This window comes from Artemia sp. Qi Xiang Cuo, chromosome 2 (genome assembly GCF_049724085.1).
Source record: "Artemia sp. Qi Xiang Cuo chromosome 2, ASM4972408v1, whole genome shotgun sequence".
Taxonomy (NCBI): domain Eukaryota; kingdom Metazoa; phylum Arthropoda; class Branchiopoda; order Anostraca; family Artemiidae; genus Artemia; species Artemia sp. Qi Xiang Cuo.
In genome coordinates, this window is record NC_142795.1 from 51,631,187 (window position 1) to 51,775,365 (window position 144,179).

The following is a 144,179-nucleotide window of genomic DNA, read 5'->3' on the forward strand; positions in this document are numbered from 1 at the left end:
AAAATAGTCCCCTGGTGATTATTTAAAATCTTAACTCCCTTATTGACTGTTGATTCACTCTTTAGAAGGTTATCATAAATTGAGTCAATATTTAAATTACCTGTGTCCCTATTTATCAAAAGGTTAGCAAACAGGTTTTTTAATTTCAATGGCTTCTCTCGCCCATTGTGTGTAGCCCTTATCATTTGAAATAGCTAAAACCTCATCAAATTTTACAAAGTGATCTGGTTGAAACCAAATATGTTCTGCTAAAGCTGAAACAAAAGTTTCTGGAGGCTTGCTTAATTGTAGGGTTTTTTCTATTGAATTTCGGTGTTCAATAAACCTTTCAACAAATTGTTGGTGAGTCCTACCAATATAGAACTTCCCACAAGAACACGGAATTTTATACACCCCACTTACTAAATTTCCCCAGGTTAAATCCTTACCAGAACTAAAGAAACTACCCATTGGCCTCAACAATTGGAAACATGTATCAATACCAAATTTACATAAAATGTCCCCCCCACCCCCCTAATCTGCAAATATATACCCTGAATTGTCAATGGAAAAGTTTTGAATTGCCAAAATCAGTAATATTTTTGCCAATGCCATTTGAAAAACTTGAAACAGTAGGAAAATGGTTTATATTTGAGTTGCTTAATAAATGAGGTTTTAATTGTTATAAATAAGTACTTTTGGAATATCCAACAAGATCTGGACAGACTACAGAATTGGACTTAAGACTGGCTTCTCCAATTCAATACAAGCAAATTCTGTATTTTGCACCTTGAACCTAATAACCCAATGGCTAAATATCCAATTTTAAATCTAATCACTAATAGAAAGGACCATCTAGAAAAAAAAGAATAAGAAAGGGACATTGGTGTGATTGTTGATAAGGGGTTGAGGTTCCATAGCCAGGTCCTGCATGTTGTCTCCTGAGCAAACTCCATCCTTGGCCTATTAAAAAGGTCCATCAGTAGCCAACAGGTAACAATATTCTTAAAACTTTTTAAGGCTCTTTTTAGATGCCACCTTGATTTTTGCATGTGCATGGCTGGTCCTTCTTACTGGCAAGATGTAAGGCTAATTGAAAATGTCCAGAGGCAAGCAACAAAGTGCATGAAAAGCCTAAAGTCAGCTTCATATGAGGAACATCTCAAGCAGCTCAAGCCATCTACCCTTGCCTACAGACACATGCATAGTGATATGATGCTGACTTAAAAACTCTACCATCTTCAAAGACAACCACAGTACCAGCTATCATCTCACAAGAGGACATTCAAAGAAGCTACCAAAATTAAGTTCCTGATCAAGAATCCATTTTATTTTTCAAGAAGAGCAATCAACCAGTGGAATGAATTGAGGGACTCTACTGTCAGTGCTCCTTCTATCCAGTCTTTTAAACATCAACTTCACAAGGAGTGGGAGAGGAAGCATGGAGCTTCAACTGGGAGTCATTAACTCAAGAGCACTAGAGGTCTGGAGGACCTTAAAGCTATCAATTGGATTAAGGTAAAGTGAATACTTGGCAAATTTTTACCAAATCATATTAGTGACTTATGAATAAAGTGAATATACCACTTGATGTCTTTTTTTATGCTCTTTCGTAAAGTTTAAGTTTAAACTTTACTTTTTTTTAAATGTAAAGTTTAAACTTACCTCCCTTCCACATCAGAAACAAAATTTGCCCCCACCCCCTTAATGTGCAAATATATACCTACCCTTAATTGGTATATAGAGGTGGGGGGTAAAATTTATTTCTGGCAAAAATGATTATTATATTTGGAAAGAGCATAAAAAAGGCATCAAGTGGTATATTCACTTTATTCATAAGTCAGTAATATGATTTGGTAAAAATTTACCAAATACTTTTGAAGGTATTTGTTTAGCCGTGCCCCAGCCATTTAAACATTTGCCTCTCAATTACTTTGGACTATCTGTCTTGACTTTTCTCTGTCCTACAGTTACCCAGCCCAGTCTTGATGCAACATAAGGCTAAACAAATACCCTTTTGAACAACTTAGCCTATTTATAAACTAGTGATGCCTATGTTTTAACCACTTTTTGGTAAATTTTTACCAAATCATATTATTGACTTATGAATAAAGTGAATATACCACTCAATGCCTTTTTTATGCTCTTTCCAAATATAATTAACTAAATTATATGACCCACTAGAAATTTACCCAAAAAAGGGTTCTAAAACCTTACCAGGCCCATAAAGGTTTTTCCTCGGTGTAACATCAAATATACTTCCATTCACTGCCACCAATATTCTTCCATCATTTTTGGTGCCATCATATTCTTTAAGCTGTTCTATTGTCATATCTTGCTTCTCCAATGGGGGCAGTTGGGGCTTTGGAGGTTGGTTCATTGGAGAAACTGCTTGTCCATATATTTTATAGGAAAGATAAGCTATGCCTGCCACTAGCACTAGATTGACTGGGCTATATACAACTTCGGAAAATAATTCTTTCAGGAAATCCATTTTCAGAAGAATGCAATCAAACAATACTCAACCAAGCTTGCATTCCAGTCTTCTTCTTCTTCTATTTAACAGCAGGCGGGCTTTTCAGTAAAAGTATTTAGCCCTTTTCCTTTTGCTTCACTCTGTGGGCTACAGAGCTACTGTCTTGATTGCCTCATATTTATTAGATATATTCAGATATCTTTCAGCAGATCTTTCGACTCTAGGAGTTCAAATATAAGATGATAGATGTCGATTTCTATGCTCTGTGTGCAGGTATAGTTGGCTAGGCTTTTGGCTGATAGTGGGATTTTGTGGTGTTTGAAGTATTTTAACAGTTTACAAAGCAAGGTATGTTGTGCAGACGTCAGCATATTACATTCAAATAGGCAATGGTCAATTGTTTCATTATTCATATTACAATGCCTGCAAAGAGGGGACAGGGGAATTGAACCACTTGAATTAGAAAGCGTATATGAGAATGCAAGGAAATTTAGTCCATTTGTTCCAGAACGAATTCTATGATAAATTTTAGAAAGATACTTATTGGGAAAGGGGGAAAGGATAGGATTAATCTTATTAAAATTAATATCTGATAGCCTCCATCGGTAAATATCTCTAATTGGGATTGGTCTCCCACTTGGCTGGTCAATATTTATAGCATTTTTTGCTATTTCATCAACCTGATGATTACCACTTATGCCAGAGTGGCTAGGAATGTACTGAAAGTAAGTTTTGATGCCACTTGAAGCAAGATTATCAATAAGACTGAGACAATGATAAGCGTCAATGCCCAACTTATATTGAGGAGGTGAGGTCAGCAACTCAAGGCTTGGTAAAGAGTCGGAATAGATGATAATATTATTCAAATTTTCAGTCAAAGGTTGGTTTTCTTTAAGGTGTTCTAATGCCATGATTATGGCATTTAACTCAGCAGACATTATAGATAAATTATTAAATAATCTCTCTCTTATTGCAATTTTCAGGTGAGGAAGGAAAACACCACTTGCAACCTTCTCATTCATTTTTGACCCATCAACAAATATTTGGAAGTGATTTTTATTGGTAATTGTATTAAGTTCTGCAAATTTTTTCTGGACAAAAGCAATGGGGGTTAAATCTTTATTCCATTTTGAAAATTCAGTATTTATTATGGGAAATGACCGATTCCATGGAGGGAATTGGGGGAAAGTAGGTGCAATAGACTTTTCTGGTACAGGGAACTTCTTTTGAATATTGGCATACTCATCTGCAATACCTCTATACATGGCTGGATTTCTTAACCAATTATGTAATGTGTGTGAGCTATTTGATTCAATTTTTGTAAGATGTTTTATCAAGAGAAAGCTACGTCTCTCCCTTATTGTTGTTAATCCACTCTCCATGAGCAGAAACTTGGTGCTTGTGCGTTTCCTAAGACCAAATATGAGACGTATTATATCATTTTGTGTTGTTTAAACTTTTTGCATCTGGGTCTTTGCACATGCACCATAGACGATGAGAGCATAGTCAATATGGGGTCTTATATGCAATTTATAAAAATGGAGTAAGGTTTTCTCTTTACAACCCCAGGGTGTGGAAAGAAGTCTTTTTAGTATATTTGCTTTTCTATAGCATTTTTTTATTGTGTTTGAAATATGGAGGTGGAAATTAAGTTTTTGGTCAGGCATGAGACCTAGGTAATTAATATTATTATCTTCTGGAATAGTTGTTTTATTTAGAGTTAGTTTTGCATTAACATGGTTTCGCTTCCTGTGAAATTGGATTTTTTTTGACTTGGTGGGTGCAATGGGTAAATCTGAATGTTGAGAGAATTTTTCGAACTAGAAAAGTGATTTTTGAAGGTTTGACTGTGCTATCTCAAAGGTGTTGCCAGATGACTATAGCACCAGATCATCAGCATATTGTAGATTTGTGTGGGGTAGGTTCATGTCCCAGAGATATAGGGCAAATAGGAGGCAACTAAGGACTGCTCCCTGAGGTAAGCCTTTGGATATTATCTTTTGGGGTGAAGAGGCTGAACCAACACAAACAATGAAACTTCGCACTTCTATGAAGGATTTAATAAAAGATGCTAGCTTAGGGGGTACTCCAAGTTTTGCAAGTTTATTTAAAAGGATTTGGTGGTTCACATTGTCATATGCCCCTTCAAAATCTAGGAAAGCTGCCACTAGGATATTATTTTTTGAGAAAGATTCGTTTATTGCATTTGTTAGCAAAATGAAAGCATCTGTTGAGTAGTGGTATTTCCTGAATCCAGTTTGAGTGTGTGGGATCATATTATTTTTTTCAACAAACCAGAGGAGTCTGTGATAAATCATTTTCTCCATTATTTTCCCCATCACAGGTGAAATCATTATGGGCCTATAAGACTCAGGGTTATCTTTTGGTTTATTTTTCTTTAGGATTGGTAGGAGGGACGAACATTTCCATATATTGGGGAACCTAGAAGATGCCCAAGCGTGATTATAACAATTTAGCAGTTCTTGTTTGTATGAAGGTGTGAGATTCTTTATGCATGTAGGGTGTATATTGTCATAGCTGCTGCTAGTTTTGGTCCTAATCTGATGTATTGCATTATTCAATTCCTGGATAGAAAATGGATTGGTTATGTACTCGGATCCTGGGCGTGGTTGGTAACTTGGGTTCATGGGAATTGTGGACAGTTTGCTTTGATTATTTGATGTTAGCTTATTAACAAAAAGAGTTGCAAATGGGTTAGCTTTTCCATTATCATTGTCATAATTGGTATTATTATGTATAAGCTCATACAGGAGTGGGTTGGGGGAAGTCTTTTTCGCACAGATATGGCCTATGCCTTTATGTATAATTGGCTCATCCGTTTCTCTGGAGAGATTATTTGCAAAATTATTTCAGTATTTATTTTTAGCATCTATTATAGTCCTTGTGAGATTAGATTCCGCTTGTAATTTTTTTAAATAAGTAGTAGGTGATGGTTTTCTTAAGAATTCTGTCCTAGCTACCTTGTTTATTCTCCATTTATTTAGGCACTCATTTGTCCACCATGCTTTAGGAATTTGTTTAGGGAATGTTTTCTTAGGTGTTGTCTTGGGGATAGCATGATTAGCTGTATTTATTAGTAAAGATGTCAAAGCTTCAGCATGTGTGTCAACTGTTGTGTTAGAAATGCAAGAACTTTGGGTGAAACTTGTAATTTCATCATTTAGCTTATTTTGGAACATAGACCAATCTGCTTTAGTGTTGATATATTTGGATGTATGAGATAAAGTTTCAGCAGGTTCATTTAGAGAGCAAACTATAGCAAAGTGGTCAGTACATAAACTATCAATTTTATTTATGTAAATTTTGTTGAAAAAATTTAATGACACAATTTGTAGGTCAATTGTGGAGAATCTGCCACTTTTGGGGTTGAAATATGTGTTCAGGTTTGGAGGGGTAGCAACAGCTAATTCATTATTATTTAAAGTCATATGCTCAATGAATTTACCAGCTTTATTTGCTGGTTTATTCCCCCACAAAAGGCTATGGGCATTGAAATCACCACAAATAATGATATTTTTTAACATATTAGAATTATTTATATAATTAAAGAAATCCTTGGCATCTGTAGTTTGGCCATTAGGGTTATAAAAGCTTATTATGTAGGTTTTTAAATTATTCAGCCAAACACTGATACCAATAACATCAACATCATTTGCAAAATCTGGAAAATGATGCCACAAAATTTTATATTATTATTAACTAATAAAGCTACCCCACCTCCTTTTCTCTCTGAAGATCTATCCTTTCTCAGGATAGTATATCCCGGAGACTTAATTTGTTGATTTTGGGTTAAATGACTTTCCTGGAGGCAAGCAATATTAATGGAGTTATTATTCATAAATGATATTATTTCATTTAGCTTATTTTCAGTGAGTGATCGTACATTCCATTGGAGTATTGATATATGTTGTGTTGTTGATTTATTCTTCATATGAAAGTGTATCAATGTTCAGCTTTGTTAAAAGTAAAGCAAGATCTTTTTTTGCTTGAATGAGCATATCATCTGGGATGTAGATTTTTGCCAATTCTGCAATAATTTTTGTTTTCTGTAGTTGATGTATGTTCATGGCCTGAACTGAATTACAGTTTAGAATGAATAAGCATATATTTGGGGATTGCAATTTTGGTTGTGCATCCTGTTTGTTGGCTAAGGGATTGATTCCTGGTAGTATTTCTGGTTCGTTTCTTCTTGGGAGGGGGGGCCAGGCTGACCTCATCTCACCGGACAAGGAGGCTTGTTGGCTTGGTGATTCCTTCTGATAGGGATTTGAGCTAGGGGGCTTAGAAGATGGTGTTTTATAAGGGGTGCTTGATGCATTGGGGGCATATGACTTGGGGGATTTGGTTGGTTTCATTACAGGCTTTATTTGGTATTGTTGGGCAGCATTTGCTTCCATTGCTGCAAAGGGGTATGGGATGGCCTTCTCTGTTGATATTTGGAGTGTTAGAGCTCTTTTCTTGTATGCAGGGCATAATGATTTATTTGTAGATTCATGTGGGCCTTTGCAATTGATGCATGTAGGCTGAGTGTTGTTGCAAGTTGTCAGCGCTTTAGGGTGGAAAGATTTACAATTACTACACTCTTGGAGAATTTCATTGCATTTGTTTGTCGTGTGTCCCAATTTGAAACACTTCTGATACTGAATAGGCTTAGGTTTGTATTCCTTGTATGGTTTGATTTGCCCAAATAGGAATTATTTTTCTGGGATATCAATTTTATCCTTCAGTATGAATAAGAAGTATCTACTAGTTTTTAGGCCATGAGTGTTAGGTTTTACAAGTTGGGTAACATCCTCAACTGGGATTATGTTTCCAGCCCTATCTGAGAGCCCTTCTTTTAACTCCTGAGTAGATATCTCTGGGGGAACATTATAAACTACAATTTTTGTTGGTGAGTAGAGCTTCCAGTAGAGCTTCTATGCTCTGTTTCTTCTTGTTCTTTTAAATGCCAGTCTGAGGCAGAGTTGACATTTCCCAACGAACGAGTGAAAGTTAAGGCCATAGAGGACTCAGGCCAGTAGAAACCAAAATTAAAAAAAAGGAATTTAAATAAATTGGATATTTATACTGATTCCAAATACATAAAATTCAATAATTTTAAGGGTATAAATCAAAAGCTATGACTCCTGAGAAATAAGAAACTGTCTCTAGGTCAACAGGGAAATAGACAGAAGCTGGAATGGTGTAACGTAAACGAAGAAAGAAACTTAGAGAGAAAGAAAGACATGAAATTCGAGCGAAACAAGTAGCTGACAAAAAAAGCACTACAACTAGAACAATGACGCTGTCAAATTAAGTGTAAAAAACAAACGCTAACAGTATGGGAAAGTGGAAGCTCTTGACCAACGTAGTTTTAAATGCATGCTATTTAGCTGCCACTAGTTACTCCTTACTTATAGCTAAGAAAAAAAGCGAAGGCTTTATCTTGTGTCTGATATATTACTTAAAAAAGCAGCTTGGCTAGAAATATTACAGAAATCTTAGTCGCGAAATATAATTTCTTCTTCCTCTTCTACCAGATTTATTTCCTTATTTTGTTTTCTTGGAAAATTCTTTCCAATATTTATATTACACGGGTAGCTTTCTGGACATTTTTCTAGAAGGTAAATACCTGATTGTATGGAGAATATACTGCTTGGAACAAATTTTGTCCTGTATTGTTTCATTCAGTAGTTTGTTTCGACTTTGGTGTTCAGGTTTTTGGGCTCATAAAAATTTCTTTCAGCGCTTCCGCTTGAATGCAAAGCACGTCAAAGCATAAAGTCAAAATACTTTTTTAACTTTGCATATGTGTTTTTTTTTTAATCAAACTGAAAACTAAAAATGGGTGGATTCTCTAAACACTCCTCACCTAGTATTATCTGAATATCTTATTTCCTTTCTGGAAATGCAGACTAGTGATTTTAACTGAATCACCCTTTTTCTCATGGTCCACCTCAGAGCCATCTGATAAATTCGGAAACCGTTTAAGTAGAATCACAAGTGAGCCCGCATATCCGGATAAAGAAGCATTTGGGCTCAAACATTTAAGATGTTCTAATGTCATGTAGTTGTTTTATCGGATTATTCAATTATGCGCACAACCGTGCGAAAAACTTAAGACAGCTCGCCTGGATGCGGTGAAACTGTTGAGCATACGATTAAGTGCAAGATAAAGAGCTGAGTGTAGCCGAATTTTGAATTGATCTATACCATGAGCCGTTTCTTCTTGAATAATAAAACAACAGAAAAGAGACAGGCGAAGCTACCACAAACTCAAACCAGGCTATTCTAGCCTTGTGTGGGATAACCGAAAGAAAATGAAAATTAACTCTTACTAGGGGGTTTACACATAAAGGCAAGAATTTTTGTCTTTTTTTGCTTGTCAATTTTTAGTTGAGCCACCCTCTCTATTGTTCCTGAAGCATAAAAGAAGAGTTTCTATTTCTCTACTACTCCAGGATTCGTTCGACAGGTACTTTAGAGAGAGCCATCACATTTTTGTGGTCTGCAGCAAATTATAGTTTTCTATCAGACAAATATAATAACATCCTTTTAACTCATCCTGCCTCTTTGGACTGTTTGCTACAAAAGCTACTGCATTACGTATAAGCATTTTAGCTCTTTCTGGCACCTTTTTCGGAGAAATTTCAGTTACACATATTACTTATGCCGTCTGAACATGCTTTAGAAAGAGAGCCATTAGACAAATTACATTTCGGTGTTAGCTTTTGCGTTCCCCCTCCCCTCGTTCAAGACATCAAAAGCGTACTAATAAACAAAAGAGAGGTTCACCAATGGTCCAGTAACAGCCAGTTGCGCAAAGCAGAGTCTTTGGACTTTCCTGAAATACCTTTAAAAATATTAAATTTTTTTGTGACAATCTACTTAATGTGTCTGCTGGTATCAAGTGGTTTGTTCGTTACTTGCAAGAGGCCAATTTTGTCAAAACCATATTTTCATAATTTAACTTGGTTCTGTCATTTTGACAGAAAGAGCCCCATCAAAAATAAATTCTTGGCTGTTTGGCTTGCCGGTGCATAATTTTTCAGCTATATTCTATCAGATTAGGAGTAACAAGACAGACACTACAAAAATTGTGTTTTTTGTGGTTATAAATGACCCAAGAAAATGATACTGCCACTTTTGTAGGCAGTTGCATCGTCCTGATGAAAAATCATTGTGTCCTTCTGCAAGCCAGATCTGCTTTCAAGAATTTTCGCTTCGGATGAAAGGCAAAAAATTATATAAACTGAAACTCTTCATTTCTGTTAAAAGGTTAGAACGGTTATCATCAGCTATCCTTTAATCCTTTTCAAGGCAGTAAATCAGTAAAGTTTATTTGGTATCCCAAAAAGCCAACCAAATGACCTTTCTCATAAATAGAACTGTCTTCATCTTATTTGGTGCTGAAGTACCGGCTTCTATCCTCTCCAAGACTGATATTTTGATTTTGTCTTTAATGCTGAATCTATGCTTCATCTTTTGTAATATATTGACATAGAAAATCCCTTCTGCTTTTCATAAAACGCACAAACCACAGTTCGAATAGCGTCGCCCGAGTGCATTTTTTGTCCGCAGTGAGCTGGTGTGCATCCATCTTTCACAAAGTTGTTTCATGTCCGATCCTTCGTTAACTATGCAGGTAACGCGTTCTTTCGATATTCCTACACAAAGCTTCGTACATCAATCTTCCAAAATAATATCGTGGACTTATTCATTGATTTATGTTTTTGTTGCGCTTTTTCGATGGCCTTCACGTGAATTGTCTAGTACGCTCACGCGACCACATTTGAATTTAGTTACCCACCTCTTTACGGTGGAAACTGAAGGAGAAGAGTCATCATACACGGTTAAAATCCTAAATTGTAATTCAGTCTTTGTTAAGCCTTCTTTTATGGAGAATTTTATCACTGCAGGACACTCAAATTTTTTCATGTGCAAAAATACACTCACCTCAGACAATTCAAACGACTATCTGCAGCAAACTTCTTTATAGAATAGTTTGAAATTTTGCAATATCGTCATTTCACAGCTGTGCTACCCTGAAAAAAAAATTACGTGAGTAGCAATGCGATATATGGGTCAAACCGAGAACTTTTCAGACCCCCCTCTAGGGTTCGCTTAAACTGAAATTTAGGAAGGGTAACCAACTTTCGTGTAGTTATCCTTATCATAATGGGATATTTAAATCTTAACTTATAAGATCTTCCATCCTCAGTGGCAGTGGGTTTTCTATAAAGTTTGCTCACAGCAGGAGCTTCACCAATAGTATGCATTCTGAGAGTTCTAGCTATAAGTAAACCGTCCTTGACCAAGATATCGTCTCTTCTCGTAATTTGGCGCAGCATTTTGTACCAGTGAATGATTTGTCAGGCCATGTTTCAGTCTTTCTGCATTCAGTTCTGAGAAAATGATGAGACGGAAGACCCCCATTCTGGGTTTAGCTACCTTGAGACTTGGTTAGAATGACCTAGTCCTCCTTAGATCCCGTTTAACAGAGACGCCGTACGATATCTTTGACAAAGATATGGAATTTTGCTCAGGATTCAACTGCTTTTACGAATCTGTTAGATCTTTGATTTCTGATATACGTACAATATTCACATGCGGTTTCAGGTCTCAAAGATTTATTCTCTTGAGCCTATAAATATTCCAAGGCCTTCTCAGAGGTTCGAGGAGGAATAAGCGCCTTTGGAAGTCTTACAAGTCAATAAAGTCATCGTCAAGTACACATAATCCTCGCCTTCAACGTTTCAAAATCTACTGGAGTGATTATAATATTTGATTCAAAGAATTAAATTCCTTTACAAGAATTTTCGAAATGCAGAAAATCTTTAAGCTTGTCTCCGCCTTCTTGCATTCCTCTAATTTTGGTGGTTGATGGCTTGGTTGTTCAGGGTGAACTTGACGCTCCTGAAGAATCTGCCTCATATTTTACTATTGTTGGAAAATCAAATACTTCTTTAGTAAGCTCCTCTCCTTATAGACCCTATTCCAAATCATATCTTGGTCTGACTTCCTTGCGATTGCCTGAGTGTCAGCTTTTGAGGTTGAGGTAAGTAGACTTGTTATTGGATTGAAATGTTCAGCGTCCTTTGGTCCTGATTGTATAACCACTCAGGTAGAGACATCAATTCTTCCTTTAATTATTTCTCCTTTGAGACGACTAGTATTATACAAATATATATATATATATATATATATATATATATATATATATATATATATATATATATATATATATATATATATATATATATATATATATATATATATATATATATATATATATATATATATATATATATATATATATATATATATATATATATATATATATATATATATATATATATATATATATATATATATATATATATATATATATATATATATATATATATATATATATATATATATTATGAATATGATTGTTGAAAAAGGGGAAGTACCTAACGATTTTAGGAAAACCTTAATTAAGCCACTTTATAAGAAAAGTGATAAGAATGAATGTGTCAATTATCGAGGCATTAGCCTGCTTTCTGTAGGTACAAAATTACTAAATAAGATGACACTTTTTAGACTATGAGATGCTGCAGACAAAGTTATGAGAGAAGAACAGTGCAGTTTTAGGAAAGGTTGAGGATGCGTCGACCAAATTTGCATTCCTAGGTTAATAATCGACAAGTGCCTTAGTTATCGAACACATTTGGTCCTCAGTTTTATATATTATGAGCAAACGTTCGATTCTGTTGATAGAAGAGCTTTAGTAAAGGTTTTATCCTTGTATGGTATACCAGATAAATACATTAACGTGATTAGTGTATGTACGAGAATAACACTGCTGCGGTTAAGGTAGGAAATGAGGTTAGCAGCTGGCTTTGTATTAAATCAGGAGTTAAACAGGGTGGTGTTCTATCCCTTTTATATGGATTATTTTTTATGGACTTTGTCTTAAGGAGCACAGGAAAGGCAATGGAAGACCACTGAATCCAAAAGGGGGGATAAGTCTCCTGGACTTAGATTATGCTGATGATTTAAGCATTCTAGAGCAAAGTTTGAGCAAAACGAATGAACTTTTAGAGGTTTTGTGAGTTCAGGGTACTAGAATAGGTTTGAAAATTAATGTTAAGAAAACTAAGTCACTAAGGCTCGGAATAAGTGAAGATGAAAAGGTGACGTTGGGTACTGAAAAGATTGATGAGGTGGGCAGCTTCACTTATCTTGGTAGTATTATTAGTAAAGATGGTGAGAGCAGTGAAGATGTTAAAAGTAGAATAGCCAAGCCTCAAGGTGTTTTTTAACAGTTAAAAAAAGTTTGGAAGAATAGGAAGATAAGTCTGTAAATCAAAATTAGAATATTAAAAGTTACGGTGGCGACAGTAGTCAAATATGGCTCCAACGCAGGGGTGCTTTAAAAAGTATGTGACGAATTTCTAGATGTATTCCAAAAACATTGCTTAAAGATTATTCTGGATATCCGGCTGACTGACCGTATTTCAAACAATAGGCTGTACGAAAAATGTCGTTCAATACCGCTCACCAGGGCTATAATGAAAGAAAGGTTGAGGTGGCTAGGGCACGTTGTGCGGATGAAGGATGACAGATTGCCGAAGATTGTTCTTTTCGGCCAACCACCTGGGGCTAAACGGAAAGCAGGTTGTCCTCGTCTGCGGTGGGAAGACGTCATAAGAAAAGATTTAAAGGAAATGGGAACTTCCCGGGAGGGAGGCTTTAAATGGATTGGGATTGAGGAGAAGCATGCGTAGCTGTGTTGATCTCAGGCGGCTTGGTGCTGCGGTGAGTTGTTAGTAGTAGATTTATCTAGTCCAGGTTTTTGATTTTCAAAGGTGCGCAAGGCATTGACGACCACCTTTGTTTCTTTGAATTGTTCAGGTGGTGGGACAAAAACTTTTTTTTTGCCTTGGCTAGTCTTTTGTCATTATTAAAGCCGTATCGCTGAACCTTTTGTTTCTTTTAATTGAATAGGTGGTGGGACAAAAACTTCTTTTTCTTTCAACGATGTATCCAGTCCATATTTTAAACTTTCAAAAGTATGGTAGGTATTGATGACCCTATCTATGTCAAAATCCAAAACCCAATCATCATCGCTATCATTTTCAATTTGTTTAATTCGTTACACCTCGGCTTATCTTTCTTCATTATGAAATACGTATCGCCGAACCTTTTTTTTTTTTTTAACAAAGGTATGGTAGGCATTCATGACTTTATCCTAGTCGAAATCCTAAACCCAGCCGCCGTTACTATCACTTTAAATTTTGATACGTTTTAATTCTCGCTATCCAGGTGGATTTTTATTGATTTGCTGTTCTTCATCTTCATTTTTGACTCCCTCACTTGTTTGTTGTCGTACGTCTTCTAACCATGTGCGTCTTTGCTCTTCATTTTTATTTTTTAACACGCTCTAATTGTCGTTTTCGGATATCTTCTAACCGCCCGTATTTTTTGATGCGTTTTTTGATTTTGACTACTTCAGACAATTTAGCAATGGCCTTTGCTTTAGCTGTCCGTATTGGTGTTGTTGCAATTGATGGTCCAGGTTGTCAAATTTCACATCTTATGACGTTTGATAGTTCAGGTGTTGGTTCCGATAGTAGTTGCAACTGCAAATTTTCGTTTTTTGAGCCTTTCAACAGACATTACATTATATAAATAACTGTTGCGTTGGAAACTCAACAATCTTATTTATGATATGCATAACATCACATAAGGAAATACTTATATGATGTCATAGGAAATACTTATATGATGTAATAACATAGTACATGAAGTCATTTGGAAAAACCAAAATTAAGGCTCTTAACGATTGTTCTCAGATTTCTGACCTATTTAGATTGTTTATTTTTTTATGCGAGAATATCCCAAAATACCAATTTTCCCGAAAAAATATGAAGCCGTTTTCGAGAACATACATACCTACACAATCATTACTCACAGATAAAGATAGTAGATATAATATAAGGATACTTTTGAGAAAAGAGGAGGGGATAAAAACCGGGGGAGGATTCTTCGTCTTGTCTTTGAATGGGGTAAAATATCGCTATTACCGCCTTCATATGGGTATGTAAAACATAAGTTGAAATCCAAGATTTGTTTCATATAAGGTTATTATAAAATCGGTACCAATATGGATGGGGTGCTGCGAGTAGATTCTGCAATTGAGCTCCTCTATATTGATCTAGCGGCTACAAATTTGCAGATTAAGCCCATCAAAAACTACCACATCCTTGTCACTGGGTAAGAGAGATTCTTCGTCTTGCGACAGTCCAAAACGACATCACCACTTATTCAAACCTTTATTACCCTTATTCAAACCAACACATCTGCCCCTCGCTCAAAGGGTTGGCCAAGGGAGTCTAGTAGAAACCCGGATGAACAACTGAAATCTTTTACTCTTTAGTAAAAGATCAGTCATGATTTTGGATGTCCTGGATTCACCGAGCAGTTACAAATTTGTAGATTACCACATAAAAGACTACCATTCCTTGTCACTAGGGGAATAGATGGATCTCTTTGTGTTCTGAAAGCTGATTTCCGCTTCCCTTATCCATAACAATACACCCGACCCATAATCAGAGGGAAAATCAAGGCAGTCAAATAGAACCGTGGAAAAACAGCTGAGTTAGGCAGAGCAAAAGATGAGCCAAAATCATTCGCTGACTGTGTGATTTGATGGAATGTTCACTGGCCCACGAACGTAAGGGCAAAGAACGTACGGAGACGCAAGATGACTACGACTAGATACAAACGAGGTAAAGCTATAGTATTTTTCAGAAGGAAAGGAGTAGTTTTGAAGAATTTCCTGCAAAATCGACATCAGAAAATTTGGTTTTGATGCTATAAGCTGGTCATATTGTCCAATTACCTTGGGCATCCCTTTTCTGTGTCTTATTTCGATTTCTTCCGTCGGGTTGATTGTTTAGTATTTAATTTAAAAAACCCAAATAGAACCTAATACAGCACTGTTTTCGTTCGAGGGGTAGAGGATGGTTCTTTTGTTCCCCTCTACATTGCTATACCACTAGAGATTCTAGTACTATATCATTCTTTTATTTACAAATTGGGAGCAATATATTTTATGTGGTGCCACTAGTTTTTACAGCCTGGACGAGAAACAGCCATGCCACAGCACTGCAGATTCGGTTTTCTTCTGTTTCCGATTCCCCTTTGGCCTACCTCTCAGCTTGAGGAGGATGATGCACTCGGATGATAGGAGTAATTTTTAAAGTTTCTTTTTAGGCTTCAACGTTCAATTTTTTTTTTATTTTTTTTTGTGAACTCTCATTCTAAAGTTCAAATAGATAAAAACTCTTTATTACAATTAAATAGGCCTAGTACTGAGAATTTAACATTTTTTTAATTATTTTATGTTTCTGATTTGGAAGTTTGTAGATGATTTTCTTTTTTATCCTTTATTTATCCTGTTAAATTGGATAAATAAACCCCGGCCAGGTAATCAAACGTCTTTGGGAGCACAGCGACGGCCAGGGGACTTTTGAAAATAATATTTCAAATCCATAAAATGAAATTGCAAAGGACAAACTAGTTTGGCATACGGTTGGCTAAAATTATTTCTTATTTAATATTTGGTTCATCATTAAATAATTTTTTTTAAATAATCTTGATTTTAATTTTATTATGTTATTTTAAGCATTTATTTTCTTTTAATTCTGCCTCTGTGTTAATTTGAAAACGTATCGATATATATTTTGTTTAGGTATATAAATTTATTTGTACACATCTTTTATATGTTATATATATGTATTATGTGCCAATAATTTTTAGTTTTTAGCAAGGTCAAATTTTTCAATTTATAGTCTGATCTGAATTCTAAAATAATATATTTATTTTGACGTTCTTTTGTGCTAGTATTTTGCACGAAGTCAGCTACAAACTAACAAAAATTCGAAGTAAAACATTGGATGGGGCGGAAAGATCTTTTCTGCGGATTTAGTAAAAATCAAGATCTAAGACGTTCGACCTTGAGTCTACTAGGCCCTAGGACCGTGCTTCGGCCTGCAATTGAATATCAACGATAGCTAAAGATTAAGCATGCCCTAAATTCAATCCAATAGCATTAATTTTTTCCTAAATTTTAATTCAACTGTTGGAAGGGGCAAATAAAATTGATCACTAAGAGCTGAGGATCTATTACTTTAAGAGGAAAAACCAATCCTTGAGTGTGTGCAAAATTCAGCTTTTTATTCCCCGAAACTCCTCCAAGGGAATTAGCAGTAAATTGCAATTCCACGCTATTCTTCTGCAACATTTCTAGTACCAACCAATGTGTCTTCATGACTAAGCAAATCATGTAAAAAAAAATTTATTATAGACAAAAAATGAATACATGCTAACAAAATGTCTGAGCCAGAACTCACGCAACTTTTATCCCATAGGGAAAATATAATAACTGCATTTATAATCAATGCGCTACAAAGTGCTCGCCTTTATTCTAGCTTACACCCTAATAAAGATACTATTTCTACATTTCAGAACTGGTAACTATATAGGTAAACAGTGGGAAAATGTAATACAAAAATGACAGACAATATTTGAAATCATTGATTGTGATGGGTAACCGAAGACGGATTAAGATCCTACCTTGCTTTAAAAAAATGTTTTCCCCCTCTCCCCCCAATAAAATACAGATGTTTTTTATAATATTGAAGAATTGAATTAAGTATAATAAGCAACCCCAAATAAAGGCACCTTATACATAATTAAAGACATTAGACAGAGACCTCTTATCTCTAATTTACATTTTCGTATTTCTAAGTGTCTTTATCATAAATACACTATTTTAAATACATAATCTTATTTTAGATATTCTGTATTACAAAGCCATAATAATTCTATAGCTGTGGAATGAATTCATTGCGTTTGAATAAGTATAAGTACAATCAAGCTTGAGGCCACTAGCTTGTGGTTGATACTAGCTTTTTGAACAATACTACTTTGAAATATGTACAAAGTCTATTAAGTGTTTGTAAATCAAAGCTTGTATACTTATTTGCTTCTAAGAATTGAGATTTCTTCACAAAGATATAACTTAATTTTGTCAATCCGTATTTACGTATAAAATTACCAGAACTCTGTTGTGAACAAATCAGGGAACGAATTAAGTGAAAATTTGAAACATTTACAAAATCTTAGCATTTTTAAATTCAGCTCTGATTTAGGAAATTAAGCCAAGAACGATATCTTTAGATTCAGTCAATAATATTAATGATAACCGTTCCCTGATACTTAAAAAGAGAAATCAAAACAAATAAAAACCTAAAACTAATAAGCATTGGATATCCATGTATCACCAGGTCAAAACTCTAAATAATTAAATCTTATTTTTCGAGTTTGTTTTTCAGAATTACCAGTTAATAGAAAATTAAGCCTTTTTTCTTTTCTTTTTCTTTTTTTTTTAACGAAATCCTCTTGGACCATTTTAGAAAGAACAAAAGAAGGAAAAACAAAAGAAAGCAGGAATAGCTTTCGTTTTTCAAAAGCCTATTTTTTCCCTCCGTATAAAAAAATTATTTAGTTGAAATAGCACGAGTGAAAATACATCCTAATTTAGGCTTCCAATACTTTTATATTTCAAAATATGGCACATTATTACATAAAGCTTGAAAAAATTCTCATGGAAATAAAGGATTAACCCAATTTTTGACAGCTAAAAATATATTAAAAAGAAGATACCACTAGTAACCTAATGGAAAATACTTGTTTATCCATCAGTGTAAGTACAAGCTAGGTTAGAGTAACGGTTTTTCAAAAAACAGAGTATCCAAATTATACCGTACATTTTGCCTTCTTCCTTCTAACACCAGTTTACGCATCTCAAATAGAATTGCAAAAAAAGCTTGATTAGAAGAAGTAGAAATTAAAAATTTTCCGCATGATTATTTTTATCTAGTTCAAAGACCAGACGATCAAATGGAAGAACTACGGCAGTGCCTGGATTTGCTGAAATTGATCAAATTATGGAAATGTGTTAGCCTTTTATAATGGTAATTATAATAGAACTAGCAAAAATTAGCTGGCCATGTGAGATTCTAAAAATGCACGGCACTAAATACAGAAGCTCCTAGGTTAACGACAAAACCGCATTGTTTGACGGAGCAGTATCAGATGAATAGTCATGGAACTTCATTGATCCACCCGTAAAAAATAAAATCTCTGTCAATCACTCTCAGAATCACAAAATGAGTGCTGCCATCTCAAAGTGGTGATTGAATATTCAGGAGTAAAGAATGTGAATATCACCGGGCAAGAAGTTGCGTCGTCGTTTTAAATAAATTTTTCAGCTCAGACTCTTCTAGTCGGTTTCATCTGGAGGCCTATGTCGCCATCTTCTTCTGGAATTTCAAGAACTGGATCCAGATCACTCAAATCACCTCCTTCTTCTGTAAAAAGAATACAAACGTAAAATGCACACTTCAGTAAAAATTTTAATCATATAATGATTATAGACATAACATATTATCATTCGCTGTTTCATTAATTCTTGCAACCAAAATGCCAATACTTAACCAGGAAAGTATTTCATCGTTACGACATGTTAAAAAAAACGAAAAAGAAAACAAGATAACAAAACAATTTTACTGACTAAACTGAACCAAATAAACATCAGTATAAGGCTTCTTGAAAACTCAATGCGTCACTACTAGGAGGGGGAAGGGGGACTGGATATTTCCCAAAAATATAAACAGAATTCTAGTACCACAACTTAATTAGTCAAAACTTTATTGTAGACAGGCACTTCATACATCCGTCTTCAATCAACTACAATATAGCTCTAAGCTAAACTATCGCAATAACTTTGTTGTGAAAACATGAATGCTCCCAACAGTCATTGAAAAAATGACTAACGAAATAAGCTCAAACAGTAGGACAAGCGAGGTGTCCCCCATTCTCCACCCCCTGATTTCCGTCTTGGATTGTCAATTGTTCTGTAAGGTGTGGCACCCTTCCGCAAAACGCCAAGCATTCGGAACTCGCATCAGTCGACGAGCACCATCTACTGTACACTTTTTGAAAGTAGGATGCCCCTGACGAAAATACATGGCCGAAAATTGATTTCCGACGTCATATATTGAGCCAAAGAGAATGGGGAATTCATAGAATTTGGATTTTCGGCGACTTTACGAAAAGATAGAAATTATCTTTTTATCTACGAAAGATAGAAATTATCTTTTTATCTACGAAAGATAGAAATTAAAAACTGCTAGCGTTGCACACAGCGTAGCGTGTGGTGACTTATTTAAAAACGCCGGAAATTTCAGAGAAAACTGAATAATTTATATAATTAATCTGCAATTTTACAGGATTAAACTTAGAATTTATCTGTAAACTATAATCATCTGTTCTTTTTTTTTTTTTTTTTTTTTTTTTTTTTTTTTACAAGAATTATTGTTAGGTCAAAACCCAGTCTACACAAAGTAGGTCTAGGTCAGCTTAAGGAAATCTTGATAGGTTATGCAGGGTTGTCGACTTTAACTAGGTACGTCTACTGGTGGAAAAATTCTACATTTTTAAGTACCTGAAAGTACCTATGTTTTAAAACACCTAAAAAACAAGTCTGCAATAGTTCAGGGTAGGTCAATAGAAACAAATTATCAAATGCTGGATGGCATTGGTGAGCACACTCTTTTAGCACAGACCTTGACGTAAGACTACCTGGAACTCCCCCAAAGTAAGAACTCAAAGTCTAATAGGCTACATCCTTGTGCCTAAACGTTGGAAGTCGTCTATTACTAACACGGTCACGCAAGCTGGTGGAACTTTAACAGCGACCCTTCCATTTGTATGTCTACTTTCAGACCAAAACTTAAAATAGCCTCAAAACTGTCTAGGAAAGTCCCCGAGTTTCGAGTAGATCTCCTGAGTGACCAACCGTCCCGAACAGCCTACATAGCCCTTCTATTAGACAAAATCATGGAGCTCACTTCAAACTCGCCCCTAGCTCTGTATAAGAATGACGCTGGCAACCTGGTGACTAGCAGCAGGCAAATCCGTGATGTCACTCTCTCCACACTAGGTGTCTAGAAAGCTGACCAGAGGGCCTGGATCAGAGACGAGATCATTCAGCTCTGTGATGAAACACGCAATATTACCAACAAGCAGGACAGAGAAAGCAGAGACCGATGCAAGGAGCTCAATGGGGCTGTACAGAAAGCAATATGCCGTGCTCACCGTGTCTTTGTTAAGAATTAATGTGAGCAGTGCGAAACAACTTTCAAGAAAGGTTACTTCATGAAAGGCAAACTTCATGTGCAGAAGAGTTAGAGAACTGGCTAAAAAGAACGACCTCAGGACTTGCTCCCTCCATGACGGACATGGCGACCCAATACAACCCACAGATGTAATCCGCTCTAGATTGAACTGCACATCGAGAATAAACTAAATTTGATTAGACCGAAAAAGGTGCTGGCCCTAATGGAATACCGCCAAAACTTCTGAAAGTCAGTTGCGGTCCCCTCGTTTATCTTTATCACAAAATCACCACAGCTGCCTGGGAAGTGGGCCACTTTACTACACCATATTGTGAAGCCACGATAGTTCCATTCCATAGGAAAGACTGAAAAGCAGCGTGTGTCAACTACCGATCAATCAGTCTGACCAGCCAAGCCGCTAAAATATTGACAAGAGTCATGCTAGGGCGCATCCGAGCAATAATCTCAGCAGTCATCCAAGAATACCAAGTGGGTTTAAGACCGAATAGGTCGAAGGTCGATCAGATTTTCACAGTCAGTCAGATCATGAAAAAATATCATGAACGAATCCGCAGTATCTACCACCTCTTCACAGAATTCAAACAGCCGTTTGACCTCGTCTGGAGAGAAGGCCTATTACACATTCTTCTTCACTTTGGAATTCCACCCAACTTGATCTCCCTGATAAGAGACATGTACACGAAGTTCAGAAGCCTTGCTATGAACGGAGAAGACCCAACTGAAAGCTTTGAAACATCGAAAGGTTTTCTACAAGGTTGCTTGCTATCCCCAGAGCTTTTCAGTCTCTTTTTAAGTGCAGTCCTTTCGCTCACGGGCAGCCCGTCTGGTCCCCTCGTAGGAGTAACATTGGACAAACTTTCTTATGCCAAGAATATAGTCCTAATTCCTGAGTCCCTCCGTGATTTCCAGTCCCAGAGAGATATTGTCCACACGACCACCAACCTCTTTGGGATAACTCTCAACACCTCGAAAACGAACGCCCTGTGCTGCTCACATGAGCCTGATTTCCAAGTAAACTCCAGGCTTCAGCTTGAAGGTGATACTATAGAATGAATCGAAGAATTTACGTACATTGGTAGCTTACTCACCTCCGACAATAAACACTCCAGAGAAATGAACAGACACCTGAAACTTGCGAAGTCCAACTTTAAAAGTCCAATGCCCATCAAGAGGAACAACATTTATCAACTACACAAAGTGAGGCTATTCAACTCGATTGTCACCTCTATCGTCATTTATGCCTGTGAATCTTGGACTCTAGAAACAGATGATCAGTACCATCTCGTTGCCTTTCAAATAAAATCACTACGACGTATGGCTGGTATAACTTACCATGATAGAATCTCCAACACCAAGCTTCTCCATAATCTCAAGGTCAAAATTACCATCCTTGAAAGAATTAGACTGCAGCAACTTAGGTTACAAAAAACGCATGAAAAACATTCGGGTCCCGAAGATAGCCTTTGAAGCTCGTGTACATGGTTCTCGACCTAGAGGGTGCCCTCCCTCAAGATATGAAAAGACAATATCTCGTTGCTCAGCTTGGCACACCTTCTCCACCTGACAGAGGATAGAAGTTCTTATAGGAGTTGCATAAATAGACTGGTGAAAGTAGAGGCGGTCCCAATATCTCGACGTCAAGTCAAATAAATAAATTCCAATAAAGAGATCACTTCTCCTGCCCATAAAGTATTTGAATAGCCAGAGATATATAGCAATCAATTGCCAGTAATGAAACAAAATCCTTCTAATTACTACGACATGTAGTCAGTAATATAGTTACTCAGTACCGAATTAACTGCAATTCGGAATATGATTACCACTTTAATGCAATCTGATAATCAACAATTACTGTATATCACCAAGTTTAATGTAGTGTGTTAAAACTCAGAAAATATTAGAGAACATTCACATTACCCTAGTATCTGTGTGATGGAGATCATTTATGACTGCCCAAAAGCTTTCGTGTTGCTAAACACTTCGCTCATCTTGCATATTACTACCGTGTCTGACAAAAACCAGATATTTTATTTTGAATATACGAAAAATTCAGCTTAGTCTTTCAGACAATTATTTACTTAAAAAGAAATAAAAGAAGACAAAAGAAATAAATAAACTGAAATCAAAATGATTTTAAACTGGATTTTAATTTATTCAAAGTAAAGAAATTCGAAATAAGATTTTTGGCGAATACAATACTATGCAAGATGGTCAAAGAATCGAGATCAGCTCAAAATTGTTTTTGAAGCTCTGAAGACGCCGCTTTCTACAGAAGCAAAATAAGACAGTCGTGAAGAGCAACTGTGTTGCATGTGCCCTGTTGCCATTGGCCTTGGCAGGTTTCAAATACAGAAAAATTACTTTCTTGGTTAAGTAACAGCGACTTTGTTTAGCTTCGAATGAAAGCTGAGAGAATTGACAAATACTGACACTACCAACACATTGATAATTGCTCATCTCCCGGGCCAGAATTACCAAATATTCAAGTAAGCCATTGGTTGAGGCCCACTTAAGTTAATCTGTTGAACTGTATAGTTTCAAACTCATTTAACACGAATAATCGTATCAAACATGTACCATCCATAGTCAAGCTACGTATAATACGAATAAAAAATTGAAGAAAACGGACTTTTCATCTGTAAGTTTGTAGTTAGAAAGACATAATAACTTATAATTTAAAAAAAAAAAAACTGCAGTGAAAGCCAACAGGAAAACCTAAAATTATTACCTTTTGTTTTTTCTTCTTGTTTTTATAAGTCTAATTTAATACAATAATTTTATTATGTCACTTGCCTAAAGGGTTTTAATTTTTTAATCGAAAACTTAACAAATGATATAATCTGCAAATGAGCAAATTGTTATTGCATACTAGGTGCAGTAATTCTCTCAATTTTTTGCTTATTTGAAAAGATAATTCTTTGCGTAGTCGGGGAAAATTTATTTTCGTTTTAATTTCAGAGTTCTTTTCGATATTTTTTAGTTTTGACTGGCGGAAGTTTGCTTGTTGGAGTTGGCTAACTTTCAAAAGTCAGGTTTTCGTTTTTACCCCAGCGAAGCAGCAGCTCATAAATTAGCGGTAGCAACCACTCACAATTTGTCATTTACTCTCTGCTTCATTCAAGAAGGATTGTTCCCTGGTTTTGAAAGCTTTTTATGTTTTTTTATGCAAAAACAGGAGAAAAATCTATGCCTTGTTACTGGTTTTTAGATCTTTCACGAAATCGCTACAAATACCAACTGTATAAAACAAAGCCGGGGCGCAAGGGCATTCATTAGACTATTTATAAGGGAACTAAGACGGCTTGACCGATGAGGACAGATATCATCACATTCCTCCTACACCAGCAAACAACAATAATTCCATTTTCTTTTTGGCTTTCCCCCTTGTAGGAGAAAATTACCTACATAGCAACAACAATGTAGCCTCTTAGATTCCGTTGCTAAGCTTACCCAAGGTACACTTTAACTGAAAAATCCAAGGGATCCGTTGATCCTTTCATAGCATTTCATATCGATTTTTTTTAATCCCTGAAAACAGCGATTTCGTCAAGGAATAAAAAAAACTAAAGATGCTTCAATACAATATGACGAAAAAACCTCTAAGTTTTCTTTAAATATACCTCTGAAACGACGACAAAATGACGAAAAACCTCTAGGTTTTCCTTTAAAAAAACCTCTAATCCTATAAATAAAATAAAATGCTTCAATAGAATATGGCGGAAAACCCTCTAATTTTTTTTAACCTCTAAATATTTGAAGTGTTTTGGACGAATATGTACACCATCAAAAGTACCAGACGTGTGCAAGTAAAAGGAAATGTAACATCCAGCAGTGTAACAAAGGTGAACTTGTGGATTTAGCACCTAATACAGCATTTAATGAAAATGAGCATTTCGTATAATTTGTTTAAGTAATTTATTCATGCATGTATAATTTCAACAATAAACTACCATTATAATAATTTAAATAGCCGTTGAGGTTACTACTAGAGGTTTGTAAGCGGACCACATTCCTGGTAGGTATACAAACCTAGTTCATTATAATACCTAAACATAGAGGGGAGAAGCGTGAGGGAAAAGACTAGTCCAAAGACCCACGCCCCCACAAGAATAACAGACTCGCCACCTCTGAGCCATCTTCCACAAGAAATAATTTGACACCATCTGCAGGCAGGACAATTGTGGATCTATGCTCTGCATCGAAGCATACGGATATTTCAACCATTTTGAGGACCACTGACGATTCTTGGCCCAGGACCCATACAGGAATAAATTCAGCCTTGCCCACCACCTCTTTAATGCTGATGTAAAAGCTTTGCGTCCACTTCTCAAAATATATATATAGATTGGAACCTTGACATTTCAGTGTATCATTATATACTAACGCCAATAAGTCACCCTGACTTTAAACTTCACTGGCTTCCTAGCGAGTACAATTATAGGGTACAATGTGTTACGGCATCGCCAACTTAAGTTTCACAAGATTGGGCGAATATTATTTTTTTCTTCAACCGAAAGTGAATAAAATAAATGCCCAGAGAATGAACATTGATGAGAGTGCAGTTCTTGAATGATCTGTGAATGTTAGTTGAAATGCTGAAGAAAAACCTTGTGATCGGAAGTGTCTATTGGTTCAATACTGTCATTCTCTCTTCAGGCTCAGTAGAGCATGTAGTTTTTCATGGATGCTTTATACAAAAAGCAGCCAAAATGGAGACCATAAATTCCAGTAGTTACTAATGCTTTTAAAGTTAACAGACATCTGTAATACTCATGCTAGCACACAGAAGGGGGGGGGGAGGGGCAAGGGAATTTCCCTCTATTACTATTTAATCCAAAGGATCCCCTCTCACCCCAGAAAAGATGAAAAATATTGGTCTAAAAACATACAATTTTTTTTTTACCTCCTCCACAATTTTTTTTTCGGAGGGGGGGAGGGGGAGACTTTGGATAAAAGGCTGTTTCTTGTTGGTCAAGATGGCTAGGTCCTGCCTTACAGGTGAAGGATGAAAGATTACCAAAGATTGAGCTTTTTGACCATCAATCATGGAGGGGGGGGGAATACAAAAGCAGTCGTCCCAGAATAGGGTGGGTAGAGATCATAAGAAAGGATTTAAAGGAAACTAGAACCACATGTAAGATGGTAAAGAATGAAGATTTGAATAGATTGGGCTGGAGGAGGAACATCCACAGTTGTGCTGATTTCAGGGAGCTCGATGCTCAAGTTGTAGTAGTTGATAGTAAAATATTTAGTTTTTATGTAAAATATTGATAACATTTTTAGTCAAATTAAAAATTGATAGTTTTGGCTGCAAATACACCAATTTGCCAACTATCAAGCTCAAAACCCCCCCCCAAAAAAAAATCCAGAAAACATTTAAAGCTAAGAAAAAAAACCGATGATTTTTGGATGATTAATTTTACCTATGACCTTTATTTTATCTTTTACTTATTCATTATCTAAATCCAGGCTAAACATAGAGGAATGCTCCAAGTGCCTAGCATCGAAATCATTCACATTCCCATTCTTCGAGAGGGAGAAAGAGAGAGAAAGATAGAGCGAGAGAAAGAGAGGGAGATAGACAGAGAGAGGACGAGGAAGAGGAAAAGATAAGGAGTGAGACAGAGGAAGAGGAATATGGAGGAAGTGCGAGCGAAAAATAGGGAGGGATAGAGTATCTAATGGAGGGAGGGAGCGAGCAGAGGAGGAAGTAATAGAATCATTTAAGAATAGGGGATAGGGAGATAGTGAGCCAGAGTTAGAGGAGAAGCGACTGAACAGTGGAAAAAAGAACAGAGGGAGGGAGGAATTGAGAAGGGGGACAGGGAGGGGACTAGTGAAAACGAGAGGAAGAGGGAGGGGTGGAGTAAAGCATTGAGAAGGAATGAATGAAAGAGAGAGGTGGGGAAGGAGGGAAGAGCAAGAGGAAGGTGAAGGGGGACAAGGAAAAGAGAAACGTGAGATGCAACTTACAATACAATTATCACAGTTGTTAGTAAGTTTTTGCGATGGCGATGGACTAAGACACATAGGATTTTGAGGTGTTGGTCACTGACTGGGGAAAATAAATGTAAGATACAGAACAGTTTTTTTGTTATTTTTCGTTTGCATGTTGAATAACATTAAAAACGAAACAGTAATTAGTTTTCTAAGATTCTAAGTTCCCAACTACGTTATAGCTTTCTCGTATAAAACTAGTATTTAGACACAACTCTATTCTAATTTTTAATCTAGCCCCCACCCTACGCCAGTAAACTGGTGCAAACAATATTTTTTGTGAGTTTTGTCCGCTTGGACATTCAGTAATAGCAAGTGACTCAAGCTTAACAGCTCCGTAAATGGAAACACCGTAAATGCTAGACTTCCAGAGAAGACAACCATACAATTCTAACCCTATGTTCTCAAAGAACAAATTTACTACAGCTTGACACTGCTTAGAGCTTTTGCAAGAAGCAACTTGTGCTCAGAATAAGCCATGCAAAGCAACTTACTTAATCAGAAGAAGAATCGTCATCACACGGTATAACTAAAAAAGTATAAATAAAAGTATAAAGTAAAGGAAAAATAATGATTAGAAAAAGTCAGTCATGGCGGCTCTAAGTTTACCCAATATATCAAAATTCAATTACGAAAGAACAGAAGTTATAATGCGTAGTGAGGATGTGCCAGGGCCTTGTTTAGTCAGAATATTCAAAGGAAGACGTTTTTAAAATGTAAATAGACTCATAGACTCATAGACTCATTTATTTATAAACAACTATCGTAGCCGTGGCCGAAGCCCCGACTAAATGGCGCTGTTTAGTACATTGCATAAAAATGGTCACTGGCGGTTTAAATAACTGACAAAAAAAGCACGAAAGAATTGCTGTGACGGGTTGTTCGACACTTTGGCGGCACTAGTTGATTTTTATGGCGGGTGTTGGCGGTGATAGGTGCAGGTGGGGGAAGCAACGAACGGTGTTTCTCGGACGAAAGAAGGGACTGCCCAAAATTGCACATTAACTGTAAGCGCCTATCACGCAACGTTGGCAGTCGTAAGGTACTAAGGGCAGCCTCATAAGAGTTGTATTTCGGGCCTAGTATCACTTTCACTGCCCGTTTTTGAATGGCTTCCAGATCTTCACTTAGGTGTTCAATATTATGAGCCTGAGGGCCCCACACAGGACACGCATATTCAAGGATTGGGCGCACATACGTGACGTAGACCGTCTTCAGCTGACTTTGTGAGAAACCCAATCGGCGCAAGGTAATTAGCGACTGTAATGCGCAACTACCTTTTTTTACCAGACCGGCGATGTGCGCGCTAAATGAACAGTCGTCACTGAAAGTAACCCCGAGACTCACTGAGTTTGAGGTAGTAGGGTACCAAGGCACCGGGCATGAGAGGTCACGCTTAAGCGGATTAAACCTCATGACTTTTGTTTTATTCATATTAAGCTGGAGGTCATTAATGCTACACGCCTCGAGAAAGGAGTTCCTGATCTCACTGCTGAACTGGGGATACACGTCTGACTTTTCAGCAAGATATTTCAGAAGTAGGGAGAGATCGTCCACGTATTTGAATCTGTCTTCAAACTCGAGGATAATGTAGTTAATTACCGCTAAAAACAAAAGAGCTGCCAGCTTAGTGCCTTGTGGTGCGCCACACGTTAGTTCAGCCCACTCAGAGTTTAAGTCACTAGGGAAGAGAGCATAGACACACTGACAGCGGTTACGCAGGAAGTCAACAACTAAGAGCAAAATATGCTTCCTAGCGCCCATCTTTTTGAGGTTATTTGCTGCTGTATAGTGGCGGATCAAGTCAAAAGCCTTACGATAGTCGACTAAAAGCAGGTCAACGAGGCTACTGCCTTTGTCCAACCACTCGGTAATCAGGTGGTAGAGACGTACTAGATAATGCGTCGTACTACTCCCTTTCAAGCAGCCGTACTGAAACGGATCTAGGGCTGGCTGAACTTGGGCTAGGAGCTCTCTATAAATAAAAGATTCAGTCACTTTAGCCATATTAGGCGTAATAGAAATCGGACGAAGCTGATTGCAGGACTTCGGGTCTTTGACTTTAGGTAAGACGCGGACGTAGGCTTTTTCCAAGCACTCGGGAATTTGTGCTCCTTGAACGACTGATTGATCACTGATGAGAGTGGTTTTGCTAAAAACATAGAATATTCTCTTAAAAGTTTAACTTGCAATTCTCCTGGGTAAGAAGCACAGTTGCTTTTTAACTTTTGAAGTTCTTTATACACCGCGAACTCGGATACTTCAACGATTGTATCTTCAGAGACGTCAGCAATGAGGGCTTCGATTTCGGCTTCGGTGAAGGACGGGTGAGTAGTACAGATTGAAGTGAAAAAGGCGTTCACTTCGGCTGATTTTATCAGCGTTTTGTCGTCTTTCTGTATCTTAATTTCACTGGTGGTACGTTTACCGGTAAGCCGCTTGACTTCAGAGTGCCACCTACGGGGCTCACCTTGAAGGAGAGGCGAGACTTTGTCATGAACGTACCTTTTCTGCGCTGCTCGTAACAGTTTAACAATGCGGTTACGAAGTTTGTTTGCTTGAACAATATCACCACTGCGATGTAACTGGCAGCGAGTTAAGATAAGCTTCTTTAGATCGGGTGTTACCCAAGGTTTGTCAGTATCACTAACAGTTATTTTTCTCTCAGGGAAATGTTCGTGATATTTACATGACAGCAAAGAGTTGAAAGTATCAACTTTCTGGTCGATATCTGTAATAGAGCAAATCTCATCAAAGTCAAACGTCCCAATCCACTGTCCAAAGGAACGAATTGCCTCTTTAGTCATAGGTCGAGTGGTAATTTTTACTTTACGTGGTGCTGGAAGGCCAACTTTGGCCTTCCAAAGAAGTGTGTTATGGTCAGAGTTATGCAACGGACCGAGAGAGAAGGGTACTTCGTAATAATCGGGAATGTTTGTGAAAATAAGGTCTAATATACTACCACTGACGTGCGTTGGGATTAAGACAACTTGCTTGAGATCAAGCATGCTGGAGACCCATGCCTTATTAGTCTGATTGAAATCGCCAGCGATTACAAAAGCAGGCACAGCGTGTTTGCGGCGTAGGTCATTAGTACAGTTTTGGATATACTGGATCAGTTCTTTTCTGTTCTTTGCACTTTCGGGGTAGTAAACTGCAGCTACAACCAAGCACGAATATCGCTTTGATAGGCGCTTTGGTTTGCATTCGACCCAAATTACTTCATGGCATGATTCACTGGGCTGACTTAGTAATTTACAAGGTAAGTCTTCCCGAAAGTACAGTCCGACCCCACCGCCTCGTCGGTTAATCCCTCGGTCGCGTCTCGTATTAAAAAAACACTTGTACCCCTTGATATGCCCGGTTTCATCGTTAATATCCCAACATTCTGTGATAACAGCAATGGGGGAACTCGTCTGTTTGAGAACTACTTCAAGTTCGTCGGTTTTATTGTTTAGTGATCGGGCATTACATACTAGGATATTGGGAAGTCTGCACTTCGACAAGAAAAACTCAGGTGTTAGGGGGGGTGGGGTACTTGACAGTGACAATACTGGGTCAGCGTACCCCGGACGAAGCGAAGGAGGGATTTCACTAGGAGGGATGCAGTTAACTACTGTCAGAATACGTTCCCTTGCTGTACTGAGAGACCTCGCTCTGTTGTTAGAAACGAGAACAGGGATAGCACAATTTTTATTTCTTTGGCCTCCTCTTTTCCCTCTGTGGCTACGCTTGGATCGCTGTTGACTTGGATTGACATCTGGCGGCTTTCTCAACAGTCGAAAGAGCCTTAAGTTAATGAAAATAAATGGCGCCACTGTCAGACGAGATGAATTCAGTTCGTATAAATCAGCTTTTCCGTACTTTAATGCCATCGTTATTGCACTAATGGAAACTATGACAGTCAAATTTTCGATTATTCATACCACCTCAGCAGAAAAGAAACCATGAGAAAATTCACAAATAAAGCTATACTTGTACGACGCTCAGGCTGCTATTTGAGCGCTCTGGAACGCCATCTCCAATTAAACTCCAAATTACAAAATAGATGGCGCCACTGTCAGCGAGATGAATTCAGTTCGTATAAGTCAGCTTTTCAGTTCTTTAATGCCATCATTAGTGCACTACTGGAAACTAGGAAAGTCAAATTTTCGATTACTTACACCATCCCAGCAGAAAAACCACGAGAAAATTCACAAATCAAGCTATAATTGGACGACGCTCAGGCTGCTACTTGAGCGCTCTAAACGATTTTTTTCAACTGAAGGATTTGAAGCTAAATAAAATGTGTTTAATCTTTCGGGGGTTTGGTTTCCAAGTACTTTAATGATTACGATGTACATCTATGCAAAAACTTGTATTAGCGTAAACGCGGAGCAAATACTTAATCAGAAGAATTTAAAAAGAGAACTCATATCCCAAAAGGCTATAATGATTCTGGTATTTGAATGGTGAATTATTTGTTTTAGAAGCCAAATGAAAGTCTTGCTGGAAAAGTAGTTAAATTAAGTTCATTTCCAAAAGTAAGGCCAAAGAATTCATATTTTCTCCATGAGAGAGTATATCAATAAGGGAAATCCAAGAAATATTGTCAAAAACAAATCAATTATAAAGGAGAAAAAAGAGAAATTCCTAGGACTTTCGAGGAAAACTAAAATTTTACCAAAATTTTTAATTCCATGCAATTGCAAGGGGGATTTGGGATTAATTCACATCCTCATTAAAAGTTAATTTTGATTAATAAAAAAAACTATCATCCTAGCTTGTGACGTTCAACTTTGTTGAAGGAATTAACTCAACATTCGAGTCGGGGATGATCCCCACTGCACTATTTCTGAACCTGAAAAAAGCTTTTGATACGATTAACCACCTAAAGCTGTTGATTGAACTAAAAGGAGTTGGTATGAATAATACAAGACTCCAGGGCATCAATTTCCAATGAAGCAAGGCATAGCCCGATGATCTATCATGGGTCCTTTGCGGTTTTTATTTAAGGAATATTGATCGAATAAAACTATATCCATCACCGGCGTATGTTGCCTATCCGCGATACTGCTTGTGGCTTCCCCAGATTTGTTTTGTAAAATAAACACAGCGTTACTTGAGTTCAGATAGTGGGTTGATTTTCTTTTAAATTATGGTGGAACTAAATAATAAGATATTTTCAAGGATAGGTACTGTTATCACAAATCTGATATTAATTTAGATGGAAAGAAAACAAATACTGGTTTCCGAAACCTGAAATTATTATAGACGGGAATCTATCATGGAATGAGCATATTCATATCATATCAGTCTATGTCACTGGATATTCTTCACTGCATTAAACATTTAGTACCAGAATAAATGGTTTATTTTGCTATACTTCACTACATATCTGTTACAGTTGCTCACTGTTGGCAAACAGCTTTGTAATATTGCATAAAAGATTTTAAAACAGCAGTAAAACTTCTTTTTCATGAAGTGGCTCATAAATCGCCAACTTGACTTTTTTTTTTATACAAATAACAAAAGGTAAACAACAAGGAATTATTTTAAGACATTGAAAATTTTCTCCTAAATGAATGTTTCGGTTCTATATCTAAAAGCCGTCATCAGCATATCAGAGATAAATACAAAATATGACTTGCAATAAAATACGTGAACAGTTCAAACTAAAAGGTCTTTTTGCCATAAATTGGTATTAACTATCGGGTTTACAATATAATTTGTTAAATCATGTTTAATTACGTTTGCGTCTATTAAATTAAGTGAATATTCTTTCAAATCTCTGCTTAAAGAAGCATTATTACTTAACTTAAGTTTAAATTCTATTGCCTGTCGAACAACTTATTTAATACCCAAATCATTACTAATGTGGGAGGAGTTTTCAAAAAGGATTGCATGGCTAGGGTTTCCAAAAATATAGCTAAATGAAACTCAGAGAGGAGAGAAAGTAACAAAATGAAAAATAAAATCAAAAAGGGTGAGAAAACGAGGATTTTGTCAGCCAGCGAACCATGAAGATGACAAAATATAAGCAAATATTTCGACAACGACCTCTGCCAAATCGTCCTCAGTGCTAAACAAAAAAAAACAACAAAAAAAAACGAAAATCTTACTTTTCGAAGTTTACTATACGAAGACAGAACAGACACTGAATAAAAAAACCAGGCAGGAATCAATGAAAATGAATTTACCAAGATGATTGGGCAAAGATCTTTCGTCTTGCAATAGTTTTAGCTGGTCTACAATTTCGGTTTTCATTAGATATGCAAATAGGTTCTTTTAAGTTTTTTCGGGTGAAAATATTGATTGAGTCCTTCAAGATTAAACTGTTGTAAATTGGGCTTAATGAAATATCTCCAGTATCTCTATTTATTGCTAAATTTTGGTTCATATACTTTTTTATCTCAATTACCTCTTTAAAAGTTTGTGGTACGCCATTAACAGTTGATATTAAGGATGCCTTGTCAAACAGAACTAGATGGGTCTGATTTACGAAAATATGCGAAGCCAATGCCGAATCAAAGTTGTCATTGTTATTTTTTAATCTCAGGGACTTATCTATTGAAATTTTGTGCTCATGCAAACGTTCACCTAGTTGTTGATGGGTCTTACCTATGCAAAATTTTCTACAAGAACACGGAATTCTGTAGACACCACTACCCAGTACAGGGTCTGTTTTATCCTTTCCTGAATTGAAAAAGTGTTCAACTTTTTGTTCGGTTTTGAAAGAAACAGAGAGATTATGTTTTTTTAAAATTTTTCCAAGCTTATCGCCAAGTTTCGGGATGTATGGTAAAACGATGAAAGTTTTTTTCTCAATTGCCGGTGTCAATGAATCAAGGGGGGCAAGCTCCGTTTTTTGTTCTTTTATCTTTTTTAATCGTTTATCTATTGTATTTTCAATGAGTTTGATTGGGTAACCACTGCAGAAAAGAATATCCTTGACATAATTTTATTTAGAATTTATATGATTACGGTTACAAATTTTTGAAACTCTGTCGACTAAAGAGATTATTACCCCTCTTTTCACAGAAGGAGGGTGATGGGAAGAGAAATGTAGATATCGATCATTATGAGTCGGCTTTCTATATATAGAGAATTCAAGACTAGGATTAGTTTTTATAATCAAAACATCTAAGAAAGGCAGCTTACCTGAATCTTCGAGTTCCATTGTAAACTGGAGATTCGAATCAAAAGAGTTCAAATGTGCCAAAAAATCTCTTAGAGAGTCTTGTCCATGTTCTCAAAAAGAAAGGATATCATCAACAAAACGAAACCAGATAGAGTGTTTTAAGTGGAACTATTCAAAGCAGACAGTTCTATGAAATCCATGTAAAAAATTTGCCAAATAAGTAGACAAGACAGTGCCCATGGATAAGCCCATTATTTGAAGAAAAAAATTGTTTTGGAATTTAAACTACAAGGAGAACTTGTTGCATAGACGGACAAGGGTCATTATTGTATCAATTTCCAAAGTTTTGTAATCCGACCAAGCTGAATTTTCCTCCAGTTTTCTTTGTAAAGCCTGCTCATATTTATGGACATCGCATGAAGTGTACATAGAAACTGCATCAAAACTAGATAAGACGGTATGTTCTGTTGTACTTTGATTTTTTAACTTCTCAACAAGATCTATGGAGTTTTTAATATAGGATTTGTGTGGGCATAAAAGAGGCTTAAAAATGGTAGTTAAGAAGCTTCCTATGCTCGTAGCTAGAAAACTATAACATGCTGCAATTGGATGTAAAATAATATCATTCATTTGGATTTTAGGCAGACCATAAAACCTAGAGGCTGTACAACCTTTTGGATAAAATTTTTTGTACATTTGAGGGGTAATTAGTGTAGTATCTTTTAAAATTCCTAGTTCATTTCTCAATTTCTGTGTGTATTTTTCCATGGGATCAAATTTTATTTCTTTGTAAATATTTTTATCCATTAAAAGGGTGTTAACTTTTAATTCATAATCTGCAGAATTCATAATTACAACTGTGTTTCCCTTGTCCGCTTTCGTAATCACTGTGTTTTTCACGAATTCTTCCACCTTCTTTACGTTTCAACCTACATTTAGGCACACATTCTGAAGGCCCATTTATTCAGAGAATGGGTTTCAAAACTTTAACACATATTTTAAAAGACCATAGATCCAAAAGATACGTCCTTAGTAATAAAATACTTAATTTAAAATCCTCATTATATCAGATTTTGTCCCCTCAAGATTTTCACCAAATTTTACAAATCTCACATAGGTCTTCCAGACACATATTCCATTTAGCACAAACTCGTTTATCGGAAAAATTCTCAAAACTGGAATTTCAACAGTTTTAACAAACACGGATTTTCCTTCGTAGATTTTGTCCTGGTCCTCCTTTGGAAAATTTATCCTCTAAGGTATTTACATCCAAGGAACTAAGTATTCTTTCAAAAGGACCAAAATTTGCAATGGCTCAAACACACGTAAATACTTCAGAAATTATTACGGGCATGGAGTCTACTATTTTTAGCTCTCATGGTGAAGTAGAAAATCCAGACCTACTCAGAGGTGAAATTGTAAAGAGTATTCTTGATTATAGTCCATCTTTGTCAATTTCAACTCAATCAAAAGAAGAAATTAAAATCCTTCGAAATTTAAAAAAAAGACAAAAACACAGTGATTACGAAAGCGGACAAGGGAAACGCTGTTGTAATTATGTACTCTGCAGATTATGAATTAAAAGTTAACACCCTTTTAATGGATTAAATTTTTTACAAAGAAATATAATTTGATCCCACGGACAAATACACACAGAAGTTGAGAAATGAACTAGGAATTTTAAAAGATACTAGACTAATTACCCCTCAAATGTACAGAAAATATTATCCCAAAGGTTGCTCAGCCTCAAATATTTATAGTTTGACTAAAATCCATAAGAATGATATTCTTTGGCATCAAATTGCAGCATGTTATAGTTCTTCGGCTACAGGTATAGGAAGCTTCTTAACCACAATTTTTAAGCCTCTTTTAAGCACACAGAAATCATATATAAAAAACTCCATAGATCTTGTTGAGAAGTTAAAAAATTAAAGTATAACAGAAAATACCGTCTTATCTAGTTTTGATGCAGTTTCTATGTACACTTCATGCGATGTCCATAAATGTGAGCAGGCTTTACAAAGAAAACTGGAGGAAAATTGAGCTTGGTCGGATTATAAAACTTTGGAAATTGATACAATAATGACCCTTGTCCGTCTATGCAACAAGTTCTCCTCGTATTTTAAATTCCAAAACAAATTTTTTATTCAAATAATGGGCTTATCCATGGGCACTGTCTAATCTCCTTATTTGGCAAATTTTTACATGGATTTCATAAAACAGTCTGCTTTGAATACTTTCAACTTAAAACACTCTATCTAGTTTCGTTTTGTTGATGATATACTTTCTGTTTGGGAACATGGACAAGACTCTCTAAGAGATTTGTTGGCACATTTGAACTCTTTTGATTCGAATCTCAAGTTTACAATGGAACTCGAAGATTCAGGTAAGCTGCCTTTCTTAGATGTTTTGATTATAAAAACTAATCCTAGTCTTGAATTTTCTATATATAGAAAGCCGACTCATAATGATCGATATCTACATTCCTCTTCCCATCACCCTCCTTCTGTGAAAAGAGGGGTAATAATCTCTTTAGTCGACAGAGTTTTAAAAATTTGTTCCCGTAATCATATAAATTCTGAATTAAATTATGTCAAGGATATTCTTTTCTGCAATGGTTACCCAATCAAACTAATTGAAAATATAATAGATAGACGATTAAAAAAGATAAAAGAACAAAATAGGGAGCTTGCCCCCCTTGATTCATTTACACCGGCAATTGAGAAAAAAACTTTCATCGTTTTACCATACATCCCGAAACTTGGCAATAAGCTTGGAAAAATTTAAAAAAAACATATTCTTTCTGTTTCTTTTAAGGTCGAACAAAAAGTTGAACACTTTTTCAACTCAGGAAAGGATAAAACAGACCCTGTGCTGGGTAATTGTGTATACAGAATCTCGTGTTCTTGTGGAAAATTTTGCATAGGTAGAACCCATCAACAACTAGGTGAACGTTTGCATGAGTACAAAATTTCAATAGATAAGTCCCTGAGTTTGAACAATAACAATGACAACTTTGATTCGGCATTGGCTTCGCATATATTCGTAAATCCGACCCATCTAGTTCTGTTTGACGAGGCAACCTTAATATCAACTGTTAATGGCGTACCACAAACTTTTAAAGAGGTAATTGAGATAAAAATATATGAACCAAAATTTAGCAATAAATAGAGATACTGGAGATATTTCATTAAGCCCAATTTACGACAGTTTAATCTTGAAGGACTCAATCAATATTTTCACCCGAAAAAACTTAAAAGAACCTATTTGCATATCTAATGAAAACTGAAATTGTAGACCAGCTAAAATTATTGCAAGACGAAAGATCCTTGCCCAATCATCTTGGTAAATTCATTTTCATTGATTCCTGCCTGGTTTTTTGTTCAGTGTCTGTTCTGTCTTCGTATAGTAAACTTCGAAAAGTAAGATTTTCGTTTTTTTTTTTTTTTGTTTAGCACTGAGGACGACTTGGCAGAGGTCCTTGTCGAAATGTTTTCTTATATTTTGTCATCTTCATGGTTCGCTGGCTGACAAAATCCTCGTTTTCTCACCCTTTTTGATTTTATTTTTCATTTTGTTACTTTCTCTCCTCTCTGAGTTTCATTTGTCATGTATAGCCAGTGTGGTCTAAGAATGTATTTGCGAAAAATATAGCTGCCTAGAGCAGACTTAAAACACACCCCTCTTTGACGAGTAATTAGGGTTATATTTACCAGGACTGCTTTAGTTTTCTTTTTTTAGTTTTAATAGTCGTGTATTTTATTTTAAGCCTTATTTTGCATTTATCTATGATTTGCTGATGACTACACTTAGATATAAAACCGAAAGATTCATTTAGGTAAAAAGTTTCACTGTACTGAAATTTTGTTATTTGTAGGAAAGGCAGTGTGGCCTTCGTCGTTATTTTCACTTTTTTCAATTAGAACTTTTTTTCCTTTTCAGTTACTTGACTCTTCGTTACATTAATGAATCAATATAAAAATTATCTTTCATCAGGTATTTAACAAGTCCCCCAGAACTTTCCCTCAGAAAACAAAAGTATGTTATAGATTTGTTTTTAATAGATATCTCTTTTTTTGTCCATCGGTCAAAAAGATCTCTATTATACATACGACCATACAACCACTTCGTCACCCAACCCCTAAAGAAAATAGAACTTATGATAAACCATTCTAGTGGCTGAAGTAGCTATTTAAAAGGAATTAACAAGAGAAATGATCTTATGGGAGTCACATACAGCTGGGTAGCTTAAAATCCAAAATCAGTAGACACAGCGTTGCCTAGCAAGTTTCTAAGTATATTTGGCTTAAAAATTATAACTGGCTTATCAAATTAACGCAAGTAGCCTTTTATTGAACATGAGTATGCTATTAGCCTTATTGCCTAAGCTAATTGATTTATAAGTTCCATGCAATCAGAGAACTGTAATTATACATTAGTTTTTAACCAAAATGTGGGAAGGGAGGGGGGAGGGGAGGGGAAATATTTTATCGAATAGCAGGTCAGTTTTACAAACCTTTTCAATATCGGATAATGAACACAAGGGCTGATTTTATCAGCCCAGATTACGGTTTCGATGTAAATAAGGTCAGTGCTTTCATCTTTTTTTTCTTTTTTTTTTACTAATCTTATTTAATTTTTTGATAGAAACTATTTAATTAAAGAATCGTATTGAATTATTTTATTCATTTTCTTATTGACTCACTAACAACATAGGGGAGGAAGCTATACGCTGAATACTCCTCTTACGTTGACACATCTGTATACAGCTTCGGGTGTCTAAGAACAGTTATTTCTTTTGAAAAGCAAGAAAAATGTGATGCAAAAATTAATTATACCTCTTCGAGAAAAGAAGCGATCTAGAAATCCAAAGAAAAGAATGATAAAAGGAAACCTATCCACAAATTGTGATTTGTAGTTAATATTTCAAGAACTACATCACGATATTCAAGAAGAAAAAATGGTGAAGTTACTTTAGAATTTCAAACAAAATCGAATGAAACAGAAATATGTTCATTCGCTACAATAGCTTTAAGCTAATATGAGCATGTAAATACACAAAAAAGTATCGACAAAGATCTGAAATAGGCCAAGGAAGTGCTACTTCGAGGTCAGCGCAGTTTGGATTTGTCGCAAAGAAACGAAATTAGATATAAAAACAAAAAAGTTGTATTCCATAAATATTTATAAACAAGTCTTTTAAAAACGGAGCAATAATACGTAAATTAGTTTTTCCAAAGTTTTAATGCAATATTTGATTTCACGATCTTATATTATTGTATTAATCTCTAAAACCCTCTAAAATGAAAATGTGGGAAGTGCATCATTAGTGAATATTTAAGTTCAAAATCAAATCAGCTTTGGCTTAGAAAAAGAAAAAAACGAATAGAAAAAATGGCGGATCTATTGGGAATTTATGGGCAAGTAAAAATAACTATTTAGAGGATAAAACCGTTTTTAACAACCAAGAAAATTAAAAAACTTCCAGCCGCTTTTTATTTATTCAAACAAGCCCTTTAATATACTCACTGATTGGTCAGAAAAAAAAAGACAGTATTAAATTGAAACGTATAGATCTATTCTAAACTGTGGCACTTACCATTCATACTAGAAGCTACAGTCAAAGTGAGTGGTACACGAGAATCGACATGTCTGGGTACATCAGCTTCAGCTCTGTGCCTATGAAGGGCAGGACCCCAGTCTGGTGTCGGCTTAATTAGAGAATCAATTCTTTGACGCAAAGAGCCTTTAGCCTTAGAGATCTTCATTATTGCAACGATGGGAATGAGCGAAATTGGAACTGCAGATATCACCCAGCCAATAGCGTTGACGTATCCAGGGAAGACGACATCAGCGTATGATGAAGGTGCAAAGTCGACAGTGCAAAAAATGAATAGACCCTGAAAAAAAAGGATGATAACTATGTGTGCTTAATTGAGATACGTCAAAACTGAGGTACAGTAACATGAGACTCGTGCAAATCTTGTATCAACATTCTCCACTAATACTTACGATTATAACAACAGGAGTTAAATATTTCCACATGAAATACCAGAGTCCATACGTAGGAGGATACCGTTTCAACATCACCTTGATATCATTCAAAAATCTGTCGACGCCATACAGGTAGTGGATGACAAAGATTTCACATAACCCTAAAAGAAACCAATTTCTCTTTAAATCAGAAAGAGTACACTACAAATTACTCTAAAGAACAAAATTATGCCAATTACCATTTCGACTTCAATAAAAGACCCTGAATTCCGACAGAAAAATTGTTCCTACCTTTCTGTTTTTCTCCTTCATTGGATCCGTAAACAAGCTATTTGACATAGAATACCAAGTAAGTAACAAATTTGAGCTTATACAGAGGTATGAATACCTTTCATGCATTTTATATACCGCATTTACTGAATTGCGAAAATGAACTTCTGTGAAATTCTACATTCAGAACTTCAGGTCTTAACGCGTAGATCAATAAATATAAAGATGTGCCAGCATAAAACTTTACTGAACATTAAAAGAAACAACACATAACATTAGTTTGTATGTCCTGAAATAGCGAAAAATGGTTGGTTTTCTTCGCATTCAAAAGAATCAAGACATTACAAACAAAGTTAAACTAATATACTAAACAGTAATGCTAATATTGTACTTGTGGGCTCAACCCGTTATCAGGCCAAAGCGTAAGCACTGTCACATCTGTATATTTATTAATTTATGTTTCAGTTATGATACCATCGAGTTACATGTGCAATACACTCACTTTTAACTGTGTGATGTTACGTCCTTTTTTGAGTATATACCCGAATGACGGCCATGCACGTCACCAAAGTTATATTTTTGGTCCGGGATCAGTGCAAAAAAGGAAACGTGAAAAAAGTTTCTTTGGCTTTTTTTTTTTTTTGCTACAGCAAGTTTTGGAAGCCCAATATTTGTGCGGAACTTACTTTCGACAATGCTTTATGTTTTATAGATGCAAAAAATCGTCACAGTCTTGCCTAGAGGTCGTATCTGACGTTTTCACGCTTCTGAGATAATTGCTAAGACTGTTTGCTAAGCTTCTCTCAAAGACTGAATCCACAGGGTAATGAACCAAGAGAATAAAAATGTCCTGCTGATCCTCTCTGAGAGAAGCTTAGCAAGCACTTTTTAGCCATTATCTCGCAAGTGTGAACATACCAGATCCGACGTTTAAGCACGTAGCGATGTATATATATATATATATATATATATATATATATATATATATATATATATATATATATATATATATATATATATATATATATATATATATATATATATATATATATATATATATATATATATATATATATATATATATATATATATATATATATATATATATATATATATATATATATATATATATGTATATATATATATATATATATATATATATATATATATATATATATATATATATATATATATATATATATATATATATATATATATATATATATATATGTATATATATATATAGAAAAGTGAAGCAATAGAATAGGCACAAAAGTATACAATTCTAATAGGTTAAGAAAATCAAACTAACGATATCCAAGTGTAAATTTCAATATTGTCCAGGTTTGAATCAGATAAAAGATTCGGTCTGCAAACATCGCATAGACACTTTGGTCACATTTAATTTGAATGCCTCAAAGTCATCCCTTGAAGGAGTTGTACGCGAGTAATTTACTTGTCAAAGATCCTTAAAATAAAGAGCGTAAAAATATGATAGGGAATAAAGTTTTTAGTTTGAATATTGTATACGAGCCATTTTTTTTTTTTTTTAATGTTTAGAGTATTTGGAGCTCATCTAATGAAGTTTGTGAAAATGCAATTTACTGGCCCATTAATTCGTCTTTACTTGTATTACATAGCGAAATCTGTGGCACCATTAATCATTCCGAAAAACGGCTCCATTTTGTCAATAGTACGCAATAACTAGGGAGGTCATTAATTGTAGCAAAAAGAAGAAATAAAACCTCCGAATAGACGCTTACCGACTATCAAAGCAGAAAAAGTCGCGGCATGATTATCCAGCAGTTGAAGTACATACATGCCATTCCTGGTGCACATTGTCAAACCAAGAAGAAACATAACACACGAGGCTCCAAGGACCACCCATCTGCAAAAGAATAGAAACAACTCGATAAACGAGGGAGAAATAGCTAATTGCAGTATCAATAAACCACCGAATTAACGTTTAATCACTACAAAAAAGCTACAAAAAAGACAAGGGAAGCAAAGCGAGGGCTATATCAAACCTACATATAACATCAATCTTTGGGAAGAATGCGTAAGAAAACTGTAATTTTTCCAGGTTATTTGAAGCACTTAGTTGTTCATAGGATTTTCAGTTTAAAAGATTTGATTCAAAGACTGGGACATTTCATATTCCAGGGAAGAGGTTTAAACCTCGTCAAAACATTTTGGATGAGTTTACGTCCCTCAAGTGTTGACTATTCTAACAAGGAAAGCAGTGACCCCTTGATAGTAGAGGAAAATTTAAGAAAGTTAGTCTGAATACAAAAAAAAGAAGCTAGAGCCAAGGTTCTCAACTGATTTTTATTTATTCTTAAATTTTATTATTCGTGAAATAATATTACAGTCAAGATACTAATATTATTTAGTAACATTATTTAATGCAATATTGCATATAATAAAAGACTTAGAAGTTTGCCATTAGAAAGTGCCAACATGGTTGCAGCAGTAGCTGCAACAGAATAAGGAACAGGCCACGGCCCATAGTAACCAATAATTGTAAAAGAAAAAACGCTTTTTAAAAATGTTTTTCGCAATCTACCAAGTCTAGTATTTCTGTTGACGCTTGATAAACCAAGACAAGTTCCAGTGAAAGTCCAAGCAGTTAACAACAACATTTAAATTAGAAAAGTCTGGAGAATTATTCAAACTAAACCCTGGAGGAAAGAAAGAGCAGGTTATTTAACATATAACGTACAATATTAAAAAAATAAAGTAATTACCAAAAAGAAAACAACTGTGAGAGGGCCAAAAGCCCGAGACTTGGTACTTCTAATTAATGTATAGAGGGGATTGGTGGAAGTCGTGGCAATTGCTGCTATCACTTGGAATTTTTTTTAAGAAATAAAATTGAACAAAACACAAAACCAAATAAGATCTTAGGGAAAAGAGCAAGTAACTTAATATAATTCTGTTCTCCTGAGCCTAAAAAATCCATGTGAAGAATCTCTAGATATTTGTATGCAAGGATTTAAGAATATTCATCCATCTCACCCACTTATTATATATCTTATGATCTTAGTAGTTGGATCCTTTATAAATCAAATTTCATCTTTTTACTAACAAATATCCATGATTGAACATACAAAGAAAAATAAATGAAAAGGACTGACATATAGCATTTAGGCTTATGGGAGTAGGCAGATGATGGTTCTCAATACTCACTTATGATTTCTTCCACGAAGTTTTTCGGGCCAGGAATCAACAATTGTTGTGACAACAGTTTCCAAAAGGGTAAATTGAGTACCAAGACCCAAGGTGAGAAGCATGACAAAGAACAAGATGGACCAAATAGGAGCAAAAGGTAAACGCGAAACAGCTTCAGGATAAGCAATGAACGCTAGACCAGCACCTAATAAAAGATGATTTTGTATTAGAAGGAAAATTTACTTTCATCTCAACTGTTTCTTTGTCATTATTGAAGTCTATGCACAAATTTCAACGACGCAATTTTTAAGGTTCGGTATTTCATTTACTGAAAGTCCCAGTCAAACATTTTGCACAATATAATCAATATGTCAACAAGGTCTGCCTTTTGTACACTATTCTATCTTGGAAATCTTAACCGTAAAATGACCGTTTTCTTGTAATTGATGTAATTGTTGCTTGGAAATTAATTCTTTTTTAATCTGGAAAACCTTGAATAATTGCAAAGACGGTACCCACAAATTTCTTCTTGAAAATTGTCACTGGGACAACTCCACCATTTAACAATTGTCTAAGCACACTTAACAAATGTCTTAACAAGTGTGAGCAAAGGAGAATGAAGAAATGCAATGAATTGAAGCAAACGCTTGATTTGACTGGCCTAGATTACCAAGGGTTACTTTGCATACAACAAGTTTGCATCAAATGATGGAAACTTGCATAAGTTTGTTGAAACTTCAGTTTTTCCAAAGGTGATAAATAAAATCAGGGGCTAGTATGACAAGTCACATGTCAGACACAGACGCTTTTCATGGGGCATTTTATCGCTAGCCTATTTTGTAGTGATGATTTTTGGGTCAAAAAACATGTAGGCAATATTCATTTTTTTCTTTTCATAATAGCATGCTTACAAGAATTTCAACTTTATTTTTTTATATGTCAAGATACATTGAATCGGTAATAACAAAGTTATGCCTTTAGTTTTGGCGGTTGTCAGTTATTCCTATGCGAAACAATTAATTGTTGCTATTTGCTATTACTTACCGATTCTACTTGTCCTCCAAGGCTAAGAACAACTTAGCCTAAGATGTTAAGTCAGCGGTTAAGTTCTACGTTACAGAAATTCGGAAGTGAAGATGTAATTACGTTTAGAAGAAAAAATTAAAAAAAGAGTAACTTTTCTTACATGATTTGAAAGTCACACTCAAAATAAGTCTCAACATAATATCTGATGGAATTGAGACGCTTGTTACAATAGAGCAAGCTTATTGATTCCTAGATCCGTGCCATCTGAAACTTAAACCGCTCATTTAATCCTGTCTGTAGACCCACGTCCTTGTCAAACTCCTGCAGGCTGCGTCTCAGTGTGTGGCAACATCTGGAAGTTGCCTAGTACAAAATCTGAACCATAGGGTGGACGCTAGGGTTCTACGTTAAAGAAATTCGGAAGTGAAGATTTAATTCCGTTTAGAAGAAAAAATTTAAAAAAAGTAATATTTATTTTTCTTTTTGGCACAATTCTTCGAGCGTGGGCTCACAGTGTCTTCATGAAAAAGAAACTTTGAAAATCAATTTTCCCCGAAAATTATTTTATATAGTTTACGTTTTTTGCGGCCTATGTCATTATATTCAGGCATTAATTATGCAATAGTGTAAAGTTCACCGGAACCATAACCTGTCTGATAAAAATGGTAATAAAATTTAAGTTGTCATGATCTTTCTCGCGGGGATTTTTAATTGTGGCACTCATTGTAAAAATTCCCTGCATAACAAACGCAAAGAAAGCAGCACTAGCCACATCTCATGAACATATAGGCGAATACACTATTTACTAAAAGGAAATTCCTTGTAAATTAAAATAATCGAAAATTAGGCTTCTCTGTATACACTAGCAGCTTCCTAAACCTAAATGAGACTAAAATTGGACAATACGATTAATAGACCACTTACCTTCAGTGGCAACACTTTCAACAGGCTTTCCAAGCTCATGAGCCATAAATCCCATGATACCAAAGATGACAAAACCAGCGAAAAATGCAGTCAGAATGTTACCAGTGGCCACAATCAAAGAGTCTCTAAAGCAATTGTTATGAAACGTGTTATAGCTGGCTAGTGTAATCAGACCTCCCCAACATGGCGACAAGGCAAAGAAAATCTGCATCGCAGCATCACCCCAGACCTATAAGAAATACTATGGTTACTGAAGAAACATCTCCTTTTCGTTCAGTAGCTTCTAAGCGTGCTATTCTCTACCTCTTAGAAGTGATTATATTCCTTGTTGCTCCTCATTCTTTGTGTCTCTTCAGTTACCCTGTACAGCTATTATCTTACAATAAATTTAACCTTCTTTCTAGACAAAAATAGGAATCTTCCTATGTTCTTTTGCCATTAAATAACATAATATTCTTACAGCATGGGTTGGAGCAGAACTTTAAAAAAACAGCAATAATTCAAAATGTTAAACAATTAGTTGTTTAAAAAAGTTTTAATAATTACTTTGCTGAATCTGCAGATCCGCAAGAAACCGCCAGATCAATATTATTCAGGCAGAGCTGGATCAGAGGTAGTTCATCTGTGTATAAAAAGGCAAATGGTTGATGGAATCCGTGATCTACCACATAATAAGCTGAAAACGAAAGTGTAGGGAATTAGCTTCAACATCCAACGAAATTCACTCCGTCGACCGTGGAACCTTGAACCACCAACTAGCGGAAGGGTGAGACATGTTGACTGTCAATGTTTCAAGAACGTTCATAAACTCAACCTCAAAAATTTCAGTGACAATCTTGACAGAATAGAACCATTAATGATAAATCCTGACAAAGGACATTATTTGATGATATATGCTAGAGACCTAGGGCTTTATGTTGGCATACACGCATTTACGGTTGAACTGCGCATAAGCTTCAAGCAAGAAGATTGATTCACTCTAACAAGGGTTTGACACAATGTATCGTGTTTTCCTATTAGCATAGACACACGGGGTTTTATCAAGATCAAAACTCTTCAGCCCTCACACTGGAAAGTGAAAAATTGATGCCAATATTGTTTCAATAATTGCAATATTATTTTCAATATTGTTTCAATGTCTCAATAATTATCCCAAAAATGTACAAGAAAATTAAGTTGAATTTCTAAGACATTGTTTTTTTTTAACAAATCATGATTTGGATGTTCATTTTTATCCCCCCCTTTCCACAATTGTATTACTAGTCACCTACGTAATAAGACCCCAGGAAAGAGTAATACCAATTTATGTTCATGACAGTTTTTCCACTTTTGTCCTTGATTCAGTTTCTTTTTCCCCCATTACATATCTTTCCTGGTATGATCAATAATCATTTATAATAGCGACTGTTTTATGGTAAAATATAACTGCATTTATTTTGTGGTTTCGAAACACTACATCGACATAATTGATTTATGACTCAAACTGGCGTCACACCAAAAAAGAATCAGCCAAACATGGAGCCTATTTTATGCTACTTGGAAGTACTCATTTTATGGGAAACAGACGCAACAATGATGAAGGAATATTCTGAATCTCTATTTATAAATCAATAGCTTCCAATCGAAAAAAAAAAAAAAAATAAGTTTAAAAACCTTCTAGGTCAAGAAGCATGAATGGAAAAAACCAACATAGAGAAAAAGTCTCAATGAAAAAAAAACAACAAACGAGACGGCGGCCATCGGAAAGAAAAGACGAAAAATGTAAAACAACGCGGATATTTCGCCTTTATAAAAACAAGGCGTCTTAAGCAAAATATAAACTAAAGAAGACCAATATAAAAAACCAAACTAAAACTGAAAACAAATAAAACCACCACCAAAAAATATACAATTGGCGCAAACTAATCCACGTAGGGAAAAGCAGCTATAAGAATTACTTCAGTGAGAACACTAAAGCAACTGATGGGAAAATCAAAATACAAGATAGAAAATAGGGTAGAAGTCCAAAGATTACAATACGAGGTTTTGAAAGGCCATGCAGATATCAAGGGCAGGAGAGATACACCCTCTGTTCCAATGATTTTTTGCTACGTTCACTTATCTGCTGTATGAAGGACGGATTTACTAATTTCGAAGAAAACTAGCATTTAAAAATAATTATTCTAAACCTAAAGCATGTACACTTAAATTAACAAAAATTTTAGCGCTTTATTAAGGATTGCAAATTTGTTGTTATATTACGCAAGTTTAGCTACAATACGGCCCTTTTTAGTTCGGCAAACACTTCGTTTGTCCGGCCTTTTAGTCTTGAAACAGTGATTAGACATTAGTAAAGATGGATATCAGCTTCAACCACGGAAATAGGAGGTAAAATTCAAAGCAAATTTGACAGGGTTTTACAAAACTTGATTTTTTTTTTAATACCCAAGAAATTCATTAGAATGATGCTGATCTGCTTTTACTGATTATGAAAAACTGTTTGATGTAAGTAAAGGGTAACACCCGCCATTGAGAAAAATATAATTTCGTCACTGTAAACAAATATAATATTTCTACAGCTTTAACAGAAACTAAAAAAGAAGGCTGTCTCAGCTACCCCAGATTTCACTACCCCTATGTTTTCAAACAAGTGTCCACTTGATTACATTCCAAATATACAAGTTTACGTGTTCTATTCATTAAACACGTAATGAAGGCGACAAACTGATTTTACCAAACTTCTATAAACGTTAAGAAAATACTTATATTAATTACTTTTTTTCTTTTTTTAAAGGTAAAACAACACTTAAAATGAATTTTTCAATTTATTCTGAGCTTTTGATAAAACATAGATCAGACAACGAGGTGTAAACGGACGTCCGAGAAGGAAATCGTAACCACGCTTATGTGTTTGATACAGTTCTACGTAGCCTCTGAAAAACATAGTGGTCTCAGAATTTACACAATTTCTAATAAAGCTATTTATGGTTAAAATTCATGCAAATGTAAATGAAAATTCGTCATAGTAATAGTCTGAGAAGTGGATAAAGAGAGAACGTATAAATGAAGTAGTACGCAAGGAAAAGCGTTTCTAAGGTCTTAAAATATCTTTAAAAAAGGAAAGTAAGAGCCAATATAAATTTATTTTGAAAATTGTAGAAAATAAACTAAGAGTATTCTAAACGCCATGCCGAAGAACTACCCAAAGGTACAGGATAAATCCAGTCTAATCCTTGAGATTATCTGATTCCTACAAAATTCAAACAAATCTTTAAATTTTCTTTTAAAAAGATGGACAACTAAACTTAATCTGGTTCAACCATATTTGCAGTCAGGAATAAGACCTTACCTTTGCTTCCGTTAGCCTCTCCCACTTGGGTATTAGGTAAAACATGATCCCATCTATGTATCCCGGCAGAGTCGCTGCTCTGATCAACAGTATGAACATGACGACGTATGGAAAGATGGCAGTAAAATACACAGCCTAAAAAAAAATTTAATGAAAACTTACTCCAAAAATGACCTTTACAACGACTATTTATTTCAATAAATCATTATCACATTCATAATTGTTTGGGCGCAGGTATTATATTTATGACTAAGGTTTTTCTACTATAGAATATAAAATAAAAACTTATATACAAATTAAAACATAATTTGAAGTTTCTCTAATATCTTTCAATCTAGAATAAAGAACTAAAATTCACATGAAACCAAAATAGATTATGCATTTTGTCTTGTGGGACTAAGTCAAATTGAAACCTTCAACAATATATAATTGCGAGGTTGGTTCAACTTATATTGATTTTTAAATACGTCAATCTTATTTCTTAAGGCCTAAAGAAAATCTAGTTGAGAATCCACAAAAGTACTTAGTCCATTAGAATACAAAGCACGGCCTTCTCAATATTAGCTATTCTTGTTGGATCTTATTTTCTAATAAGAAACCTAGTAAATCTAGACTTAAAGGCTACAACATTAACTTTTTCATCAGTGTAGCTACTTGAATTATATAATTTGAAATTTAATGTATCAAACAGTCCATGATAATGTACTGCGAATAAAGCCCAAATACGAAGGATTTATTAAGATTAAAGGTGCCAATCAAAAGTTATTCACAGGAGTAAATTCGAATAACTTGGGAAACACTCCCAAAAGCGATCTGATTTTGAAGAAAGGGTTGCGCCATCAAATTATGTATGCACAAGAGCCACTTAAAATTTCAAGAACTTAAATACGTATTTTCGTCACATCGATGCATTATTGGCTTGTTGTTTGTTTTTGTATTTACCGGAAGTGATCTCATAGAGCCAGTGGTTGTAGAATTTAGGGATGGGTATGATTTTGAGAGAAAAGGCGAGTTCTGGTACCTTTTTTGACAGCCAAAATGATCAGAGGAAACGTGGCCTCTTCCCATGCCTCTGCCTTTTCATTATTATAGGTTAAAATTTGGAAAAGAAGTTTTTTAATGAAAAAGGTCGGAACACAAAACAATATACTCCCAGAGGTAGCGTGACTCGTTATGCTATCAAATAGTCTGTGGTAACAAATTGCAAATAAGAAGTGACCGGGCTCCGCATTGATCAAAACTCTTAAAAACGGAATTTTCGTGCCACTAGATGTATGAGTAGGATTAGATTTTTATGTTCGTTTTAAATATATAAGTTTTATCAAGTTTAGTTTTATCAATCAAAAGTTATGCGCCTGAGGAAATTTGCCTTATTTTTTTTAAAAAGGGAGAAACAACCCCCAAAAGTCATAGAACTTTAAAGAAAATCACACTGTCAGATTCAGCGTATCAGAGAACCCTACTATTGAGGTTTCAAGCTCCTATCTGCAAAAATGTGGAATTTTGTATTTTTTGCCAGAAGAAAGATCACGGATGCGTGTTTATTTGTTTTTTATTTCCCCAAAGGTGATCGTATCGATCCAGTAGTCCTAGAATATCGTGAAACGGATCATCCAAACGGAAATTAAAAGTTCTAGTGCCCTTCTTAAATGACCCAAAAAATTGGAGGGCAACTTGGCCCTCTCCCTAGCTCATTTTTTTCCCGAAGTCACTCAATCAAAATTTTGAGATGGCCATTTTGTTCAGCATAGTCCACAATCTAATAAATAAGTCTTTGAGGATGACTTAATCCCCCAGAATTCCCGGAGGAAGGGCTGCAAGTTATGAACTTTGCCCATTGTTTATATGTAGTATTGGTTAATGGGAAGTATACAGACGTTTCATGAGGGATTTTCTTCTGGTGGGGGGGGGGGTCGGAAGGAGGTTACGGGGGAGGATCTTTCCATGGAGGATGTTTCCTTGGGAGAAGCGACATTTCTATGAAGGGGGCGCTGGATTTCCCAGCATTATTTAAAAAACAATCAGAAATTAAATAAAAAAAAAACAAGTTTTTTTCAACTGAAAGTAAGTAGCAACATTAAAACTTAAAACGAACAGAAATTATTAGGTATATGAGGGGGTTCGCCCCCTAGTCAATACCACGCACTTTACGCTAAAGTTTATTTTATTACTTTCAAAAGATCTATCTATTCTAATTAAACGGCCTTTGTGATTCAGGGGTTTGTAATTCGAAAAAAATTCGAACTTTAGCGTAAAGAGGGAGGTATTGATTAGGGGGAAAACTCCCTAACATACGTAATAAAAACATACGAATATAGAAGTTCGTTACGTAAGTTAATTCGTAAGTTACATCAGAACAAAATTTCGAGAAAGCCATTTAGCCAAAACAAGTAAAATTAATTTGCAAATTTCTTTTTAATTATTCATGTAAGGTGAGCCAAAATCAAAGCTGCACTAATTCAAAAACGTTCAGACATTAAATAAAAAAAAACAAGTTTTTTTAACGGAAAGTAAGGAGCGACATTGAAACTTAAAACGAACAGAAATTATTCCGCATATGAAAGGGGCTGTCCCCTCCTCAACGCCTAGCTCTTTACGCTAATGTTTGACTCTGTCATACAACTTTATTTTTTAAAACAATAAAAAACTTTAGCGTAAAGAGCGAGACGTTGAGGAGGGGACAGCCCTTTTCATATATGGAATAATTTCTGTTCGTTTTAAGTTACAATGTCGCTCCTTACTTTCAGTTAAAAAAAAACTTGTTTTTTTAATTTAATTCCTCCAAGGACTCAATGTCTATGAAACATTTCTCTATTTACATAGAAAGATTCATAAACAAAGCTTGGAATATTAGGAGGCTTGTAAGGTAAGGATCTTTGAACTCACAGTAAACTTATTTTATTAGGTGCTTTAAAATAAATATGAGGAGTATCTAATCACTGACTATCCAAAATTTGGGGGAATATATTTGGACTAATCATGAAATAGGTGCTCTTGCAACTTTATAAAATGAATGTTAAGAGTAGGACTCGGAATTCAAAAGAAAATATCCACTGCATAGTAAAATAAAAATCATGCTAGAAGTGCATATAGCAATAAAATATTCAGTTACTAGAAAGTATAAAAAATCATTGCAGCAGAAAGCTAATTGAGGACGACCCAGCAGCGCAAACTGTGTCAGTTGCTTGGCAGTAGTTACCCCGATGGTCACCATTCCTCGGGTTTCTAACAGGGACGTTAATGCACAAAAATGTAGGGGGGAGGGGTTAAATGCATTATTGAAAATATTGGGGGAAAGGCAATAAAATCTAGGGGGAATAATTGCCACAATGCCCTCCCCCACAGTTTTTTAAGCAGCCCTTTCATTTTAAATTTTCAATTCTCCCGTCTAAAAGATTAATACAAAAAGATTGCATTTTCTGAGACTTACCTTTCCGAAACTTTTTACTCCTTTGAGTAGAGCAAAAAAGACCATGATCCATCCAAGAAGCAGACACAGGGCTAACTGCCATCGTATTCCACCAATGTCTTCAATTCCGTCGCTTATTCCCAGAACACTGTGGCTAAAATAAAAACAAAAGTGAAAAGAAATGAACAAACCTAGAGCAAATAGTGAGGATTCTTAAACTTCCCTGATTCTGAAGGTAGCTAAATTTTGAAGAACAAACCGAAGCAGCTACAAATACACGGAATTTACTTTTGACTAGGAGAGGTGGTTAAAATCTGTCCAAGAAAAAGCTCCTTGAAAAATTCCTTCTTCTTAGCAAGAGTCTCTTCATGGAATTTACTAATTCTCCTAGGCAATTTACATTTCGGCATTTACACAATTTTCAGTTAAACTTATTTTTTCTAATAAAAATACAGCCATCCCTGTGACTACTTAGCGAGTACAATATTAAAGTGAACCAAGTCCCGAAGAAGGTAGGAAGGAAGGAAGTCCCATTCTCAGTGAATACATGTATTAGAATTTAGGCAATATAATTCTGCTAGGCATTTCCGTATATGCATCTAATGCAGTAATTTTATGTGTTTTGTAGAGTTTTTTTTATCAGATCTTGGCAATGTTTTCAAGGGCCAACATGAGTTTACCAAGAGAGAGAGGAGCAGCGTTAAAAAAAAGTGGTGGGAGAATTCCTTCCTAAGGCTGTAACAGCGGCATAATATAAATAGTAATATTTTAAGCTCAAGTTCGTTATCTATGATTTTCTAGCTGCGATTCCATTCTGAGGTAATTGAAATTTCACCCAGATGAGGAACTCCCACAATTGCAGGCACCCTCAAATTAAAGAAAATCCTTCCAGAGATATATAATCACTACAGATATACTCATTACAGATATACAGATATATACTCACTTTCCGCAGTGAGTATATCTATATATCTATGGCCTTCAACTCTAAAATACAATGTTTAAACTATAAGCTAATATTAGGAAATTTGCGTAGGTCATACAGAATTTGGAATTCAGAAGAAGCATTTCATGCGAACATAGAATCAATTTTCGCATGTTTCCTGCTTAAGCCAGTAAATAAAATATTACAAATAACTACAGTAAAATTTCGGTTTCTAGGCTAGTTTGCAGCAAAAGGTGTTTTCCAGATATGGAGCCCTGGGTCTAATAGCATGTAAAGTGGGAGGAGGGGGAGGAGGAGGAGTTAAGAGTCCGTTATACCCTGAGACTTTTCAAAGAGGGGAATCAAATAGTTTCCAAGACAAAGAAGGTTTCAAAGAAAATTTACAATTGTTATTTCAATCAATTTCTGGGACATATATTTTAGCCGTTCAATCGGCCTCCTGAACCACTATATTCAAACGGCTTATTCCTTTCTTCAGCCAATAAATTCCACTATACTTAAAGTTTTAGTGAAGCATTTTATTAGAGTAAAAAGAAAGTTGAGTCTAGGGTGGATGATATGTGAATCCACCAGTCATTTTCTTCTGTTCATGATGTATTTCATACGTTTTAAGGTAGATAATTCATTCTTTTATTACTTATACTATATTCCTACAATGAGTCAATTCTTTAAAATGTGTCACTATTTGTTCTCCTGGAGGGGGCCACAAATAAATTGACACGGTCTGAGTGCCAGTTTTGTTTGCCACGCCACCGCCCAGATTACTCAAGCAGTTAGATTCTTGAATTTGCCGATTCTACCTTCAAAATTTATTCTCAAATTTGTAGTTAGAGCTTTTGAAAAATCATTCTTGTTGGCAAAAATGGCAACTGAGTAAGCAATTAAATAATTTTCACCTAGTATCAAAATCAAAGAAATGTTCATGAATTTTGATAGACATAAATAAACTATTTCAGAAGTAATTGGGTCTTAACCCAAAAGCTACCCCTTTCTATTTTAAGAGGAAATCATGTTTCAAGTGAGATCCAACAGAGCAAAGCTCGGTATTAAACTGAACCAACTCAAAAAGACACCTGCTGAAATGTGAGCCCTTTATCTTTTACAAAACAATTTAAGCCCGGTATTAAACTGAACCAACTCAAAAAGACACCTGCTGAAATGTGAGCCCTTTATCTTTTACAAAACAATTTAAGCCCATAGCGTCGATTATTCAATAGAACTTGGTCCAGCAAATAGCTACTTATCCGAGCCTTAACCAATTCATATATGAAGCACACCTAAACATTCTCCGGAGTAACGCAGACTTACACAGGAATCTTGTCCTTTCATACTGAATTCCAACGGCAAAATAAAATGCAGCACATCCCAATATTTCATAACTTCCTGTTTCTCATCAGCTTAAAACCGAAATATAATCTATTTAGTGACGATACCTCGGTAAGCATGGACGTATCCAGAATTTTTTTGGAGGGGAGGGGGGGGGGGGTACGAGTCGTACAAACATTTCGAGGGGGGTGTTCAACTCCTCTACCTCCCCTCCCCCCCCCCCTCGATACGGGCTTGTCGGTAAAGTATTATTTTCTATGTTAATAATATGTTTATATGGGAAGAAAAAAGGTTAGTCTGTCCGACCTACAAGATCCACTTTCGAAAATATGAGCGTTACAATATGCACACTCCACAAGTTACTGAAAACCTTCAGCTTACTGAAGTTTTAACTAATATCTTTAATTTTGTAAGATATTTTGAAAAATGGACAGCACCAAGTCCATGAAGCATGAATATTTTTGCCTTCCCCTCTGATGCAAAAACTGCGTTTAAGCTTGTATGTTTTGATTGTCGAATTGAGAAAATATTATATTTGACTTACTGGAAATATTCATCAGCTGGCATTCTGGATGCACCAGCTGCAGCTTTCAGAGAATCCCACAGTTCAGGTGAGCTCTCGTTTTGAAATAGACAATGACCAGTTGTGTTTAGGAGTCCTCCAAGAACGGTACAATTCTTTCCATCGAATCTGGCACAAGCTGGAACGAAAATTAAATATAGCTGAAACCAATACTTACAAAAAAAAAAACTACGATCAAGAGGTAATTTAAAATATTCACTTTTTATTATATGAGTCGTTCAGGGGCTAATGTGACTAAATTCAGAGAATAAACAATAAGGAGAAGATTTTTTATTTTTGATAGATTTGTTGCTGGTTCTCATGTTAATACCTCTATCATCTGCCTGAAAAGTATTTGCTTTGTCCGCAAGCATGAAGAATGTACTTCAGTTTAGCTCAGAATGAACTTAGTGAGTTTGGCAGACAAAACAAAAATTTTTTATAAGGGATGGTAAAACCCTTTTTCGTAATTTTTGATAAATAATCCTTACTCGGTGGGAATATCCGTCTAAGTCTATATAATTAAGACCTATTCAAATGCCTCTACACTAAATCAGAAAAATATGTATAATGGACTAGATCAGATTGAATTCTGAAATATTTATTCGCAGATCTGAATAGAGACACAGTAATGTGCCCCCGCTCCTCGGGAAAACAGAAATTTGATATAAAGGAATTACGCCGAAAATTTATCCATAAGCCTACATTTTCTGTACTTTTCTTAAAACGACAATGATTTCTGAGATGAAGGAAAAAATACACGGCAGATTTCTTTTGATGATATATCTTTCAATTCTCAGACAACTGTTACCATGGGCTTCAAATAAATTTAATATTCAAACAAAGTAACGCGGATGGATTAATTTGAGAGGCATTTTGACTGCCAAATAAGTTTGACTAGTGTTCGTAAACAAGCATTTTTGCTATGCAAGTCATCCTACCAAAAGCCAGGAAGGGATAGAAACTTCCCACAACCAAAAGAAAAATCTTGGGGAATCGCAGTTACGTATATATAGACCTAAGATGGGTCAGGGGGGGGGGGGGCAGAATATATTTTTGTATGTAAGGGCTTTATACTTAAAATTGGTCACCTCATAACTTTCGCCCTGAATCATTTTGGGGCTTTTTAGAGCCAACATTTGTCTTTTGCCTTAGGAAATCGTCAAAAGTAACAGAAATGTGTGAGATAGGATGAGAAGCTTTTTGAGAAGGGGGGAGGTAATACGTGGTAAAAGGACATCAAGAAGCATTAAAAAGAGTAGCTATATAATGCCAAAAGCATATAAAAAACCACTAAAAAGATCCCAGAGAAAGCCAGATTTTTGGCTAGATTGGAATGAAGAAAAAACTAGAGCAATTATTTCTCAGAGATAATGTCGGCAATTTTGGAACTGTAGTTGAACGCTACCGATCGAAGTTGAACGATCTTATTATAGCTGAGATAGACTTGTATTGATGTCTTTTTTATGTGAAGTTATTTTAAAAACAAAAACTTTTCCCACAAGAGAAGTTTTTCAAAGAAAGTAAAGAGCCACATTAAAACAAAGACAAGCATAAATAAAGTCAAATATTAATTCAAAGTTAAAACAGATATAAAGCCCTATCAATAAATAGATGAAACCCGGAACGAAAAGAAATTACAATAAATATCAAGCGTAAATTAAAACGAACAAAAACTATCACAAACAGGAGCAGGGTTAATGCTTCCTGAGCCTTATGAAGACCAGAATGTCATTTGCGCTTTACTGAAAGCAATTTTTATTTCAAACCGTATATTTTTATTTGACATAAAATCTAGAAAAAAGAGTGAAAATCACCATATTAACCAGATTGATATTCTTTCTGAAAGTCTCAGCAATCTTGGATTTATGGACGTTATAAAAGAGGAAAGGTTTAAAACATATTTTGTTTTCAGTAAAGTTTAACTGACGTTCTGGTCTTTAGAGGGCTTAGGAAGGATTAGCCCTACTCCTGTTTGTGGTAGTTTCTGTTCATTTTAAGCTATACTTGATTATTTACTGTAATTTGTTCTTTGTGGTTTCCATTTATTTACTGATAGAGGGTTATGTCCGTCTTAAGCCTGACTTATTATTTAACTTTATTTATGCTCATCGTTGGTTTAATGTAGGTATTTACTTTTCTTTGAAAAACTGGTTTAGTGGGAAAAGGTCTTTTAATTAATTTCGGTTCGTTATAATTGACAGTGCTTTTATTGGATAACAAAAGGAACATTTGTAAGGCTTTTTTAGGTAATTCTCCTTATTAATAAAATATTTCTAGCTTTCTTTTTGTAGTTTGGATAAAAATTTTGCAACATATTTCTATAATAGCTGTTCAATATAACATTTGATGGAAGGTTATGGAGTTAATATTATTCAAGGAAATGGATTAAAAAACTGTATTATTTTTTAACTTCAATCGGGCTGAAGCCGTTCTGACTCCCATAATGTTATAACCTTGAAAATAGACAAATATGAATTGACTATTTTATTAGAAGAATCTTAGTGGGCTATATTCTAGTTTAATTTAACCGAATATTGATCAATAATTTTACTATAAGAATCATATTGTATTGTATATGGTTTAGCTGCTTGCATCTTTAAATAAATGAATTTTGAGCTCATTTACTAAGAAAAGTTCTGATTTGTTGTCTAGAAAAAAATAGGACGTCAAAAATCAATGTAACAATATTTGTTTCTAATTAAGGTTCCCTTTGTTTTGAAACTCTAGTTGAAGTATCTTTAGGGTCTGAAATTTTAATCAGATCAACATAAAAATTACGTTTCAGGCTAAGAATCAACACAATGAATTTTTTTCTAAAGCGTTTTTTTTTTGTCATTGATGAGCTCCCATTGAAAAATGAGAATCCACTTGATCTCCTGGTCCAATATTCCCACAATTTTTCAGCTGGGTCCCTTAAGCGGTTAGTTTTAACCCTTTAGCCAAACTTGAGATATTGTAGATATGCTTTTTTGACATCCTGGATGCACATAGCGTTTTATGATTCAGCTCAATATCCCCCTCGACTCTTCTGGATGTTTTTAACTTATACCCTTAGCGGCTCCTGAGTTGTTGAACGCCCACCATTTTGACAACCATGATGTATGTTTTTTGATTTAGTGTAAATTAGTTGGAATATCAATTCGAGTATTTGGAATATAAATTTGAGAAGGCTTTTCCGGGTGTCTCATTTCTTTGATATTTGGCCATTTATGTGTCAACGAGAGCGGTCCAGGGGGAGCTTTTGGGACTACGGCTATTCGTGAGAAACGGTTCGTTCCCAGGCCGGTCGAACAGCCAATCGCGGGGACTTCCGATTCTAGTGAGTTGGGGCCAAGTGTATACTTTGAAAGTCAGTCCATCTTTCGCCTTCGTCTTAGTTGTTTGTCCTACTGCTACCTTATTTTCTCTATATGTGTATTCTCACGTTATTAAATAAAGACCATATACCGACGTTTATTGACTATCTTTGAGAAATGAAAAAAAGTAGACAGAGGTTTACATTAGTACAATATTTCCCTCGACATTCCCTGACAATTTCCACTTAGTGCCCTTACCACTTCCAGAAATATTTCAAATGCACCTTTCTTATAACCCTGATTCACATAGTGTCTTTTTATATTGTTCAGCACCCCCTCACTATTCCCCTGCAAGTTTCAACTAGATACCGTAAAATTCCTAATATATTCGTTTTTGACAATCTTAATACGCACAGTGCCTTATGATTTAGTTTAGTTTCCCTGAAAGGTTCAACTTATAACCCTTAGCCATTCCAAAGATACTGGAAATGTGCCTTTCTTACAAACTTGATGCGAATAGTGTCTTTTAATTTTGTTCAACACCCACCTCACCATTTGCTCAAAGTTTCAGATTAAAACCCTTAAAAGTTTCTAATATATTGCAGATGTCCTTTTGACATCCTGGATACATACACACAGTGTCTTTTGACATATTTCAACATTCCCCCTCAATATATAATGGAAGTTTCAACTTATCCCCTTAGCTGTTTCTGAAGCTTTGCAGATACGTCCAATTAACCACCTGGATTCAAATAGTGTCTTTTTATTCAGTTCAATACCCCCCCCCCAAGATTCCCTGAATTTTTACTCAATACCATAAGTTGTTCCTGAGATATGTTGAGGGGAATGAAGTGTCTTCGATTTAGTTGTCTAGGTCTCTAGCGTTTTTTTTAATCCCCCTCAGTATGTCCTTAAAGTTTCAGCTTAATACTCTTAATCATCCTTGGATATTGCAGATATATCTTTTTGACAACCTAGATGCACAAAATGTCTTTTGGTTGATCCTGCATCCACACCAACAGGTCTTGAAAGTTTCAACCTAATACTCTCAGCCGGTCCTAAGATATTGCTCATATGCCCGTCTGACAATCTCCATGCCCTTAGTGTGTTTTAATTTAGTTCAACATCCCCCTTAACATTCCTTGAAAGTTTCACCTCAATACCCTTACCCTTTTTGAAGACCCAGAGTCAAACATGCCCCCTTTCCCAATAACCAATCCTACATATGAATAATGGGCAACTCGCATGACGTACAACCCTTACTTCAAGGGCAGTGGGAGTCATATTCCTGGATGCACAGTTATTGGACCTTCCGAATATTTTGAACAAAATGGCTATCTCAAAATATAGATTGGGATATTTCAAGGGAGGGCAGCTAAAAACGGCTTGGGAGGAGGACTGGTTGCCTTCCAAACACTTTTCAGTCTTAAAAAGGGAAGTATAGCTCCATTGCCGATCGAATGAGCCCCCTCCAAAGTTTCCCCTTTCATGAACCCCTTTCATAAGAATTAACCTGGGGGGGATAAATGTATTGAAGTAATATCGCTCTTTGCCTAGGCAGCGCCATTGCACTGCCTATGATTATGCAAGGACGGCCATTTCACGGTCGAGATATTTTTCAGCGTGAAATTTCACTGATTGAAACTTTCAATTGGCCTCCAAAAATATGTGATTTCACACCATTAGTTTTTTAGCGTTTTTATATGATGAATACAAAGAAGGCGAGAGCAACGCCTCATCTAAATATTTTTCAGTTACAATTGTGAAGTAAATTTGGTAATATGCCAAAAGTCGTATAAAATATCGAAATATGAATCGATAGTTGCTGACGCAGTGATGGTCGACATCTGAGTCATATTTTACCCAAGCGGCAAACGTGACATATCATATTTTCTACAACCAAACTCAGCTTCGAAAAATTCTGCATAGTCTCGTTTTATCACAGACGCATTTCCATCTTTCTCTCTCTTTTTTCTTTTGTTGTGCTTCTTAGAGTTTGAAATTTCTATAGAATATATTCTCTATATTTCTTCTCGTTAGCGTATCAGTAGTGATATTACTAATTGATTACCTAACTAATACATTGTAGTAATTAGCAAATGGGCTTTTCAAGTGTTGATGCTTTTCACTAATCAATCCATGCAATCCAATCAAATGAACGGATTTATTCATTGAAACATTTTTGTTTGGCATGAAGTTGGAATAGGCACTTGGCACAACAACAATGCTGGACCAAAACTTGACAGCGGTCAGTAAAGGAATGTGCAACACGAAATATCGATTCTTAAAAAAAAGAGGAGATCTATTTTAAGCTTTGATTCGATGCTTTTAAAAATATTTGTAGTGCAAAGTTTGTTGATAAATAAAACGCGGCATTCATACAGCACTTACACTTTAATAAAAGCTAAATATTATGCGGGTCAGTAATAGAGCCCTGATATTGATGGAATACTCTTGCGACAGATCGACTGTGACGGTTGCCACAGGTCCATCCAAAGAAGTTGCGAGACATTAATCGTCGTAAATTCAGATAAGTCGAGCACCGCTTTGCATTTAGCACATTTTATCAAATGGAAAAGTCTGATTTCCCATATCTTATTAAATCCTTAACTTAATCAACTTTTGTTTTCAGAATATACAATATCTTACTTTTCTTCCATTCAGAAATGGTTGGAAGTTGCCGTTTTTAACATTAATACTGTTTTGATATATCTTGGATACCTAAAAATCTTCCTCTTCTCAAGAACTGTAAGAAAAACCTCGTTACAAATAGTAGAAAAACTAAAAACATATGGTTTAGTTTATTCCGAACTCGCTATAAAATTCATGTGGTGCGGCGCAACACATATTGAATTACGGCAACCGAGATACACTCCTACCCAACCTTCTTGTTTCTTATGGACGAACTTTTGGAGACCTAAGGGCAATACCGAGCTTCCTCGACCCAACTCAATTCAGAGCTTCATTCATTTGCTTCATTCCAGAGTCCAGGGTTTTTGTATACCTCGTTATTTCATATGGAGTCTCTCAAGCGAGCCCCCTACACCATCCTAAGGCAATTCCCAGAGAAAACATCTAGTATATCTTCCTCAAGTCCTAGAAGTGCCGATGATCCACAGCCATGCATAAAAACTGTCATTACCATGGCTTCTAGTCAATCTTCAAAACCAAATCTGCAAGTCTAGTCAAAGCTGCAACAAATATGTCCTTCCCTTTAAAATAGGACCCAATTCTTGGGTCCTATTTGACACTGACTGCAGTATCATGATCTTAGTCCGAAGATTTATCTTTTCACTACTCAAGATTTTTTTTTTCGCTGCAAAAAACATTCGGGGCCTTGGCTATTCCTACTTCTTACATCTTCATTACATGTGCCTTCCTTACTAATAATACCAAGTAAGTAAGTGAAGGTGTCCCCTCGGTCAATTAAGCCAAAACTTAAATCTTCATTCGTTCCTGACAAGTCGCAACTGCCCAGCGTTGCTTGCGAATTTTTATAATGGCTAATTAAACGCTTTTGGTATCAAACCTCTAGTTTTTTAGTGCTTCTTAATAGCTCTATCATGAGACATCCAACTAAACAAATCTCCCTCAACCACTCTGCACCTCCTCCTCCGCTTTCCTGCTGTTTCCAGTCGCAAAACAAAATATTTACCTATATCAAAAAGAAACTCCATCCGAGATCGAACCTGAGTTCTGCTGCCAATAAGTAGACGTGATAACCACTACGCTATAAAATGTGTAAACTCAAATCTGCACACTTTCCAGGGGATAAAGAGATATTTAGTTGTAAGACAAAATGTGGGGTTTAGCAAGTTTCCTTCATAGCTGTCTAGACAGTTGAGTCCTAGAACAGCCCGCACAAATAAATTATCCCATATGATTTAAGCATAAATTAACAAATATACAAAGACAGCAGTTGCTATCTAAATCTTTCTTTAGATAGTGTCACTGCCTCCTTTAAGATGCGGGGTTTCAGCCGCTATGCGACAATAGTTGAACTATACTCGGCTCAACATCTTTATCCTGTAGATATATTTCTGAAAAAACGTATCTTTTAGCAGCTTATCAAAGGTTCCAGCCAAATACTTTTTAAGATAAAAAAAAGAAGAAATACCACCAAAATCCTTAACAAATCTTTTCATTGTCATCAGCAGCCACTTTTAAGCCATAAAAATTCTGATTGCGGTCGTAAACCTTAGTTTAGAAAATAACAACAAATACAGTTGCCCAGGAAATACTGTGGGATTCCATGTTTTTGTCTTAGCTAGACTAAACCCCCTACCCGTGTGTCGTAGATGGCATACGACTGGACAACATATATATAACGTATATATTAGACATTAACCATAGGACTATAAATAACGCATTCCCGTAACAGAAAAATTAAGGTTTAAACCTAGTTAACACTAGTATTTTTTTTATACATCAAATTATTCGTCACAGCAATAGAGAAAAGTGTTGTTTTCTTTTTAATCGATTATATGGTTTCCTATAACTTTACGGTAGGCACTTCTATTTCTCAGCTTTAAAATGAAAAAGAGGTGAGAATTTTTATTATAAATCTCAGAATGACTTATTTTTACTATATTCCTTACTTTAACGGAAGTAGTATTGATAGATAGAGTTGGTGCTGAACTGTGGTTTTAAAACCACAATTAGCAACATAAAACCAAAATATGTAATAAGTATCAAATAAGAGAAAATTTAGGATTTGATAATATTAGCATTGCCAGCAAGGATAAGGGAATGTTTATACAAGGACTTAAAGAAACCTAATTATAAAAGATTTTCATAAATACATTTTAGTATATGTTAGATATATTTAGATATTTACTTGTACTTGCTGCAGGACCAGGCATTTTTGGCGTTACCGGGTATCTGAAATTCAGACGTTTCGTGGGGATTGTTTAGCCGCAAGCTCCCCAGGATCGCGGGAGATGAGCTCGCAGAGTCACACCACTGACCCCCTCCTCTCCAAACCAAAGTATTGGTGATACTATAACTCGAACTATACTTGTATTATGATAAGAAATGAGATCAGGTGTGGCTACTGTTTATTCGACCACGAACAGAAGACATAACCCAACGGAAGCATTTGGTCCAACAGCATCTTTTTTATTTTCAGATGAAGTGTTCTTTTAAGGTAGTTTTTTTGTTTTTGATCTTCGAAGAAAACAAAGAACCATAATATATGGTATGATCAAAAGCTTACAGACTGAGCTGGACTTGGTATTTTCTCTGGTATTTTCAAGCTGGACTTGGCTGCATTTGATATCAGTATCTCGCACCGTGGTATTTCATCATACATATCGGTGCATTAATCATCTTTTTATTGGATGAACAAATGCCAATTGTTTAGTGAAACACTGGCAATGAAATCTGAGCTCTATTGCAACAGCTACAGTAAAACTGTTTGGTTGTTGTTGGCAATAATATTTTAAGTGCAGAGGCTGCTTAAGAGACGTCGTTGTTCACCTTGTTTACACAGGAAATGCTCGCTTATCCTTATTTATAGCCCTTGTCTAAGCCCCTTTTTATACCAACAACATCTAAGCACTATTAGATATTTTACTTTGTTTGAAAAGAAAACAAATTTTTAAGCCCGACATTCTGGCACCAATTTTTAATTCATTCCTGTCCATTCCTCTTTACATAGCCAATTTTTGGCATGCAATCCAGTTTTTGAAAAAAAGCCTGGTTTCAATCTCATTATATCTTTTTTAAAATCAGTTTTAAATTGCACGAAGCTTAGATTTGTTTTCCCAAACATTTCGAGGGTCAGTTGGTTATTAAGAATATTTCAGTGGATTGAAAAAACAGTGAACCGAGTTATTGAACTGAGAGTAACAAAATGATGACAGTAATTTAAAAGGATTATTAGCAATTAATCGATTCTATAGTCAATAACTTACAATAATAACTGAAATACTATCATAAAATGCTTCAAATTTGAATAGGCACAATACATGACTAAGCAAAACGAAGGGCATTCTTCCAGCCACCTACAAAATAGGTCGTTGGGGGACCTCATACACACAAAGAGCATTTTAGGAAAAACAAGTCACAGAATTTAAAATTTAAAAACTGTTCTTTTTAAGTTTCAGGCTCCGAAGAAAAATACTCTGCCCCAGCCTCTCCTCCCTAAAAAAAAGTTGTATTGTGCACCCACGATTAATAATACAAAAGAGTATATGCGCAGAATTACAAATATGCACTCTTATGAAAGTTAGCCTATGCGTTTTTTTGGTCTATTGTTAATGAAGTAATGCAGACGATGCTATACCTAGCCTCATCATCGAAAAAGAAGAAATTAAAGTTGAATAAGATTTTCGAATATTACGTCAATGTGAGGGTAATTTTTTGCTAGCTAAGTAAAAAGTTAGAGGTCGATTTTTACCTGGAGTATTCCAATCATTTTCACAATGTGACCATGGCAATTCATTCGTGAAAGAGGCAAACAAGTAGTAAAATGACCAAGCGACGATAACATTGTAGTAGATTGCCACCAAAAACGATATTGAAAACATGGCATACCCGATACCTAAAATATAGATGAAATTTTCAGGTCTGGTAAAGTAATGTAGCAATTTTTCCCAGACAGGAAGCCTAGATAACTACTTTTGTAGCTTTTGAAAAAACAACTCGACCCCAATTTGCTCTAATGAATCTCTCTGCCTCCTTAAGTTCCTTAGTGAATTTGCCGTCCCCCTTCCCATTCTTTAAGGATTTATAGTTCCTTTGTCCGTCCTCATCTTGAGTATGCTTCTCCAGTTTGGCACCCTGGCATCTCTTGGGAAGAGTCAGATAAAATTGAGTCAATAAAAGAAAAGCCCTCCCAATAATTCTCGAATAAGGTAATGAAAGCAATTTCGTGCCTCTGCTTTTCGAGAAATGCAAGGAAAAATCCTCGTACGGAAAATATTTTACCCAAAAGACAGTCCCCACTTAAATTCCCCTCCTCGAGCTATTTCTCAGCCTGTTCCTACCTTGTCCCCCGTTTGCTGCTTTACCTCCAGATATAAAAAAAAACTTTCGTCCTTATATTTCCAGAAAAACTAGCAAAGCATCCCGCTGGTTTCTCTCTCAGTTTAATATTTTGTATTTTTTTTGCCCGCTTAAAACTATTAAAATAATAGTTGAAGTTCTAAATTCTGAAAATATGAAACTTTCCACAAAACCATCATGCCTATGTTATATATGCCATCATTATGTCTACATTCAACAAGCCTATACTTCAGTTTCTTTGGGAATGATCCCAAAACGATCCCTGTAAAAGTTAGGGTGACAAAAACAGGCAAATACTAAGAAGTTTATTTGCGAAGGAAGGAAAATTAGGAAAACCGAAAAGACAAGGGAGTTATACGAAAAATATAGAAAGTTATAGTGAAAATTACAATCTTGAGACTTCAGGAGGCATGCGTCCGCAGACACCAGCCCTGCCCCCTCCCACCCTGCGTCTGGACCTTGGAAGTAGAAAATTCACTCGTACGAACTACCTTTACAGGAGTCCCTCAAAAAGCTCAATATGGCGGTCAGTTGCAAGGTGAACTATTCTCCCAGCAGAAGTAATTCTCATAACGCCTTGTTCAGACGCCTTTAGTACAAGTTTCAATTATTTTGTACATAGTAAAACAAACAGTAATTGAGGCTACATGCAAGCAGGACAAGAAAAAGAGAATGTTAAACACAGGAGAGATCCCTTCAAAATATGGATTTCGCAAGCCTTGTCCCTCCTTCTCCTCCTTGAGCTAAGAGCCAAAATAGCGCATTGGTATATCTCCTGGAGACCGTCTCTTCCCCTCGGTTCCAAGGATAAACCTAATCAACTTACTAACCTCACTACAGATTAAAGGAGCATCAGCAGGCCTCAGCATTGAGCATTTCATCAGATTCGAGGTTAACAAAACAAGTTTAACTTTAATGTATCGAACAAACAAAATTAAAGGGATAGCGCAAGAAATTACAAAAAAATACTATTAATCTCAATTAAAGTTTTTGTTAATGAACTAAAATACAGTCACACCATTAATAGTGCATTTACTCTCAGGTTTAAATTAACATTCCTCGATTCCCGCCTGAGACAGTTTTAGCTGATTAGAGAACTTCTGTTGAAGGAATTGAGAATTGTCTTCAAATTATTTCCCCTTTCAGTCTATTTCTAGCAGACAGCCACTACAGCAGTTAGATAGGCACGTACTGACATAAAAAACTTGAATAATAAACTTGAAAAGCATAGCTGTTGAAAGCCTTTTTTGGACCAATATATAAACAAATGTTACTTGGGTTACCAAGTAATCAATTTAACTAAATTAGTTCGGCAATTATTTTTGTTGCTCTATTTCTTAGTTTCTTCATTTTTTCCCTATTTTATAGCATTTATAGTGAATATTATAAAAATCCAAATATTTAGCTGAGTTAGCACAGCCAATCAATTAGTAAATGGCTTAACTTAATGGAATGTAGAGGGCCAGAAACATATAATTTATAGTTTATTCTTAGTGATGTCTCAACTCCTAACATAATTCTCAACTTCTAATGTCATTTCTCCGCTCGTTACATGCTAGACCAAACATAGTCGTGCACATAGTTTTTTGTAAGTCTTTAGAATTAATAAAGGGTGCAAATGAAAAAAAAAGCTTACGGGTACCGCAAGCTATCTACTTATAGCTCATAATAAGTCTAGAAGTTTTTTTCTGATTACACTGGCTCTGAACTTCTGCAAACATGCAAGTACGCACAAGGCGCCCTATTTCGAGGAGGGAGTCAAAATGTATGGGGGGGGGGGAGTTAATCATAACTTTAAGAATAGCAAATTAAAAGAAAATATTGGGAAATATGGGAAAAAATCTAACATATGGGAAAAGATGGGGAAAACCTAAACATTTCGGAGCGAAACTTCCCCCTTACCTCCCTGCAACATTTACAACATTCGTTGCTACATTTGAAATAGTTTTATTCGTCATCCACTTAAAGCAGTGATATACTTACCGCAATGACTAAAAATTTGAGAAGATATGTTTCAATTAGCATAGAAAAAGAACAGCAAAGATACAATAAAATATATTATAGTAGTGTTTTCTTTTCCAAAGCATAATTTGATTAGAATAAAAAATTGGAAGATCTTCTAGGCTCTACAGAAAAGCGGATCTCGGCCAAAAAATATTGGCTATTTTATCTAGTTTTATTGCTCTCTTTCAGGTTCGAGACAAAAGGAAAATTGTCTTCCTCGATCGTATTTGCGATCTTTTTAAAAGAAATTTTTTATTTTCTAAGAGTATTTTAGTTTCTCACCTTGGAAGAGAGGGCAAATTTTCCATATTGTAATAGGTCCTTCACTGGCATATTGTCCAAAAGCAAGCTCCATGAAAAATAAGGGTAATCCGGCTAGTAGATACATGATAATGTACGGAATCAAAAAAGCACCTGAAACAACAATTCAAAGATACTTTGAAACCTCTGAATATTAAAATAAACCTCAAACACAGTGTCGTCTCAGGTTTAAACCATCTTAAAGTGCCAAGGATAGTGAAAATGAGATTAGACTGCTTGTATCGATCCAGTGGAAACTTACACAATCATAAATCATTAAAAATAGAAAAACAGGAATACGTTCATATAAAAGACTTGCCGTTAGCAAGTTTCTAGTGTTAGTAGACACGAATAAAAAACAAGGGCCCAAAAATGGCAAAAAATAAGCTAAAAAATATGGAACCATACGACTTTAAAACGTTTAGCCTCTGTATGAAGGTGTAGTTGTCTTTGGTACGAGCCTCGTACTTGTAGCCCGAGTAAACAAAACAAAAGAAAAAAAGAAGCAGCTACCAGAGCCACCGTTTAGAAATATCCGTTATTTCAGGAATTAACTAAAAAAACTTTCTGAAACCGAAGTTTCTTAAAGAAAAGTAAAGGCCATATTAAACTTGAAAGCAGAAGAAACAGAAACCTAAAATAAGCCAAACTAAAAACGATTAGAAATTGCTATTAAAAAATAAATGAAACCCAAAATGAACAGAAATTAAATAAACAATCATGGCAAGCTTGAAACGAACAAAAATCACTTCAAACAAGAGTTTGAGATTTACCTTCTTCTCTCACTGTAAAAGTCTAGAACCTACTGCGTCATTGGCGCTATACTGAAAACTATATGTGACTTGAATAGTCTTGGAAAGCACAAATAAAATCAAACTGTATGTTTGATATAATGTTATTAATCGTTAAAAGATCATCAGTTCAAGATTTTATTTCACTTTAATTTCATTTTCATTTTCAATGCTGTAAAAACTGGAAAAGAAAATATTTGTAATGTAATTCGTTTTTCACTGAAGCACCAATGATGCAGCAGGCTTTAGACTTTCGCAGTTAGGGAAGGGGGCTGTATTCAACTCTTGTTTGTAGTGAAGCTATATTTGTCTTGAACAGTCTCGGAAAGAACTAATAAAATTAAACTGAATATTTCATATATAATGATATAAATTGCGGAAAGCTCATCAATTGAAAATTAAATTTTACGGTAATTTTTATGTTTATTTTCAATGTTGTAATAAGTACAAAATAAAGTATCTGTAATAAAATTCGTTTTCAGTAAAGCGCCAATGATGCAGTAGGTGTTAGACTTTTGCAGTATGAGAATGAGGCAAAACCCAAACTCTTGTTTGTGGTGATGTTTTTTGCAAATTCAATTTAAGTTTCACTCGAAGATGGTGGGAGCAGTGAAGGTGTTAAAAATAGAATAGCCAAGGCTCAGGGTGTTTTTTCACAGTTAAAAAAAGTCTGGAAGAATAGGAAGATAATTCTGCAAACCAAGATTAGAATATTAGAAGCTACAGTGATGACAGTGGTCAAATATGGCTCTGAAGCATGGACGATCCGAAAAGCGGACGAAGATTTGCTAGATGTTTTCCAGAGAAATTGCTTAAGGAGTGTTCTGGGTACCCGGCTGACTGACCTTATTTCAAACAATAGGCTATACGAAAAATGTGGTTGAATGCCGCTCTCTAGGGCTATAATGAAAGAAAGGTTGAGGTGGCTAGGGCACGTTGGGCGGATGAAGGATGACAGATTGCCGAAGATTTTTCTTTTCGGCCAACCATCTAGAGTTAAACTGAAAGCAGGTCGTCCCCGTCTGGGGTGGGAGAACTTCACAAAGAAAGATTTAAAGGAAATGGGAACTTCGTGGGCGGGTGTAAAAAGGGAGGCTTTGAATACATTGGAGAGGAGGAGGATCGTGCGTAGCTGTGTTGGCCTCAGGCGGCTTGGTGCTGCGGTGAGTTGTTAGTAGTAGTAGAAGTAGTAGTAGTTATTGTATGTTTGTTTGCTATGATTGTTTATTTAATTTCTGTTCGTTTTGGGTTTCATTTATACTTCAATAGCAAAATATTGTTGTTCACTCCACGTTTGATTTGAATGTTCAATCTAAGATTTACTCGTTTGAGATTTATTTCTATTCATTTTATTAGTACCTGTTGTCTTCGACTGAATTTGGAAAATTTGTTTGAGAGGGTGATTTTGTGGCTTGATGCTAATTATCTTACTCTGAATTTTTCTAAGTCCAGTTTTTTTTTTCGCGTGTTTCTCAGGTTTATCCCCACTTATCAAAAATTCACAAGCCTAATGGGATAATTTATAGATCAAAAGACTGATAGGTTCATTTTTGGGCATTCTTGTTGATGAAAACCTATCTTTCAAACGTTACATTGGTTTTATTAAAATGAAGATATGCAAGAGTCTCGGTATTTTAAGGAAACTTAAACATACTTTTCCTGGATCAATTTTGAAAATCCTTTTTCGCCGCTTGATCCTATCTTACGTTTCATACTGTCCAATTGCGTGGATGTCAACTTTCCCTTCACTGTTAAAACCACTTCTATTTTTTCTATAGTTTTCATTTTATCTATATTTTCTTTTCTTCTCCTTCATATGTGAGTAAGTGATCATTTTAAATTTTCTTTTGTTTTTCATCTCTGAGTAAGCAATTCATATGTCTTCCCCCTTTGTACAGGCCAATGAGCCTTTGGGGGAGTAATAACATGTAATATTGTATGTGTATCTAATGAAGAATAAAACTTATCTTATCTTATCTTATTTTTGCTATGATTGTTTATTTAATATATGTTCGTTTTGGGTTTCATTTATTCTTTAACAGTAAATTCTGGTCGTTTTGAGTTTGAGTTATTGTAAGTTTCTGTTTCTTCTGATCTTAAGTTTAATATGGCCTTTACTTTTCTTTAAAGAACTTATTTTTCTTAAAGTTCCTTTTAATTAATTTCTGTTCGTTTTTTATTGCCAAACTTTCAAAATTTTCAAAATATGTTTGTTTTTATTCCAAAATAAATTAATGGTCTTTGCAAGAACTAATAAAATTATACTGAATATTCGATATATAATGACATTAATGGCCGAAAGCTCAATAGCTCAAGACTTTGTTTCACTCAGGGCCGGATTTAAAGCTTTGACACTTCTAGGCCCAAGCTTTTTTGTCGCAATGTTTCTGCAAAATTTTCGGGGGAATCCCAAGAACGTCGGGAACAGTGAAAGCCACAGAACCTAGTGGGCCTATTGGTGAATCCTGGTCAGGTCACAAAAGAAAATATTTGTAACAACATTCATTTTAGTAAAGCGTCAGTAGGCCTTATGCTTTTAACGTTAGGGAAACGGGCAGTAGTCAAACTCTTGGTTTCTAGTAAAGAATATAGGTGTCTTGAAAAGTTTTGAAAAGAGCTAATAAATTGAATTCCCGTAAATTTCGGAAGAGAATAGAATAAAATTTCGGAAGAGAATAAACTTATAAATAAGTTTTTTTTTTTGGGGGGAGGGGGTTCGGCCACGGCGGGAGGGCCAGGGGTCAGTTCCCATGATTTTTGGAACAAATTGCTAATATTGGTTTGTTGGGTTTTTTGGGAAGAGGGGTGTCAGGCCATGGAGGGAGTCAGCTCCCATAATTTTTAGAATAAAATATTGTTAATAAATTGTTTTTTGTTGTTGTTTTTTTTTGGGAGGGGGATCGGGCCATGCAGAGAATTCCAGGGGTCAACTCCCTTAAGTTTTGGAATAAAATAGCGTTCATAAGGTTTTTTGAGTGGGGGTGGGGGTTGTATTTATCTGATCTTTCAACTATTTTCAAAACCGTTGCATAAGAACCTTATACGCCCCCAGGAAATAACATACAACACTTGCCCCCGAGCTCTGGGGGATTGTGTTGACCCTGGAGTTTTTTTATCCGATCTTTTGACTTATTATAACAAAATGGCTATCTTCCAAATTCAATAGGATGGATTTGAGGTAAAAGGGGCAAAGGGCTAGTTGCCCTTCGGTCCCTTTTGACTCTTAAAAAGGGAACTAGAACTTTCAATTTCCAATAAAATGAGCCCCCGATGAAGTTTATACGATCATCCCTTCCACCAAACACTTATATGCCTCGAGGCATGATTTACAACACTTGCCCCCGGATTCAGGGGGCTGTGTAAAGCTCTGAGTTTTTGTTATATGATCTTTGGTCTATTTTGGAAAAAATGAAAATATCAAAAATTCGATCAGACGCATTTGAGGAAAATAAGGTTTCTAGGGGGGGGAGATAGTTGCCAGTAGATTACTTATGACTCTCAAAAAGGGAACTAGAACTTTCGATTTCCAGTCATTTAAGTCCCCTCTGAAGGTTACCTTTTCCATAAAACCCATATATGCCCCCGGGCATAAGTTACAACCCGTCCCTTGGGCTGTGAGGGGGGTGGGTATGTTGACCCCGAAGTTTTTTTTATCTGAACGTTGGACTATTTCAAACGAAATGGCTATCTCAAAATTTTGATTAAATGCGCATGGGGAGAAGAGGGTATGTGTGAGGGAGGGGAGTAAAGGCCCCCCGGTCACTTTTGACTCTTAAAACGGTAGCTAGAACTTTCAATTTCTAATCAAATAATCCACCTCTGGAGTTTATACGACCACTCCTCACACAAAAACTTTATATGTCCCCGTTGCATAGCTCAAGACTTGCCCCGGGGCTCTGAGGGTTAGTGTCATTCCTGGCATTTTTATTATTCAATATCTAAACTGTTTTCAACAAAATGGCTATCTCAAAATTTTGATCGGATACATTTGGGGAAAAACCCTGGAGTCAACCCTAGAGTTTTTAATATCTGATCTTTGAACTGTTTTAAAAATTTTATCCGATGCATTTGGAAAAAAAAGCGTGGGGGGCTATATGTTCTCCGAACACTTTTGGCTCCTATAAAGAGCACTATAACTTCTGATTTCTGATCGAATGAGCCCCCTCGGAAGTTTATACGACAATTCCTTCCATATGAAGTGCCTCTGGGGTAAAATCAATATTGGAGCCTTATGGCCGTGGGGTTGAGGGGTGGCTATTTGCCATCGGATCACTTTTGACTCTTAAAAAGGGAACTAGAAATTTCAATTTCCAATCATTTGAGTCCTCTTCGAAGTTTATGCGACCGCCTCTTCCATAAAAACCTTATATGCCCCCGTGCAATAGTTACAACCCTTCCCCTCGGTTTCGGGGGGGAGGGTATGTTGACCCCGATGTTTGTGTCATCTGATCGTTGGACGTTTCAAACAAAATGGCTATGTCAAAATTTTGATCGGATAGGCTACATTTGGGGAAAAGAGGATGTGGGGAGGGGTATATGCCCACCGATCACTTTTGATGACTCTTAAAAAGGTAACTAGAGCTTTCAATTTCCAATCAAATGAGCCACCTCTGATGTTTAAACGAGCACCCCTTACATAAAACCTTATGTGCCCCTGGGGCATAACTTACAACGTTTCCCCCCGGACTCTAAGGGGTTTTGTTGACCCCTGGGTTTTTGTTATTTGATCTTTAAACTATTTTGAACAAAACGGCTATCTCAAAATTTTGATCGGATGTATTTGGGGGGAAAGGGCCCTGGGGAGGGGGGAGGGGGCCTCCGATCACCCTTGACTCTTAAAAAGGGCTCTATGGATTCCGATTTAAAATCGAATGAGCCCCCTTCGAAGTTTATACGACCATCCCTTCCATAAAAACCTTATATGCCCCCGGGACACAATTTGCAACACTTGCCCCCAGGTTCCGGGGGGCTGTGATATCCCTGGAGTTTTTGTTATATGATCTTTGGTGTATTTTGAACAAAATTGCTAGATAAAAAATTCGATCGGACACTATTGGGAAAAAGAGGGTTGGGGATGGGGGGCAAGTTGCCATCGGATAACTTTTGACTCTTAAAGAGGGAATTAGAACTTTCAATTTCTAATCATTTGACCCCCCTCCGAGGTTTAAGTGATCGTTTCTCCCATAAAGATTTTGTACGTCCCCAGGGCATAAGTTACCAGTAGAATAGGTATAATGAATTTGCGGAGACATATAGCAATTTCCATGTTATTTGCGGAGACATATAGCAATTTCCATGTTATTTACGGAGACATATAGCAATTTCCATGCTATTCTGGGCCTTTACGTGGCGCCCCAGTACCAAACAGGTTTTTCTGGTAGAACCTTATAATTTGCGTACGCCCCCGTACCAAACAGGTTTTTCTGGTATAACCTTATACTTTACGTACGCCCCCGTACCAAACAGGTTGGGTATAATCTGTTTTGGTTCAAGTTTTTCTGACACAATTAACTGAATTTCTATTTCATGATATACAAGTTTTTTTTAGGTTAAATCCGTGTCAGAAAAACCGGTGTGTCTTTTTTAGTTGCCAATATATACAATTATTTTTTGTATATATTCAGGTTTCAAATTACGTTCTTCAGCAGTTTTGAATAGTTTACTCAACTTAACACTACTGACATTGTTTGTGAACATTTAAATAGAAAATGGATAATTCTAACCAATTTCCGGTGAGTAAAATTCTCTCATTATTATAATAAAAAGAAATTGTCTCGTCAATAAGTTACGGAAGAAATTCTTTCCTTAAACGGTGTAGTTATCTCTTTTAAAAAGCTTCCTTCATCATTAAATATCAAGTTATTCCGAGTATTTCAATTTTAATAAATATTCAAAAAAAGAGAGACATGTTCACTTCTATTTTGGTTCATTGTATATGAAAAATTAAAATAGAATGGCAGAAACAACCACTTGGCTACTGACCTTTTTGACTACTTAAGACAGACAATAAAACTAAGGGTACTTATGCGCCTAGATTCCTAATCTTTATGAGCTAAAACCACTAAATATCTCTATTAGAGGCTGACATTTCCTGTGCGATTTTTATCCATATAATTGTGGCTGCTTAGGGATGTTTTTTGAAAATCAAGAAAATTTTTAAAAAAGTGCTAAGATGTCGATGGTTAATTTCGGGTTAGAATCAAATATTGATTCTTTTAATGTAATAATAATTAAAAAAGTTTCTTTTTTAGAGTTTAGGTTACTATTAGCCTGATTTGCTCCTTACTTATAGTTCGTTACCATGTACTGCTGGAAAATGTATTTCAGTGATATTTTAGATCATAGTAGCCTAATGGTGCTTTTAGTCTTTAGAAGAAGAACCAAAACAATTTAGAATCTATGCTGCTTACCTTAGTTTAAGAGCTGAAAATCATTCTAAAAAATCTAAATTTGTAACAATGAGTATTTTATTTTGATAAAGGAAAATATAAATATTTATTTAATTGAATAAAAAAAAAATTTCCAGCTCCCCCTATTTTAACACCAGTTTATTAATGCAAAAATAGGCACATATTGCACCCTGTTTAAATCAGAACAATCCGTGGATTCTTAATCTTTATGACCCAAGGACCAAAATGGTCCCATTCCCCTGCCAGCTTTTTAGCATAAAGATAAGCATCTTGCAACTTTTTCGAAGCAGAAAAAAAAAAAAAAAAAGGCTCAAGTAAGGTTTTGTAAAATTTTGTGGCAAACCCAGTTTTGTCGAATTAAGATTCAGTTGCTCAAAAAAGTGATTGAAAACCCCTGATTTTGAAATCAAGATGTTTTTACACTACTTTAGATGCCTAACATAAACTGAATTATTTTCCAAACCCAAAATGCATTTTTTTTCATGCTAAATTTTTGTCTTTTTTTTTTAAAGGAAGAAGATACGTGCTATAATGCCCCTCTGGAAAAGAAAGCGAGATGGAGTAAAGCTGCATTAATGCAAGCCACAAGGCCATCTATTATCAAATAGGCTGGTAGAATTACACATGACCTGATCCAGCCAATGGCAGCGAATCTTTTAATGCCAGGGTCCTCTGACGCCAGTGTTAGCCCCAAGCAAGTTGGAAGAAAGTTGAAAAGGGAATGGGCTGCTTCACATAATGCCTCAGCCTCATCAGATCAAGATAGGAGGGACACTCCTCTTCTAGCCGTGCCAGAGACTTCTGATGTACAGCCAGAACTTGTAAGTGTATATATATTTTTTTTCCTTTTTTTCAAAAATAAGACAACATTTTCTCAGGCACATAGCTTTTGATGAGTAAAACTTAAAATTTGTTTCTAAACTATTTCATTTTCTTTCATTAACCAAATTAGCGGTATATAAAGGAATGCTTATCACGCATTTCTATAAAAAAAACCTTACCTTGTAACTTCTAACCAAGACGCATTCTAATGCAATAATTCCAATATTCCTTTTAAAAACAAAAACTAACTATTTGAAAAACGAACAATTCACTGTTTCACAGATCGTTCTCAAAGTACTGTATATTTTGTACTAAGCCGTGGCGCATATCCAATGTTTATCAAATTACTCCATCGTTACTTAATCCGCTTTGAATTTTAAGTAGGGTTTCATGTGACAGGATGTGTATTTGCGATAAGAAGGTCTTTTTTTAATAATCACCGATTATGTCTTTCACAATGATGCGAAGAAACATTATTTTGGGCAAACTCAATTCAAGCGATTATTTTTGTTGAAAGATGCTTTCGAGAAAGAATTTGAGGTTGTTCTATTTGAATAGTGTTGTGAAGTCCGATATCTCAACTCGAAAGGGTAGCGATCCTCCTACCTCGCAGGAAACCCCCGGTTCCCAAGGGGTCCTCCCCGGGGGGGTTGGGGGGGGCTCTAAAAAGGACCATCCAACATTTTAATTGCACTTTAATTGTTGATATGGATGGAGAAAAAAAAGTTCTTCTCTCTAATAATCATTTATTTAGCCCAGGTCAACTACATCCACAACTTTAAACAAATCCGTTGGCAAAAAACACAGAAAAATTCTGATTATTGAGAAAGTAAAACCACCAACCGGCAACATATGGGATTCGTATCCATTAACTGAAGCTGAGGAGCAACTTTTCATACAGCATACTACGTCGATTGAACGATGGTCAAATTTTATTGAGAGTTATATTGAAGAGGGTCAAGCACTCGAATTGGACCCATATTCTTCATTTTTATTCTAAAAACTTTTGTAATAAAACCATTAGTTTTTTTTATCATTCTCTTGTTCTAACTTACTCTCTAAGAATAAGACTACATTTTCCTGACTAAAAAAAAACAATATATATTTTTTAACATGTTCAGTTGACATTATGAAAGACATATGGCAATGTAACTTTTTTTCTTCTTCTTCTAATCGTTCAGGTGGTGGTGGGACAATGACTATGAGAAATTAACAAAGTTTATTAACTATAAAAAAAAATAATGGTTATTTTACATAAAAAATAAAACTTTTTTTTCTACAGATTAAAAATATAGCACTATCAGTAACACCATTGAGTGATGAATCAAGTGTATTTACAGAAGCAATTCTGTCACCCACAGCAGCGTTCAGAGATGTAACTACACTAGTTCTAGAGAATTTGGACTGGGAAAGAGGGTTGCTTAACGATGTTTTGGGTATAATTACTAGCCTAAAGGACTTAACCTGCGATATTGACATGCTTGAGGATCCGAGGTGGGCACATAGTCTTATGCGTGAAAATTTAGATTATGTTAAAAGTGTATCTGAACCGGGCCCTCATAACGAAATTCCACCACAAGACAATAAAGGCTGGCTCGATCGACTGTCTCCAAACACCTTGGAATATGTATTAGGAGACCTCATGCCACATCCCTCCAATGTGATTGAACAGACTGGGAGTGGTGGTGTTATCGAAAATTCCGTAACCCTCCTCCACCATTCCACTTAATGGTATAGATAGTTGTAGTAATACAACAGCAGCTAATTTTTCCGGGGACATTTTAAACAGCAACTTTACTATTAGTGGATTGAGTCCTGAACAAACAGGGGCAGAACATGAAAATAGTGCTACGTCCCCGGAATTTCCTGAATTTTATTTGTTAGAATCTCCTCTAAGTCATTTGCAAACATACAGGGTAGATTTTAGCCTTCCCGAGGAAAAGGCGAGCATTATTTTAAATGACCCCGTGAAAGTTCTCCATAGCTATATCGACAAAATTCGAGCAAAATTGAGATTCAGATTCAGAATTGGGGTGGTCGAGGGGGAATTAAAGCGTCGGTGAATAAAAAAGTTTAATTACAAAAGGGGACATACGGGGAAATTTTTTATTTTCATTTTTTGACAGGCAACCAGACTTTTTATCCAGGTCTAAACGAATTTGAAGACAACTTTTTCAACTGGGTGAATAAACTAATTTCAACTTTGGATACGTTTAGCGAGAAGGGAACTGGGTCCGCCATTTTATACATTTAACGCATGTATCTGAATCTCAGTAGATTTAAAAAAAACTTTATATTAAAGTATGGACAGGGTAAAAGAATAAAATGTCACCCAGATTTATTGGCTACAGGAGGGGTTTAAGGCTTCAGATTTGAAACGGGAGTGCAATGCTTTAAAAATGCGTTTTAGCAGCAGCCCATAAGACATTAAATAATGAGTCAACAATGAAAAATCTCGACAGACTTGCACGTAACGGTGGAAAAAATTTCCCTAAATTAAATTTTGATTGTTTACTGGTAATGTATCCGGTTTCATTTAAATAAATAAGAACATACTAGAAATCTAATGAAAATCTTGGGGTGGGGGGGGGGGTTGTTCTCCAGTATGACACTGAATTTGTAGATGGGGGAAAAAAACCGAATAAAAAAGGAGTTTTGTACTCAGTGAGGACACCGTCGGTGGAATATGTAAAAAAATGAGTATGAATTATTGATCCGACTCCTAAAGATCTAAATTCCTATTGTAATTTTTTCCCCGTTACGGAGATACTTCGACTCATCTGTTAAGGAAAAACATCAGGATAACGTGTCAAATGCCCTTGGTGGCTTTACCCGTTTAGATCTGAGAAAACGTTTTCAGATCCAACGAGGCACTGCAAACTTCACGAAAATCAAAGAATTGAAATGCCGGCAGAAGGCAAAGACACTTTACAATTTAAAAATTTTCAAAATTCCCTTCTACAATCTGATAAAATGTCATTAGACTGTGAAACAGGAATGATTGAGGTATTGGACCCATCAAAGCCAAATATAGTCAAGGAATACAGAATAGTTGCATGTTCCTACGCACACACCCGTCGTGACTGCAACAATAAAATATAAATGGAAGAGTTTTTTTACTACGAACGAGGAGGGCAGTATGGAAAAGTTATTGGTTTCTTTAATAAAAACGACAAACAAGGCAATTTCACGATTACATCATATCAATTATCCAATGACATTGTCGGATAAGGAGCAACTGGCGCTGGAAAAGGGGACAATTTGCTGGGTGTGTAAGGGTGCCATTGCCCCAAAAGACGCGGTGCAGGACCACAATCACCTTATTGACCCCAATTCAATGGGAAAAAGTAACTTTCGAGGGTGGGCTCACAATTCATGTAATTCAAAAATTAAACAACAACTTTTTCTACCGGTTTTTATACATAACTCTAACTATGATCTGAAGTATGTGCTACCTGCATTGGCACATCTTCAAAGAAATGGAACAATAGATGATGATGCATGGGTGATAGCCAGCTTTACGTATAAAATCATACCTAAATCATCGGAAAAATTGCTTGTTTTGGAATGTATGTGTAAATTTTTTGAAGCCGGCGTTGAGTGCACGAAAGAAATTCGCTTTTTAGATTCCTACATTTTTTTCCCTAGATCATTAAGTGAATTAATACAAGTGCAGAAAAACGATGACGGCTACGGTACTTTCCCCCATCTCAAGTCTCAATTTCCAGACGCTATATATAAAGTTCTAACAGTCACAATAACAAACCCTGATAACCGGTAGTAGTCATCATAAAAATCTATCGAGGACTATAGTCTATCTATCGACTTAATTTATGACTGCTTTAATGTTAGTATGTTTACCATCGAGGAACAAAGATTTGCTAAAAAAGTGTTTGCAGATGGAGGGCTTAAACACGGGCTTGACTACTGTAGGCTGTCTTTTTTGAGTGACGTTTTAACCCTGTTAGACATTATATGTAAAAATACGGATAAAATCGATTAGGAGTTTATTATTGATTTGGGCTATTATTTTTATTCGCCTCATCTAGTGATGGACCTTATCCTGAAAATTAGTGGGTAAAAAATTGGGCTAATCACCGACATTGATCAGCATCTGTTCATCGAGAGGTCAATGAGGGGGGGTTTTGTTTTTCACGGGGACCGTATCTTGGAAACTGATCCAACGGGGGAGAAGACGGGGACAAAATCAACTGCAGTGGTCATTGTTATGGATCCTCTCTACCCCTCAACCATGTCTCATTATGCACGACCTTGCGGTGACTATAAATGGCTCAATGATCCTCAAGCTCACCATTTACCCAACATTAGCGACAGGGTTGAGGAGACTGGATTGATTGGATGGTTTTTTGAAATTGATGGAGATACCAGTCGAGCTTCACGATTCAGTAAAGGATTTTGTTTTCCCGTGCATCAATAGACCTGTGACTAAGGACTCTTTGAGTCCTCGCAATAGGCGTTTAGTCGAGGTGGACGGATTGCATTGGGCGCCTTCAAAACAAAAGACTATTGCTGACCCTCGGCCGAAAAAAAACATAGTTGTACATCGTGTGGCTTTAAATTGAATGTGCAACAACGGTTCCAACGTCACAAAGTTTCACAGAACACTTGACTTTAGTCAAAGAAATTATCTGAAAATACTTGTTTACACTTTTGTCAACAAACGTTCTCAAGCACAGACGAAAGCCGAAAAAGAAATTTATAAACTCATTTTGAATTCGGCTTTCGGCAAAATGTGTGAGTGTTCGCAATAGGAATCGTTGTGACGTTGTGACCGATCCCGAACAATGTGCTCGAATTATTGCCGATCCAAACTACACTTCCTTCACAATCATTGGCCCGGACATGGTACATGTGAATAGGAAAAAATGACACATTGTATTAAATAAAAATATTGCTGCAGGCAGTGCTATCTTGGAGATCTCAAAAAAGCTCATGTTGGAATTCTACTACAATGTGGCTAGGGTACAGTGGCCGGAGAAGGGGCAAGTAGAGGTCTGCTAAGGTGACACGGATTCTCTACTGTTAAAAGTAAAAACCTCTAATCTAATTGATGATTTGGCGCACGGTGAAATTATCAGTTCACGGATGAACTACACCAATGGGAGTTGCGTTATTTACCATGTGATATTAAACATTGGGGCGCCAATTCTGCTTTTTTTTTTTATTTCTTAAACAGGAAGCGACTTGATTTCCCGTGGTATGTTTGTAGGTCCGAAGGTGTACTTTATACAGACACACGACGAGGAAATCAAGAAACGTTGCGAAGGAGGACCGACGTAAAATATGGATAAAAATGTTAAAACGAACAATTAGTTGAATTATAGTGTACAATATGCTAGGCAACGCGGAAAATTGGTGATAAATAATTCTCTAAACTAAAAGAACTTTTCTATATAAGTAGAAACCACTGCCGTCAGTATCATTTACGACATGATTAACGGTTGTCAGGACAGTGTGATTACCCTCCCCCTTGGTCACTATTTAACTTCAGACCGGATCGAATGTATTGCCCATAGGGAAAGTCTCGGTTTAAATAAAGTCCTGTAAATTATTTCCTAAAACCTTTGGGGGGGGGCCTCGCGGCCTTTGGGGGGGGGGGGGGGGGGGCTCGGGGGCCGGGGGGGGGGGGGGGCCGGGCGCCACCAGCGCGGGGTCGCACCGTCACCAAAGTTATCTTTTTTTTGGACTTAGAGCAGATTTTTTTTTTCAAGTGCTCTCTCTAATTTAATGTTTTTTCTCTATAAATAAACAAAAAAAAAAGTGTTTTTTCTCTCTGTGCCCATGCAAATGTTGTATTTTTTTATTATAAATGAATTTTAAAAAGTGTATTATTTTTTCAATGTATTGTTACTTTTTTATGTGCATATAATAAAAGAAAAAATATGATTCTTTATTCGTCTTTGTCTTCTTCTTCTTGAAGAACAGGGTTGTAGTAGGGAAAAATTATTAAGTAATTCGACAATTAGGGTCTACAGTTAGTTGTCCAGGTGAACTGTTGAAAGGAACATGTATCAATTTAAAAACCATTCAGATCGTTTCTCTGTGGATCCTCAATGTCGGGCAAAACAACACTCTTAACTAAAATAATTAAAAATTGTGATAAAATGTTTGTGGAAAAGCCGAAAAAATCTACTATTGCTATAGTACTTGGCAGGAGTCATACAATAAAATAAAAGCAATTGCTGCTGCCATGTGATCAGTGCAGATACAGTTCATACAGGGACTTGATTTTTTCAACATTATTGAACCAAACTCTTGGCTGATCATTGACGATCTGGCTGAATCTATTGAACAATGGTCCCAGCAAATGCTACAATTGTTCACTGTTAGCTCTCATCATGAACAGAGTTCCATTACTGTAGTTCTACAAAATATTTCTCATCAGAGTAAATGTATTTGAACACTTGCATTAAATTGCACCAGCTAACTCATATACTAGGCTTTTCGTGATTAAAGATCGACAAAAAAACACAATAAACAGAAATCTAAATGAGCCCATAAATTTCTAATCTCATTATACAATCAGGCAACTAATAAACCCCATGGCTATATCCTATTGGATCTTAATCAAAATACATCCGAGGATCTGCGTGCAGTCACAGATATTTTCGACAATGGAATTACATTATATCTCCTGGTGAACGCTAAACAGACTTATTAGTCTCTATAATGACATTGCAGAAATTAAATGAAAATAGGAATTGGTTTTTAATTCTATGCCCATCAAAACCTCAGCTTAGAAAAGCAATACTCAAACATGGTATTGACCATGATTCCATTAATCTAATATCTGATCTTTGTTTAAATTTGACTGAGGGTAATGTTCAACTACCATAAGTAGTTAAGCAACAGGCAAAGCAACATCGTTCCATTGTACGTGCATTGGCCTCTAAAAAGAAAGGAAAGAATTTTAAAAGGAAACGACTTCTTCAGACAGGCGGTAACTTTTTCACACTTTTACTGCCAATAATTGCAGGACTTGTAAACAGTTTTCTCTAGTGAGAATGGCAAAACCCTATAAATTGACTCCAATAGAACTCGCTCTCTCACCCGTCGAACACTTTGAGGACAATCTGAGTAAATTCCTCGACAATGAAACTATTGAGGATGATAAAGAACTGATTTTACTTCAAGATGCACTTTGTCAAGTTGGATGATAAGCTCAATCGCAGCAGACTGCTGCTGCTGCTGACCCCTACAACTGAACCCTTCTGAAGAAGTCTCCTGCTGCTGCAACGGTCGTAAAAAAATTCAATAAGGATGAAGCGAACACGTTTGTATCGACCTTTGTCAATCTAAGACCTCACTAATAGCGTGAACCAATAAAATAGCTCCTAATTCATCGCTATTGCAGGAATCCTACACAGTATGAAATCACTGGGGACAGGATTGTAATTAAAGACAAGAGCTATAATCTACTTGATTTAATGTATGACATGGTTACAAATCGTAAAGGACTATTATCATTTGACACTCATCTATACAACTTTCTAAATACATTAAACTTCCCCAAAAGTCTTATTGGCAATAGAAAAATTCTAAGAAAATTAAATGAACATTCATCATCATCATCAACATTAAAATATGAACTTGAAGAAGAAGAAGATTTTAAATCAATTTTGGAAAATACTAGCAAACCACTGGTGGCTAGACAAAAGTGAAGACGTATCAAGTCAACGTCACCAGCAGCCAATACACAAAAAGGTATCAGACATTACAGATCGCGTTTACGTTCAAAATGGCTGAAGTTCTGAAAGGCGCTTATAAAAATATTGGTAAGGCGGGGAGTTTAACTTCTCCCACAACTCTTTCCAAAGTCACAGGAATTCACACTAAAAGTGTAAAAGGCTATCAACAAAATGAACCAAGTTACACTCTGCATAGAAATCAAAGACTTCATGACAATCAATATCGAAAAACTAAGGCATTTTACCCATTGCATATAATGCAATCAGATCTCCTGACTCTAGACGATCTTCAAAGACGTCACAATAAACCGTACAAGTACAACCTACTTGCAATCAGTGTTTATAGTCGCTATGCATATGCAATTCAATTGCGATCAAAGAGAGGTGTTGAAGTTGCTCAGGCCATTTAAAGTATTCTCTAAAAGTATTCATATAAAAAAATTCAAACGGATCGCGGTAGTGAATTTGTTAATCCTCATGTTGCAAAAGTACTAGAGAATTATAGTACACTGCTCTATCATAGTCACAGTCCTATAAAGGCTGCATTGGCCGAACGATTGATAAGAACTATTCGACTTTTAATTTCAAAAATACGCCGGCTTTTATTCATGATCTAGATAAAATCATGTTGATTTATAATCAACGACCTCATCACTCATTGTACAACTCTACGCCAACAGAAGATTGTCATGGGAATCATAATTCAGTTGACACCTTTCTTAAGCAGTATTCCAATGAATCAAATTTAAAGCAGGAAAATTATTTCAATGTTGGTGATACAGCTCGAATTAATAGAACAACTAATATTTTTTAAGAGGGACAATAGTTGTGGTCCACTGAACTTTTTGAAGTAGCGAAAATTACAGACACTAAACCCATGACTTATCGCCTGCGTGATACCAAATATGAAGAGATTATCGGTGGCTTTTACGACTATGAATTGCAAAAAGTTAAAGATGCTAGTGAAATCTATCAAATTGACAATATATTAAAGACGTGTACTCGAGTGGGTAAGAAACAGTTAATTGTTCGTTGGCTATGATACAACTCTGATTTTGATTATTGGATCGGTGTTGAAGATATTGAAAATGCCCAATGATTTCTATGTAACTTTCATGTCCAATGTTTCCGATCCTCTCCAAACTGACTTGAATATGATAAGTGATTTTTGTACAAAACTCTCACCCGCTATCAAATTTGACATTGGATACGAATTAGCTCTTGTCTACTGTCTTCTCGAAAATATCTAGGACATCCTGAGAAAGGATCGTGTGTATGATATAAAAGTTATACCATTCGATTGGACTATGAATGGGTGGGGCCATTCCAACTAAGAATGGTCTGAACAACTTAAATCTAGTGACTATCCACATGTCAGATTAAAATATATTGAATATGATAAAATGGAAGATTTGTGTCGTACAGTCAATCGAAGAATCTTAGATTGTCGGACTGGTGTGTTCCATTTTTACTATTTATTGGAACATGATAGGATTTACAGTAGCTCACCTGTTGAAACTGAAACAATTATTCTCAAGGACAATTTGAGAGATGTTCTTGGCTTTAAACAGAATATGATCAATGGGAAAAATGCTGGCACCGTTTATAGGATGGATCAATTTATTTTTGCCCATTACTCACCTGGTTTTGCATCGGACTCTGGCTTATTTTTCCATGCATCCTTTGTGAAAACGCCAATGGTCAGTAATTCAATAATACCCCTCCTACGTGTTCTTGAACAAAAAATAACTCGCGAGCTTGCTCATCACTATGATATCAAGCATCTTCAGTATGTTTCTGTAAACGTTTCACATTTTGAACTCTGTCAGTTAACACTAAGAAGTGAATTGAGTGAACTTTTAGCAATAACAAAAGGCTTAGCAGTAATTACATGTCATTTTTGACCCATTGTCAACGACGACGGTACAATCAGCTAAAATGAACAATAGAAGAATTCCATTTGTCAGTCCCAATATCGATCGTTATGTCTGTGCTTTGAGTCTACGTCAAATAGACAATGGATTGGACTACTACAAGGGGCGTGCTACAATGTCTGGCTATGGTCTTGGCAGCTGGTTTGCTAGGCTATTTCGTTCTGCACTACCCCTTGCCAGAAAATATCTTGTACCTGCTGCATCAAATTTTGCTGCCTCCACACTACAGGACCGGGGGTCGGGCAAGAATTTCAAGGATAGTGTTAAGGAAAATATTAGATCTTCAGCAAGAGCCATTGGTGAACAATTAAAATCTAGACAAAATGGGGAGGGATTGAAAAGGATGCGTTCGCGTCATTCACTCATCAGTCTCCAGCCAGGCAGGAAGCAAAGGACATCAACAAGGACTTTGAGAAATAAAACAACAAAGGCCAATAAGCAGCAGAAGAAGAAAAATAAAAAGATTGTTAGATCAAAGAAGGATTTTTTCTCTTAAGATGACCTATCTCCCCCACAAGGAATCATATCCATCAATCAGTTCCTCATTGAATCAATTTAATGCTGAAAATGTTGGTGTCAGTGTCAAGTATGGCTACTATGAACAATTTCATCCCCAACAACCCGTCTCGGAAAATATACACTCAAATATTTTCCAATGAAGACTATTTCATTGATTTGTCGTCAACATTTATTGATTTAAATGTTGTGGTGAAGAAAAAGTCAGATACTGCAACTCCGACTGCCGGTGATTGTCTCTCCTATGAAAACTGTATTCTACACAACCTATTCAAACAAATTAATGTATTTATTAATGGAACATTGGTGAGCACAAGCAATAATTTATCCAACTATGCAAGCTACATACAATTTATGATGATGACGCCAAAAGCGTACAAGGAGTTGAGAGGACAATTATTAGGCTATGAATATCGAAAAGGTGTTGATACTGACGGTGAGTTGACTACTGCAGTGACCCAGGAGTATCATCTAGTTGGAAAATTAAATCATGAGATATTCAATATATCCCAATGGCTGCCCCCCAATGTCAAGATTGACATAAAGTTACAGATGGCCCCATCGAATTTCATTTTGAGAAAAACACTTCCTGCAGCACCCGATGCAAATGTTATTATTACATCGGCCATTCTCCACGTTCGAAAACAACAAGTTATGAGCTCTGTTGCAGTGGCAGTGGAGAAGCTAAGAGCCAATGGTAACAACATTAAACTTCTTGTCCCCCATACGATCACCAATCAACGTCACATTGCCACCGGCTCTCGTAGCTATAGCGATTCATCATTTATCAATGGAGAAATCCCATCAAAATTGGCTTTGGCCTTTGTGAAGAGTGGCAGTGCCGTTGGATCCTTGACTGAATCCCCCCATGATTTTAATTTTTTTTATCTATCTAGCCTTGTGTGCAAAGTGAATGGTATTCCACTGTACAATCTATCTCTTGACAGAAAGTCCTATAGAACTCTGCACGAGTTGACCATGCAGTCCCTAGATCATGACTCTCAACTATTTGAAAATGAAATAACCGATTCAATGTTTTCAAAAAATCTTTGGGTAATTGTTATGGACTTGTCAGGCACGCAAGATATGACCATAGTACGAACAGGGAATGTACGTTTAGAGCGTACATTTGCCAATGCTCTGACTGAGATTATCACGCTAATATCACTAAGTCTATATGAAACCTATTGGGGAATCCCGCCCGACGACAGGGTTCTACTAGACCTAGCACCATGAACACAAACCAAACAATCAAATTATTTACTATGAATCCATACATGTCCCAGTAAAAGTCCTATTGCATACCCTCGGACTTCATTGAAAAAATTCCAAGTGTGAACAATACCCTAATCATAGTTAATAGCAGTCCATCGAATTTGAAGACCGGCCATTTGCTATGCATCTTTCAAACAGCGAAGAATATTGAATTTTTTTGATCCTCTTGGCCTATCGTATAAATTCTACATTCCAGACATCAGCAACTTTATTGAAAGCAGGGGGGAAACCATTATTCAAAATCAACGAAGAGTACAGGATTTAACGGCTAAGATATGTGGCTTTCATGCACTACTCTTTTTCATGTTCAGATGTCGTGGTTACAACTATAAGCAGTTTCTCAACATCTACGTTGACTTACCTCAATTGAACGACTTTCTAGTGTATAATATACTTACAAGTTTATTTAATATTTATTTTAGTGACCTGATAATAAAATGTTCCAAGGATGTATGTTAAATTGTTTATTAATAAAAAAAAACTATATACATGATAAAAGGACTTTTCTACTCTTTAGATTTCATCCGCTACTAGGTATCTGTCGACAACAAGTAGTACAGGTAGAGTGTCTGAATTCACAGTGTACTGATCCTGATGTAGTGCAATGTCGGGGTCACATTTTCTACAGTAGAGTGTGACTTCACTCTTGTCATATCTCATTGTATAGTCAATGATACTATTCGCATTCATTCTATAGAATTCACATGTTTCAATTTGCCTATTTGAAGCAATTTCACAAACAGTGTCCTCAAGTGTCGAATCACATTCCGTCACAGCCAAATGAAAATCAGTGGATTTATAATCATAACACACAGTGTCTTCACAACAATGACGTAGAAACCATATTCTCTTGTTGTTCCAACAGTTGAATCGTTGACCTGGTGTCTCCACCCAGAACAGTCTAAAACCACGACGATACCAATATCGTAGCAATAAACTAAAATCACGGTTAGGATTCTTTCCAATCATACCGGGATATGTACTCTCACACTGATTACATTTATCATAATGACAATTTGAGCATAGGTGACCTCTAGGATGAGAGTCACACACCTCTTCAAGACAGGAATTACAACCTTTAATTTGCACAGCATATCCTCTATGCAATTTACACGGGTTGCATAATCTACACTTTTCATCATACTCCTCAATCATTGTGCAGTTCTCACATGATGACCAGCTGCCCAGTGAGTACATAAATAACGGACATGTATGGAACATTTTGTCATGTGTTGACACTCTCACTACCACAATGAAACTGAGCTAGCAACAAAAAAAATTGTCTGAGAGAGAGAGAGAGGAGTAAATCATCCTTGAGCACCATTTTTCTCATGAAAAAGTCCTAAATTTCTAAACTAATTTTTAAAAGCATATCCACAATATTATTTTGCCATGTCGTGATCCATATATCAATAAATTGTGTAAATGCATTTGGGCCACAATGTCGAAGCTTCGTGCAATAGTCTAATGATGGAGAATCAGTTTTCATTATATCTACAAGCATTCCTCGAGAAAAAATCTTCCTTTGAATAGACAACTCTAGAAAATCATCGTCTAGAATTTAACGTTTTTCCATAAGAACTAGATGCCTCATGATTCGATCTTTCTCGAAACTATCCATTTTTTTTTTAGTCCTAACTCGCTCACGATCAACTTAAGACTAAACAGAATCTATTTTTTATACTCTAGAAAATATACGCTAGTCTACTAAAGAAAGAAAAAATTACAATTGATTTATAAACAGTGTTATTGATCATAATTACAATAATAATATTCACTGATGCATTTTGTTCTCATCAATATATTTCGATAGGAAATCTAATGCTGACCGAAGTTTATTTATATGGAGAATATTTACTTTTCCAGCAAAACATAGCTGCTCCTCCTGCTTAAATTTGCTTAATGATATCACGTATCTCGCATACATAGTGTCCTATTCAAGGCATAGTCTACAACCAGCGGTTATTTCCACAGCCACATTAGGTACTCGTATATCGCTGCTTCTGCTGCTGTCGGTTCCATCATTAATATCCAATAGTGTAAATGCACCGCTAATTTTTTTTTCTCCACTAATATCCTTTCAAATAAAAACTATTCTCTTTGAATTCAATTATCTTACTAATATGAATTGTAAAGAAAACTATTCCTTTTATTCAAATTCCAATCACCAATCAAGTTATACTCGTTCCTCTTGGCAAAGGTGTAATGACCTGTAAAATAGGACAACTAGAAAACCTGTTTGGTACAGAGGCGTACGTAAAGTATAATGTTCTTCCAGAAAAACCTGTTTGGAACGGGAGCGTACGCAAAGTATAAGGTTCTACCAGAAAAACCTGTTTGGTACGGGGGCGTACGCAAAGTATAAGGTTCTACCAGAAAAACCTATTTGGTACGGGGGCGCTACGTAAAGGCCCAGAATAGACTAGGAAATTGCTATATGTCTCCGCAAATAACATGGAAATTGCTATATGTCTCCGCAAATAACATGGAAATTGCTATATGTCTCCGCAAATTCATTATACCTATTCTACTGTTACCACCCTTCCCCCGGGATCTGGGGGGGGGGTATGTTGACCCCGAAATTTTTGTTATCTGATCGTTGGATTATTTAAAACAAACTGGCAATCTCAAAATTTTGATCAGATGTATTTGGAGAAACAAGGGTGTGTGGGTGGTGGTGGGGGGTAGATGCCCACTAATCCCTTTTGACTCATAAAAAGACAACTAGAACTTTCAATTTCCAAACAAATGAGCCACCTCCGAAGTTTTTACGGCCAACCATTACATAAAAACCTTATATGCCCTTGGGGCATTACTTAAAACACTTGCCCCAGACTCTGGGGGTTTGTTTCAACCCCAGAGTTTTTGTTATCTAATGTTTTGAACTATTTTTAACAAAATGGCCATCTCAAATTGCTATCGGATGGGTTTGAGGGAAAAAGGGCGTTGGGAGGGGGGCTAGTTACCCTCCGATCTCTTAACTCTTAAAAAGTAAACTAGAACTTTCAATTTCAAATCAAATGAGCCATTACAAATGAGCCATCTGAGGGGAGGGGGGCTAGTTGCTCTCTGATCCCTTTTGACTCTTAAAAAGGGCACTAGAAGTTCTGATTTCCAATCGAATGAGCCCCTTCCGAAGTTGATACAAACCCCCATTCCATATGAAGTGCCTCTGGAAAAAAAAAAAAAGTAATAAAACATTGGAGCCGTACGGCCTTTACTATACGCAACGCTATAGCGTTGCCTCTGTTATACGAATTAACCCTAGGAAATCGGACAGTTCGTGGGAGGAGTTAACCTCGGAAGGACCTGTGGAATAGAAACAACATGAGGTTAAATTACAGCAAGATATAGCTTTGTAAATAGTTTCAGGTTGAGGTCCATTTCCTTCATGAAAACTAAAAAATGGACTTTAGATCATAGCATGACTTTCTTAGACACTATCAATGAATATAACGATCAAAGGTCAAACATTTGGCAGTTATGAAGTTGAGAGTATGTCAAAAATCAGAGGGAACACTGAACGACCGGAACTAAAGACCAAAAAATTAACTTTTTGTTGGTTTTAGAGTTGTTGAATTTCTCATTGATTGAATATAAGCAAAACATATAGCGGAATTACGATATGTTATCCAAAAACAATTTTATTAGTAAAACCGAGTGGGGGGGGGGGTTAAAACTGAGAACTAATAGTATGTTAGGATATGATAACCATAGACGTCACTTTAAAACGTGGGAGGGCAATGAGTTTTACCTACTGGGCGGTCACTTTTACTGACTAATTTGGGGCTCATATTGCTATTAAGATTATTTCATTTCTTTTACCAACTGAGACTGATCTTCTTCCAAATTGATTTAAGTCATTTATTTCCATTAGCCCAATGACCTAATATAATAAAAAAAATTGAGCCGGTAGAAAAGCGGCGCTTCGCGCCACTATTTTACAGACTCGATTCTTTTTACCGACTGGCTGTAGATTTTGGTGGGTGGGGTATCCCCCACCCTCTTACGTGACAACCATGATATTAACCATGCGCAAGCTTACAAAAATTTTTAACGAACACAATTTCTTGCTCTCTCCCTTGCCGTCTTAATCAAGCTGAACAAAAGCTTAGGTTTTTCCAACAAAAAAAGGGATTTTTTTTTTTTTTAACTAACCACACATATTGATAATAGCATTGAACAAAGGCTACAAGAGGATGTCACTTACCACCTCCATTCCGATAGCAAAGATACGGGAACCTCCAAATTGTTCCAAGACCGACAGCATAAGAGAAACAGGACATCATAAATTCAACTTTATTTGACCAATTGCCCCTCTCTTTGTTTTCATCAACAACTTCAGGGGTATAGGTTCTATCCATAGCATCTGGTTGACGATTGGGAACAAGACCTCTAACCTTAACATCGTTTCCTGGAAACATGTGAGTCTCCTGCAAAACAAGGACAAATTAGAGACAAGAATGACAATGGCCTCTGGAGTTATAAAAATAAAATGATTCCTTTTTAGGTTGATGTTTCCTTCAAAAACGATTGGAGAACGTCATCTGAGGTAATTATTAAACGAACTGAGATTTTGTGACAAAACTAGAGCTGTAACAATTTGCTTAAAAAAAACGAAAATGTTCGCATTTTCTTTTGTTTGAAACATTTTTTTTTAACACAAAGCAATTTTGAAGATGTAATTTGGTAGATGGATTACGCCATCTTATGGATGTATCTTACGCCATCTTACGTTTGTCAATTAAAACCATAGGGTAGTAGAAAAATAGCACACCAAAACTTTCACAGGCAACATAAACGTTAATCATATGACAAGACATGCATGTCAAATGGAATTAATTTACGGTGCTGACACAATTAGAATGTCCTAGTTGGAATACCCAAAAAGCAGATCTTGTCAAGGAAGAAGGCTAAAAATTAAGAAGAACAAAGACGTTGTAGAAGAGTAAAAAGAGATGACAAGGTAGAGAAAGATACAAAAATATAAAGACAACAGAGTGTTGACGGAGCAGCTCAAAACCAAAATAATAATCGGTGCTATACCTAGCAAATAATCTTACCCAAGTCTTTCACTTGCATTAACTGAGCTTAACCAACTTGCGAAGCTTTCTAGCTTCAAGTAGCTTGGAAAAGTTAGCATATTTGGTGAGCATTAGAGATTAGAAAAAGTTTTCAATAAAACGGAAAGCTCTTGCTGATTTATAAAGTCAAGAAAAAAAAGATAATAGAAGTTCAAAAGGATCGTTTACATAACAGGATAGATGGCTTAACGGATTTTGCAGTGTAATTGTGTTACGCAATAGATTAAAAAAATAAAAAACCTCATGGTTTTGTATACGATAGCACATGGTAAATAGGAACAAATCCAAGAGCATATAAACAAGATCTTATGCCACAGGCGATAGGCCATGACAACAACCTCAGTGAGAAGTTGGAAACAATGCTAGCGGAAAATCCAACTTAGTTCATTGCACTATCCATGTCATACATAAAAAAAGAGCATTATGACCCTAAGGACTTTAAAAAGAAACAATAAATTACTGATACAATGGCAATCTACCAAAAATACTGGACAGCGCCAATTAATTCATCTTAGGGGGAGGGGATAAAAATTTACAAGTAGAGCACAAAACTTTTCATATATATATATATATATATTTATTCACTTGTTCAGCGTTACTATTAGTCATTTGGTAGAGGATTACACTTCTACCACGTTTGGAGCCGAGGGCGGAAAAGAATGCCATATTAATGCTCCGGCTCAAATAAGCGGTAAAGTTTTACAAGAGAAAGTGCTTTACATTTTCCATTGCTTTATCCGTGATACGCAATTTCTTTTCCATGGTAATTCACAGCTTGAAACCACTCAGGCCTTCCCACCACCGTCCACCACATATCTTCACTTAAATACCGTCCGTACAGCACCAATCAGCTTCCAATCACAGAACTTCCTATTACTTGAGGTACGACCACACAGCTCCCCAACATACAAAATTCCGTCTTTCGCGAAAGACCACTAAAAAATCCAAATTTCATACGGGGTCGTGTCTCAACCTTGAAAAGTTATCATCACACAGTGTCACTGTAACTTGCTTGAAAATTTTTCGACCAGTCAAGGGAAAGACCCACCCAAGAAAATATAAGTTGCAATATACTTTTGTTTTTTCTCGCAGATTCAGTCGGAAATATTCACCCCCCCCCGGTTCAATTGTGTCACAAAGGGTTAATAGTTGGTAGCAGAGGCATCCCGAGACTCATTTCATTGGAGGGGCGATCTTCGTAAATTTTACCGAATCGCTACCTGATTTATGAAGAATTTTGCTAAATTTCGGCCGAAATTTTCGCCTTCGGCCCCTCTTCACCCCCCTCGGGACGCCCCTGGTTGGTAGTCATAAATTTAGTAGTGAAATTGGTGGTGTTCAACTTTTAAGATTGTTAGAGCTGTTTGAGGGTTAAATTATGGCTTTTGTTTTTTGATAATTCTAAACAGTGAAAAACTCAAATATCTTTTCGATTTAGCTGTGTTTAACAAAGACTAAAATCAAAGTATTATGAAACGACATGGTGTAATATAACTGGGAAAGGGGGATTGTGAAATACCCATTAAACGAAAATTATTCTGAGAACTACAGCTTTTAAGATACGATTTTCTCAAGGATAATAAACAGCAAAGCAGTCTAGTAAAAGTCGCAAAAACGAAAGAAATGGAATTCAATTTATATGGAAAAATAACAACAAAATGTTGAATTTCTAAGAAGATGCTTTGAAAAATGTCTGTCTACATAATTATTGAGTTGAAGTCTACGCTCTCCTGCCCCCCGCTAAAATCGTCTCAGTGGGACTAAGTTCAAATAAAAAAATGCATCGTTCTAAAATATACTGAGTAGATGGTTCATTTTGAAGTGCTAATACCATATTTACCTTTGCCAAATGATGTTAGAATGGATTACAGACTTGGGTGCCTATAGGTAAGGGGTATAGATTCGACTGGAATCTGATACTCCCCCTTAGAAGACCAAAATAATAAAAGAGTTGAAGCTTGTAAAGATTTGAAATATGGCACTTCTATAGAAAACGAAAGCTTTTATTCAGCCTCCTTTGATCTAGGAAAAAATATGTACGCACGCTTCTCCCTTCCCCTCCTTGAAAAATTGCAGTAGGCACCCATGCATCTGGTGCTCGACGGCTCGGCATTAAGCTTATGCCAATGAACACGGATAATCAGAAATTGCCCTTAAAGATCTATTGCCCTTAAGGGGCGACCATACTTGAAGCGACCTTCCTATCTCTCCCATAGTAAGTGTTTTGAGTTTGTCTGACATTAATAGTTGAGGCAGTTAGGCGGTCTCAGTCTTTTCTAATAGAACAGAATCAGGTGAACATTTTGATTTAGCAAAACGCTAAAGCCGACACCTATTTTTCCTGAAATCCCAAAAAAACTCGAAAACCTATTTTGGGTTTGCCTGCAAGATCGCTGCAGTCAATATTGTCGTAATTGGGACTTAAAAATGCAGCGGAAAATATTCTATTGAAGCGGTAGCAGCATATTTTTATAAAAAAACACTTGCTGACTCCAGTCCCTTCAAATACTTTACATACCAACGTTTTAAATTGCTTATCACCCGACAAAGACCCTAAAATACTTGGAATCAAACGGATGTGGCTGCATAAATTATGCTGAGGGGGTTAGCGCTTCCTTTTGTGCAAAAGCGGTCAGTTTGACTTTGATTTAGTGAAGCTTTAGCTCTTGAAATGATTTATTTGGTGTATATAATTTGAAAGCGTTAGCTTGAGAGTTGGACATTCGACAAATTGTGCGAATAAGTTGGATATACTGGGAAATTGTGAATTCAACAATCAAGTTTGACAACTATGGGGAAAAAGAGAAATAAGCGTGGGTTGGGTTTGCCAAATGTTAAGGCCCATCGTGAAAAATTGAAATTAACCTACTGTGCAAGAGGTAGGGCGAGTTTACTTAAGTATCTGTTCCAGCATTTGGGGTTAGACCCAATTCCAAAAGAGTCAAGTTTTGGAAAAGGATCAAGTTCTGCAAACCCCCCTACCGAACTAATTGAGCCGATGAAAACTATCACTTCTGGACGAAATCTACAACCGGAACTGCTCAAAGGTTCGCGCTGGATTGTTGACCTGCCGTATCTTCTTGAAAATTACGAGAAGCTCGTGATTGGCCACATGTGAGTTTATTTGTTCATTTTAGGTCCTCTAATGAATGCTAGTAGCCTACAAGGAACTGCCATAGCTTATGTGGTAGGTCCTTGAATAATATTGAGCCAGTTATATTGTAACTAGTCCCCAGTTCTATTATAAGTTCCATATCTATTGTATCAATTATAACTAGTCAATAATATTTGATAGTTCCAGGCCCGTCATTTCAGCTTTTTCAGGGGGGGGGGCAAGCCACTTCGGTAAAAATCATGGAAATATTTTCGGCCCGCAGGGCCGAAACCGTCCCCAAAATTAAGTATTTTAGCTGGATTTCTCGAGCTACATACGACCCGGTGCCGAATTTTAGGTTTAGGGGGAGGGGATGGGCGAGGGCCTATGTGCATTATACGGTTAATGGGCTTTAGATCAGTGGCATTTATTTCGAATATTTATGATTATGCGTCCCTCCTTAAAGAAGTCTTCTAATATTTTGATATTAGAAGCGAAGACCATAAAAGAACGAATGGATATAGATCATAAGTCACTGTCAATCTCCCATCACATTGATCCAAACTATCCTATATATTCTCATTTAGCTTTTGAAGGTTTATCTTTGCAACTTCGTCACGAATGCTAACCAAACATACTTATCGACAATAAGCCAGGTTAATACTTTGAGCCCACATATGAGTTTCATCTTTTTTCTCTTTTTTTTTAAATCAATTGAGGCAAGATAATATGTAAATTACCAAGCTACAAAGCTACAGAACATAGTTTGTTCTTTTTTAATATGACGGAGATGCCGCCGCAGGTATTAACTGATAAAGAAAACTTGTAGTGATTATATTCCAATCACGATGACAAACAATGATCAAGTTCCGGAAATTATTCTAGAAGCAAATAAACGTCATTGTCGGAATACAAAAGAACTCGTTCTTAAAAGAATAGTGCTTGTTAAGGGGGGTGTGAGCTCTGAACCAGGTACATACAATGGGTGACGAGATCAATACTTCTATAGCTCCATACGTGAATCCATATGAGAAATGATATTTCTCCGATGTCCGTTATTTTTCCATATGCGAAATCTCAATGCTATCCAAACTGCTTTTAAAATAAGTTAGGTACTTATCTGTTAAACGGAACACACTCAAGAATTGCCCTGTCAAAGATCTGATTGTCCTCGTTTTCTTCCTTTCTTCGCAATTTTATGTTTTATCTGACAAAAACCGGTTTGCCTCTCTGGGATCGGTAATGACTTGCTTCTTTTGAGTGAGAAAACTAGGATGTAGGAATATTTTAATTAAATATTTAATACTTAGAGGTGGTTAGGTAATTAATATACTCTGCGCGGCCTGCTTTCCATAATTCTTTGTCGTAGTTTCCATTATTTTTGTTTTTAAAGTATTATATTATCATCCTGTTTTGGTATATTTCATTAGTATTAACTTAACTTCATTTCTTGGATGTGTTCCGTTTAACAGACAAGTTCCTAAAGGTTTCCCTGAGGAAGTGAAGAGCACAGCTGCAATTTAGAACGAACAAAAGTAGTTATGGAACATAATCGGCAAGACAAGCTAAAACAAACTGGAATGTGTAGTCATGACATATCCCCTATATTTGTAGAATTCGGAAAACTATCGCTTTAATGAGAACACAAAAACGACGTGAAAACCAGGATGTTCTCTCAGAGCCAGAAAAGTCAATATTATTCTGTAGAAAAAAAAAAAAAACGATTAGTCTATAAGGTTCTCAAGTCTTTCATCGGTCCATTATCATTATATCAATGGCTTTTAGCATACAATTATAGTTCTTAATTAAATAATAAAAAAACAAGTTTTTTTTAACTGAAAATAAGGAGCGACATTAAAACTTAAAACGAACAGAAATTATTCCGTATATGAAAGGGATTGTCCCCTCCTCAACGCCACGCTCTTTACGCTAAAGTTTTTTATTGTTTTAAAAAATAGAGTTGTGAAAAAGAGTCTATCTTTAGCGTAACTTTAACAAATTTTTTCAGGCACGTAACTTGATGAAACTTATATATTTGAATTCAGCATAAGAGTTTAACTCTTCTGATGTATCTATTGGTATCAATATTCCGTTTTTTAGAGTTTCACTTACTATTGAGCCGGGTCACTTCTTACAGTTCGTTACAACGAACTGCTTTAAAAGTCCGTTTATTCGAGCTATTTTTGTAGATAATTGTTGCATAATCTGCGAAGTAACCATTTTGTTGGTGTTAAGTTCCGACTTCGCACCTTACTTCCATAAGAAAACTTTGCTTTTTAGATTCGTTGAAGTTTTTTTTTAAATATACACAATTAACTTAGAATTTTTTTTTTCTAACTAAGGCGATGAAACTAAAAAGTCAACAGCATCTTTTTGTTACAATAGGGCATTAAATATATATTTTTCTTCCTACCTCCCTCAAGCTTTCACATGATATATGTGCAAATTTTTCACATTGGTAAGGAGTCCGATGGTTATGTTATGACGTTTTGGTTATGTTATCTTTGCCAAGCTATACACGAAAAATTCAGTTATTTCCATAGAAGGGAAAATAAATAAATATTTTTCTATTAGGTATTATTTTTTTAAATACGTTTTCAGTTTTCACTTAATAACAAGGGTGGGAGGGAGAGTAAGAGAGACTTTAAACTTCCAGATAAGGGTTTTCGACCCTGGAAATTGCAATAGTACCCGTGTTATACTTCCCAGCCTTTCCACTCCAGAAGCGGCACCAAAGCGTCATTTTTGGTACCGTGTGGCACTTTAAATGGAGTTATCAACACAAATTTATGAAACGCACGTAAATATGAGCAGCAGCTTCTATAGGAACCGTTAAACATCTCTCTACGATCTTGCAGTAGCTGTCAAGTCTTGGCGAGAATAAAAAGAAAAAAGGACAAACCACTGCTAACCATGCAAAAAACGATTTCTCTTGTTTTTCGAGATGGGGGAGGGGTCAAAACATCTGGTTTAAGGGTTTCAGACTATGAAAAATCGATTGGCTATCCTGGAATCGGTATTCCCCGGCATTTTGGTCTTCTTTTGGCAAAAAAAGATGATGCTTTAAAGAAACAATTGGCAGAAACCACAACTTTGCTGTGGGACGACCACTTTAGTTCTTAAAAGGAGCACTGAGTATTGTAAATTTAATTCAATCAACCGCAGGAAAAAAGAAACGGAAAAAAGGAGACACATCAGCGTTACAAACGCAAAAAAAGTGATTTTTCTGGTCATTGAGGTGGGGGATTAAGGTTTTCAACAATGCAGATTGCAGTGGTACATTTTTATTTTTTGATTCGTAGCCATTTTCGAGGTTTTTATGCTCTTTTTCCAAGATCCTCGAAAATTCGTTTTTGAACTAAAGGCACACTATACGGCTAAACCTATATGGTATTTACCATTCCTGCATCATCTTCAAATCCAAATTTTTTCCACTACGCAGTTTTTTTTTCTTCTAAAAGCGTTTTTCAAACTTCCGGTTACTATGGGCCTTAGTTTGCTCTTTACTAGGTTCAACCATGATATAACAGCAATGTTTTAAACTAAAAGTCTCAACACCAAAGTGACCTGCGCGGAGAGTACACCCCAAAGGGTTCAATTTCATTTTTAAGGGGAAAATTCGAAAGTCCTAACAAAAACTTTACGGTCTTTTGGGTTTTTCTTGGCTTCCTATTGGCTTTTTAGATTACATATTAGTCTTTAATAATAAGAAATTTGACACAGGGTAGAAAGACAGGATTTTAGAGATACATAGAGGGGGGGGGTAAGCTAAAAAATAATATTATTTATATATTATCATATATAGGAATATTATTTTCGACACTAGATTGGCCAGTTGCGCCATACCCATGGGAGAAAGGGAAGCGTGTAGCGAGAATATATTATGGTATAGGACAAAAATGAATCAGAAATTGCATTCCAAATTTGTTTACGAAATTTCTGAAAAATTAATTTTTGGCAAAGATCATTTTCCAAGTTAAGCTGATTTTTTTTTTTTTTGAATAAAAAAAAGAACTGTTAATAAGTCTTACTTCACTGACTCCTAAACCCCCTAAGACCCCGAAGAATGGTATCTCGTTAGAGCTTACTGTCAACCAAGAACCTCATTAGTCAAGAGATTTTTAGCTAGCCTGTCTGTAAAGCGATATAAATCGACATAAATTGAACAAAATAAACAAAGCTAGGGCATCTTTTTGTAGAGAAAAAGTGTCGGAATTGTTGAGATTTTACTTTTCAGAAATTTCAATAAACGCAAGTCATAAACAAGTCTGCCGTACTTAGAATAAAATACATGTGTGATGTTTTCAACCTTATTCCTTTATAAGAAGTGGCAATTCACTCATAAGTAACTCAAAATCAAATAAAATGAACCTTAATTAGATAAAATAGACAGCCTCAGCAATGCTATTACTCCTCAGAACTGGGTTTTCTGTCAAAATCACTTTACACTAAGGACAGCAGCGTTGTACCCTTTGAGCTTTTTCCCAGCGAAAAAACGCTTAAATAAACCAAATAGAATAGAACAAATAAACAAACCTTCAACTCAATATGAACAACCATTTTTTCTCCCTAAGAGACGACTTTTCAAGAATAATGCATACGTTTGCATAGATCTCAGACAGGACTAATGCCACAAGCAAGAATTTGGAGGAGTGGATAGAATTTCTATTTTTATGGCTCTTGGAACAGTTTGACAGGAGATACCGCAATGCCAAAAGTTCACGTGACAGAAGCTAACGAGGAGGGCTCAAAGAGTTCAACCAATCAGAATTAACTGGCAAGTGGGTTTGGCTCGGGTATAAAAGACGTAAAACTGGTAAAACGGAAAAGAAAAGAAAGACTGGCAACTTCAACACGTATTGATACTTTAAAACCATGCATCCAACATCGTCATAGTATTTGTAACTAATGTCACTTTGGATATTCTTAATGGGGTAGTTATTGCCATTCAGAGGTTGTTGCCAAAAAAAGATTTTACAAATTCCAAAGAGAGTTCAGAAATTTTACAAAGCAAAATTAGAGGGTGGGCCTGTGATATCCTCGGATGGACAAATACTTATAAAAGTGGGTTTGCAGGTTCAAATTATGGGCGTCGTAATGTCATTTTCAAAATTTTTCCGTACTTGTTATATATCCCGACTATACTCGAGAAGTAAGGTTAGGTTAATCATAATGAAATATGCTAAAATATGATGAAAATATAATACTTAAGTAGCAAAATTATGGAAACTACAGCAAAGAATTATGGAAGCATGCCGTCGAGAACGCATTGTCTTAAATACCAAACCTAACCAAATTACCAACTCCTATATTAAATATTTAATTAAAATCTACCTATATAGTAGTTTATGTCACTGAGCCTAAGGTAATTTTCTCCGAATGCAAACAGAGAAACCAATTTTAAACAGATAAAAGACTTCTTGAGTCTGGTCGGGATATTTAACAAGTACCAATTTTTTTCTGGGTCTTTTTAGGGGAAGAAAACCTAAGTAGCAATGTGAGCAGGAATGCCAATGAATCAGCACAAAATAGTTTATTTTGAATTTTATTAAACAAGAAAACTGAGGCGTTAGTTAAGCAAAAAGTTTAGCAAACTAATTTTTTCCAACGTAGCACAAATATAGTTCCTGTTTTTAGTTGATTTCAGATCTATATTGACGCCTGTCGGAAATCGAAAGATATCAAGTCCAATTTTTATTTTTAATCATTCAGCAGTCATTCGACTTTCTTTCTTCTTTCTGACAATGAAAATTCAGATAAAAAGAGGCAGTTTCGGGACTTATATGACCATTTCTGTTCACTATTTGACTGCGTAAAAAACTTTCAAACCTAAAGCAGTCGATTTTATGTAATGGCCCATATTCTAGTCATTAAAAAGGAAGTTTAAGATAAAATTAAGACTTTCCTCTTCTAACGTTTGCCGCACTTCTGCGCACGGGTCAACAAACTTTCTTCTAACAAATTTGATCTATTTACTTACAAATATTATTACCTCGTAGAGATAAGTTACCTCAGAAAACATCGCACTTCATGTTTTTATATTGGCTACATTTTTCAAGACTGATAAATTCTTTTTAATTTTCAAAATCCAATTTTAATGCCATTTTATTTGCATATTATTATTGCTACTTCATAGTGGAGGAAACACCATTAGGGCAAGGAGCCCCAATAGTGTCATTAGATGTCTGTGAACTATGCATGCTGATGTTCGCAGATGACCTGGCACAAGTGGCGAAGTCTAGAGAGGATTTACAGTTCTTGTTGGATAGAACTAAGTATTATATTAGATAGGAAACAACTAAGTCTGAATGTAAAGAAGTCGGTAGTAATGGTTTTTAGAAAAGGGGGTAAGATTACAAGTAGGGATAGAGTAAAATGGGAGGGAATAGATTTAGATTGTAGGGATGAGTTTACGTGTTTAGGATGTAAGTTTTTGTCAAATGGCAAGTTTGGAAAGTAACTGAAACTAAGTCTTGCTAAAGGTAAGTCTTGTACCTATGCTATTACTGCTAGCCATCTGGCGAACATACAGAGCATGAAGATGAATAAACATATATTTCAAGTAAAGATTGTATTTGCTATACATTATGTGTCTTAAGTTTGGGGATACATAGCTGGTGAGACGATGGAGAAGATTCAGCTTCAGTATTTTAAGAGAGTTTTAGGCTACATTTCTCAACGAATAGTTTAGTATTGAGAGGAGATCTTATGTTTATTTTCGTTAAGAAGTGATAGGCTAGTAGGGATGATAAGACAATGGGAGAAAATCCTGAGTATGCCCAGAGTAAGGATAACAAAAGCAGCATATTTAGAAACTCTGAGGATCCCAAAGAGTGATACGTGGCCATCTCAAATAAAGAAGATATTGGAAGATTGTGGATTTTCAGAGCTATGGAATGGTGGGCTAGGGATTGGATTTAAGGAAGGAGCAGTTGCACATAGGGTCAGCGAGAGGTTAAGGGACCATGAGATCCAGGTGTGGCATGCGCGAGTGAATGTGACCCGATCACTGGAGTTAAATGCAAAGGCTAAGGAGCAGTGGGGAGAAGAATGGTATTTTAATGCGGGGCTTCAAAAGAGGCAATAAAGGTTGATTATTTGTGTTAGGTCAGATGGGTTACAAGTAGGTGAGAGAAGGAAGTATCTGGAAGGGGTTAGGCAAGTTTCTGGTCCTTACTTCTGTCCCATGTGCGGGAAAGAGGAAGATTTGGTTCATTTTGTGTGGAAGTGTAGTGAATTAAAAGATTTAAGGAAAGAATTGTTTGGGGTTGATGCTTGGGAGAGAGATGAGATAATACATTTATTAGCAAGGAAAGATATGGGAGGTATAAAGAGATTCGGAAGGTTCCTGACGATGGGTATAGAACATAGAGTAAGGTTTATTTTTTTTGAAGATTAGGGATGAGGGTGATATTTCACTAGCTTAGATTATAGTTTTGCGCCAATTTATGCTTGTATGAAAGTGTCTTTATTCTTGTGACCACGGCCCTTTGGGCTTTTGTGTCAATAAATTCTATTCTATTCTATATTAGACTTTCAGGCGAGGACATTTTTTTCATAGTACAAGTCACATAATAATAAAAATAATTACAAATTTGTTTAAGCATTTTTATCTCCTATTTGACTAAAGAACAAAATATGGACTTTTTCCCCCTTAACCGAACACATTGAGATTTTTTAAACTAAAATGAAAGGGTGGAATGATCATCATAAGCTAAGACTTTTGTCCCCAATGCTTTAAGAACGATTAGTCATTAAGCGCTAGGGCAATTGAAATGGGATAAAAAATTCTTCTTTTTAATACCTCAAGAATGGAAGAGCTTATTGAAGTTAATTTGCTTTAAAAAATAATGTTTTCAGTTTAAATATTTTAAAAAGGCAACCCGTAAATAGAACGTTTACACTTACCCATTAACTATGTTTGTTTCCCTTATAATTTGCAATAATCATTTTTAGAATACCATTCCAATAACCCTTGTAATTGAGTAGCCGTTCAGTGCCCAAGCACTCCTCCCCACTGCTTAAGCAGTGGGGACAAAAGGTCAAACTTTAGCGTAAATAGCGGGGGATTAAGGAGAGGGCAGTACCCTCAAATAAGGGTTTATGCCTGTTCGTTTTAAATTGTAATTCTGTTTTTAATTTTAATTTGAAAAAAAAACATGCTTTGTTTATTTAAATTTTGTTCATTTTTAATAACATATGGTAGTGGTTCTCAAACCGTGGTACGCGTACCCTTTGGGGGTACGCAAAAAATTTTAGGGGGTACGCGGCCAGCCAACAAAAAAAAGTATCCATTTAACTCTAGTACTGCCAATTTTATTTATATTTTAGCTACAGTTTATTTAGTACCAGTAACTGAGAATGTTGGTAAGGAAATGTTTTGTGGGTAAAAAGGGGTACAGTGTGGAAAGAAGTTTGAGAACCACTGTCATATGGGATTACATATTCCTGGGAATGAAGGGAGATTAGATATTAATTTCTCCCTCCCCTTCTAATCTCCTTCTATATTAATCTAACGGCTTAATGTAGGAATTTGCGCTCGGCTCAGACGGAAGGGTCCGTTTAAGAGATTTTGGCATAAAAAATAGACTTTTGAGGCTTGAGGCAAACTCTTTCCCACACCAAAACAAAGATCCATTGGCCCTCCTCCATAATAACTGATACGCCATTAGCATACAATTGTACATAATTGTATGGAGCCTCAAATGAATCAACTTGCTTAAATGAAGCTTTAAAATAATTAACCGTTTATTTTGTGTAGACTATGGACATGTTTAGGAAAGAATGACACCCACATGGCATTACTGCCTCTCAAACTGGGAACCTTTAAAAAAGTATTTCGATAATTTTGAATCCACCGAAAGTCTCAAAAGGGTTTTGGCCCTCTTTGGGCCAGATTCGTTGTTTTGCGTGACAAAATGGCAGAAAAAATCGCTTTTCTGTGACACAATCGTTATTGCTACTTACAAAGGGCACTAAGACTTTCAGTTTATTTCCACAAACGAGTTTCTCCAGTTATTCTAGGACCACTGGTTTGATACGATTAGCCTACCCCTGAGAAAAAGACAAATAAATAAACCCTCGTCTGTGATCATCCTTCTTGGAATAAATAAAAAATGCAGCATTTTCTTGGATTGGGGCTTCAAATATCTACACTAGGGCTCTCTGATATGCTAAGATTAGGGTGTCGAATGTGGTCTACAGGTTTCATTTGTGCAACCTCCCGGTCTCATTATTTTGACCAGTACGCTTGCACACTGTGAAAACTTTAGAAACTGTACCGAACGTCCCAAATCGAAACCAACGGCCCCGTGAAATTTTGACTTTTTGGGGTAAATTTTGACTCTTCAAGTTCTTTATAGTTTTCAATGGGTGCCATTTTCAAGATGGAATGACAGCATGGCTGTTCATAAATATACTCATTTTGACTTTAGGGTCTAGCTATTTGTACATTATTTAGATTTGAATAAGCCTGAATTTAAACAATTATATGTAATAAACGTTCGATCGCAACCTACTTCATACAGAAGAACATGGGATTAAAACTGGTAAGAGTCGGATGTTTGGCGATTTAACACGGCAACAGTGTTTCCACTTATCTTTTCAAAAAACCTGTAAATCTTGACAATTTTTGGGAGAAAATCGGGAGATGGCTCTCAGGATTTGGGAGAAAATCGGGAGATGGATCTCAGGATTCGGTAGAATTTTCAGTAAGAATCTTTTTATTTTGTATTAAGTTTTTGGAGGTGTTCAAGCGATTTGCAAATAAAGTGCCACATTCTAAAAGTTCAGAGAGCAGATTTACTTGAGCCAGCTGCAATTCCGGAAAGAAAATTTATCGATCAAATTTGTCAAACATGACAAAAGGAAGCAGCCAGAAGCTTTAAATGTATTGAATTTTGAAACTAAGTGCAGTCATATTTCATTCAGACTCTAAAGCTGTTTAATTAAGACATTTTTCTTCATCGACCCTTACTTTTTCTCGCCCTTTCAGGCTCCACACGACAGCCCGCTAAGTTCAGAACGGGACAGAAAATCTGGACGAATTGCGGACACCAGGCCTTTGACCATTGAGTCTGAGTTAAGCGGATAATTTGTTTTTACCACCATCCCCAGTTATTCACAAATGATAAAGAGAAAACGCAAAGTCACAGCTCAATAGTATTCATATAACTGGAAAAAAAAATAGCAAAACTTTCTGACAGATATACCGCATTACATTCATAATGTGCCTATCGCATGACTTCTTTTTGTGAGCCGTCCACTCTGATCATGCAGTAACTCAGCTGTGCTGGCAGACGCTACTACTCCTTTTAGCCTCTTTCTCAGGGGCTGATTAACCGTCAGTGTGTCTACTGTAACTCCAGCTCATTTCATTCCAAGTTTCGTCTGAATTGTGGGAGCCAAAGTTACTGTTACCAAACGATTCCTTCTGTCTGTCTTTACTTCCTTGAGTAGTCTTTCTGAAGCTAAGTTCGAAAACGGCAAGGAAAACAAGTAATGTACAAACTTTGCTAAGTTTGGTCTCCACGGTGGTCCCTCGTACTCAAAGCCAATTTCCAATAATCGACGGCTGTCAGAGTCACTGTCTCATCATCATTGGTATTATCGAAATGTTCCCGCCACTCTTTGTCAGTGGCACTTCTCGACCAGCCTGACAATGAGTAGCGTCTTAAGTATGGGCCACGGGTGGGTGGGTTTAGTGACTTAGTTTTTTCGGGTTCAATAAAACTAATTCCATTTTTTCACTGGCTGTTACTTGTCCTCGTTTTCATCCTTTCTTCGCGATTTTATGTTTTATAATACACTGATAGGCCCTGATGGACTATATTCGTCACTTTCTGCTTACCCAGTCTTGTTTTATCAGCAACATTCTTATGCGGCATATTTTTCAGAAATGGGACTAAATAGTTAACCAGCAAAAATGGTAAATTGTTTTCAAAATGCTGCAATTTTTGTCTCTGTATCTTGTACTGGATCATTTAATGCAAACCCCTTCAGTTCTACAGAGCAACTGTAGACAAAGTCTGATTTTTGTCATATTTCTTTAAATTTGTAGTAACTTTGGATAAATTTGAACCCACATAGTGCTAGTTCCCATCTTCCTGGTACTAGCCGACACCTGTGGCTAGTTTATGAATTGAAAATAATTAGCTAATTACAAACCTTGAAGGTGTTTAAATGATCAAAAACAGAAAATCAATGCAACCACTGTGGAATAGATAATGGGCAATGTTCATACATATGCCAATAAATTCCAATCGCGCAGCCTCAATTGTCTGGGACGTTAAGGAAAATCCCTAAAAGACCACAGACCAAGGCCAAGTAAAAAAAAATACAACAAAGAATGACCGCAAAGTAAAATTTTCCGGGGATTAAGTTTTCAGGAGATTTTCGGAAGATTTGGTATCTTGTTTTTTTGTCGGGAGATGGATTAGAAATTCGGTAGATCTCCCGAATAATCGGGAGAAGTGGAAACACTGCACGGCAAGTTCAAGGCGTAGACTAACTCGGTGCAAGCAGAAAATAAGTAATGACTCACTGAGAAAACAACCTAAGCCCTGACTCGGTAGAACAACCAGCAAAGTCTTTACATGAATGAATGCATAATATTGGCAGGCACTAACAGGTGAATATATTTAGAATGTAAGGAATAGACAAAACTGCGAAAAATAGGGAACACATACAAACAAAATGGAAACGATAAAGGGGAATCATAAAAATACAAGGATCTCAGGAAGGGGGGGTCTAAGGGGTCTTTCTCCCGCGTCGAGTCAAAGTATAGGCTATTCTCATTATTGTGGCAAAGTAGAATAATTAAAAAGAAGGTAACCTTAGTAGAAGAAAAAATTATGGATACCTTAATCAAAATTTAGCTGAAAAAATACTACGTTTAAAGAATTAACTGCAATGACGTCAAGATACATAAAACCGGTATGAATTGGTATTAAGCAGCTAATAATGCTTTGAAAGCTTCTCAATTGTACTAACGGGTAAAACCCTGATTTCATCTGACTTTTCTCTAGTCAATAATGATGCAACTCAGCAGGTAAACTGCCGAAGGACCTGCCGAAAAATTTTTTTCTCCACGGGTTAATTTCATGCTTAGAAAAAAAAATGAAACGCAACTTTTTTGAAAAAAAAACTTGACTTACTGCCAGCAATTCCGGGGAAATAAGAAAAACAGGTCTTTATTGTTAATTAAATAAAAAAAGAAGAGTTTTCAACTGAGAGTAAGGAGCAACATTAAAATTTAAACGAAATTAAATAAATCTCTATCTGAGGGGGCCACACCCTCCTCAACTCCTCTCTCTTTACGCTGAAGATTTTTAGTCCTTTAAAAAGCTTATTATTACAATTCAACAGCTCTTGTGTTTCACCTGCTATTCTTAAAGAATTGGAAAAAAGTAAAACCTTAGCGTAAAGAGCGAGGGGTAGAGAAGGGAGAAGCCCCTCTCAGACAAGGATCAAGTTCTTCTCGTTTTCATTTTTAATGTTTCTCCTTACTTTCAGTTGAACAATTTTTTTTATTTGATTTCTGACCGTTTTTCAAATCCTACCCAGGTCTAACAAATAAATAGTGTGGGCTACCGGCCCCATAAAACTTCAGATTTCTTTCTGGTAAATTGTATATTTAAATGACTGTAAATTGATTGGTAGCATCTCACTTTTTCAGTTTTTCTGTTTAAGAATTAAAATATTGAATTGTATTTCTGGACAAAACTTGAGTATTTGGTAAAATTTTGGATGAACTATAGTTTTGTTGAAGAAGTTCTTAAATCAGTTTTTACTACAGAATTTCGGGGGGACGGAAATTATTGTTTATACGGAAGGAAATTCTGCGTGACTTTTGATCTTCTACACAGCTGAAGCCATCAATACCTCTACAACAGGGTTTTCGCATGTTTATATATAAGTTTAAAATAATCGAAGTACTTTACATAAATAAGAAAAGATAAATATTACCATTTAAAATTTCCGAAAACTAAGGTCTTGGTAGGACATTGCCATCCCCCTAAGAAACTTTCTGGCAAGGATCATGATGCCCCTCCCCCTCATTTTTTCCACCTCTGTACCGGTAGACATGTGAATGTAATATTTTGTGATACATAGAAAATGACTGCCGCAAAGGGAGGGCCACTATTACCCTCTCTAGTACTAACATTAAAGGCGTAGACCAAAAATTTTTCAGGAACCAAGATGCATTAGATATAAGTCTCCATCCACCCTCCCCAAAAATCATTCTATACTTATCTGCTTATCTAAGTCCCAATGAGAGCTAGGATATTTAGGCATTAAATTGCGCTCTTTTAGCATCTGTGTCCCCCCTAATCACCTCCAAAATGACCCACTGCCCCTTTTTCATAATAGCCAATGCGCACTTACGCATCCCTGTATATAATTTTATGAAATATAAAGCAAATCCGTTTTGTTAAATGAAGCTTTAAAGTAAATGCCAGAAACATTTTTCTGCTATAAAAGGGAGGTACCACCACCCATATTCAGGCTTAGACTAACTGAAGAAAGATGAGATTAATTTCTACCCTCCCCATACTTCTTTCTGTATCTATTTGAAAGCTCATTGAAAGTTTGAAAGTTTGTGCAGGAAAATGCGCTCTTTTAGGCATCTGCGCCACCATACGGCATTTGTTCCTCTGTAACTCGGAAGCTCAATATGTATAGTTCTTGGATACTTTTAAATCGATTTGGCTATCTCAGAATTTGGAATCGATAGCAATATAGTCCTCTCTGAGATAAAACCGTAGTTTGAAGCCACAAAATGGCAGAGAATACCACTTTTCCTTGGCACAAACTTATTAGTCACTTCAAAATAGCGCTTAATTTTGGTTCGAATGAACCCTCCCCCAATCAACTAGGATCATCGGTCAGATACTATCACCCCTGGGAAGAAGAAAGAGAAGAAAAACGAATAAAGGCGCATCCTTGATCTTTCCTCACAAAAAAAAATTAAAAAATTCCGAATTTTGTAGATTTGAAATCTCTGCAGAAGGGTTCTTTGATATGTTCATCAACATCACTTGTCTTTTTGGGGTGATTCAGCCCTTTTTCGAAAAACAGGCAAATTTTCTCAGGTTCGTAGATTGACGGGTAAGATTAAAATTAATGAGTCTTACATACTTTATATCAGCATAAAAAAGCCCATTCTTTTTATATATTAATCGTTATCAAAATTCTGCTCTTTAAAGTTTCGATTATACGCCCCTTCACTTCAGCATCGACGCACGCCTTACTCACTACCAACTCTTTAGCAGAAAGGTAGGGATGCTGGCAATTATTTGAATCTAAAATCGAATCATGCGAGAATTTCTCATCGGCATGAACCAGATTTTGTTTGGCTTTCGTAAGATTTTACTTGAAGGGGGGAGGGAATGAAGATAATTCTAATTTAAAACATAATTTCAAGAAATCCCGTAGCCTGCATGATATACGCTTTTGATTGTCTTTAATTTAAGAAGGATCACCCCTCCCCCTTTAGCACCACCTATACTGGCGTTTGTTTCCTTTTTCTAGAATCATATTTTTGTTAAAATTACAATTTCTGGGAGGGACCACTTCCAAACCCTCTTAGGTAAGGTATTATCGAAATTCTGGTTGGTTTAGCCTCATAGCTCCAGAAACGTGCACAATTTTTTTTTTTTGGGGGGGGGGGGTGAAAAATGCAAAAAATGGCGCAAAGCTGCAGTCTAACGGATTTTAGGTAGCTCCTAAAATTGAAACTAAATAGTTTTGTCTCAAAAGAATTTGTTAATAGCCCTTAGAAGAAGGAAAGGAGGGAAAATAAGAACTATCATAGAAGACACCTTCCTGACTTTTACGTGGGAAGCAGATCCATTCCTGAAAGCTTTATTCGTGTAATACAACGACTTACATTTCCGTTCCTTAAAGAGTACAAAAGACTATCTAAAGCGAACGCGAAACTAATGTCTTGTAACAAGCTAAAACAGATGCAAGACTCATCTGGCGTAAAATCCGAAATCCCAGCTAACACCTCCTACATAGCTGTTGAGTTATAAAGAGTCTTGAGGGTTTTAAGATTTGCTGAAATGACAGTCAGATACAACTAGAGAATAAAGAACACTCCGGAAACTTATTGAAAATCAATGAATGTACGGGTGGGCACAGTCCCCATTAAGGAAAGGAAGACTATATTTAAGGGATAAATATTCACAAAACATGCAACCTCGTAGATTCACACAAATGAAAATAGTGATTCTATTGCTTTTTTGCGCTTATTTTTGTCATTGTCTGAAGTTTAAACTAGGGTAAATTCGTACAATTTACCTAGGCCTACTACATTTACTACAATCTACTACAGGCCTAGGAGCCTTTGGGGGATTAGCACAATGTATTTTCTTGTATGATTAATTGATTATGAATAAATCTGATCTTATCTTATCAATTTGCAATCTACATTGTAAAAAATATTGTAAAGCATCCAATTTTGCAAACAATCTTAAAACAAAAAGCTTCCAAACCACTTTATGTTCATTTTTAATTTGTTTTTCGTGCTCTCTGTCACAAGCCCCCGCTGAAATTTTCCAAGATGTGGGAAGGGGCAAAGGTATTTTTTTCAAAAATGGCATTTTTTTCTATAATATTTCAATATTGTGTACCTCATGTGCATTTTTTGCCTTTTCCAGAGGGCATAACTATCTCCCACTGACGGTCTGCGCAAACACCCTAAAAACTTAGAAATCATATCAAAGGCAGTGTTGCGATGGTTGGTACATTTGTACCAGGTTCAGTATATTTTTCTCCAACCTTTATATCTGTCAAACTTATTTTTTCAGTCGGAATTCCAGGACATTTTTTTCTAACTGGTTTAAATCCAATACATTTGCTCTAAAATGCAGCAAATTTCCAGAAGTCAGAATTTAGATGTTCACCGTTCATTCTTGCGTAAATTAAAGAACAAAACTTAAGTATTAAACGTACTCTTTTATATACTGTATATGGAATGTCAAACTGGAGACGCGACAGTTACCGGGACAGATACCCGATCATAAAACAGTTGTTAGAGTGGAATTGAGTGAAACGGGTGATCTAAAATGAATGTTAATATATCGTATGCTTTGCACCCCCCCCCCCCCCACCCCTAATGTGCAAATATATAGCCCAAAATACCCGCTCATAAAACAGTTGTTAGAGTGGAATTGAGTGAAACGGGTGATCTAAAATGAACGTTAATATATAGTAAGCTTTGCCCCCAACCCCACCCCCTAATGTGCAAATATATATCCCAAATTGGTTTCTAAACTATTATATAGTCCTCCTATTTAATTTTATTTCATTAGCATTAACCAAACTTGGCTTCTTTAGCAGTATATAAAAGAGTACGTTTAATACTTAAGTGCCGAAAAAAGAGAACAAGTAAATTTTCTCAGGATCGTAGCTTTAGATGGGAAACATTAAACTTACTGAATTTTGTATATTTGGAATAAGCATAAAAGCCAATTCTTCTGATGTATCAACTGTTACCAAAATTGTGTTTTTAGAGTTTCGGTTACGATTGGGCTGAGTCTTACTTACAGTTGCGATTGGGCTACTTACTTACAGTTCGTTACTACGAACTGTTTGACAATGATGTGTCACGACTTGTCTCTTCTTTTGGAAATTTTAAGTGACTATGGGTTTTGTGTTAACTTACATTTTCAACTTCAAGTCATTTCAGAAAGTTTGCGGCAGATATTCTAAAACGCGTTGCAACCAGGATGGTTAAATAGGCATTGTAGCTAGGATTCCTCGAGACACACAGAGCCGTCAAGGGGGCGGAGACGACCAAGTCGAAGCTGGGGGGGGTGCACATTTTTATCAAAATTCCCACTTCGATTTGGTCAGGAGGGAGGCGCTGTAATTAATTTTTCCCCAGACACCACTAACCCTATGAACGGCTCTAGATGCGCATTCCCATTCTGGTACACTAGAACAGGGGTACCAGGAGATTTCTCTTCAGAGACAGAATTACAACTTATAGGCCTAAATTCTCAAACCTCTTCTAAAGGGGGTATCCATTGCATCTTTTTTTTTAAGACCGGTACAAATTTAGATTTCATAAAACCTGCCAAAAAAGGGCAAAATTTGGATCATGCAATAAAATATGGATCTTCAAAAAAAGCATGAGCGCAGATAGCCAAAAATTGCTGGAGGAAGAGTGGTTGTCAAACAAAGACGACTGCAGAAATAATCAGTTTGCATGCGCTTACTTAGAATATTGCTGCTTAAGAAACTCGTTTTTGTTTTGCCACACGTTTGTAAGCAGCGGAGCGGTCCAGAAAATAATTATGCTCTATTTTCCAAGAATCTTAGCAGACATGGCACAGTCTACCTGGCTTACCCATGGATATTGATAGGGGACACCTAGGGGAAGGGGGGGGGGCTGATTGCCCCGTCCGGGGAAGACAAAAAATACGCGTCAACTGAAAAAGTTTGTTGTATTTTAGTCAAATATATCGTACGGTATTTTTAGATAGAACTGACATTTCTTGGAGGAGTTTGCAAGTATGGATCTAAATTCAATTAGGGGGAGGGGTTGACAAGGGGAACACGGTCACATCCCTACAATAGGCTATTTGAAAATGAATCTCTAAAACGATGCTAAACATTTTAATACCATATGGTATTATATATTCCTGGGAATATAGCTAAACATTTTTAACTGGGGGGGGGGGCAAGGTTATTGAGTTTTTGCTATCTTGGAAAGTGGTTGAGCCAGGCAAATGAAACTTTCAGCCTTGAGTTCAGAGCCAGTTAATTTATGGCGTATGACCAAATCAGATAGAATAAGAAAATACACCATTCAATGCTCTTAGCAAATATAATATTCACTGCCCTAACAATGGCATCCCAGTCCACTCCTAATGTGGATTAACATAGCTCTAGGTTTGACTTTATACAAAATATTGCTGACTTAGTTGCTTATTGTTTCAAATTGACTTAATTGGGCATAATGAAGAAAGTTTGGTACTTATTGGTTAGCTGGAACACACGCGGGAAGAGAAGTTTGGTTAATGCTAATGAAATAGAACAAAATATGATGAAAATATAATAGTCAAACAGTTCGTGGTAACGAACTGTAAGTAAGGAGCGAACCGGCTCAATGGCAACCGAAACTCTATAAAACGGTATTTTGATACAAATAGATACATCAAAAGAATCAAATTTTAATGCTGATTTTTAATATATAAGTTTCATCAAGTATAGTCTAACCATCAAAAGTTACAAGCCTGAGAAAATTTGGCTAATTTTGAAAAAACGGAGAAAGACCCCCTAAAAGTTATAGAACCTTAATGAAAATCACACCGTCATATTCCGCGTATCAGAGAACCCTACTGTAGAGGTTTCAAGCTCCTATCTACAAAAATGTGGAATTTTGCATTTTTTGCCAGAAGAAAGATCACGGGTGCTTGTTTTTTTGTTTTTTTTTTTCCCAGGGGTGATCGTAGCGACCCAGTGGTCCTAGAATATCGTAGGAGGGCTCATTGGAATGAAAATTAAAAGTTCTAGTGCCCTTTTTAAGTGACCAAAAAATGGAGGGCAACTAGGCCCCCTCCCACGCTCATTTTTTTCCCAGTCACCTGATCAAAATTTTGAGATAGCCATTTTGTTCAGCATGTTCGAAAATATTATAAGTATGTCTTTTAGGATGACTTAATCCCCCGAAGTTCCCGGGGGGGGAGGGCTGGAAGTTATGAACTTTACCCAATGTTAACATATAGTATTGGTTATTGGGAAGTATCCAGACGTTTTCAGGGGAGATTTTTCCTGGTTAAGGGGGGGGTGGTTTTCATGGGGGAAGGGTCATTGCTATGAAGGGGACGCCGGACTTCCCAGCATTATTTAAAAAAAGATCAGAAATTAAATATAAAAAAACAAGTTTTTCAACTGCAACAGCAGCAAAATCAAAACTTTAAACGAACAAAAAATATTACATAGCCTATATGATTGAGCTCACCCCCTAGTCAATACCTCGCTCCTTAAGCCAAATATTTTTTAGTACTTTCATAAGAGCTATTTATTCTAATTAACGGCCTTTGTGATTAAGCTGTTATTTTTAAAGAATTGGAACAAAATTCGAACCCCCTAATATACGTATTAAAAATATATGAATATAGAAGTTCGTTACGTAACTTAATTCGTAAGTTACGTATATTTATTACTAATAAAAACCTTCGTAAATATAATTAAACAACTTTCGAGAAAGCCATTTAACCAAATAAAAGTAAATTAATATGCAAATTTTGTTTTAATTATTCATGTACGGTGAGCCAAGATCAAGACCTGCATATATTCAAAAACGTTCAAAAATTAAATAAAAAAACAAGTTTTTTTAACTGAAAGTAAGGAGCGACGCTAAAACAAAACTGGCAAAAATTATTCCATATATTGAAGAGGCTGCCCCCTTTTCACCGCCCTAATCTTTGCGCTAAAGTTTGACTTTCTCAAAGCTCTTTTTTTTTAAACAATAAAAAACTTTAGCGTAAACATCGAGGTGTTGAGGAGGGGACAGCCCCTTTCATATACGGAATAATTTCTGTTCGTTTTGAGTTTTAATGTCGCTCCTTACTTTCAGTTAAAAAAAACTTGTTTTTTTATTTAATTTAGAAAAAAATTGGGCTATATATTTTCATTAGGATCTTTGAGATTCCATATGCGGTTCTTGTCGCGTGTGTTCCAGCTAACTGACAAGTAGCCAACCGAAAGTTTCGATGAGAAATAAGCACAAAAATAATGTGAAACACCAAAATCAGCAAAAAAATGTATGGCTGTATCTAGCCCCATTAGGAAGACAGTGGCACCAATTCAGTGGAGGGAGGAGCACGGACTAATTTCCTCCCCCCCCTAGATTTTGAAAATAGCCTACCTTTTTTCAGTATTTTCATTGAAAAGATGAAGGTACTGTTCTTTTATCTGTAACACAAGCACGATAGATGATAAAAGAAACTAGTCAAACAGGTATCTGTCAATAGAGAATCCGATCGCAAACCGTGGTTTGTCATTGCGTTTACAATATTTAAACTATTTTTTTGGGGATTAGGGAGGGAAAGGTACCTAGGTTAGGTTAGGTGGTAAATTTTCCGCACTTCATATTATTGACTTACGAATAAAGTAAACATACCACTCGATACCTTTTTTATGCTCTTTTCAAATATAAGAATAATTTTGTCAGAAATGAATTTTACCCCCGCCCCTATATATACCAATTCAGGGTATATATTAGGGGTTACACAATAGGGGGGGGGATAAATTTTATTTCTGATGTAAATGAAAGGTAAGTTTAAACTTTACCAGCACCCCCCCCCACCCCTAATGTGCAAATATCGGTAAAGTTCTACGAAATCATATTATTGAATTAGGACAAAAGTTAATACACCATTTGATGCCTTTTTTTATGCTTATTAAGAATATAATAATCGTTTCTATCGGAAAGATGTTTCAGCCCTCCCCCCTATATATGCCCCTTCAGGGGTAGGTGAGGTTGGGTTTGGTATAGCCGATATAGGGGGGGGGGCTGAAATTCATTTCCGAGAGAAATTCTTATTATATTTGTAATCAGCATAAAAAAAGGGGTAGAATTCTACTTTAGTTACTTTTACATATCTTGGAAAGGGGTGAGGTTAGGAAAATGAAACTGTCAGGGATGGGTCTACAGGCTAAAATATGTCCTGGGAAGGTATTTTGAAGTACTTATCTCCTCTCCTTCTCCCTCTAGAGGATCCTGAAATTTGCCTACATGACAGGTCTATACCTACTGAAGTTTTGACAAAACAACATTTTACCTTAATTTTCAGTTATAAGATTCTTTTTCTCTGGCTTTAGTTCTGAAAATGCAATTCTGTTATTTGAGTAGTATTTTAAGCCATATCAATGTTAATTTTCAAAATTTAGGAAATGTATTTGCATATCTTTAAAACTCTATAAATCAGAATTGAGCAAAGTTGTGAAGCTGAAAACAATTTTGTTAGACTTCATTTGAAGCAGAAGATCTATATTACAAGGTTTTACGCTTATAACACACAGATTTTAAAGGCCACCAAAGCTCAGGACCCTCTAGAGGGAAAAAAAGTGAAGTTAGATACTTCAGAATACCTTCCCTGGACATACTTTAGCCTGTAGATCTATCCCTGAAAGTTTCATTTTCCTAACCAAACTCCTTTCCAAGATAGCCAAAAGTAGCTTAAGTAGAATTTTACCAAAAAAGGCATCGAATGGTGTATTCACTTTAGTCCTAACTCAATAATATGATTTCGTAGAAATTTACCCAAATATATACCCTGAGTTGGTATATATAGGAGTGGGGGTAAAATTCATTTCCGACAAAAATGATTAGCCTATTATATTTGGAAAGAGCATAAAAAAGGCATCGAGTGGTATGTTTACTTTATTCTTAAAGTCAATAATATGAACTGCGAAAAATTTACCAGGTTAGGTTACGTATTTAATATATGCTGTACTTTACCCCCATCCCCCTGATATCCAAATATATAGTCGGAATTTGTTTCTGTAAATTTTTGGCAGTTCATATTATTGACTTACAAATAAAGTGAACATACCCTATACAGTTATACGTTTTTAACCACTTTTCAATAATTGTGTTGATAACTTCTTTATGTGGTTACAATTCAGGGTATACATTAGCATATTAGGGGGTTGGGGTGGGTAAATTTGAATTTCCAATAGAAGCGATTATTATATTTGTAAAGAGCATAAAAAAAAGTATTGAGTGGTATGTTTACTTTATTCCTAAGTCAATAATATGAACTGCCAAAAATTTACCAAAAGTTCCCCTTATCATTATCGGCTTGCAGGGTCCCATGAAAAAATGTTAATGAATAAAAAACACTTAAGAATATTCTGGCCTCGAGCTAAATTTTATAAATACTAGCACATGTTCGTGATTACCGCATAAACTGTATGAGCGTAATCACATCTGCGCTGTTTTGCTATTATAGAATAACCATGGGCGTAGGCAGCATATTGTCTAGGGGGGGCAGTCGATAGTGTGATGGAGTTTTATCAACTGTTTTTTCCAAACCATCTGCTTTTTCAGCCATATCTAATGTAAATTTGAAGGTCTAGGGGGGGGGGCAGCCGCCCCCCCAGCCTACGCCCATGACAATAACAGCTTCTTTACAATAGGTCAATTTATTTAAGTAAAGCTACTCACCGACACGATATTTTGAATAATGACCATTGTTTCATTCAAATTGATTTAACTTTTTCTTCCAACTGAACTAATCAATAAGAGAGTTAACAGACGTCTGTTAGGAACTACTGTCTCCGAAAATGGTTTGTGAAGCCGAAATTCTTACTCCGCCCATGATAAAAAACCGGTTGCTTGAAGTTTATAACTCGGTTGCGTCAGATAAAAGTTACATTTTTCCTTGCTTTATAAAAAGGATTAAGCAATAATTCCGACGATGTCTGTAAACCCACAGAATTGCTAAATGTCATTCATGATATCATTAATTAACAATTCATTAATAAGTACACCGGTACCAAGGCCCTGGGAAGTGTTGAGGCAGCTTTAACCTACGCATACAGAGACCATAAATCTTGAATTGAAATCGTAGACGTATCTTGGCATTCACTAAATATTCCTCTCACCCAAATACACCCAACAATGAGGGGTATCGGTTTTTGTAAAGGATAAAAAAAATTCCACGCATGTCGAATCAACTGGAGCAAGTAAGTAGGGCAAACGGGAACAAACATCCACAGATAGTAAAAGTTACTTTCGCAATTACAAACAGAACAACAATAACAAACTAATAGCATAGATAACTCTTTTAAGCATCTAGAAGAAAAATATACAACCCTGGTAGAACTTCTTTTGTTTTTGGTCACTTAAAAATACGGGATCGTAATAAAGTTTCTAGCTCAAGCGATCCGTAACCAAATGAGCCGTTCAAGAGGTAACCAGAATTTACTTCTGAACAATATTTATTTTCACAATTATAAATATTTGAAATATGAAAAAAAGAATCTAAAAATTTGATTCAGTCACTAACTTTGATAATATTAGAGTTTACATCGCATATCTAAACTCACCTTTAAAACTTTAATAAAAATCATTTAAGCTGTCTTTATTATTAATTAATAAAAAAATTTTTTCACAAAATAAGTTTTTCAAAGAAAAGTAAAAAACTCCATTAAACAAAAAATGAGCAAAAATAGAATCAAATAATCTACCAACCGTGAAACTACCACAATCAGCATCCATAAACAAATGAAACAAAAAACGAACAGAAATTGCAATAATTAACCGAGTTAAACTCAAAACGAGTAGAAATTAACTTAAGTTGGGTACAAAACCCCTATGCCTTCCCAAGACCAGAACAAAATTTGCATTTTACTGAAAAAAATATAAATGTGTTTACTTTTATAAATTTAACAAATCAATTGATACTAACATTTTGATGACTAAGTATCATTATATGTATATTAAACTGACAATGCACATTCATTTGTATTTTTCAGTAAAGTGCAAATTATGTTGTGGCCTTGGGAAGGTATAGGGGTTTCGAACCCAACTCGTGTTAATTTCTGCTCGTTTTGAGTTTGACTCGGTTATTTATTGTAATTTCTGTTCGTTTTGGGTTTCATTTATTCATCGATGCTGATTTGTGGTAGTTTCACGCTCGGTAGATTATTTGATTTTATTTTTGCTCATTTTTAGTTTAATAGAGTTCTTTACTTTTCTTTGAAAAACTTATTTTGTGGAACAGGATGTCGTAATTGATTTCTGTTCGTTTTATATTGACATTATCTTTTCAGAGAATAAGAAAATAATACATAAAATCTGTTCGTTTTTTTTAAGAATTTGTTGTCCTGCTTGCTATTTGTGTACTGGAAAAAATTTTTAAGCAATTTTTAACAACATACACCCTTTTAAAAATCTGGACACAAACAGTAGTGTTTAATTCAGTGTCATACCTCCTCTACTTGACCTGAAATGAAATAATTGATAACATTCGCAAAAAAATCTTTTTACTTTCTTTAATAGCTTGGATACACTTACACTAGTTTGATTTGGTTAAATTTTCAGAGAAGAAGTGGCCCCAAAAGTTTGAACATTATACTCTCAGTCGTTCTTGTGATACTGGTGAGATGCCTTATTGGGAATTAGCATTAACACAGAGCATTGTGATTTAATCTTAAGGCAACATTTAGTTTTTAAACATAATGGGCAAATGGAAGGGGGATTAGTTGCCCTCCAATCACTTTCGACTATTAAAAAGGGGATTAGCCCTTTCTATTTTCAATCGAATGAGCCATTTTCGAGGCTCCCACGACAACTCCTTCGATACGAAGTGCCCTGGTCTGAACGACAACAAAAAATAATTAAATTACACCCACATCGATCTTTACTGCAAGAATGTCAAGCCTTCTAATCACTTTCGACTATTAAAAAGGGCTCTAGGCCTTTCGATTTCCAATCGAATGAGCCCTTTTGGAAACGACAACGCTTTCTATTAACACCTTACATGCCCCCAGGGCATAAATTACAACCCTTACCCTAAGGTATGTTAGGGTGGTTATCATCCTCTAAGATCGAATTTCCAGAACTTTCAACCACGTTAAACAAAATGGCTATCCCAAAATTTGATTGTATGTGTTTGATGAAATGGTGGGCGTGAGAGGGGCGGTAGTCGCTCTCCAATCACTTTCAACCATTAAAAATGGCCCTAGCCCTTTCAATTTCCAATCAAATGAGCCCTTTTGAAGTTTTTACGACAAAACTTTCAATAAAAATCTTATATGCCCCAAGGGCATAACTTGAAAACATTGCCCTGAGGGCTGGGGGGGGGGGTGTCATTCTGAAAGACCTAATTTCCAGAACTTCATAACATTTTGAAGAAAATGGATCACTGAAAATTTTGATTGGATGTGTTTGGAGGAATGGTGGGCGTGAGAGGGGGGTTTATTACCCTCCAATAGGAGAGTAGTACCTTATACTTTGCCGACGCTATGTTCCTTCCCAAGCTATTCCACGACGCTATGTTCCTTCTCGTGCTATTCTACGACTTTATGTTCCTTCCTGTGCTATTTGGGGACATTACGTTCCTTGGCACCTTTCCAGAGCATGTACTTATGGATTTGCTCGGTTTATGTTCCTTCCTGTGCTATTTGCTTACTTTACGTTCCTTGGCACCTTTCCAGAGCATGTACTTATGGATTTGCTTGGTTTATGTTCCTTCCTGTGCTATTTGCTTGCCTTATGTTCCTTGGTACCTTTCCAGAGCATGTACTTATGGATTTGCTTGGTTTATGTTCCTTCCTATGCTATTCTAAGGGTTTATGTTCCTTCCTATGCTATTCTAATGGTTTATGTTCCTTCCTATGCTATTCTCAGGGTTTTTGTTCCTTCCTATGCTATTCTAAGGGTTTATGTTCCTTCCTATGCTATTCTCAGGGTTTTTGTTCCTTCCTATGCTATTCTAAGGGTTTATGTTCCTTCCTATGCTATTCTAAGGTTTTTTTTAAGTAAGTAACAATGGGTTTATTTTAAAAAAATATATAACATCATCGATTCCCTGAAGCAATGCTTGTGCGGTAGAAAACCCTCCTAATAAATAAAAAAACCAAGAAAAAAAAAAAAAAAAAAAAACATAATTAGAGCACAACTTACCGGACCCGAAAACCAACGAACCTCCAAACAACATCCAATAAAATTATAATAATTATAATCATATTCAGCTGCAACTAAACCCTCCTCAAAAACAAAACTTAAGTGGCGTGGAATAATCCATTCAAAATATACACATCAAAACAATGGTTCTTTAGCGACTTACGAAAATCCTGCAAACCCCCGACATTCCTCAAATCCTCTGGCAAACTCTCCCAAACTAACGGAACAACATGGCGAATTGAAAACCTAGACCTAGACGTGACCATAGCTGGTTTTCGCACCAACTGAGAAGATCGTGCCAAATGATCGTGAGTAGTAGACGCAAGACTAAACATTCCTGAAAAACATGATGGTAACTCCGAAGCTAAATATTTAAACATAAACAGAGCATTATAAAATACGCATATTCCTTCCAACGGTAGAATTTTATACTCGCGGTAAAGATGCCTCACCGATACAAATAGGTCAATTTGATTACCATACAGAACTCTAATTGCCATATTCTGTGTTACGCAGAGCGAATGGAGGTGAGTTACGAATGTTTTCGACCAAACCATACAACAGTAAATGAGATATGGGTGAACCATAGAAAAATACAACATTCTCAGAATTTCACACGGAAAAAGATACCTAAGTTTACGCATAATACCAATGTTACGAGACAATTTGCTGTTAACAGATGCAATATGGTCTTTAAAACTAAGGCTTTCATCAATTATAACACCAAGGTATCTAGTACTAGTAGATCTTACAATAGTATGGTGCCCTACTTCTATACTATTAATCCATGGGTAATGTCCAGTAATTCTACCATAAATCAAAAAATTCGACTTATTATGATTCAGTTTCAATTTATTTACTCGCATCCACTTTTCAATCGAAGAAATACCTTGTTTCAATATAGTCATCAACTCATTTTCAGTTCTAGCAGCTGCAGTGAAATGGGCATCATCAGCAAAACATGGTAGAATTCCTTTAGTACCGTAAGTATCAAGGTCTAAAGAACAGACACATTACTTGACAGATATGGGTGAACCATAGAAAAATACAACATTCTCAGAATTTCACACGGAAAAAGATACCTAAGTTTACGCATAATACCAATGTTACGAGACAATTTGCTGTTAACAGATGCAATATGGTCTTTAAAACTAAGGCTTTCATCAATTATAACACCAAGGTATCTAGTACTAGTAGATCTTACAATAGTATGGTGCCCTACTTCTATACTATTAATCCATGGGTAATGTCCAGTAATTCTACCATAAATCAAAAATTCGACTTATTATGATTCAGTTTCAATTTATTTACTCGCATCCACTTTTCAATCGAAGAAATACCTTGTTTCAATATAGTCATCAACTCATTTTCAGTTCTAGCAGCTGCAGTGAAATGGGCATCATCAGCAAAACATGGTAGAATTCCTTTAGTACCGTAAGTATCAAGGTCTAAAGAACAGACACATTACTTGAAGCTCTACAAAGGTCATTAATATAAACCAAAAACAACAAAGGGCCCAAAACGGAACCCTGGGGTACTCCAATTGAAATATATTCAATTTTAGATGTAACTCCATCCCTCAAGACACACTGAGTCCTTCCACTAAGAAAACTAACTATCACATTTAAAAAATCACCACGTATACCACTACTATATAGCTTTTGAACTAGTATATCATGATCAACAGAGTCAAATGCTTTAGTAATATCCAAAAATATCGAAGCTATCTTCAGACCCTTGTCTAAAGCATCATTAATAAAAGTTGTTAAAAACAAAACTGCATGCTCTGTAGAATGATGACTCCTAAACCCAAACTGACTAGAACTAAAAAATTGTCTTTTCTCGAAAAAACTTACCATCCTACAATGAATCTACTTTTCAAACACTCTAGAAATAAATGGCAGTAAAGAAATCATTGTATAATCACTAAAACAATTCTTATCCCCTCCTTTAAATATGGGGATAACATTCGCGCACTTTAGACAATCGGGAAATATTCCAGCTTTTAAACAATTATTTATCAGTCCTAAAAAATGACTAGATATAACAGGTAATATCGACTTCAAAACCTTCAACGAAATAAAATCGCCTCCTGATGCACCATTTTTCATATTATTTATAACATCAAATAATTCATCAATAGTTACAGATTTAAGGTACGCAGACACATCACAATCTTCAGGTAGGAACTGACGAAAATCTCCATCTTGATCAAATACTGGCACCGATGATGACACACGCTGCCCAATAGTAGCGAAGTGATTACACATCTCATCTGCAACATTATTATTCATTCCCATATTATCTGGACGGATCAAGACGCTACCAGGGCAAGTCACCGACTTAATCAATTTCCAAGTCTTACTCGGGTTACCCTCAACTTTTTTAGATTTAACCTTATAATATTCTACCTTAGCCAGTCGGAGTGCAGCATTTAACCTACAATTACAAACTTTATATATTACATTATCATGAGGATCATTGCTCCTTGTTAACAACTTATATAAAAAACGTCTTCTATTAATTGACTGTAACAAACTCTTTGTAATCCAAGGTTTATTCGGAGACACCCTTCTCTTCTGTATTCCTGACACTTCACAACATTCCTAAAACGTATCCTTAATCTTACCATACCAAAGCTCAAACTTCAAATTTAAATCTAATTCTTCTTGTAAAAATTTAAAGTCTAACTGTTCTATCCTAAGCTTAAATCTTGAAATAGTGTTTGAATCAACAAATAATTTCTTAGGCTTAGTGCGAGCATCACAATCAATATTAATATTCTTAAATATACCCAGAACTAATATAGCCAAACTAAAGTGATCCGAAACATCATTTAACACAACACTCGACGAATCATGGGGAACATTCAAAAATACATTATCAATTAGAGATGAAGATGACTCCGTCACTCTAGTACAAATATTTACAGCAGGATGTGTCCCATAACCTAACCTTAAATTCAAAAAATTCCGGGCTTTTAAATTAGATGCTAACAATTTCAAATCAATGTTAAAATCTCCACACACAAAATACGGCATGTTCTTACGAGTTAGAAGTTCCATTTGTTGCTCTAATAATTCTAAAAAACAATCTACACTAGCTGAAGGGGGGCGGTAACAAACAGCAATAAAAAATGGGTCACCATTCTTATCAACCTCCGTAACAAAATACTCAAAAATCATCTCTTTATTAACAGACAAATCATCCCTAACCTTCACATCCAAATCAGTTCTAATATACAGGGCAAGTCCTCCATGCTGATGGTGAGTACGGTTCTTAACACACATATTATAATTTAAAATATCCAATAGTCCAGAATTATTATTCATTAACCATGTTTCAGAAAGTGCAAGAATATGAAAATCAGATAGCATACACAGCTCCGACAAATAATCTAATGTACTATTTAACCCCTGACAATTCAAATGAAAAATGCCAAGTTTATCCGGTGCCAGTCTAGTATGTAAATCAACTGGGCACTTATAATTAACCTTCGGAAAAACATCATCTACCCCCATATCAAAATCCCTGTGAAGTACCCCTAATCCTAAATCCGAAACACTCAATGGATTATTCTCAAGCCAATCCAAACGATCATTACGAAGAATTACCATTTTTTATAAATATATATATATATATATATATATATATATATATATATATATATATATATATATATATATATATATATATATATATAAGAGAAAAGGAGGATAGTTGCAACCAAACCTAACCAGCTGAATAACTTACTATAAATCGGAGGGTCGGTGGTCCTGTTTCCAACGTAATTGAAGCTCCAAAAAAAACAATATAACCTAAAAATAATAAGAAACATATTAACGAAATAGTATAAATAAACAAACGAATACAAAAAAGGTGAAATAATTGTCACTAACACTAGCCTGTCTAAATACAGTCTTACTGTTTCAATTACTTAATTCCATAAAAATATAATTGAAGAAGACACAATGCTCTACCTGTGTCTACAACTTACCCATTATAAATTTTAACACAAAATAAATACATTAGAAAAAAAGAACAACTATTTATTTTTTTTCCATAAACACATATACAAAACAAAACAAAACAAAAAAAAACAAAATAAAAATATCTTAACAGAATCTTAATTCACCATTCATGATATAACCATCTATTGGTCACATAACTTAGGGATAGGCTCATCGTAACCAAATTTTGCCGTCACACAACCACGGTCGATCTGTATATATGGTGGAACTGTATTGGAAACCCATGATGAAACTCCTATAGGATTTAATCTAGATTTCTTTACATACAACTTCCTTCGAGCTTCACGAACTGATATTGGTGCATCATCGCTAACAGATACATTTCTATGGTGTCAAATAACTTTACGTTTTAATTTCTTTCCGTTCTTAAGCACACTGACCTTCACATCTCGAGAACCAACATCAACTTTAAAATACGGTTGCTCCTTACGGACATTACCAACAACTCGAAACCTCGGGACCATGGATAGACCTAGACCCTCCAAACACAACTGTTCAAAAAACGTTTCGGCTTGGGTGGTATTTTCGCAGGGAGCATTCCAAACGATAATATTCGTCTCTGTATGTCGATACTCAGATGCCATAAGCCGACGAGACAGATCTGCACTCCCAGTTTCATACTTTTTCGTTGCACTAGCGATAATTGACATTTGATTTCTTAAGCTTAGAACATCAGATTCAAGTTGTGTAACACGCGAACTCGTAGTATTAACTTCTGATTTTAGCTCAGACTGTGTATTTTCCACTGATACCATACGATTTTCTAACACTTTTATACTATTGTTTATAGAGTCTAGTTTTTTACCATTTTCAGTAAGTATTGTTAGCATCTTAGCAAAATCATCCGCCAGGGTCTTCAGTGAAGCGACATCGTTATTCCCTTCAGATGAAACGGTCGAATTCAACAAACTGTTCTCAAAAGACTGGGATCCTACTTGGACAGATTTAGCAATCTTCCTTTTTCGCCCCATGGCAAGTGCAAATAAAATGAAATATGTAATCTCTCTTACCTATTTTGGCACCTATAATTTATCCACGTCGATGGGGACGTGCAGTTCGCTAAGCCACCGTTAATTTGGGCACGGCTAACACCCCTATCTCCTGCACCGACGACTTCCAACAGCGTTTGAATACCGACGCTACTTCAGGAATCACAACCAACTTTCAGGAATACTCTGTAGCGTTTGCAAAATTCAACTAATCAAATATTTGCATTTCATTCCACTCCTCAGGGCAAGCGGTAAAGACACCTGAACTACTACTCAATCAGAGCTTGATTCATTGTCTTTGGCCTATTTTCTTTTTTTGTCATAATTAAATGACGTAATCCAAGGTGTATAATCCCAAGCCAATTCAATGTTTCGCAATATCTTCACTGTCTAACAAATACACTTTTTACAAACCAATTAAATTCAAAGTTAAATCCAATTTGCGTCCTCACAGTTCAAAGGCTCATTCAGTTTATGTTCCTACCTCTGCTATTCTAAGGGTTTATGTTCCTTCCAATGCTATTCTATGGGACCTCTAAACGTGATTCAACATGTTTTGAAACTACATGCTATTTGCTTGCCTTATGTTCCCTTGGTACCTTTCCAAACAAAGTGTTAAAAAAACATGTCTAGAAACTTTGTTCATCGTGATAGTGTATAAGGTTTGAAACCTACGCCTGAGGCACTTCAGTTTCACATGCACATTGCAAAAAGCGAGCAAACCTAAAAAGTGGTCGAACACATTTTGAAACTATAGTCGAGATTGTATAGCACAATCAGACTTTTTTTTTTGCTATTGATATCAATTTCACAAGAATATGCAGTACAGTTTCACGTGCACATTGCAAAAAGCGTGCAAACCTATAAAGTGGTCAAACACGTTTTAAACTTTAAAGTATGTGCTATCAGACTGGTTTTTCTGATTTTTTGGATAATTGCCTTAACTCGAGAGTAGTTTGTTATTAATGCGTCGTTGCTAATTAACAAATTGGATGCTACAATCAGAATTGTTTGATTGACATTTGCAAAAATGGATAAGGGATTCACGAATTGGACTGTAAGAACGATCTTATTTGAATAATAGTGAAAAAAACAGAGCTAGTTAACATTTGTGAATTGGATCATATGAAGGTGGAGAAAAAGGGTTAAAGTGATTAGCAGTTAAGGTAACCCTGAAGAGCATGTTAATTCATACCTTATTTATCATAAATTTGGAGCAATATAAATCTATGGAAATGGTTAACGATGATAAAATGGTCTTATGACTTGACCTAGCTTTACTTCTTCGATATGTTCTGTATAATACACAAGTGGCGTTAGAACAGTGTTGTCAATTTAAAATAGAGTTTAACTTTATAGTATACTAAAAATTTGATACTAAGAGAGATTTAGATGGCAAGAAAAGAATTTTAATATTGAAATTCAGAACAAACCTTAGAAATCCTTGCAAAATCAAGTAGTAAGGTGTGTGTGAGTACGAACTATCAAGGATCATAAGCACCAACGACCCTAACCACTAGAGATCTCAACCCCCCAAAGGTCCTCTATCCCCAAACTCGAAGGGTGCCCCCGCCCCTCCAACTTTTTGGCCCCGTCCCCCCATTTTCGAATTTTTTTTTGTAATTTTTTTAACCTTTTTTTTTATTTTTTCTTTAACATGATATATTTTTTTCAACTTTTGTCTTCGAATGAGATGAAACATACTTAAAACAAAAAAAAATCACATTTAAAATTTTCCAAACTTAAAATGAGAATGGTATAGACATGATAGTCATGACCTTTACTATTAGAAAAATAATGTTTGTAGTAGCACTTTTTTTTATTTGGCTAAAACATATTTTGGACTTCGAAATTATTCAACTTTTTTTTACGTATCTTAAAATGACATCGATGACACACCAGTAAAAATTATGTATGCCTTATTATGGAATGATTTTTCTACTGATTACGAACTAAGAGAAGACACTAACTGCAATATTAAGATAGAACATGCTAAATTATTTCATGGAACAAATTCAAAATATGGATCCTTCGATAGATATGATGGATGAAATTGAAAAAATATAAGAGTCAGATTTAATAAGTGCTTATCAACATCTTTGTCGGGTATGACGGATAAAATTGACAAAATCTAAGTATCAGAGTGATTAAATTCTTTATCAGCATCCTTTGTTGGATATCTCGGATAAAATATAAGTATCAGAGTGATTAAATTCTATATCAACATCCCTTTCTCGGATACATGGGATAAAATTGATAAATATAAGTATCAGAGTGAATAAATGCTTTATCAACATTCTCTAAATGCATTATCAACATCATTTGTCGGCTATATCGGATAAAATTGACAAAATCTAAGTATCAGTTTGATTAAATTCTATATCAACAACCCTTTCTCGAATACATGGGATAAAATTGACAAATTCTAACTATCGGATTGATTAAATTCTATATCAACAACCCTTTCTCGAATACATGGGATAAAAATGAAAAAATCTAAGCGTCAGAGTGAATAAATTATTTTATATCAACATCTATTATCAGATACATCGAATATAATTGACGAAATCTAAGTATCAGAGTGAATAAATGCTGTATCAGCATCCTTTGTTGAATATATCAGATAAAAGTGACAAAATCTAAGTACCAGATTGAATAAATGCATTATCAACATCATTTGTCGGATATGTCAGTTAAAATTGACATGTCGAATAAAATTGACAAAATCTAAGTGTCAGAGTTAATATTTTTTTTTATCAACATCTTTTGTCAGATACATCCAATATAATTTACAAAATCTAATTGTTAGAGTGAATAATTTTCTTATCAACATCATCTGTCAGATACATCGGATAAAATTATCAAAATCTAAGTATCAGATCGATTAAATGCTTTATCAGCATCCTTTGTTGGATATATCGGATAAAATCTAAGTATCAGAGTGATTAAATTCTATATCAACATCCCTTCTTGGATACATGGGATAAAATTGAAAAAATCTAAGTATCAGAGTGAATAAATGCTTTATCAACATCCTCTAAATGCATTATCAACATTATTTGTCGGGTATATCGGATAAAATTGACAAAATCTAAGTATCAGTTTGATTAAATTCTATATCAACAACCCTTTCTCAAATACATGGGATGAAATTGACAAGATCTAAGTATCGGATTGATTAAATTCTATATCAACAACCTTTTCTCGAATACCTATTATAAAATTAAGAAAATCTAAGCGTCAAAGGGAATTAATTTTTATTTATAAACATATATTTTCAGATACATGGAATATAATTGACAATATCTGCATATCAGAGTGAATAAATACTTTATCAGAATCCTTTATCAAATATATTAGATAAAAGTGATAAAATCTAAGTACCAGAGCGAATAAAAGCATTATCAACATCATTTGTCGGATATGTCAGTTAAAATTGACATGTCGGATAAAATTGACAAAATCCAAGTGTCAGAGTGAAATTTTTTTTTGTCTCAACATCTTTTGTCAGATACATCAAATATAATTGACAAAATCTAAGTTTTAGAGTGAATAATTTTTTTATCAACATCATCTGTCTAATACATAGGATAAAATTGACAAAATCTAAGTATCAGACTGAATAAATGCTTTATCCACATCATTTGTCGGATATATCGGACAAAGTTTTTTTTATCAAGGAAATATCTGAATGCGTTTAAGGTATAGTACGAATGGCTTGCAAAAAAACACGAAAATACTATCAGAATGAATAAATTCTTTATCAAAATCCGTTGTTGGATATGTCATTATGAAAAAATTGTAAGTAGGTAAATAAGTAATAAACTCTTTCTTGAATTCACCTCTTGGATACACAATACAGAAATTTAATTAAGGAAATTATGAAAAAAAAATTGAAAAATTCTTTATTAACATTCATTATCGTTTGAAGTCGCTTCCTAGACAGACAATACAGAAATCTCACAAAATCTAATTATAACAGTAATTAAATATTATATCTACATCCATTTCTCGGATACATAGGAAAAAGTTGACAAAATCTAAGTGTTAGAGTGAATAAATTTTCTTATAAACATCTTTTGTCAGATACATCGGATAAAATTGACAGAATCTAAGTGTCAGAGTGAATAATTTTTTTTATCAACATCCTTTGTCAGATACATAAAATAAAATTGACAAAATCTAAATTTCAGAATGAATAAATGCTTTAACAACATCCTTTACCAGATATGTCGGATGAAATTGAAAAAATCTAAGTATCAGAGTGACTAAATTCTATATCAACATCCTTTTCTCGGATACATAGGATAAAATTGACCAATTCTAAGTGTTAGAGTGAATAATTTTTTTTATCAACATCCTTTGCCAGATACATTGGAAAAAATTGACAAAATTTAAATATCAGAGTGAATAAATTCATTATCAACATCCTTTGTCGGATATGTCGCATAAAATTGACAAAATCTAAGTATCAGGGTGAATAATTTTTTTTAACAACTCCTTTGCCAGATACATCGAATAAAATTGATAAAATATAAAAGTCAGAGTGAATTAATTTTTTTTATCAGCATCCTTTGTCAGAAACATCAAATCAAATTGACAAAATCTAAATTTCAGATGAATAAATGCTTTAACAACATCCTTTATTGGATATGTCGGATAAAATTGACAAAATCTAAGTATCAGAGTGACTAAATTCGATATCAACATCCTTCTCTCGGATACATAGGATAAAATTGACAAAATCTAAGTGTCAGAGTGAATAAATTTTTTTTATCAACATCCTTTTTTAGATAGATAGATAGATAGATAATTTAATACGAAATATCACAAAACGGATAAATAGTCGCATTACAAAAAAGTTATGAAAACTATTTGTTGTAATTTTCAGTGAAGTACTGTCGGAATGAATTTTTGTAGTGTTTCGTGGCACGTGGATTGCTTGGTTGTAGTTGGGTTGTGTGGCGGGTCTTTGGTCGGTTATCTTGTCTGATATCAGGTGGGAGAAGGTCGCGGTGTGTGGGGGAAGTCAAGATGGACTGGCCAAAGCTCATGAGGAGCTCGTGTCTTCTTTGTTCAAGTGTTGTGAGTTCTAGCTTCGCCAGACATTCCTCATAGGGCAATTGGCTGTCTCCTAGAATGATGCGCAAGGCTCTCTTTTGAATTGTTTCGAGCTTATTGCTCTGCTCTTTTGTGAGACCAGGATGCCAGACAGGGCAGGCATATTCTAGGATTGGTCGCATGTGGCTCCTATAGTAGGTGACCAGGGCATTTTTCCTGAGTTGAAAGCGACGTAGCTTTGTCAGTGACCTAAGCAGAGGCATAGCCTGGGACAGCAAGTGATTTAAGTGGTCATCCCAAGTCAGTTTATCATTGAAGATAACACCCAGGATCTTCATTTTGTGAGCTGCCGGTATGCCGACGTCAGGCAAGGCCGCTACGCTGTGCTTTAAGAAGGAAATTCTCATTATTGCCGACTTGGTCCTGTTGATGCTGAGTTTTCTTTCTAGGTAGTCCCGTTCGAGCTTCACGACCATTTCTTCTAGGTTAAGGATTTCACACAGTCTTTGTAGCAGCATCATTGTTAGGTCGTCTGCGAACTTCGCTCTGTCTCTGTGCCATTTAGCTATCGTGTTGCAAAGCAACAGGAAAAGGGTCGGACCTATTTTTGTTCCTTGAGGAATTCCACATGTAAGGTCTGTAGAGTCTGACAGTTCGCCTTTGTACCTTGTTTTTTGCTTCCGTTTTGAAAGGAAGCTTTCTACTATCTTTCTCAGGAATTCGTGAAAATTGGTCATGGACTGTAGAATCTCCTCGTGGCTAGACGTATCGAACGCTTTCCTGACGTCCCCTTGAAGGAGGTCAACAAATGCCCCGTCCACCTCTAGGTGACCTAGGAGCGTCTCAACAATCTGGATAAGGTAATGACCTGTACTGCACACTCGTTGGAAGCCATACTGCCGGGAGTTTCTTACTTCGCTGATTTCCTCCAGAATCCAGCTGTTTATGAAAGTTTCGAATACTTTCGAGAGTAGCGGCGTGAGTGAGATTGGTCGGAGGTCTCTAAGGTCTTTGGGGTTTGTGACTTTGGGAACAGGGATTACGACTGCCTCCTTGAGCGGCTCAGGAAACGTCCCTGTTATCAGTGACTGGTTGATGATGGCAGCTATAGGCTCTGATAGGTAAGGAGCGTTTTCTTTGAACAAAATTGACGGTGGATCCGCTGGGTGAGTGGCTTTCCGCGCAGGAATCTTTTCTAGGACCCTGCACACTTCAATAGGCAGAACGACTGGAATCTCAGATATCTTTGCGCTGAATGCACTCGTTTCGGCTGAAGGGTTGGATCTGCAGATTTTGGCAAACCACTCATTGAGATCATTTGCAGTGACCTGTTCACCTTTATCATTTTGTATGTGAAAGGTCGTCGGGCGCTGGGGGCTTATTAAATCTCTAACTGTCTTGTGGAATGAGCGGGAGTCGGAGTTTACTGTTTTAGAGAGCTTTTCCCCATATGCTTTCTCAGCTTTCCTACATTCGTACACCACGGTGTTCCTCATTTTTTTCCAGCGCTCTCTGTTGCCTGAGGCGTGCACTTTATTACGCTTCCTGATGAGTTTCTTGATCTCTTGTGTGACCCATGGTTTGTCCCTAGAAGAGCGTTTGACACGTTTCTCTGGGAAGCATGAGTGGTAAGCGCTGGTTATCTCGGAATTTAAGAGTTCAACCATCTGGTTAACGTCAGATAATCTGTACAGTTGGGACCAGTTTTTATTTACGCACCATTTAGAGAATTCTTCTTTTCCTGGTGTAGTCAGAGGTCGGCAGACGAATGTTTCCTTGGTAGCCGTTGGCTTGGTTCCTTTGGGCTTCCATAGTACAGAGAAATGTGCGCTCCTTCCGAGGCTGGGGCTCGATTCGGGATCGTGGTAGAATTCTCCCACATCTGTGAAGATGAGGTCGATAGTTGATTTTTCCGTAGTAAGAATTTTTACTACCTGCTTCAGATCAAGAGATTGACTGATCCAGCGCCTGTCCAGATCATTAAAGTCGCCAAGCAATACTATACCGCTATTAGGATACATGCATCGAATATCGTCGATAGACTTTTGGAGGTGGTTGATTAGGGTTTTGCGGTAAGCGGCTCGCGGTGGAAAATAGAGGACTCCGAAAGTTATTGACGAAAACGCTCTTGGCAGTACTTTGGGTTTGATTTTCACCCAGAGCAGCTCATAGGTATCTGTGTGTTCAGCGAATGTCAAAACTTCGTGTTCGATATCTGCATTTATGTAAACACCCACTCCACCGCCATGTGTTATAACGTTGCCATCTTTATCCTTGCGATTTTTTGTGTAAAGGTCATAGCCTGGAATACTAGCAGTCGATGGGGTAGCGGACCAAGTTTCTGTGACACAGCATACCTCAACCCTCTCACATTTCAGTCGAACGCTAAGTTCTGTGATTTTGTGGCAGAGTGACTGGGCGTTAACAAGCATGACTCTTGGGAGGTCAAAAGGGTTGCTTTGCTGAGTTTTAGGAGGTCGAGTTGGTATTCTGGTCTTGTGTTGCTATTGTTGCCCTTGACCTGAGGAGGCTTCCTCATTCCGGTTATGGGCAGAGCTTTCGGCTCTCTTGAGCCTTCTTTTCTCGGCCTGAGACTGGAGCTGGAGTGGGGTGAGATCAGGGCCTATGTAGATTTCGCGGCGGGTGAAGGCGTCATCAGAGGTTCTCAGGTTCCGAGCGTTTTTCAGGATGTTATTTCGTTTCACAAAGGTTGAAGTGTCTTCTCTGAGCTTGACGAGTAGTTTTCTTGGTCTGCCGTTGTCGCTTGGTCTTCCAAGGCGCCTAGTCTCAACTATATCCCCCGTTTCCAGGGTAGCTCCCAAATCGTTGGTTCGGCAAAGGCCAAGAGCTATCTGTGCGTCTGGAGTTTCAGACTCTGGGACCCCTGATATAACTATATTGAATCGCTTTGCTTCTCGCAGTTGTTTTTCTTTTTCTGCTCGTAGGAGGGTTTCAACGGTAGTGTTTGCGGAAGGCGCTGGGCTGGGTGTATGTTGTCTAGAGTCTGTGGTTCCATGTTGTGCTACACGGGCGTACAGTGCTTGATTGCCTGGGAATGGATTTTGATTTCGCTGTTCAGGTATTCTGCAATCCGTTAGGAGTCTGACTTGCAGTTGCAGTTGAGCTACCTTTCGCTTGGAGCAGGACGAACACTCGTATCTGAAGAGGCTTAACTGTGGGTCGTGGAGTTTTATCGCCAGGACAATATCGGAGTGGATCCCGCGGCAGGAGGCATGCTCCCACTCATTGCAGAAAAAACAGCAAAAGGATGTACTGGCTTCGGCCTGGGTATGACAATAGTTGCAAGTTTCGCTGTGTGACTCAGCTCCGTTAGGAGTAGCATTTGGGGCAGAGGCCGTAGGAAGGGGTGCATTGAGAGTTCCTCGAACTTGCGTGGGCCTACTTTCCCTGATAATCAGGGGTTCGTCGTTGACTGGAGGCGGGGTTTGGTCCGAAGACGGGGCGTTGCAGTTTTCTCCTCTGGCTTTTGGAGTCCCTAGGTTTTGTTGTTTTTGGCTGTTCGGTGTTCCCACTGCTGCTGTTTTGGGTGTGTTGGTAGCTTCCTTGCATCGATTACATTGCCACTTTCCAAACGATTTTTCTGCTTCTTTGCTGCACGTGACTGATACACAGGGAAAGTGAAACCATTTCGTGCAGGTACGGCATTGGAGTCCGCCCTGAGCTCGTGTTACGTTCTTTTTGCATCTGGGACAAGGGTCACCAGCCATTTACTGACAGTATTTTTGTCAGATGTACAAGGAATGAATGCTCGGAGCGTACGTCGATCACCGGGAGCAAGGGAAGCGTCGAGACCTGCTCACCTGTTCCCTGCAATTTAAGGCTACTTAACCGGCAGTACCAATACGGCGCTTCCGGCAGGTTCTCTCCCCTCTTCTGCTTGGTCCCAAGCGATCTAAGCAGTCCACAGGACTTCACTTATTCAAAGAAACATAAACATATACACACGCCGATTTTTACCTTTTTTCGCGCCCGAAAACCAAACTCACAAACAAGAATGGCAACGCTGCGCGGCCAAAAATCACGCAATCAGCGCGTGCGCATCCAATAGACACACCGGATTCTTAAAAAATGGCTCTTCTTAACTGGAAAAAAACTATTCACTTACTTGCATCAAACTATTTACATCCTTTATCGGATATGTCGGATAAAGTTGACAAAATCTAAGTTTTAGAGTGAATAATTTTTTTATCAACATCATCTGTCTAATACATAGGATAAAATTGACAAAATCTAAGTATCAGACTGAATAAATGCTTTATCCACATCATTTGTCGGATATATCGGACAAATTTTTTTTTATCAACGAAATATCTTAAAGCGTTTAAGGTATAGTACGAACGGCTTGCAAAAAACACGAAAATATTATCAGAATGAAAACATTCTTTATCAACATCCGATGTTGGATATCTCATCATGAAAAAAAATTGTAAGTAGGTAAGTAAGTAACAAACTCTTTCTTGAATTCACCTCTTGGATATACAATAGAGAAATTTAATTAAGAAAATTGTGAAAAAAAAAATTGAAAAAATTCATTATTAACATTCATTATCGATTGAAGTCGCTTCCTAGACAGACAATACAGAAATCTCACAAAATCTAACTATAAGCGTGATGAAATATTATATCAACATTCATTCATCGGATATATAGGAAAAAGCTGAAAAAATCTAAGTGTTAGAGTGAATAATTTTTTTCTGTTAAAATATTTTTTCAGATACATCGGATAAAAGCGACAGAATCTAGGTGTCAGAGTGAATAATATTTTTATCAACATCTTTTGTCAGATACATCAAATAAAATTGACAAAATCTAAATTTCAGAATGAATAAATGCTTTAACAACATCCTTTATCGGATATGTCAGATAAAATTGACAAAATCCAGGTATCAGAGTGACTAAATTCTATATCAACATCCTCTTCTCGGATATATAGGATAAAATTGACAAATTCTAAGTGTTAGAGTGAATATTTTTTTTTATCAACATCCTTTGCCAGATACATTGGAAAAAATTGACAAAATTTAAGTATCAGAGTGAACCAAAATCATTATCAACATCCTTTGTCGGATATGTCGCATAAAATTGACAAAATCTAAGTATCAGGGTGAATAATTTTTTTAACAACTCCTTTGCCAGATACATCGAATAAAATTGATAAAATATAAAAGTCAGAGTGAATTAATTTTTTTTATCAGCATCCTTTGTCAAATACATCAAATCAAATTGACAAAATCTAAATTTCAGATGAATAAATGCTTTAACAACATCCTTTATAGGATATGTCGGATAAAATTGACAAAATCTAAGCATCAGAGTGACTAAAGTCTATATGAACATCCTTTTCTCGGATTCGTAGGATGCAATTAACATAATCTAATCGTCAGTGTGAACAATTTTTTTTTATCAACATCTTTTGTCAGATACATCCAATAAAATTGACAAAAATCTAAATTTAAGAATGAATACATTAATTATCAACACCACTTGTCAGTTATGTCGGATAAAATTGACAAAATCTAAGTGTTGGAGTGAATACATTTGTTTTATCAACATCTTTGGTCAGATATTTCGGATAAAATTGACACAATCTAAGTGCTAGGTTGAATAAATTTTTTTATCAACATCCTTTGTCAGATACATCAAATAAAATTGACAAAATCTAAATTTAAGAATGAATAAATGCTTTAACAACATCTTTTATCAGATATGTCGGATGAAATTGACAAAATCTAAGTATCAGAGTGATTAAATTCTATATCAACATCCTTTTCTCGGATAGTTAGTATAAAATTGACAAATTCTAAGTGTTAGAGTGAATAAATTTTTTTATCAATATTCTTTTTCATATACATACAATACAATTGACAAAATCTAAATTTCAGATGAATAAATGCATTAACAACATCCTTTGTCAGTTATCTCAGATAAAATTGACAAAATCTAAGTATCCTAGTGAATAATTTTTTTATCAATATCGTTTTCCAGAAATATCGAATAAAATTGATAAAATATAAGTGTCAAAGTGAATAATTTTTTTTTATCAACATACTTTGTCAGATGCATCAAATAAAATTGACAAAATCTAAATTTCAGAATGTATAAATGCTTTAACAACATACTTTATCAGATATGTCAGATAAAATTGACAAAATCTAAGTATCAGAGTGACTAAATTCTATATCAACACCCTTTTCTCGGACACTTAGGATAAAATTGACAAATTCTAAGTGTTAGAGTGAATATATTTTTTTTTATCAACATCCTTTGCAAGATACATCGGATAAACTTGACAAAATCTAAATATCAGAATGAATAAATTCATTATCAACATCCTTTGTCGGATATGTCGGATAAAATTGACAAAATTTAAGTATCAGAGTGAATATTTTTTTTTATCAACATCTTTTGCCAGATACCTCGAATAAAATTGATAAAATATAAGTGTCAGAGTGAATAAAGTTTTTCTTATCAACATCCTTTGTCAGATATATCAAATAAAATTGACATAATCTAAATTTCAGTATGAAACAACATCCTTTGTCGGATATGTTGGATAAAATTGACAGAATCTAAGTATCAGAGTTATTAAATTCTATATCAACATCCTTTTCTCGGATACATGGGATAAAATTGACAAACTCTAAGTATCAGAGTGAATAAATTCATTATCAACATCCTTTGTTAGATATGTTGGATAAAACTGACAGAATCTAAGTATCAGAGTGATTAAATTCCATATCAACATCCCTTTCTCGGAATACATGGGATAAAATTGACAAAATCTAAATATCAGAGTGAATAAATGCTTTATCAACATCCTTGAAATGCATTATCAACATCATTTGTCGGCTATATCGGATAAAATTGACAAAATCTAAGTATCAGATTGATTAAATTCAGTATCAACATCCCTTTCTCGAATACTTGGGATAAACTTGACAAAATCTAAGTATCAGAGTTATTTAATTCTAGATCAACATTCCTTTCTCAGATAGATGGGATAAAATTGACAAAATCTAAGTATCAGAGTGAATAAATGCTTTATCAATATCCCTTAAATGCATTATCAACATCACATCTCAGATACAACGGATAAAATTGACAAAATCTAACTACCAGAAAGAATAAATTTGTTTTCAAAGTTTTTATCGGATATATCCATCCTTTTTTCGGATTTGTCGGAGAAAATTGACAAAATCTAAGTATCAAAGTGAATAATTTTTTTTTATCAACATCCTTTGCCAGATACATCGAATAAAATTGATAAAATATAAGTGTCAGAGTGAATAATTTTTTGATCAACATCCTTTGACAGATACATCAAATAAAATTGACATAATCTAAATTTCAGAATGAAACAACATCCTTCGTCGGATATGTTGGATAAAATTGACAGAATCGAAGTGTCAGAGTGAATAATTTTTTTATCAACATCCTTTGTCGGATATATTGGATTAAGTTGACAGAATCTAAGTATAAAAGTGAATAAGTTCATTATCAACATCCTTTGTCGGATATGTCGGATAAAACTGACAGAATCTAAGCATCAGAGTGATTAAATTACAAATACATCGGATAAACTTGACAGAATCTAAGTGTCAGAGTGAATACATTTTTTTATCAACATTCTTTGTCAAATACATCCAATAAAATTGACAAAATCTAAATTTCAGAATGAATAAATACTTTAACATCATCCTTTATCGGATATGTCAGATAAACTTGACAAAATCTAAGTATCAGAGTGACTAAATTCTATGTCAACATCCTTTTCTCGGATGCATAGGATAAAATATCGGATAAAATTGACAAAATCTAAGTATCAGATTGATTAAATTCTATATCAACATCCCTTTCTCAGGTACATGGGGATAAAATTGACAAAATCTAAGTATCAGATTGATTAAATTCTATATAAGTGTCAGATTATAAAATTCACAAAATCTAAGTGTCAGAGTGAATAATTTATTTTTTATCAACTTCAAAATCTTTTATCAGTTACAACTATTATAATTAAAAAAATCTGAATATCAGAGTGAATAAATGCTTTTTCAGCATAATTGTCGGATATGTTGAATAAAATATGCAAAGTCGACATAGCTTTATTTAATTTTTAATGTTAATTTAGACGAGGTTACGTGCGCGCACGTAACCTCGTCTAAATTAAAAAATAATTACTCACAATTTTATCCGACATATCCGAGAAAAGGATGGATGTATCCGATAAAAACTTTGAAAACGAATTTATTCTGTCTGGTACTTAGATTTTGTCAATTTTATCAGATGTATCTGACATGTGATGTTGATAATGCATTTAAGGGATATTGATAAAGCATTTATTCACCCTGATACTTAGATTTTGTCAATTTTATCCCATCTATCTGAGAAAGGGATTTTGATATAGAATTTAATCAATCTTAAGCTTAGATATTGTCAAGTTTATCCCAAGTACTCGAGAAAGGGATTATGATATAGAATTTAATTAATCTTATGCTTATATTTTGTCAATTTTTTCCGATATTGCCGACAAATGATGTTGATAATGCATTTCAAGGATGTTGATAAAGCATTTATTCACTCTGATACTTAGATTTTGTCAATTTTATCCCATGCATCCGAGAAAGGGATGTTGATATGGAATTTAATCACTCTGTTACTTATATTCTGTCATTTTTATCCGACATATCCGACAAAGGATGTTGATAATGAAATTATTCACTCTGGTACTTAGATTTTGTCAATTTTATCCCATGTATCCGGGATGTTGATATAGAATTTAATAACTCTGATACTTATATTCTGTCAATTTTATCCAACCTGTCCGACAAAGGATGTTGTTTCATACTGAAATTTAGATTATTTCAATTTTAATTGATGTATCTGACAAAGGATGTTGATAAGAAAAAATTAATTCACTCTGACACTTATATTTTATCAATTTTATTCGATGTATTTGACACTTAGATTCTGTCTAATTCATCTTATATATTCGAGAAAATGGTGTTGATATAGAACTTAGTCACTCTGATACTTATATTTTTTTCAATTTTATCAGTCATATCCGATAAGGTATGCTGTTAAAGCAATTATTCATCTGATAATTAGATTTTGTCAATTTCATTCGATGTGTATTACGAATGACGTTGATAGAAATATTATTCACTCTGACACTTAGATTCTGTCAGTTTTATCCGATGTATCTGGCAAAGGATGTTGATAAAAAAATTATTCACTCAGATACTTAGATTTTGTCAATTTTATCCGACATATCCGACAAAGGAGGTTGATAATGAATTTATTCATTCTGAAATTTAGATTTTGTCAATTTTATTTGATATATCTGACATTTTATGTTGATAAAAAATTTATTCACTCTAACACATAGAATTTGCCAATTTTATCCTATGTATCCGATAAAAAGATGTTGATATAGAATATAGTCACACTGATTCTTAGATTTTGTCAATTTTATCCAACACATCCAATAAAGGATGTTTTTAAAGCATTTATTCATTCTTAAATTTAGGTTTTTTCATTTTTGTTTGATATATTTGACAAAGGATGTTGATAAGAAAATGTATTCACTCGGACACTTAGATTCTGTCAATTTTATCCGATGTATCTGATAAAAGATGTTGATAAAAAAATTATTCACTCCAACACTTAGATTTTGTCAACTTTATCCGACATATCCGATAAAGGATGTTGATAATAAATTTATTCATTCTGAAATCTAGATTTTGTCAATTTTATTTGATGTATCTGACAAGGAAATTGATAAAAAAAATTTTATTCACTCCGACACTTAGATTCTGTCAATTTTATCCTATATATCCGAGAAAAGGATGTTGATATAGAATTTAGTCACTCTGATACTTATATTGTGTCAATTTTATCCGACATATCCGATAAAGGATGTTGTTAGAGCATTTATTCATCTGAAATTTAGATTTTGTCAATTTTGTTTTAAGTATCTGACAAAGGTTGTTGATAAAAAAATGTATTCACTCTGACGCTTATATTTTATCAATTTTATTCGATATATCTGGCAAAGGATGTTGTTAAAAAAATTCAAACTGATACTTGGATTTTGTCAATTTTATCCGACATATCCGACAAAAGATGTTGATAATGAATTTATTCACTCTGATACTTAGATTTTGTCAATTTTATCCAATGTATCTGGCAAAGGATGTTGATAAAAAAAATTTATTCACTCTAACACTTGAAATTTGTCAATTTTATCCTATGTATCCGAGAAAAGATTGTTGATATAGAATTTAGTCACTCTGATACTTAGATTTTGTCAATTTTATCCGACATATCCGATAAAGGATGTTGTTAAAGCATTTATTCATTCTGAAATTTAGATTTTAACAATTCTATTTTATGTATCTGACAAAGGATGTTGATAAAAAAAAATTATTCACTCTGAAACTTATATTTTATCAATTTTATTCGATCTATCTGGCAAAGGATGTTGATTAAAAAATTATTCACTCATATACTTAGATTTTTTCAATTTTATCCGACATATCTGACAAAGGATGTTGATAATGAATTTACTCATTCTGAAATTTACATTTTGTCAATTTTATCCGATGTATCTGACAAAAGATGTTGATAAAAAAAATTTATTCACTCCAACACTTAGATTTTGTCAACTTTATCCGACATATCCGATAAAGGATGTTGATAATAAATTTATTCATTGTGAAATTTAGATTTTGTCAATTTTATTCGATGTATCTGGCAAAGGATGATAAAAAAAAATTTATTCACTCTGACACTTAGATTCTTTCAATTTTATCCTATGTATCCGAGAAAAGGATGTTGATATAGAATTTAGTCACTCTGATACTTAGATTTTGTCAATTTTATCCGACATATCCGATAAAGAATGTAGTCAAAGCATTTATTCATCTGAAATTTAGATTTTGTCAATTTTATTTGATGTATCTGACAAAGGATCTTGATAAAAAAAATTATTCACTCTGACACTTATATTTTAACAATTTTATTCGATGTATCTGGCAAAGGATGTTGTTAAAAAAAATTATTCACACTGATACTTAGATTTTGTCAATTTTATCCGACATATCCGACAAAGGATGTTGATAATGAATTTATTCAATCTGATACTTAGATTTGGTCAATTTTATCCAATGTATCTGGCAAAGGATGTTGATAAAAAAATGTATTCACTCTAACACTTTGAATTTGTAAATTTTATCCTATGTATCCGAGAAAAGGATGTTGATATAAAATTTAGTCACTCTGATAGTTAGATTTTGTCAATTTTATCCGACATATCCGATAAAGGATGATGTTAAAGCATTTATTCATTCTGAAATTTAGCTTTTGTCAATTTTATTTGATGTATCTGACAAAGGATGTTGCTAAAATAAAATTTATTCACTCTGACACTTAGATTCTGTCAATTTTATCCTATGTATCCGAGAAAAAGACGATCATGTAGAATTTATTCAACCTGATGATTAGATTTTATCAATTTTATCCAACATATCCAATAAATCATGTTGTTAAAGCATTTATTCATCTGAAATTTAGATTTTGTCAATTTTATTTGATGTATCTGACAAAGTATGTTGATAACAAAAATTTATTCACTCTGACACTTATATTCTAACAATTTTATTCGATATATCTGGCAAAGGATGTTGTAAAAAAAATTATTCAGACCTGATAGTTAGATTTTGTCAATTTGATCCTACATATCCGACAAAGGATGTTGATAATGAATTTATTCAATCTGATACTTAGATTTGGTCAATTTTATCCATTGTATCTGGCAAAGGATGTTGATAAAAAAATGTATTCACTCTAACACTTAGAATTTGTAAACTTTATCCTATATATCAAAGAAAAAGATGCTGGTATAGAATTTAGTCACTCTAATATTTAGATTTTGTAAATTTTATCCGACATATCCGATAAAGGATGTTGTTAAAGCATTTATTCATTCTGAAATTTAGATTTTGTCAATTTTATTTGATGTATCTGACAAAGGATATGGATAAAAAAATTATTCAATCTGCTACATCGATTTTGTCAATTTTATCCGATATAACTGGAAAAGCATGTTGATAAAAAAAATTTATTCACTCTAACACTTAGATTTTGTCAAATTTTTCCTGTGTATCGGAGAAATTGATGCTGATATAGTATTTAATCACTCTTATACTTAGATTTTCTGAAATTCCTGCATTGTCTGTCTAGGAAGTGACTTCAATCGATAATGAATGTTAATAAAGACTTTGATCAATTTTTTTGCATAATTTCCTTAATTAAATTTCTGTATTGTGTATCCAAGAGGTGAATTCAAGAAAGAGTTTGTTGCTTACTTACTTACCTACTTACAATTTGTTCATAATGACATATGCAACAACGCATGTTGATAAAGAATTTATTCTTTCTGATAGTATTTTCGTGTTTTTTGCAAGCCATTCGTACTATACCTTAAACGCATTCAGATATTTCGTTGATAAAAAAAAACTTTTTCCGACATATCCGACAAGTGATGTTGATAAAGAATTTGTTCAGTCTGATACTTAGATTTTGTCAATTTTATCCGATGTATCAGACAGATGATGTTGATAAAAAAATTATTCACTCTAACACGTAGTTTTTGTCAATTATATTTGATGTATGACAAAAGATGTTAAGACAAAAAAATTATTCACTCTGACATTTAGATTTTGTCAATTTTATCCGACATGTCAATTTTAACTGACATATCTGACAAATGATGTTGATAATGCATTTATTCACTCTGGTACTTAGATTTTATCACTTTTATCTGATATATTCGACAAAGGATGCTGATAAAGAATTTATTCATTCTGATACTTAGATTTTGTCAATTATATCCGATTTATCTGACAATAGATGTTGATATAAAAAAATTTATTCACTTTATTACTTAGATTTTTTCAATTTTATACCAGGTATTCGAGAAAAGGTTGTTGATATAGAATCTAATCAATCCGATACTTAGATCTTGTCAATTTTATCCCATGTATTCGAGAAAGGGTTGTTGATATAGAATTTAATCAAACTGATACTAAGATTTGGTCAATTTTATCTGATATACCCAACATTTGATGTTGATAATGCATTTAGAGGATGTTGATAAAGCATTTATTCATTCTGATACGTTGACCTTATAAATTTTATCCCACGTATCTGAGAAAAGAATGCTGATATAGAATCTAATCTCTCTGATACTTAGATTTTATCCAAGATATCCAACAAAGAATATTCATAAAGCATTTAATCACTCTGATACTTAGATTTTGTAAATTTTATCCGATGTATCTGACAGATGATGTTGATAAAAAAATTATTCACTCTGACACTTAGATTTTGTCAATTCTA

The 144,179-nt window shown here is 35.5% G+C and overlaps 2 protein-coding genes across 4 annotated transcripts in view; both read right to left on the reverse strand.

Moving 5' to 3' along the window:
- Positions 1–2,579, reverse strand: part of LOC148955355 (uncharacterized) — a 22,347-nt gene extending 19,768 nt beyond the window's left edge. The window contains exon 1 of the mRNA XM_089108169.1: positions 2,197–2,579. Within this exon, the coding sequence (XP_088964295.1) occupies positions 2,197–2,473 (277 nt within the window). The 5' untranslated portion in view covers positions 2,474–2,579. The remainder of the gene's footprint in view (positions 1–2,196) is intronic.
- Positions 2,580–16,786: 14,207 nt separating this feature from the next.
- LOC148955356 (sodium- and chloride-dependent glycine transporter 1-like) lies at positions 16,787–117,322 on the reverse strand. 3 transcript variants are annotated; one of them, XM_089101760.1, is made up of 14 exons: positions 117,215–117,322; positions 91,061–91,283; positions 67,376–67,507; positions 64,482–64,625; positions 54,765–54,921; positions 51,970–52,102; positions 48,540–48,674; positions 45,212–45,440; positions 43,280–43,466; positions 41,854–41,978; positions 39,839–39,981; positions 39,426–39,726; positions 27,201–27,235; positions 16,787–18,879 (listed from the first exon to the last, which is right to left on the reverse strand). In XM_089101760.1, the coding sequence occupies exons 1-13, from the start codon at positions 117,239–117,241 to the stop codon at positions 27,201–27,203; spliced, it is 1,971 nt and encodes a 656-aa protein (XP_088957886.1). In that variant the 5' UTR covers positions 117,242–117,322; the 3' UTR covers positions 16,787–18,879. The 3 variants fall into 3 exon arrangements, with proteins under 3 accessions (XP_088957886.1, XP_088957879.1, XP_088957884.1); XM_089101753.1 differs by lacking the exon at positions 27,201–27,235; XM_089101758.1 differs by lacking the exons at positions 27,201–27,235; positions 117,215–117,322 and adding an exon at positions 99,565–99,691.
- Positions 117,323–144,179: the final 26,857 nt, after the last annotated feature.

Excerpts from the sequence above, each read along its gene's own strand:
- LOC148955356 (XM_089101753.1), bottom strand. The coding sequence starts at position 117,241 with ATGGTCATTATTCAAAATATCGTGTCG. Across the intron at positions 91,284-117,214 it reads TTATTCAAAATATCGTGTCG|GAGACTCACATGTTTCCAGG; the intron begins GTGAGTAGCTTT and ends CTTGTTTTGCAG. Across the intron at positions 54,922-64,481 it reads AAATGATTGGAATACTCCAG|CTTGTGCCAGATTCGATGGA; the intron begins GTAAAAATCGAC and ends TTTTCGTTCCAG.